This window comes from Pistacia vera, unplaced genomic scaffold (genome assembly GCF_008641045.1).
Source record: "Pistacia vera cultivar Batoury unplaced genomic scaffold, PisVer_v2 Contig270, whole genome shotgun sequence".
NCBI lineage: Eukaryota > Viridiplantae > Streptophyta > Magnoliopsida > Sapindales > Anacardiaceae > Pistacia > Pistacia vera.
Genome location: NW_022196080.1, coordinates 61,552 through 204,845, shown reverse-complemented (window position 1 = coordinate 204,845; position 143,294 = coordinate 61,552). Strand labels below are relative to the sequence as shown.

The 143,294-nt window shown below is 37.0% G+C and overlaps 13 protein-coding genes, 1 long non-coding RNA gene and 1 other non-coding gene across 16 annotated transcripts; 8 read left to right on the top strand and 7 right to left on the bottom strand.

The window, feature by feature from the left end:
* The first annotated feature begins 32,227 nt into the window (after window positions 1-32,227).
* Window positions 32,228-33,972, top strand: LOC116133556 (protein DETOXIFICATION 49-like). The gene has a single exon (XM_031419247.1). The coding sequence runs from the start codon at window positions 32,284-32,286 to the stop codon at window positions 33,829-33,831; it is 1,548 nt and encodes a 515-aa protein (XP_031275107.1). The 5' UTR covers window positions 32,228-32,283; the 3' UTR covers window positions 33,832-33,972.
* An 18,650-nt stretch (window positions 33,973-52,622) lies between these two features.
* On the bottom strand, window positions 52,623-54,071 carry LOC116133576 (BAG family molecular chaperone regulator 2-like). Its single transcript, XM_031419273.1, has 4 exons — window positions 53,700-54,071; window positions 53,357-53,613; window positions 53,124-53,258; window positions 52,623-52,942 (listed from the first exon to the last, which is right to left on the bottom strand). Exons 1-4 carry the CDS (start codon window positions 53,821-53,823, stop codon window positions 52,826-52,828), a joined length of 633 nt encoding a protein of 210 aa, XP_031275133.1. The 5' UTR covers window positions 53,824-54,071; the 3' UTR covers window positions 52,623-52,825.
* Window positions 54,072-54,695: 624 nt separating this feature from the next.
* LOC116133564 (lysophospholipid acyltransferase 1) lies at window positions 54,696-59,689 on the bottom strand. Its single transcript, XM_031419255.1, has 8 exons — window positions 59,264-59,689; window positions 58,211-58,266; window positions 57,475-57,695; window positions 56,979-57,375; window positions 56,228-56,313; window positions 55,374-55,437; window positions 55,169-55,287; window positions 54,696-55,088 (listed from the first exon to the last, which is right to left on the bottom strand). The coding sequence occupies exons 1-8, from the start codon at window positions 59,566-59,568 to the stop codon at window positions 54,948-54,950; spliced, it is 1,389 nt and encodes a 462-aa protein (XP_031275115.1). The 5' UTR covers window positions 59,569-59,689; the 3' UTR covers window positions 54,696-54,947.
* Window positions 59,690-59,749: 60 nt separating this feature from the next.
* On the top strand, window positions 59,750-64,476 carry LOC116133508 (ribosomal RNA processing protein 36 homolog). Its single transcript, XM_031419212.1, has 9 exons — window positions 59,750-59,875; window positions 60,641-60,764; window positions 60,856-60,926; window positions 61,624-61,676; window positions 63,029-63,083; window positions 63,177-63,251; window positions 63,406-63,523; window positions 64,226-64,272; window positions 64,369-64,476. Exons 1-9 carry the CDS (start codon window positions 59,750-59,752, stop codon window positions 64,474-64,476), a joined length of 777 nt encoding a protein of 258 aa, XP_031275072.1.
* Window positions 64,477-70,277: 5,801 nt separating this feature from the next.
* On the top strand, window positions 70,278-71,300 carry LOC116133507. Its single transcript, XM_031419211.1, has 2 exons — window positions 70,278-70,904; window positions 71,073-71,300. The coding sequence occupies exons 1-2, from the start codon at window positions 70,278-70,280 to the stop codon at window positions 71,298-71,300; spliced, it is 855 nt and encodes a 284-aa protein (XP_031275071.1).
* Window positions 71,301-71,630: 330 nt separating this feature from the next.
* Window positions 71,631-72,274, top strand: LOC116133495. The gene is made up of 3 exons (XR_004128555.1): window positions 71,631-71,838; window positions 71,923-71,991; window positions 72,178-72,274. It is a non-coding gene; the product is annotated as an uncharacterized LOC116133495 (long non-coding RNA).
* Window positions 72,275-72,639: 365 nt separating this feature from the next.
* On the top strand, window positions 72,640-74,265 carry LOC116133506 (probable transcriptional regulator SLK2). The gene is made up of 4 exons (XM_031419210.1): window positions 72,640-72,650; window positions 72,808-72,901; window positions 72,982-73,051; window positions 73,467-74,265. Exons 1-4 carry the CDS (start codon window positions 72,640-72,642, stop codon window positions 74,228-74,230), a joined length of 939 nt encoding a protein of 312 aa, XP_031275070.1. The 3' UTR covers window positions 74,231-74,265.
* A 452-nt stretch (window positions 74,266-74,717) lies between these two features.
* On the bottom strand, window positions 74,718-85,709 carry LOC116133500 (F-box protein PP2-A12-like). 2 transcript variants are annotated; one of them, XM_031419202.1, is made up of 4 exons: window positions 85,281-85,709; window positions 76,607-76,669; window positions 76,194-76,312; window positions 74,718-75,498 (listed from the first exon to the last, which is right to left on the bottom strand). In XM_031419202.1, the coding sequence occupies exons 1-4, from the start codon at window positions 85,539-85,541 to the stop codon at window positions 75,078-75,080; spliced, it is 864 nt and encodes a 287-aa protein (XP_031275062.1). In that variant the 5' UTR covers window positions 85,542-85,709; the 3' UTR covers window positions 74,718-75,077. The 2 variants fall into 2 exon arrangements, with proteins under 2 accessions (XP_031275062.1, XP_031275061.1); XM_031419201.1 differs by lacking the exons at window positions 74,718-75,498; window positions 76,194-76,312; window positions 76,607-76,669 and adding exons at window positions 83,334-84,109; window positions 84,805-84,923 and having other exon boundaries at window positions 85,218-85,706.
* LOC116133497 (probable transcriptional regulator SLK2) lies at window positions 78,889-82,871 on the top strand. Its single transcript, XM_031419197.1, is given in 9 exon segments — window positions 78,889-79,515; window positions 79,684-79,806; window positions 80,082-80,130; window positions 80,235-80,449; window positions 80,534-80,602; window positions 80,789-80,889; window positions 81,419-81,512; window positions 81,593-81,662; window positions 82,078-82,871. Coding segments are annotated over 9 exon segments (2,112 nt in total). The 3' UTR covers window positions 82,842-82,871.
* Window positions 85,710-107,791: 22,082 nt separating the features above from the next.
* On the top strand, window positions 107,792-109,467 carry LOC116133505 (probable (S)-N-methylcoclaurine 3'-hydroxylase isozyme 2). The gene is given in 3 exon segments (XM_031419209.1): window positions 107,792-108,691; window positions 108,854-109,426; window positions 109,429-109,467. Coding segments are annotated over 3 exon segments (1,506 nt in total). The 5' UTR covers window positions 107,792-107,797.
* A 473-nt stretch (window positions 109,468-109,940) lies between these two features.
* Window positions 109,941-112,390, bottom strand: LOC116133568 (scarecrow-like protein 28). The gene has a single exon (XM_031419264.1). The coding sequence runs from the start codon at window positions 112,283-112,285 to the stop codon at window positions 110,282-110,284; it is 2,004 nt and encodes a 667-aa protein (XP_031275124.1). The 5' UTR covers window positions 112,286-112,390; the 3' UTR covers window positions 109,941-110,281.
* Window positions 112,391-114,118: 1,728 nt separating this feature from the next.
* On the bottom strand, window positions 114,119-127,650 carry LOC116133569 (plant UBX domain-containing protein 8-like). Its single transcript, XM_031419265.1, has 12 exons — window positions 127,546-127,650; window positions 118,285-118,384; window positions 117,154-117,227; window positions 116,338-116,857; window positions 116,136-116,219; window positions 115,952-116,067; window positions 115,563-115,770; window positions 115,239-115,436; window positions 114,976-115,140; window positions 114,618-114,761; window positions 114,487-114,543; window positions 114,119-114,402 (listed from the first exon to the last, which is right to left on the bottom strand). The coding sequence occupies exons 2-12, from the start codon at window positions 118,366-118,368 to the stop codon at window positions 114,295-114,297; spliced, it is 1,758 nt and encodes a 585-aa protein (XP_031275125.1). The 5' UTR covers window positions 118,369-118,384; window positions 127,546-127,650; the 3' UTR covers window positions 114,119-114,294.
* Window positions 119,899-121,455, bottom strand: LOC116133504 (scarecrow-like protein 28). Its single transcript, XM_031419208.1, has 3 exons — window positions 120,412-121,455; window positions 120,116-120,321; window positions 119,899-119,992 (listed from the first exon to the last, which is right to left on the bottom strand). The coding sequence occupies exons 1-3, from the start codon at window positions 121,453-121,455 to the stop codon at window positions 119,899-119,901; spliced, it is 1,344 nt and encodes a 447-aa protein (XP_031275068.1).
* Window positions 123,286-127,637, bottom strand: LOC116133571 (plant UBX domain-containing protein 8-like). Its single transcript, XM_031419266.1, has 11 exons — window positions 127,449-127,637; window positions 126,321-126,394; window positions 125,505-126,024; window positions 125,303-125,386; window positions 125,119-125,234; window positions 124,730-124,937; window positions 124,406-124,603; window positions 124,143-124,307; window positions 123,785-123,928; window positions 123,654-123,710; window positions 123,286-123,569 (listed from the first exon to the last, which is right to left on the bottom strand). Exons 1-11 carry the CDS (start codon window positions 127,530-127,532, stop codon window positions 123,462-123,464), a joined length of 1,758 nt encoding a protein of 585 aa, XP_031275126.1. The 5' UTR covers window positions 127,533-127,637; the 3' UTR covers window positions 123,286-123,461.
* Window positions 127,651-142,033: 14,383 nt separating the features above from the next.
* On the top strand, window positions 142,034-142,140 carry LOC116133592. The gene has a single exon (XR_004128574.1). It is a non-coding gene; the product is annotated as a small nucleolar RNA R71 (small nucleolar RNA).
* Window positions 142,141-143,294: the final 1,154 nt, after the last annotated feature.

The following is a 143,294-nucleotide window of genomic DNA, read 5'->3' as shown; positions in this document are numbered from 1 at the left end:
ATTAGCTGAGATCGGAGTCAGGAGTCAGGAGGGTGTGTGTGTACTATTGTCATGAAACCAGTCATACAAAGCGCACGTGTAGAAAGTTGCAAAATAAGACCCAGAAACCTCAGTCAGCTCATGTTGCGCTATTGATATTTTGGAAGAAGGTTATGATTTCAGCTGATGAGGCAAGTTTTCTCAGTACAAGAATCATTGAAGTCCTCATCTACTTCCATGCGGCTTTCGCGAGTCAGGAAACCAAACACAGTCTTATTTACTCATCCTCCAATGGGTCATGATTCTAGTGCCATAGACATATGACAGGTAATCCTAGTCTCTTTCATCATATCAGTCACATAATTCCTCGTCTAATGTATTTAGAGATGGGTCAACTTCTTGTGTTCTTGGGTGGGTCTGTTACCCCTACTCCGTTAATTTCCCTATCTCTGTATTGAGTCTACCATAGTTCGCTTTTAATTTAATTTCTGTGAGTAAACTCAATGTGCTCTTAAATGTTGCATCTCATTTTTCCATGATTTGCCTGTTTTAGGATCTTACGACGAGGCAGATTATTGGTAAAGGACATGAATCTGGGGGCTTTACATCCTTGACACACAGGTGCCCAGAACCATTGCATGTTCAATATTTCAACCCTTTTGAGGAGCATTGTCGGGTGGACATCTTCTTTACATTGTTAAAGAAACTATGTCTCAGTTTAATAAATTATCTTCGTTAGATTGTGAGTCATGTCAATTTGCCAACACCACCGTCTTCCCAAGTCCAAGAGTCAATAAACGGGCTAGTGTCCCTTTTGAATTAGTTCATCGATGTTTAGGGTCTGTGTTCTAGTGTTCTAAACCTGGATTTAAATATTTTGTTACCTTTGTTGATGACAACTCTCGTGTAACTTGGCTTTATTTAATGAAATTGTTCTGAGTTGTTTTCTCATTTTTGTGCCTTTTGTGCGAAGTTAAAACTCAATTTAATACTTCTATCTAGACATTAAGAAGCAATAATGCCAAAGAGTATTTCTCGGTTCTTTTCAGTCTTAGATGCGCCAGCATGGCATTCTCATCAATCCTCTTGTGTTGACACACCCATCCCAAAATGGAGTACAAGAGGAAAATAGGCACCTTCTTGAAACCGCTCGAGCCCTATTATTTCAATGTAAGTTCCTAAATAGTTTGGGCCGATGCAGTTTCCACGGCCTGTTTTCTAATTAACCGCATGCCTTCCCTATTTTGAATGGTTCCACTCTTTATAGGTTCTCTTCTGTCTAAGTCTTTGTTTCCTATGCCCCAAAGATATTTGGTAGTAATTGTTTGTTTCGATGTTCGACCCAAGTAACCAAGTTAGATCCCAAATCTCTAATGTGTTTTTCTAGGTTACTCTCGTCTTCAGAAGGGATATCGATGTTATTGTCCGTCTTAATAGTATCTGGTGTCACCTGATGTTACTTTCTTAGAAAACACCCTTTTTTCCCACTTCGTACTTATACAACGTCAGGGGGAGGACGATGAACTTACTCATACTGTCACGTCCACACATGAGTCTTCCCACATAGTTCTCTCGGCACCACCATCGTTCGTGTCCACTACCTCCAATTTACATTGTCTATTCTCGTAGACAGGAACCTCCTGTACCAGTCCCTTCGTCATAGACCCAGTCCCGTGATCCGGATACCTGTGTTCCTCGTCAAGAAGACACTCAGACTTCATGTCCAAACTCTTAGTCGTTGGATCCAACCTTGAGTGATCTTGATCTTCCATTGCTCTCGGAAAGGTAAAGCCAGTGTACATCCTATATCTTATTGTTTCTTATGATCACCTATCATCTTCTTCTTGTTCTTTTGTGGCACACTAGACTCTGTCTCCCTTCTGCACATGTCCATGAAGCCTTATCTCATCCTGGTTGGCGTGATGCTTAGATAGAAGAGATGATTGCTTTAGATGTTATGGTACTTGGAACTTGGTTGACTTACCTACTAGAAAGAAGCTATGGATGCAAAGGGTGTTTGCTGTTAAAGTAAATCCTGATGGGTCAATGACTCGGCTTAAAGCTCGTCTTGGACTAAAGCTATGCTCAAACTTATGGAGTGGATTATTTTGAAACTTTTTTCCTTGTGGCTAAATGACTTCTGTTCGCTTATTTATCTATGGCGGCTACTTATTCTTGGCCATTACATCAGTTGGACATAAAAAATGCCTTTTACATGGGACCTTCAGGAAGAAGTCTATATGGAGCAACCACCTGGATTGTTGCTCAGGGGAGTATGGGAAAGTTTGTCATCTTCGCAAAGTTGTATGGTTTGAAACAGAGTCACGTGCTGGTTTGGAAGTTCAGTGAGCTAGTTGCAAAGTTCGGAATGACAGGCAAGTCTGATCACTCAGTCTTTACAAACAATCGGCGTTTGCATTATCTTGTTGTATATGTTGATGACATTATCATCATGGGAGTGACATACAGGGATTGCATTACTTAAGTCATTTCTTCACACTCAGTTTCATACAAAAGATTTAAGAGTGTTGAAGTATTTCTTAGGGGTTGAGGTAACAAGGAGCAAGAAAGGCATCTTCCTCTCTCAGAGGAATATGTACTTGACTTATAAAGAGACAGGAAAATTGAGGGCTAAGCCATGTTAGTCGCCAATGTTTCCTAATTGCAACTTACCAAAGATGGTGAACTATTTGAAGATCCTGAGAGGTATAGAAGACTCGTTGGAAAGTTGAACTATCTAACAGTCACTGGTCCTGATATTGCGTACTCTGTTAGTGTAGTAAGTCAATTGTCTTCTCCTACTGTTGATCATTGGGCGCATTAGAACATATTCTGGTTATCTGAAAGGAGCTCTAGGACGTGGTATTTTGTACGGAAATCATAGAAATAATAATATGAGTGTCTTCTGATGCAGATGGGCGGGGTTCCAAGATAGATAGGAGATCCACTACGGGCTACTGTGTTTTTATTGGTGGAATTTGGTCATGGAAAAGTAAGAAGCAAACGTTGTGTCCCGATCTAGTGCAGAATCGAAATATGGGCTATGGCCCAGTCTGTGTGTGAAGTAATATGGATATATCAGTTTTTGACTGAAGTTGGTCTTATGGCCTCTTTGCCAGCAAAATTGTTGTGTGATAACCAAGCCGCTGCATATTGCTCTAATCCGTATCATGAACGAACTAAGCACATTGAAATTGACTGTCATTCATTCGTGAGAAATCAGCAAGGTTTAATTTCTACAGGATATGTGAAGACTGGAGAGCAACTGGAGATGTTTTCACTAAAGCTTTGAATGGGGTTCGGATTGATATATTTGTAACAAGCTGGACATGATTAAATCTATGCTCATCTGAGAGGGAGTGTATAGTTGTGGAGAATCATGCAAAATCTTACAGATATTGCATGATTAAGTGAATAAATCTATAATAGGATATTAGGATTGTAATCAATACATAATAGGAACAAGTCTGTAAAATAAGAAGTTAGATTTTTTATTTCCTAGATTAGATTATTTATTTCCTAGATTAGTTCTTTATTTTCCTATATATTGATGTATAATTTGTCAATACAATACATAAGAAAATTACAATCAGTTCTCTGTTTGTAACAGCAGCCAACGGTTAAATTTTTTTTTTTTAATAAATTTTGTAAAATTTTATTTTAGTCTTTATAATTTATACTTATTTTAGGGGGTTTAAGTAATTTTACAAAGGACTAAAATGATAAAAGGTAAAAAAAATTTGGGCCCAGGCCAAGGCCTTGGAGGAGGGCCCAGTGGAGGGCCCGGGCCCTCGTCCTTAGGCCTGGTCCCAAAAGGACTGGGTTTTGGAGCTGGGCTTTTGGGTCCGGTCCCAAATGCCCAACTCTATGCTTGATCACCATTCAGTTAGAATTGTTATTCATAATGAGACTAAGAAGTGATTTTTTATGTTAACTTCTGATAATAAACACCATAGATTAAACGAAAATTAGAGATAAATAAATGCAATTTGTGTGACCTTGGATAGAATTCCATAGGGTTTAATGAACCTAGAACTATTAAACTTCAATAATTGGTTTAAAAGGTTAATAAGGAAAGGTGGGACAATATTACTTGAGAATGAGTATTGAACAAATTAGGGAATTCGGTCATCAATCAAGAAAATAGGGTTGGATTAGTAAGAATTCTAAGTTGTATTAGGATAACTAGGTGAAATCGGATGCTCTAGTGTTTCCTTTTGATTGAATCAGTTTGGAATTTTAGACTTTAGTTATAGTGATTGTATGTTCTTATTTTTCATAATTTCTTAATTTATAATTTTGTTAGTACTCAAACATTCACAATTTCGATTCTTCAATTAGTGTTAAGACTAGTAATTTCAGTAATTAATAAATAAATTTTCCTCATGGGATCAATACTTTACTCTTTCACTGTTTTACTTGAGCGATTTAGTGCACTTGCAAAGTTTTACGCATCAAATTCTGAAACATATTTGTTAGATTTAGATTAATGGGGTTCAAAAAAAGAAAGGTAAGTGAAAGGACACAATTAGGTTTTTATCTTGCATGCCCTAATCAGTATAACTTAAAACAGTTTTGTTAGTACATTTTGTTTACGTGAATGTAGTACGATACCTCTTGTATAACATGTAAAATGGTTATAAAATTCAGCGAAATGATATATGTGTGGGTACGTAACATTTTAGTTGTGTGATAAATATTCTTTACGGTTATGTGCAAGGGCATGTAAGGTGAATAACTTTTACTTATCCATTGTTGTGTGATTGTAAATCAAGAACAAAGCTCCTTTTGTTTCGTTTTTGAGGATACTATTATTAGTATTCCAAAAAAAGTTAAACAGTAAAATGTCAATATTCCCAAAATATTATTCTATATTTTTCAATTTCTTTTAAACCTCCTAAATTTGTTAATTTAACTAAACACCTGTAAATATCTTTTTTAGAAATTGCAAAAACACTATAGCCACCCTTCGACGGTGGTGGCCGGCTGTCCGTATTTAATGGGTGGGTTGAGGGTGTTTTTGTTAACTTTTAATATTTTATTATAGGGGTGTTTAGTAAATAAACAAACATAGGGGATATTTTATTAATTTCTAAATCCTACATCGTAATACCCGCTCAATTTAACTTTTTTCAAAAGATTATTCTAAAAACTATCAGAATAATGAATCAAACGAAGCCTTGGTATTTTTAATGGGGTTCTATTTACTACGTTCATAATTCTTATAAATACTGTGTAAGGACAATACCATATATTTATGACTCATGGTTGTCAAATCACATATCGTATCGTATATCAAAAATTTAATTTTTCAAATCGTGAATTGCGTATCATATCGTATCGCATGATACGCCTTTTTTCAAAAAATAATAATAAAATAATAAAAAATTTCTAAAAATTAATATCGTTCCCAAGATTAATTAACGAATTTAGTGATATTATAGAATTTAAATTATAGTACTACATAATCAAAATTAATCACAAAATTAAGAATCTATATATCATTTCTTCTCAATCGTTTATATCATTTCCAAGATCAATATGGATATGGGTTCCAACAAGATGATTTTTCATTCGTATTACACCACCCCAATATTGTATACCACAATAGTTGTAAAATGCAATCTATTTTCTTCATTCACTTTTTTACAATGCTCCCATGTAATATCATCTAATTTTCCCTTCTTATCTCTTATGATTAAAATCTCAGTCTTAATCTAATGGACTAAAAGAGGCTGCAAAAAACAAAATGAAGAAGCATAAATATGAGGAAAACAAATCAAAATTCATATACAAGAGGTCGGTAAATTTGTTATCTATAAAACAATGCAACTAATAATTACTTGGTATTCTAATATTATATTATTTAATTGCCTCCAATTGTATTCAACAAAGATGGTCTCATAATAAATTATTATTAAAAGATGGTCTCATCTAATTCTAAAGATTCAACATTCCAATGATATCATAGATTCATCCAAGTATACTGTAATCTAAAGTTTAAAAAGATTTGGGCAAAATTAATCTGACCTTAATGCAATTTGTTTAACAGCAAATACCCAAATGGTTAATTTAACTAAATATCAAAAGGTGAGAGGATTCCATGTAAAAAGGTTTAAATTTGTAACTAGACTCCATTATTCGATTAAAAGCAATAAAGCAATAGCATGTTAAATGCCATTCATGGAATGCATAAATAACGTAATTAACCCATGGAAAGTAAAATCACTTTTTGATTTATGATGAACAAAATGAAGGGTTTTGTAATATTATATTACTTGTAGGGCTCGTTTGGATGGGGATAATATTAGATAACTAGGATAATATTTTCTAAATTGAGCATATGACAATGTTTGGTTGATTTGTATAAAATTATTCCCAGAATTGTTTATGACAAATAGTGGCATTTGGGGTGTAAGTTGCCAGGAATATATTTTCTAGCCACTGTCGACCGCCACCGAAGGCTATCGAAAGCTGCCATAATGGCGTACAATCGGCCATATATGGTCGGTCGTACGCCGGTGAGGCCTTTTCCGGACATGGATCATAGATCCATGGTCATAGACTCTATGGCATTGCTACCGACCGCCAGTAGTGGTGGCTGGTTGCCAACAGTGGCTTGGGTTGGGTATGGGTGTTTTAATTAAGTTTAAAACGGTTTTGGTTGATAGGATGTTTTTGCTAAATCTGAAAAGTAGGGGGTTAAAACAAACTATTCAAAAAATATTAATAAAAAATACTATTATATTAATATTTACAAAGGAGGGCAATTTAGTAATCTATATAACATACCCACCCATTTATCATCCCAACCAAACATATTATTCACCAATTTATCTAACCAACCGAACATAGTTTCTAAACATTCCCATTGATCTTCAAAGTGATCTTTCTTTTTGTTAATCTAATATCTCCCTATAATAAAACTTTATAGGATCCAAACGTCCTCGTAAAGTCTTCAACAAAAAGTAGGGGATTAAATCTGTAATGAAAAGAGAAAAAGAGCAGCTTAATTTACCTGAATCAATTCATCCAGAACTCGGGTGATGTCCAACTTAATTGGTTTAATTGTTGAAGAGTGGGGACCAAGAGGTGCAGTTGCTCTTTCACCAGAATCTAGCTAGGGTAAAATTAGGGAAGAGTAAATTTGGGCAGGTTTCAGTGAACCAGGTTGAGTGCTCCGAATTTGATTCGATCCATTTCAACCCGACCTGAAAATTTTTCTGGGCCTTCGACCCAAATTAATAAAGTCGTATCGGTTTATATCGATATTTTTAAGGACATGAACTGATATGTATCGTATCTTAGAATACATATCAACGTATTGAAAGGTTTAGGATATACTCTCTAATGCGTATCGTTGGCGACCCATATCGAATCGTGTCATAGGATACTAATAACCATGGTATGACTTATGTATAAGTAATTTCTATAATGACATTGTTGGATATTTTGAACAATGAATACTGCATAACAATTCATCTAGGTACAATCCTTTCTCTTAGTGAGGTTGTAAGCATAGAAATTAACACGCACACACACACGCACACGCACACGCACACGCACATGCACACGCACACGCACGCACACACACACACACACACACACACATATGAAGCAAATAAGTGTTGTTTTAACGAGGCATTGTTCTAATACTAAAATAAGGTATCAAACGACACTCTTATTAGTGTCCTTCACAAGTAAGGCAATGACGGTTAGCTAGGATGATATCATATTGATGTTGTTTTAAACCTTAATCGCAACATGGCTTGCAAGGTCATATCCAATTACGACACGAAGGATGGTGTCGCTCATCCAGTTTCAATGGCAACCATATTTACAGAAGAACAATGTACATTATAGTATCATGCAAGACAGATAGCACACCAATTGAGTCGTAGGATTATTAAAATGACAACCTTAACATGTCAATAAATTGACTAGAGGACGATAAGGTAAAGGCGCCATCTAAGTAGAAACAACATACGGGGGACGTTGTTTTAACTAACAATAACACAACAAAGGAGTTGCATCGTTCTATAGAGCCAAGATACTTGTTGTCGTATGTTTGAGATCCATTGTTCCTGGGCACCAATAAAAAACGACAACATCTGTGTCATAAATTCTATTTAGAAAATGGCACGCTTAGACGACATCATTTTTCCAGTAAAACAACCAGCCTGTTGTGTGTGCTTTTTTCGCCAAGCTCGGGCCAACGTGAGGATATAACTCAGCCCAGAATGACCTCGGCAACTATGATTGATTGACCTAGCATAAGCTCGTCAAGCCATGGCTTGACCCAGCACAAGCTAGTCGCGGACAATCTCAGGAATTAATCAATCAATCCCCAGATTACTTCAGATCTCAGATATCACGGGAATGACCAGATCAAGAGTTATCGTTTCGTGATAATAGCACTCAATCGCAAGGATATCGGAATTGTGATTCAAATCATTTGTAATCCCCTTAATTTCACTCTTTCCTTTATGTAAATCTTGTATATAAACCCCCTAAAACGATGAGGAAGGGAATACAAATTCTGGATTACAACTACATTGTAAGCTCTCATAGCATATACACAAAACACAGTAGACGTAGGCAATTAACTTCGCCGAACCACTTTAAAAGTTCTCCTTATCATTTACTTTCTGGCATTATCATTCACTCATCGCTAATTACCCGTAATCACGCACGCATCAATTCCGATTTCGATAAGGTCGATTAGATCTCGCTGGTTGGTTTAGAGTTATGTATCAACATTTTGGTGCTAGAAGGAGGGCTCTCTGCCACTATTTCAAAGATCCCGGCAAATATTCACTGCGATTTACTTGTCCTAGGACTAAAATGGTGTTCACCAGATCAAGAACTACCACGAAAATCACAAGAACATGGAAACTGCCCATCAGGAGGTGCAACAGGAGAACATTGGACGCCGACCACTAGTGTCGTCGGCCCATCACGCCACAAACAATCAAGGGCAAAGACATCAAATCCCAAGAATGGCTAACTAACGGAGATGATCAGACCAATGGTTGTACAGGCGATGCAACAGAACGTGGCTGAGTTGAGGAACCAACAACCAGTCGTGCTTCACCAACATTATCCCAACAGGTATGAATTCTGCAGGTCAATAGTCTGTTTCATCACCGCCAACATCGTAGATAGCTCCTCATGCAAGAGTGAGAGTCTCGCGGGCAAACAAACCTTGGGAGTCTGCTGGGGAAACAACCGTTAAGGGAAAGTGAAGACGACAGGCACCACTGAGAAGCTTGACGGTATCCTCAGCGACAGCGTGCCGATTTCAACCCATGTCCAAGACAAGATCGATCTTCGCAGGCTTGCGAAGCGAGCCATGTGCATCAATCTGCCAATGACCAATGTTCCAGTTATGACCGATGTCGCGACACCGACAAGTATGATAGCACCAACCAGCCCAACCATAATGACTCGACCTTGCGTATCAACACGTGCATAGGAGGAGCTTCACATGCAATAGACTTGCGAACCCACTTGCTCGAGGTACAACTTAACAAAGCCAACCAGGGGAACCAAAATGAAGACTTGGATTGCATGCAAAGGATGCTCGACGATCTAAAAGCTCGCCAAAATAACCTGGCAAAAGAAATAGTAAGTTCCCCTTTTACGGAGGAAGTTTGCCAAGCCCTGCTTCCACAAGGATTCGGTGCACCAGAATGCAAGTTCAATGGGAGAGGGGACCCTAGAGATCACCTCGACAACTTTAATGACCTGAAGGAGCTACACCAGGTCAGTGACCTAGTGAAATGTCAGTGCTTCGCAGTCACATTAGTCAGAGATGCCAAAAGGTGGTACAAACGGCTCAAGGCGAACTCCATCAACTCCTAGCAATAATTCTCTATGCCATATCTATCACAATTTCAGACAAGGAGACAGTTCGCAATGCCGCTCAGCTACTTGAGCAACATTCGCCGAGAGCAAGATGAATCACTAACCTCGTATTTGACGAGGTTCCAGAATGAGTAGGCAAAGGTCGTTGATGCCCCCAAAGAATCCATTCGGACTCTCCTAATTGTAGGGATCAGACCTAACACGGAGTTGTGGAAAGAGCACTAGAGCGAAGACCATATGAGCCTGGCCAAATTCTACCAAATGGTCGCAAAATGCCAACAAGTAGAAAGCTTGTTAGTGACACTAGCCAGGAGCTCGACGTAGGGGGCCCTAGACAAGAGACAAGATCACCCCTCGGATAAGCGTAAGGGCTAAGACCGCTGCAACAGGGATCGCAACAGATTCCCAAAGAAATAAAGAGTATGACAGGCAACCTTTCCCATGATATGCAGAGTACACCCCCCTTTACTCAAGACATCACACACATCTATGAGGTATCCTGAGAGGCGAAGAGGCTGCTTACTCCAGAAAGAATGAGGGGGGCTCCAAGAAGAAGAGATTGGCAAAAAATATTGTCGATATCACATGGATGTCGAGCTCAATATGAATGACTGCCGAGCTCTAAAGGACGTCATTGAGGACCTGATAAGAAGAGGTCATTTGAAAGAATTTGTTAAGGCAGAACCAACTTGAGAGAATCCTGGCGAGCAAAGTAACTAGGTCCCAGGCCAAACACAAAGCCTGGCTCAACAGGTTCTGGCAAACCCCAACGAGGTCTTTGTGAATATAATCTATGAAGGACCAGATATAGCGGGAAGCTTGAGGCGAGCTCGTGAATAATACTCTTGGGATGCCAAAACGTACTTGGTCCCCTGAATAATGAGTTACAAATAGAAGCTACCCAAACGGCCTAAATAGAAAAGCGAGGTAGTGGGGTTTACAGTTGATGAGTACGAAACATCTCCTTGTCATAATTATGATGCGATTGTAATCGCAGCTAGGATTGGCAACGCAAGAGTATTAAAGGTTACGGTCGACAATGGGAGTGCGACAAACATTATTTTCTTGGGACCATTCCAAGGAATGAGATTCACAGAAAGGAATCTGCGAGTGTGCCCTTCACCACTCTAGTGGTTCACTAGGGACAGCCTGGTTACCAAAGGTACTATCGAGCTCCTCGTAACTCTAGGGGCCGAACCAAAGGTCAAAACTGTGATAGCCGAATTCCTTGTGGTGGACTGTCCGACCACGTATAACGTCATCCTTAGAAGGCCAATCCTGGATGATTTAAGTACGGTCACGTTGGTGCACTGCCAAGCAATGAGATTGTCGACTCTCGGGGGAGTCGCGACAATTAGGAGCTGCACCAAAGAATCACGAGAATGTTATACTTAGGCCATAAATGCCGTACAGAAATGGCTGCACCTAAAGACCATGATCATCGCAGAATTCAAGCCAAACCCCAGACCACTAGAAGACTCCATAGATCCTTGCAACTACAAAGAGGAGTCCGCTGCAGGAACAACCAAGGAGCTGATAAGAGAAAGTGTTAGCGAGAAGGATCCAACTCGCATACTGAAGATCGGCAGCAGCTTGAGCAGAGTGATGGCTGATAATTTGGTCGAGTTCTTGATATGGTCGGGATTAGCCCCGAAGTGATATGCCATAGGTTAAGCCTCGACCCATAAGACAAAAAAGAAGGGCCACGGATATAGAGCGTTCTCAAGCGCTCAAAGATGAAGTCGACAAGCACTTAGAAATCAACTTCATCAGAGAAGTCAGGTACCTGGACTGGCGTGCCAACCCGGTCCTAGTCAAGAAGTCGAATGGCAAGTGGAGGACTTGTGTCGACTTCACGGATCTAAACAAAGCTTGTCCAAAAGACAGCTTTCCGCTACCACAGATTGACCAGCTTATAGATACGATGACTAAAATGCACTACTTAGCTTTATGGATGCATACTCAGGATATAACCAAATCCTGATGTACCAGCCCGACGAAGAGCATACTTCTTTTATTACTGACCGTAGAATTTATTGTTATAGAGTTATGTCGTTTGGCCTCAAGAATGCTAGTGCGACCTATCAACGTTTGGTGAACAAGATGTTCGCCAATCGAATTGGCCATTCCATGAAAGTGTACATCGACGATATGCTTGTCAAATCAAAGGTCGTCGAAAGTCATATTGAGCACCTGGGGGAAATATTCAACATCCTCAAAAAGTATCAAATGAAGCTCAATTCATTGAAATGTGCTTTTCCTAGGCTTCCTCGTAAACCAACGGGGTATAAAAGTTAACCCGGAGAAGATTCAGGTTTTGCTCGACATGAAAAGCCCAACTAACATTAAACAGGTACAAAGTTTGATTAGACGTGTGGCCGCGCTCAGTAGGTTCGTTTCTTGAGCCATGGACAAGTGTTTACCATTTTTTGAGACCTTAAAGGGGAATAAATGTTTCAAGTGGACAGGGGAATGTGAAAGAGCCTTTCAGGAGCTGAAGAAACACCTCGGACAGCCCCCCTATTGTCAAAGCCCATCTAGGGTGAGCCGTTACTACTTTATTTTTCGGTATCTAAATTCGTTTTCAGCGCAGTGTTGGTATGCGAAGAGGGAGGAATACAATGACCCGTGCACTATGTGAGCAAGAGAATGCTCGACGTAGAGACAAGATACCCAGAGATGGAAAAGCTCGCCTACGCCCTCGTTGTTGCCACCAGGAAGTTGAGACCCTATTTCTAGGCACACTCTATCCATGTGCTGACGAACTTCCCTTTGAAGAAAATAATGCAGAAGCCCGAGGCATCGGGTTGACTGATCTAGTGGATAATGGAGATGAGCTAGCACGACATTAAATATATCCTGAGGACGTCGGTCAAAGCCCAAGCCATGGCAGATTTTATATCTGAGTTCTCTTATTAGCCAGATGTCGAGCCAAGCCCGCCAGAGATAGATACCTCGGAAGAGATCAAGCAACAAAAACCAAAGAGTGATGACTTATGGCTATGGACTCTGCATATAGATGGCTCCTCGAATGAGAAGAGAGCAAGAGCAGGCCTCTTGCTCAAAGTTTGGAGGGAGATCCAATCAGAGTCACGGTAAGGTTCGGGTTCAACGCCTCCAATAACAAAGTTAAATATGAGGCATTGCTCGCAAGTCTTTGTCTCGCCAGAGAAATGGGGGCAGAGTCCATCAAGATTTATAGTGACTCACAGCTCGTGGTCCATAAAGTTACCAGGGAGTACCAGCCAAAGGAAGACAGGATGACATCTTATCTCTAGCAAGTAGAGACTGAGCTCAGACAATTTAGATCATTTACCATCCACCAGATCCTAAGGGAGAGAAACTCATAGGCAGATGCACTAGCTCGTCTGTCTTTTGCAATGAAAAATAAGAAGGCCGATTCAATCCTGGTTAAATTCCTTCCTAAACAAAGCATCTCCGCTTCACAAGATCCGATGTTAGCCACAAGTCAAAGGTATAGCTAGATGGATGCAATCATCGCCTACTTGAAGGACGACACACTATTAGAGGACATAACCGAAGCTAGAACACTTCGCACAAAAACAGCTTGGTACACGCTCGTCAACGATAAATTGTACAAGCGAGGCTTTAATGTACCATTGATGCAGTGTATTGACCATGAAGATGCAAATGATGTTCTAAGAGAGATACATGAGGGCATTTGCGGAAATCACGTAGGGGGCAGATCTCTAGCTTACAAGGTGATCCGCTGGGGATACTATTGGCCAACGATTTATGATGATACGGTAGACTACGTCCGTAGATGTGACAGATGTCAGAGATTTTTAGATATTCTGTGAGCTCCCCCGCAAGAGTTGACTACTTTGACAAGCCTTTGGTCATTCGTAATCTAGGGCATCGACCTTATTGGCCCCTTGCCTCAGGGAAAAGGGAGCGTTAAGTTCGTGGTTGTTACCGTAGATTACTTTACCAAGTGGGCGGAAGCCGAGCCATTGGCAACGATAACGTCGAACAGGCTGAAAATTTTTGTCTATAAGAGCATCATTTGTCAATTTGGAATTCCCTACATAATAATAACCAACAATGGGAAGCAATTCAACAGTGAAGATATCAAGACCTTCTACGAGTGGCTCAGCATCAAAAATATTTTCACAGTTGTCTACCGACCTCAAGCCAATAGACAAGTAGAGGCTGTGAACAAAATAATCAAGCACACCATAAAGAAGAAGCTCGACGACCTCAAAGGGAGGTAGGCTGACGAGCTACCGGAAGCACTATGGTCTTATAGAACGACTACCAAGAGGTCGACGGGCGAGACCCCATTTTCTTTGTCTTATGGATGTGAAACAATGGTCCCAATCAAAATAGGAATTAGTTCATTCCGAAGAGAAATCTTTGAAGAGGAAGCCAACGAATACCTACTCTGCCTGAGGTTAGACCTGATCGAAGAACATCGGGCCAAATCTCAATTAAGGCTTGCCTCTTATCAACACCGGGCCAAACGGTATTTCAATACGAAAGTTAGAAACAGAGACTTTGAAGTGGGTGATCTGGTTCTCAGGAAGGTCGTCTAAGGTACCCAAGACCCAAACTTGGGGGCACTAGGACCTAGGTGGGAAGGTCCCTTCAAGATCTCTAAAAAGCTCGCATTAGGATCTTTCCACCTAGAACTCCTCAACAGTGAAGCAATAATGCGAGCTTGGAATGCCAAGCACTTGCGAAGGTATTACCAATAAGCAGCTTGGGTTATATTTATTTCTATGAACTGCATTTATTTTAAGGCTATTTACGGTTGAAACACTTGATCAATAAGAAAGGTATTATTTAGTACTTGGTTTGTTCATAAGTTACATTTTTTAGTTCATCATAATTAACTACCGATCAATAAATCGCGACCTAAGCAATGGAATTCCAAAAGAAAACTTGGAGTCAAAAGTCCAGGAAAGGTAGCTTACCTAAAAAAAGTCACGCCAAAATCTAACTATTTCAAGATAAAACATCCTAAATTGACGAAGTTAAGCTTGAGTTTTAAGATCAACGAAAAAACACGTCGAAGGAAATCAGCTCTAAGCCGGTGACCAAAGACCTCGAAAAGGACAGTAAAGTCCAAAATCAAAGTTTATCGTCGTATCAGATTTCCTCACATAAATCGGGATTGAAAATCCCAAGTCAACGAAGTTGAACTTGGAAAAATCCAAGAAAAAACACGTTAGAAAAAATTGGCCTTAAGCCGATGACGAAAGCCCGAAAAGGATGACGAGTTTGAAACTGATGCCAAATGTCACATAAAGATTTTTTCGCAAAAAATCCAAAAAACTCCTAAGAAAGTAAACTACGCATGATTTGGAGCAAAATTCGGGTCCCAAAGTCTGATTAGGATGAATTAAATGACTCTGCATAAATAAAACAATCATTGCTCGAAAGAGAAACGTTAAAAAATGTTCTTTCATTAACGAGAAGTTTAGTTACATTTAGGCAATAAAAAAAAAAAAAGACAAACAAAAACAAAAAGAAAAAGACTAAGATTCTTCAGGCTGAGGGGGAGCAGGATATTCGTTTTCAACCTCGTGTTTGGAAACCTCACTCGGGAGGACTGTGGTAAGAGGAACCAGGTTTTTGACCTCTAGCTTGGGCCTAGCCTCATCTCCTCTTTCTTTGACCTCTTCCTGGCCCTCATTGACATTCCCGAAGTCATCCGAGTACACATAGGTAATCCCTTGAGCCTCGACCTTCATCCTTTTGACCTCTTTCTTGTAGGCTTGCGGAAGGAAAGAAAGTCAATCGACGGATGAGCCTCCCATAATTTCTGCACAAGGAAGACCGACGTCTCCTAAGATCGAGTAGTGACGGCTTCGTTCAGCTCCTCAATCCTAAGCCTAAGTTGCTTAGCCTCAGCTTTGGCATTTTTCCAACCTACCATTTCTTGGGTAAGGTCGAGTGAAGCCTGCTTGAATTTGGGGTCCTAGCTCGCTGCTGTTTTTTGGGCCTCTGCTGCCTTAGCTACAGCCTTACTTCGAGTAGTCTCCCTTGCCTTGAGTTTGTCAAGGAACTCCCTTTCCTTGACCCTAAAGGCCGCAACTTCCTCTTTAAGGCGCTCAAGCTCAGCTTGTCTAGCCTCCTTCTCCTTCTCCATAACCTCGGTCCTGGCCAAGGTATCCTTCTTTATTGTCTCCGCCAGCATCCATCCCTTGTGAGTTCCCTCCAAGGTTTGGCCCCATTCTTCGTACAGGAGTCGGCTCATCATGACAACCTAAAAACGAAAAGGTGAGAAGCGAGCAAGAAACAAAAATAATATTCCAAAAAGGGAAGCGAGCTACCAGTACCTTAGCCGCGTAGCTACAAGTTAAGGTCAATATCTGGGAGAGAGTTGAGTCCATGACGATCGCGAATGTTCACGGGGTGATGCAATCCTTGGCGACCGCGACCCCAACCCCAATATGGTTGAGGAGTTGGTCGATCAGAGTATCGACTTCAACCTCCGTCGCTTCGCCCGTCTCCCCATCCTTTGGCTTGGGCCCCAACACCAGGGGTGGGCTTCTTCTTGGTCGCACTTTTGGCTATGCTTTTCTGGAGGCCGCCAACATGTATGGCGACCTCTTTGCCCGAGCCCCCATGAGGCTTAATCACCTTCTTCTTCTCAAGCCATTGTGTTGCTCGGGTGCTTTACCTTTTCCCAAACCTATAGTTGGTTCCGATGTCTTCTTTGTTGGCCTCTTAGGGAGCCCAATAGCGCTCTTCTCACCAATTGTCTTAGAGATGGTCGCAGATTTCTTTGTGCTTGGGCCTTCTGCAAGCTCGTCTCTGGCGCGCTTCATGCCGGCAGCATCTGCGAGCTGTTTTGTCACCAGGGCAACCGACGCCTTCTGGGCAACCACTGACGCCACCGTTTTCTTCTTAAGGCTTTTGGGTTTTTCAGCCCATATTTCTGCAAGGGAAAAGGGAAACGAGTTAATGATCAATTTGCGTGGGAAATCAAACGCGAGCAAGCAACAACTTACCTTTTTCCAAAAGTGCTAAGAATCTGGCCTTATTCCTACAAAAGTTGTACGCCTTTAGGTGAGGAAGCATAAGAAGCTCGTGGACGTTGCGTGAACTGTCAGGAAGATCGCTAAAACGCTACAACCTTTGCAAGCTCGCCGCTGGGAGATAGTTCTGCTCGACGTTAACTATAATAGAAAATAATTCGGTCAGATAATGAAGCAAAGCTCAAAACTTGTCCTCACGTAATCGAGCGACCAAAACCTTACTCACTCCAAAGCGAAGACATCGCGCGTCCTGGCTTCGTAGAAGAAGAATTGGAAATCATAGTGTGGGACCTTCTTTAGGACATCGATCAGCCCATTGAAACGTACTTTCCTCACCTTGGAAAGGTAGTACATCTGGCCTTGCCCTTTTTTGAGCTTGTACAAGTGTACAAACTCTTCAACGAACGGCTCACCTAGCTCAGCGATCATGTACGCGATGTATACCCTGGTAATGATCAAGTAAGAATTGGCCGTCAATTGGAGAAGAGAGATGTTGAATCCCCTCAACACTTTATCGATGAAAGGGTGCGGGGGAATGGATGCCCCGCACCTGAGGAGAGTTTTGGAAGTTGCCACCTATTCGGCTGGAGGGTTCTTCTGAGAGTGTTCTCACGGGGCCATCAGGTTAAGCTGCGGTTCATAGGTTGTCTTGATGTGTTCAAGATCCCCGAGGGTAATCGAGGATTGTGGCTCTTTTCGTAACCTGTGAGTTGGAGACGGCGGGGATTGAGCCAGTTGGATCGAAGCACAGTCTGACAAGCCCATAACATCGGGGTCTAAGTTTATGGCGACAAACTCTTTAGATGTCTCGGGGGACACATCCCCTAGTACTACTAAGCCAATTGGTGAATCGAACATTCGATCTATTGTGCGACAGCTAGATGAGGACATGTTTGTGACTCGACTTTGGGTACTTGAAAAAAGAAGCGACCATTCCACATTCACTTCCATCTTAGGCACCCAAAATAACTCGCGCAACACAACGAAGTCACGCGACCTATCTAGGACATCGGCAGCCACCGTGATCAAACCCTTTTAAAACCTTAGACGACAGGAAATGCACCCCAAAAACCCTACTAAAACCTTAAAACATCCAATGTGGCCACTATGGCAGCCACCATTTTGCACAAAAGTTAGAAAAATGAGCAAGGAAGAGAAAGAAGTCTTACCGAAATAAAGGAGAGCGCTGAGAACTCGTAAGAAAGACCACCACGACAACGTAAAAGCAACGACAAAGAAAAGGAAGAGGGTGGAAGAACTTTCAGAGTCGATGTTCTGAATATTCGCCACCTTTTATAATGTTTTTTGCATGGAAGATGAAAAGGCGATGTTCAATCTCGACCATCGTCTCACAACTGATCCTAGCCCTTCATTCGTTAAGTGATCTTAGCCTTTGGACGTGGCCACGTGTCGACCATCCACGAGGTGCAACAAACCGTTGAAAATGATACCCATCACCACACAACGCCTCGACTTTGTGCCTGAACAACTGTTATCGCCCACGCGCGATGAAACGTAACTGACAAAGGTTGTTGCATTTAATGCAACATGACCATGCGGAAACTACATTTATACCCTGACTTTTTGTATTATGAGTTTTGACAGGTGGCATAGGAAATAATGTCCAAGGGTTAAGAACATCGACCAGACATAAGGTCGGTCATGGAAGCTCGATCGAGCATGCACTCAGAGACTCACTATTAAAGCCGAGCTTGGCGTCAGATCGAGCAATAGTCTTCGAAGCCTGAAATGAGCATCGAACACTAGGGGGCAGATGTTGTGTGTGGTTTTTTCGTCAAGCTTGGGCCAACGCGAGGATATAGCTCGGCCTAGAATGACCTCGACAACTATGATTGATTGACCCAACATAAGCTCGTCGAGCCGTGGCTCTACCCAACACAAGCTAGTCGCGACAATCTCAGAAATTAATCAATCAATCCCCAGATTACTTTAGATCCCAGATATCGCGGAATGACCGGATCAACAGTTATCATTGTGCGATCATAGTGCTCAATCGCAAGGATATCAGAATTGTGATTCAAATCATTTGTAATCTCCTTAATTTTGCTCTTTCCTTTATGTAAATCTTGTATATAAACCCCCTAAAACGATGAGGAGGGGGATACAAATTCTGGATCACAACTACATTGTAAGCTCTCACAACATATACACAAAACACAGTGAATGTAGGCAGTTAACTTCGCCGAACCACTTTAAAAGTTCTCTTTGTCATTTACTTTCTGGCATTATCATTCACTCATATCTGATTGCCCATAATCACGCACACATCAGTTTCGATCTTGACAAGGTCGATGGATCTCGCTAGTTGGTGCAGAATTTTGTATCAACACAGCCTTAAGCAACATGTGGCCAACACTGTTTTTTGTATCATCGTTCCTTGAGATGACTGTAGAATTTATTTTTTTTTTGGAAATGATTAAGTTTTTTTTTGCCTAATTTTGGAATTTCTTTTAGTTTTTTTCTTAATTTTGGATTGATGGAGATTTCAATTAATATCAAGTTAAATTGGAATAAATTAGGGTAGAATAGGTATTTCAATAGTCAAAATCAGTCAAACTCCAATTTGGATGAACGGACACTAATGGATGGTGGAATTTTGATTGTTTTCGATTTAAGAGTATGGATGGGCACGAGCCGAGTCGGGGTCGAGGACCCCTATCTCTAGGCCCAGCCTCGAGGCCCAAAGGGATTCCTTGAACCCGCCTAATCCCCGAATGGGGATTTTGAGGAATCCACGAAATCCTCGCAGAGATGTGGGGAAATCCCTGGCACATCCTGACACACCCCGAATTGGGGGATTTTTTTAATATTAATATTAGTATTGTCTCTTATCAAATTAATATTAATATTGTTAAGAGATTTTATATGCAATTTTTTTGAAGTCTCTTATCAAATTATCAAAAAAATGTGAAATGATACGTTATGTTTATTTGATAAATGATGGATTATGTCTATTTAAGATATAATTTTTATTTTTTTTAAATCTGTTATCAAATTATTAAAGAGAATTTAAGATAAATTCTAAGTAAATAACTACCATAATATATATTAACATTTAGTCATTTACATATATATCAAGTAATTTATATATGCATATTTAGCTTATTATATTTAATATAGACTATTTCTCTATTATTATTTATTACCCATTTGTATATGTTTTTATTCAATGTTCTCACAATTATATTATTATAATCACATTTGAATTTGATCAATTAATAATGTGAAACGATTAATTATTAAAGTGATAATTTCTTGATAAATGTATTTTTCTTTTACATTAGTAAATTGCTAAATTGTGTCTTGTTATATGATACAATTTATTGTGTCTTTTTATGTTTATAATACAATATAGGAATTCTTTGAATATCACATAAAGTTTCTCTTTCTTCTTCTAGTTAATTGGTAAATTTAATTTACAATGATTTTAAATGTCTATTTAAGTAATTAATTTGTTCTTGTATAATTTATGGCTTCATTGTCATTGATTGATTTTCAACTATTCAAATTAATATAGGATTAAATGATTAAACTTGACTAAAATTATTAAGTAGTGCTATTATATTAAGCCTATTATAATTTATAAATTGTAATGACAATTAGATGCAATTAGATTCTTAATTAAAATGAGAATATATAAATTGCGTCAAAATAACATAATATCATGTCACTAAAAAAATTAAATATAACATCTTTTGTATCAAATTTTAACAATATTTAAAAGCATCCACAAAATTTTACATATATTTACTGAGTCAGAGCTGATTTGGGGTCGGGGATGAGGCTATCCCTGTCCCCAGCCTATCCCCAAATTCTAGGAATGTTTTTGGACCCGAGCCCGACTCAGTCCCCGATTGATTTGGGGAATCTCCACCTTGTTCGATCTGGGGCAGGGAACATGCCCATTAGGGCTACAAAGAAAAAAAAAACGAACCAAAAAACCGGTTTTCCATATTAATTGGTTCGGTTTATGAAAATGACTAAATCGTTTTTCCGGTTCGGCTAACAGTTTAGGTACAATGTCAAACCGGTTTTACCTAAAAGTTAAAAACCAAAAATCCCTAAACTATTACAATATTATGTTTGCTTCTCCTTAACTTTTTCTTTTTCTTTTTCGTATTCTTCTCCTTGCACTACTTTTCTCTTTCTTTTTCTTCTTCTCTTCCTGTCTTTCTCCACTTTTCTTTTTTGTCTTCTTCTTCTTTCACTTTTATCTTTCTTTTTTGTCTTATCCATTTCTTCTCCTTCACTACTTTTATCTTTCTTTTTCTTCTTCTCTTCGGTTTGGAGAGGAGATTTTGGGTTGGTGGAGGCAATAACCACAACAAACACCAAGGTGAAAGATAGGGGCACAAAAAGGGGAAAACACGACGATTTGCAATGGAAAAGGATCGCAAAGGGCAACTGTTGCATGGATATGAGAGTAAAATCATGGACGACAAACGACGAGTGGGGACAGTCGGTGGGGGGGTGGGTGGGATTTGTTGAGGAAAGTATGAATTGATTGTGAACTGGAAAATTTCTAGCAAATTGAAGGGGCTGGTTTACTTATTCGATAATTGGTTGTGTATTTTTGAATTAGAAGGGTGAGAAATTGTAGTATGTGAGAGGTAAATTGGATTATATTTAGAAATTAGAATTACATTATGATTTGTAACGACCCACTTGAGGTACGTAGTTAAGATTTGATGAATGACTTGAATGTTTGTTGATTTATCCTCATTTGAGTCTGTATGTTGTTAATATTACTTGGTTTATCCTTAGTTGAAAGGGTGTATTGGTTTGGTTGAGTGAATGCCCTGAAAATTTGTAAGACTTGGCGAAATCTGGATGTTACAGTCTTCGCCGGGGCGAAGAAGAAAGCTTCGCCGTGGCGAAGAAGAAAGCTTCGCCGTGGCGACGAAGTGCTACATCCCGTGTAGCTGCTGTGAGTTTTCCTCGGGGCGAAGACTCGGCTGAATTTTTCCTTGAGTTTTAGGGAATTCTTTCTTTTGGGACTCAATGACCATTCTACCCCTAATTAGCAGGAAAAGTGGGGAGTGAAATGCAAGAAAATTGCATGGAGAATAGGTTGAATGGGGTGTTTTTGCAAAGAATGAAAGGTCATAAGTGGAATTTCAAAGAAGGAGCAAGGGTATATTGGGAAAGAGTGGAGAAAATATGAGATATTAAGGTTTTAGCTTTAGAAACCCTTTCATTTGCTTCTTCACCACCGCCTATTTCATCCTTCCATTCTCTCAAATTTTCATTCAAGTTTCCAAGGATCTTTGAAGAGTTTTTTACTAGAAATTGTTACAAGTTGATCCTAAGCACTAAAAGGTGAGAATCCTTACTCTAGATGTAAGTTTTATTGTTTAAAGAGTAGGATCCTTATTGAGTTTGTATTGAAGGTTTAAGAGGAAGTATCAAGCCTTCAAGAGTAGAGAGCTTAAGTGGTTTCTCCTTGAGCTTAAGGTAAGTAAATTAACCTAAGTTATGATTTACTTGATTGAATGATGTGTAGAGATTCTATATATGTGCTTAATGCTTGAATTTCTATGTTTGAAATGAGTTGATGAATTCATGAATGAGTTCAATGTTGTTATATGAAAGAATTTCCACCATGAGAAGGGTGGATTGTGTTGTTAAAATTTGGTAGAAGTGTGGATAGAATTAGAAGAATTTGAGAGAAATATTTGAAGTGTGTTTTCCTTGCAGGATGTATGATGCTTTAAAGGAGTTGAACTCCTATTTTGGATGATTAAGAAAGAAATATCATTAACAAATAGAATAGAGTTTATGTATGCACACATATTGTTTGATGAAATGTCTAAAAGAAGCATGAGTAGAAGTAGAGAACCTTACTTTATGCAACATAGCATATTTGCATGTCATGAATGCATATAAGAAAGATTTTAGGCATGAGCCATCCATATGCATATGTTTAATTGAGTAATCACATGAGAAATAAATATGAGAAATGAGAAAGAAACACTCTATGAATAGAGATAAAGAAAAGAACTAATTCTCTTAGAATAAAGAGAAAGAAAGAACTAGCACTAGAGAATAAAATGATTATTAAGTGCTATAGAAAAGAAAAGAAAATAGGTTGTGCGATGGGGAACCCGTGAGTGTAGAGTTACCCGCATGTAAACCGCCATGAGAGAGAGAGCGGAATGAGAATGAGAAACAGAATTTGTATAGCCGTGAGAATATATGTGGTGAGGGCTATGCACCAGAGAGAGAGTACACTCACATGACCAAGGGTTCCAAATCCATGCATCGACCAAGACAGGCAAAGAATAAGAATAAGAAAAGAATAGAAAGAAAATGCATTGTTATACTTTAATATCTCATCCATGTATGGTTATGATATTCTCCATGGGCGATGAGAATAGAAAGAAAGAAAAGAATGGTAAGAGTTAGAAGTAGAGAAAGAACAATAGAGATTGAACTAGAGAGAGTAACAAGAGTACGAACAGATTTGTACGGAGATTATAGAGTAGAAGATTTACTTACTGAGCATCTTTGTGCTCACCACATTGTTTTCTCTGTTTTTCAGGACATAGGTGAGAACGTGTTCGGATGGACGTCGGCAAGCGGGGAGACTTGACTGCACTGTCTACTGTCTTTTTGAGAGTCTTTTGTACAAATGATGTTGTACTTTGTAAAGAATGTATTTATTAAGTAAAGAAATTTTTTGGACCCAACCTTTTTGATAAATATACTAGTCTTTTTATTGATATATTTTATGAATATGATAGTAGAAAGAAGTTGTTACATGATTTAGGACTAGATTTATAAAACCGGTTAACCAGTAACCAAATCGATAATTCGGTTTGGTTAATAACCAGTTCAAAGGATAATTCGGTCCTGTTTCGGTTTGATTATCCCTTATACCGAAAAACCGGTTCGGTTTGAGAAGTGGGCAATTTGGTTCAGTTAACTAGATTTCCACACCCTATTGCCCATCCCTATTCAAGACTCAAGAGGTACAAAAGTGTAGGTTTGTAAACCTTGGGTGGGAAAAAGAAGTTTAGCCTATTATTATGTCAACACCCTGGGCCCGAGCTGGGTTTGCCAGGGTTAGGCCCAGGGTTTAGCTATGTAGTGCATAGTTGGAATTTCAACAACTAGGAATTAGAATGGGCTTAGCCGAGCCAACCTAAACCCGGATCAAAAAGCTCTGGTGGAAAATTAATAAAATGTTTATGAAGAAAGCAATTTAAATTAAAGAAAATTTTTTTTTCTAAAAAAATAAAAGATTAAAGACAAAAAGGATTTTTTTTAATTTAAAATTTAAAAATTATATATATATATATATATTGAAAGTCCCTAACTCTGTAAATACTAAATATTGACAAGTAGCCATTAATCCCTATAAGTAGTTAAGTTCAAACTTCAAAGTCAATGAAGATTACGTCCAAATTCTTAAGGTTTGATTTTTATTTTTTTATTTTATTTTTTTTAAATTTGGTTTGATTGAGGTTTGTTTCGAGGATTATTTATTCTTGTGGGTCTAAGTTGATACTTGATAGTCGTTATTAGATTCAACATTCAAAATATTGTGCACATTGCCTAAAAAGACTTGATCATAACTAGTCTTTTTCACAGTTGATTTTTTGGATGCTTACATTCTACCGACACTTGTAATTTGAATCAGTCCAATGAAAATTGACCTTCACTTATTTATTAAAAAATTAAATAAATAAGTTAATATTAAATCTACTTTGATCATCAATAATATTGATGATTTTTGAAACGTTTTTCATGAAGTATTTGATGATTTACCATTTTCATAGTTTCCAATATCGATGAACTTGAAATCTTCTTCTTCTTTGTATAGTTGAAAAACCCCAAATCAACAACAATAAGCAGCTAGCTACCCCTTTTTTAACGTTAAGATGACTTCCACTGTCAAAGGAACCATTTTTCTTCAATTAGCGATTATTGCACAAGGAATTAATATACACAATGGTATTATGCATCAATACAAGTGATTGATGCTATTTAAAATGACATGGTAGACTTTTCTCTTAGTTTCTAGAATCATTTTTCATATTGATGATGTGAGATATTTAGAGAATGTGAATGCACGGGATTATTCATATTCCAAGATTTAGAGTCAATTAAAAAGGATTGTTATAAATTAAGTTTGTATGAAAGAATATTCTCCAGCTCTTGTCAAGCCATGATTGCCGCGTGTACACGTGTTTCCCTGACCCTGACTGAGTAAATGAAAGCGCTATTTTTGATTAGGTCATAAATAAGAAATACGCGAGTCAAATACTTAAACATGTCATTATGAATATTCATACATTATCGTTTTGTTTTTGGAAAGGATCAACCAATACTTTTTAAATACAAATAATAATTAAACTTATGAAATATAGTTTTTATAAAATAATCCTAAGTAGGGAAATACTTAACAATATTTTAATATACAATAACTCTGTTATACCTGGGAACTTAGGGCTGACGTGGCACCCTGGTAAATGCGCAAGGTTGGGCCTCGGGAAGAGTCTACTGCCATCCTGACGCAGCTGCTTCGTGTGATCACGGTGGCACTCACAGCTTCCTTCCGTCAGAGCAATGGGTGCACGTCAGGCCAGCAAAGAGATGTGGTGATCCCGCGTGTCCAACCCCTGCGGCAAATCACGTGAATTACGCTAAACAAAGGATTTGCACGGATCATTTCACCAACTTGCAGATTCAGTGATGATTGCCTCAAAACATCCCACTATAAAATGGGAGTTCCTCTCTCATTAAAGGGATTCGCACATTTTACTCTTGAAAAAAAACATCTCTCTCTAGAAAAGACAATCTTCGATACCTTGTATCATCCGTGTAAAGTCAGTCGTCTAAAGCGACCTGACCATCATCATAAATAAAAATATCAATGGACGTAGGATTTACTTCCTTAGCATCTGAACCACTTTAAAACTCTTTTCTCACTGCATTTACTTTCATTTTTCTAAAAACCTTTTATGTGTGTCTTTTGGGGCCAACTCAACGTTTCATGCGTGCTTTTAGTTGGTGTCAAAATCGTGCATCAACAGTTTGGCGCTAGAAGGAGGGCTAATTTAGTGTCCATCCTTCATCAGGAGAATCTCCAACCTATCAGTCCTACAGTAACAAATGGCCCGCCAACCAGAACTTGAGCAGACCAACCAGGGCGCTGAGGGGCTCCCCCAAGTTCAGGGGGACACCTCTTCCAGAAAACCTCCAGCCCCGCAAAATGCTGCAGGAGATATCCCATCAAGCTCACAGCTTGACCCTACTATTAGAAGCTACTTGGAAATGTTTGACAATACTCTCCAGATGGTCAACCGAAGGTTGGACCGTTTGGACCAAGGCGTGCCATCCACGTCAGCTATGGCGGTGCAACCGCTAAAAACTCCTGCAGGTCATGCGAAAGCGCTGCAAAGGGAAATAGCCCATGCCGCGAGCACTGCAGCGCGTAGACGAAAGGGAAAACAAGTGGCAAAAAGCAAGCCCACGGGCTCCAAAAGGCTAGCGAACTTTGACCGCGTCCCGAGCAGAATACCAGTCTCGCTGAGACTCAATGAAAGAACGCAGCCTGAGCTATCCCATGCCACATCGCAAGAGCACGCCCCTAAAAGTGCTGGTCGGGGCGATTCCTATCACCACCAGCAAAACGATCCTGATCATCACCGTGCGAGAGGGTCCCACACTTCGAGAGGCGGTTCTTACCATCGCGAAGGTCATGAAAATACCCCACACCCCTCATCACCATCACACGCCTCTAGCCGACGTGTGTTAAGAGTGGCCAGAACAGCTAGCCGAGGCAAAGAGGAACCCAACCTCCGGACATTCCTCAACCGTAATCGCTAGGGTCAAACTCGCATGGGTGAAAGCAATCCCCAAGGGACTCCATTGTCGCAAATTGAGGAGCTTCAGCAAGCTCTAGACAGACTGCGAGCTCAGCAAAATGAGCAGGGTCAGGTCGCATCTACGTCCCCCTTCTCTACTGAAGTGTTAGCAACTCCACTCCCACCAGGATTTAGGATGCTCGATATGCGGGCGTTTGATAGGAACTCCAACTCGCAGGATCATTTGTATGAATTTAACGAACTGATGGAGCTTCACTAGGTCTCAAATCTAGCCAAATGCCGTTGTTTGGCAGTGACCTTGACCTCCCATGCCAAATGGTGGTTCAGGTCGCTCCTAGCAGCGTCGATCAGTTCGTGGCCTCAGATGAGCGTGACGTTCCTAAGGCATTTTCAAGCAAATCGAAAGTTCTCGATGCCTTTGAGCTACCTTAGCAATATAAGGCAAGAAAGGGATGAATCCCTCCAGTCCTACATTGATCGTTTCCACAGAGAGCTCAATAAGGTGGCTCATACTCCTGAAGAGTTTGTTCGGACTCTCATCATAGCCGGAGTCCATCCATAGACCGACCTGTGGAAAGAATTGCAAGCTGAGGACGATGTCTCCCCCACCGGATTCTATAATCTTGCGGAGAAGTACCTTCGAATAGAAAATTCAATGGCGGCACTCCGCCGTCGCGACCACGGCACTTCGGGTAGTGCACCTGGTCGGTGAGATAATAGAAGAGCTAATTGCAAGGGGGACGTAGACGATCAGCGAAGAGGGAAGAAGCCTCGTTATGAGCCCAAAAAGTCCTACGCTCCCATCCCTCGTCGCGATCACGACAGAAACCAATATACTCCACTGAACACATCTGTATCGGCTATTCTCGATAAATCCGAGGAGGCCAGCCTGCTCAGAGAGCCCGAGCCCATGAAAACTCCAGCGACAGCCAGAAATAATAAAAAAATATTGTCGCTATCATCGGGACAATGGGCACCATACCGATGAATGCCAAGCTCTCAAGCAAGAGATTGAAAACCTAATCAAGCAGGGACATTTCAAGGAGTATATTGATGACTCTGCTCCCTCGCAAGAGAAGAATCAGAGGGAGTCAAGTAAGAAGCGCTGTGATCAGAAAGGTGTGTGCACACTCAATTTAATTTTCGGGGGACCGCATTTCGCGGGAAACTCGCGAGGTGCCCAAGAAAGGTACGTTCGCGAGGCATACCATGAGCCCATAAGAGCGATAAGCGTGGCGCAGCGACCACAGAAGGTTCGCCGGGAGGAGGAAATTTCCTTCTCTGAAAAAGATGCGGCCCAGCTGCATCATCCTTAAAAAGACGCCCTTGTGATAACGCCCCTCATAGGGTGTCATAATGTCTAGAGAATGTTAGTGGACAACGGGAGTGCTGTGAACATCCTGTTCGCTTCGACTTTTGAGAGAATGAATTTGGATGAGGCAGACCTGAAGCCTGCCTCGTTCCCCCTATATGGCTTCACAGGGGACCACTTGTTCCCCAAGGGCACGATCTCACTCCCGGTCACGTTGGGTGACTTCAACGAAGTGACCAGAGTAATCGAGTTCTTGGTAGTAGATTTCCCATCTGCCTTTAATGGAATTCTGGGGCGACCTCTGCTGAGACACTTTCATGACTGTCACTTCAGTATACCATTTGAAAATGAAGTTCCCCACCCTGACAGGGATCAGGGAAGTTAGCGGGTCTCAGCGCGCGGCCTGGGACTGCTGTATGAAAGCAGTTCAAATGGCGTGCAAAGGCAAAGGCACTTCGCGCGGCGATCAAAACCAGACAATGGCGATCAGCCGGATAGAGCCACAGTTTGGCCCAACCGAGGATAATATAAATCCTCGTATTCAGGACTGCCCTTCCAGTGGGCCAGTTGAGGACTTGGCTGAAGTACCGGTCGACCACATGGAACTGAGCAGGGTGCTAAGGATCGGTAAAAATCTCAATGCCCAGCTCGCTACCAAACTTACCAACTTCCTCAAGGAGAACATCGATGTGTTCGCATCGTCGCACGCAGACATGGTCGAGATCAGCCCGAATGTTATTTGCCATGCCTTAAACATCGACAGTGAAGCCAAGCCAGTTCGACAAAAGAGGAGAGTGATAGACCCGGAGCGATATGTTGCCTTAAAGCTTGAGATAGATAACCTCCTTCGAAATGGGTCCATCCGAGAAGCACTCTACCCGGCCTGGGTTACTAACCCAGTTCTAGTAAAGAAGCCCAACAGCAAATGATGGACCTGCGTCGACTTCACCGACCTCAACAAGGCATGTCCGAAGGACAGTTTCCCACTGCCAAGAATTGACCAGCTCGTGGACGCCACCTCGGGGCATGAGCTGCTCAGTTTTATGGATGCGTACTCGGGATACAATCAAATTTCGATGTATGGGCTAGACGAAGAGCATACATCATTTATTATAGATCGGGGACTATACTGCTACAAAGTTATGCCCTTCGGCCTCAAGAACGCTGGTGCAACTTACCAGTGACTGGTTAACCGGATGTTCTCCGAACAGATAGGCAGATCGATGGAGGTCTACGTAGACGACATGCTGGTAAAATCCCACGCCGCCTCAGATCATATAGCGCATCTTGCTGAGATGTTCGGCATCCTCCGGTAGTACCGAATGAAGTTGAACCCCCTCAAATGTTCATTCGGAGTATCCTCAGGAAAGTTCCTAGGGTACATGGTTAACCAGCGGGGTATTGAGATCAACCCCGAAAAAATCCAAGCTCTCCTCGATATGAAGAGCCCGACCAGCAAAAAACAGGTTATGAGCCTAAACGGGCATATAGCGGCGCTAAGTCGCTTCATATTAAGACTAACAGATCGCTGCTTGCCATTTTTCAATGTACTCAGGGCCAATAAGAAGTTCGAATGGACTCTTGAGTGCGAATAGGCCTTCCAGAGAATAAAGGAACACCTCGAGAAGCCACCACTCCTGTCCAAACCTCTCCTACAAGAGATCCTCCTTTTGTACCTGTTCATCTCGCAGTTCACAGTCAGTGCAGCTCTTGTTCAGGAAGAGAGCGGAACACAATGGCCAGTGTATTATACGAGCAAGCGTCTGTTGAATATCGAGATGCGGTATCCAGAAATGGAGCGATTAGCCTATGCCCTGCTGATCGCATCCCTAAAGCTGCGACCTTACTTCCATGCCCATACAGTCCATGTATTGACTAATTACCCACTCAGGCTGGTCCTCCAAAAACCGGAGGCATCGGGAAAATTGCTCAAATAGGCCATGGAACTCAGCCAGTTCGATCTCCATTACAAACCAAGAGCAGCTATTAAAGGGCAAGCTGTTGCCGACTTCATCTCAAAGTTCTCGCATCATCCTGCGAATGAGTCGGAACAGCCCAACGAAGTCATCCAGGAAACTGTTCAAAATCTCTCGACGTGGACCCTCTACATCTATAGATCATCGAACAGAAAGAAGGCTGGAGCAGGTTGGGGTTTCCAGAATTTTCGAAATTTCCAGAATCTCTGGGAATCATCCAATTGCGGCATGACTTGTAGTTTCCAAGGTTTGGTTCTCGAACCTTAAAAACTAGGGGACTTCTGTTATACCTAGGAACTTAGAGCTGACGTCGCCCTGGTAAGTACGCAAGGTCAGGCCTCGGGAAGAGCCTACTGCCATCCTGACGCAGCTGCTTCGTGTGATCACGGTGGCACCCACAGCTTCCTTCCGTCAGAGTAATGGGTGCACGTCAGGCCAGCAAAGAGATGTGGTGATCCCGCGTGTCCAACCCCTGCGGCAAATCACGTGAATTACTCTAAACAAAGGATTTGCACGGATCATCTCACCAACTTGCAGATTCAGTGATGATTGCCTCAAGACATTCCACTATAAAATGGGAGTTCCTCTCTCATTAAAGGGATTCGCACATTTTACTCTTGAAAAAAAAATCTCTCTCTAGAAAAGACAATCCTTGATACCTTGTATCATCAGTGTAAAGTCAGTCGTCTAAAGCGACCTGACCATCATTATAAATAAAAATATCAGTGGACGTAGGATTTACTTCCTTAGCATCCGAACCACTTTAAAACTCTTTTCTCACTGCATTTACTTTCATTTTTCTAAAAACCTTTTACGTATGTCTTTTGGGGCCAACTCAACATTTCACGAGTGCTTTTAGTTGGTGTCAAAATCGTGCTTCAACAAACTCTCACACCAAGGTGAAGTCATATTGGATTGTAATGTACAAATTTTCTAAATTTATAATTAAATATGGCAAACAAATTTTACTAAGAGAAAGAGGAAATATGAAAAGGAGAAGAATTAAGAAACAAATCTTTCGTATTTGTGCTGTGCACTTCAATTATATTAATTGGGGTTTGTTTAATCAATAGAAAAAAGGGCATGCAGATGAATGATTCCCAACAAAATTGACTTGACCAGTACCCACGCCCCCAGTTTAAACCAAAACTAAATACTACAAACAAAACAAATCCCTCTTTTACAAACCCCAATTTGGACATGATCCTTTAATTTTATATCTTGAAATCTTCACTTCCCTCTATCGCATACAACAAACTGCCTATATATAACTTCTACTTGGTGCGCATCTTGCCTCCTTTCTCTCACCACTCTTGAATTTTAGCTCAATACAGAAATAGAGTCGAAGGCCAAGACGAAGATACGGACAAAGAAGAGTCGTGCACGAAGGCTAGCTAGTTGCCGCAGCCACCGTCCAAGGCATGGACACATATGGGACCATCCTCTTTTCTTTCTTTCTTTTTTTAACTATTTATTCAAAGTCTTTCATGCTTCCACCATCATAGGGCCGACCTTGCACCAAGACAAATTTTTTTTAGGGGACCTTATCATACTTTTGTAGGTGTTATCCTGCCATGGGTTAAGCGTTTTATTAAAAATTTATTATATGGATTAATGTTATCGTTTACATGGGATATTTATATTGTGGATCATTATCTAAGAATATATACCTAAGTCAAGTCCTCGTATAACCGTCCTATATTAATTTGTCCTCCGTTGCAAACAGCCAAGTATTGTACTCAAACCTTTTTAAAAACATGCCATAATATATGAAATTCAATGTTAAAATCACCATAATAAATACCGTCTCCCAATAAATAAGGATGATACTTACGTTAATATACGTGTCTCTTAAGTCGTAATTACTCTATGCTGTTTTAGGTCCATTTTAAAGAGGAAAGAACGACCCCAGATTACTCACTTTCCTTATCTATACATCTCTATATCTTTCTCTGGTTTTTTCCTTGCAGGCACAACAGTGATACCCCATGGTCATAAAAGGCCGCTTGAAATATTGTCGCCTAGAGTTTTAGCTAGAAAAACTTTGAAGCTTAATTCTGTCAACCATATAATATTACAGTATATCTTTTTTTTTTTTTTTTTTTTTTTTTTTTTTTTTTTTTTTTTGTTTTTTTTTTTTTTTGGTTCTACTCTTCTCAACGCCGACCTCAGTCACAACAACTATTTAATAAAACCCCCCTCTTGTTAAAGTCTCACTCTGTATAAATCATATCACTCTTACAAGATACCATAATTCCTCTTTCTCTGTAAATAAGAAGTCCATAACTATGAGCCAGTGTCAGTTACTTTCCTCTCCTTTGATCCCGCAGAATCAAACATCTGATCAACAAAAGACCAAGTCGCATCTCGTTCTTGCAATCAAAGAAGCAAGATGCATAGCCAACATAGCTCTTCCCATGATGTTAACAGGTCTTTTACTTTATTCTCGCTCTATGATTTCCATGCTCTTCCTTGGCAGCCTCGGTGAGTTGGCGTTGGCCGGTGGCTCCCTCGCCATTGGATTTGCTAACATCACCGGGTATTCTATTCTTTCTGGTCTTGCCATGGGAATGGAACCCATTTGTGGCCAAGCTTTTGGTGCTAGAAGATACAAACTTCTTGGCCTCACCATGCAAAGAACTATTCTTTTACTTCTCTTGATTTCAATCCCAATTTCTTTTTTATGGTTCAACATGAAAAATACCCTTCTCTTTTGCGGTCAAGCTGAAGATATCGCCAATGAAGCTCAAATTTATATTCTTTTTTCTCTTCCTAATCTCATTGCACAATCCATTTTACACCCCTTGCGTATATATCTTAGGACTCAATCCATTACTTTGCCTCTAACATTTTGTGCAACTTTCGCCATTATTCTTCACATTCCAATCAACTATTTTCTAGTTTCTGTTCTCAATCTTGGAATCAAGGGCATTGCTTTAAGTGCTGTTTGGACAGACATCAATCTTGTGGTATCATTGATCGTCTACATTATGATTTCTGGTGTGTACAAGAAAACTTGGGGAGGAATTTCTTTGGAGTGCTTAAAAGGCTGGAAGTCTTTATTGAACTTAGCCATTCCAAGCTGCATTTCAGTCTGTTTAGAATGGTGGTGGTACGAGATCATGATTTTACTATGTGGGTTGTTACTAAATCCACGAGCAACGGTTGCTTCAATGGGTATTTTGATTCAAACAACATCTTTGATATACATTTTCCCTTCTTCTTTAAGCTTCGGTGTGTCAACAAGAGTTGGAAATGAGTTAGGTGCCAACTGTCCGAAGAAGGCGAAACTCGCCGCGGTAATCGGCCTCTCATCGAGCTTCATTACAGGCTTTTCAGCATTGCTTTTTGCTGTTATGGTGAGGAACATTTGGGCGAGCATGTTCACACAAGATAGTGAGATTATCGCTTTGACATCAATGGTTTTACCAATAATTGGACTGTGTGAACTTGGGAACTGTCCACAAACAACAGGATGTGGTGTTCTTAGAGGAACTGCTAGGCCTAAAATGGGTGCAAACATCAACTTGGGATGCTTCTACCTTGTGGGCATGCCGGTTGCTGTTTGGTTAAGTTTTTATTCCGAGTTTGATTTCAAGGGACTCTGGCTTGGTCTCTTGGCAGCACAGGGCTCATGTGTTGTGACCATGTTATTCATTGTGGCTCGAACCGATTGGGAACATGAGGCTCAGAGGGCAAAGGAGCTCACTGGATCAAATGCAGTTATTGATGATAATTATGGGATTGAAGAAGATGAAAAGACATTATTGAAGGATGGCAACAAGGATTCATTGGGTTTATCGGAGGAGCCAAGCAACCATAGTTCACCGGTTTAATTATTTGTGTTTTTAGATACAGATCAGAAGGCTCTAACCATTTTTAGATTATTTTTGTTTTGTTTTCACTAATGGTAAGTGTCAAGTAGAGCAGTGTTGTCATATTCCAACAATGATACATATAGATTTTGCTGGTTAAAATAGCCTGTTTTTATGTGTCTTTATGGGTAATAGAAAACCCAGTGTGACATTGACACATGTTGTAATGCTAGGTGCGAGTGGTATTCGCATTTTTTTATTAGACTTCGCCGTTGCAACGGCTAAAATGGAATTTCCTTCTTTCTAAAAATTGAATTCCCTATTTTAATTGAATGCTGCATATAAAAAACTTTATTATACATTTTTAATGCATTATATTTATAGATTGTTTAGAATCATTGAAGGTAATTTGGCTTAATCTGCAAGCCCAAATTAGTTGACTTTATCAAATAATAAATTATTCTTTATTTTCCTCAATAACAAAATTAAAAACTCTTATATTGTTTGACAATCTGCTTGTATTAGACATTAAATAAAATAAAAGTCTACGGTATATACATACAAGTATTTGGAAGTACACTAACTAACAAACTGATGAATCATTTGTCGTGTACAGTAGTAGCAGGTGTCATCACAAACTACCTGTTGCCTTCTATCTCAAACTCCTAACTGACCACTTTTCTCTCTATACATCATCACAACCATCTTCTTCTTAAGCTGCCAAGTGGAATTTCTTTATTAATACATAGCTATTTAAAGTTTCACGTAAAATTTTATTTTATTTCAGTTAAAGCTAACTGGCCCGTGGATTTCACACCAAATTTTGTACTATTATTTCTTGTCCAGTTTATTACAAAATTCTACTTCAAATTGGTTAGCCGGCGTCAATATATGTACTTGATAAAACGATTTTTTTTTTTTTTTTAGTATGACAATTAACAAGTGGAGATGGGTCAAATTTATTTTATAATGAATTTGGATATTAGTTAATTAACCTGACTTTATTTCTTCAGTTATCGATTTGTCAAAAGTAGCTGAGACATCTAGATTCAATTCATCGTAGAATCCACTGCCTGGTCAATTATTAAAACCGCCGGGCCAAAATTCTTAACATATATTATATATGTTTCAAACTTATTTAATTAATTACCGAATTATTATTTTCTTTTCTATACAAGAAAAAGGATATGCTTGTTTTGAACTTTTCCTTTTTCAATTTGTATGCAAGTAGTGTATACATACACAATGTAAAGTAAGCTTTTATATTATATATTCTTCTATTAATACACTTTTTTTTTCTTTTTATTCAAACTAAGGATAGATGCAAATATGCATGAAGTATTGCAATCTCTGACTAGATTAAAAAAAATGAATAAAATTGATTTTTGGGGATTTTTTTTTTTTTTTTTGGTATAACATGTTTTAAACTTTAAATGCAAAATTATATAAAAATTATGCCGCAACCCTACAACTGTCGACAGCGCGGCGGCTGCAGGCCATGGCAGCCACCTGAAACTAATAATTCAGCTATATATATTAATCTATGGGCATATACAAGACAGACAAGTGCACGTGGATCCCCCCTATCTTTCATTTTCTTTTGTATTACAATTCAACTAAAAATAAAGGCTTAAAATCTTCTTATAAAATAAAAGAGAGATTTATTAATTAATTAATTAGTATTGTTATGTCTTAAAAAAAATCAAGGCTGATGTAAGCTTACATCAGCAAGCATTAATCAGAGTTCAAGAAGGTTTTGCGTTATCCAAGAGCTACCACGTCATCCTAGTACAAAAAGAATATGATTGTCATAAACTTATCAGATTCAAGTTTTGTCTACGAGTGATTAAGGACCGCATACATGTCCAAGTCCCAGATAATTTGAGGATGTTTCCTAAGTTATTACTAGTTAGTAAATACGGGTACGGCAAAAAAAGAGTACGAGAATTTTACGGGAATGATACGGCAAACGGTGAAAAATATGTTTATAAAAATTCGGCCTTAAAATTTGGATATGGAAAAAATACAGTACGGGTATATATGGGTTTAATACGATATATTGTCAATAATACGTTTTGAAAAATACGGCAATATTAATCCTAATTTTAGTACTTTTTATGATCATTGAATTAATCATTCTCTATATTTTCTTATATGTGTATGATTTATATCTTTTTTAATTATAATATTTTAGTTTATAAAAAATTATATTATTTAATTCGTAATCAATTATTACAAATATTATAGAAATAGACCAATTATTAAATAAAACAAACAATTTTATTTGTTATTAAGTTGAAGAAGAAGAAGATAAGACGAAGAGTGGTGTTTGTTGAAGAGGCAGAGAGGTAGAGATGCCAAAAAAGAGAAGGAGAGAGGAAGAGGGCACAAAAAAAGAAATAAAGAAAGGAAGAGGGCGCCAAAAGAGACTGACCTGCTTTAGTAGAAAGGGATTACGCATAAAACGACGTCGTTTTGATCAAATTTCACCTAAAACGACGTCGTTTTTGCTCATAAGAAAACAAAATTTTATTTTCAAAAATACGGCCGAATTATAAGTGAATTATACACGAATTATATGGCTAGGGTATATAATTCGCGTATAATTCGGCTGTGCTTATAGAATACAGGAATTTGTATTTTATACGCGAATTATACACCTAGCCGTATAATTCGCGTATAACACGCGAATTTACTAACTAGGAGTTATTAGCTAATAGGAAGCAAGGAAAGACTTGTACGGCACCTACCCACTTGTAAATTTATAATCATTACCTTGAATTCATCTACCAAAAATAGATAACTCCCCCTCTCATTTTCGGGATTTTGATACTGAACCCCCATTTTGATGGTAATTTTTATTATCAAAGCAAAGATAACCCACGAGAAAGAGGCTGACTTGATATTATCTCTGAATACTCAGTTATTGTACATCTACTCGTTGTTCGTTATACGCGACCTCTTGTAATCTCTCATAAATAAAAGAAACACTGAACGTAGGATTCGTTTTAAATATCCAAACCACTTTAAAAATCACCTCTCTCATTTATTATTTAGTCTTTGTATTTAATTATATTGATTAATTCTCTAATAATCATTCACGTGTAATTTTTAATAACACCTTAACACTTTATATGTGCAAGTCAAGGAGAGATTTATTAATTAATTAGTATAAAAACGTGACTTGTGTGGGATGACTAGGAAATACGTTGGGATATACAGTACCACAAAACGGGCCGCCGGGGATTGAGTCATCAACCTTTTAGAAAACGAAAAAAATGGGACGGTTGCGATTATTGTGTTTAACTATAAATGCATGGTGGGTTAACTCACATTTTTGTCCCATTTCATTTTACATTATGAAACATAAAATAGCATTATCTAACATCTTCATTATTTTGAATGACGATAGGATAGTGTTTTTATTTATTTCTTTTAACATATTATTGTAGGGTATATATACTTTTTGGTTGCTCAAAATCCTTTCTTCTTTTAACATATTTTCTCTAAATATTATATAGCATTTATGATTTTTATGAATTATTGAATTTGAGTTCTCTTAGGCATTAATAATGGCAGTCATTGAGCATTTTATTCAGCTAATAATTCTAAGGTTCGAGAGATTAGTTAAGATACGTATAAATTGACTCAAAAATCCCTAATGATAAAAAAAAAAAAATTAATTTCAAAGTCACCAATGTATCCAAAGTTAATGTATAAGTATAAGAATGCCATTTGGAATTGGGTTGCATGCATGCATGTGTGAAGCCTTTCTTTTTTCAGATCCATACATACATACATAAGACATGATGCATTTCAAGCCGCCTTACATCATACAGGAGACAATTTTTTTTTAATAATAAGTTAATAATTATACATAAGATATGTGAATGTCTCATAAAGTCAATATTGCAACTCAAATTAATTATTTTGGAAAGATCTTTGTTTATTTTTGTTGCCACTAAGACTGGGTAGAGCGGCAGAGATGTATTCAGATTGGCATTTGACTTTGTAGTGATCTAGTTAATTAATATATAAATATATACTAGTTTTCGCGTTAGAAAATTTCATGCAACGTCCAAAATCTCTTATCAATACTTTGACATCATATATTCAAATTGAAAAATTTATAGTTTTATTTTTTGATATGGTATTTGTCTTTAATCATGCCTGTAATAATTATATTTTGTTCATTTTGTATTTACTGTATAAACTTTCTTATTAAAATGTGGGCTATGATTTTTTTCAACTTTTCTGTATTATGTCAAATGAGCCAATTATGAAAATTAGAAGCAGTAGCACGTGCTATATTATGTATAGCATCAACGAGGATGTTGGCATAGGCCGCCACAACTACAGCCTGATTTTATTGAGATTTTCTTAATGTATGTGACTTAAGGGAATACATCATCATGCCATTTATAAAATTTCGATAAAAATAAACTTGAGTATACTTTCAACAACTGGGCCAAGCTTTGGCCCAAAATGTTGTCAAAAATAAACGGGCTGTATGTGTTTAAAATTGGGCATACACTTTCAATGCTTCTCCTCCCTACCATATGATATGATTCTAATTTTTTAAATGTACTCTCAAATCTTAAAAATTCATAATTTTATTTTTTTCCCTATTATATTTTAGAAAAAAAATTAGCAAGGGGATTGGTCCATGAAAGAGCAAGATTTGATCTAATATCAGGATTTTTTTATTTTTTCATTAATTATATTCACCCATTATGGTTTCTCTGTCTTCAACTCACATTCCGTAATTCTATGGCTCTGAGGCTTAATTATCTCACTTTCATACTTACATACATGTGATAGAGCATAAGCCCACTACTCACTAAAGGAACCACATAAAGTTTGTGTTAGAAAAATGTAAAATGTATTCAATTTCTTTTCATTCAATTCACATTATCATGTTCTCTCACTAGTCTTCATGTTATCCCAATCAACCAACTATTGACCATCTTTTATTTTTGTCTTTCAGAAATTGTAGGTTGTTTTTCAGGTGGGAATATGCTTGCTTGCTGTCTTCAATGTTGTTCATCTAACCCCATTAACTTTTCTTTAACAATAATTTTGGGTTATAAGCACACTTATTGCTTTTGTTATAATCATTGCGGCATCGAATTTCGTTTCTGATATTATGTTTTTGGTGAAATAACTAACCAACTAGCCCATACTCACACTGCTTTACTTTCATTCTTTGATTATGCCCTTCTACCAACATCAATAAATTTATTGATTTTCCATATATTTTACACATTCGGCATTATCAAGAGATAATTGCGTTTACCTCCAGTGGTTTGGGGTCTAGTACTAGATACACCCTTGATTCTAATAGACGTTAACCCATGTAAGGGTAGAACGGAGAATACATTCATACACGAAGGGAAATGAGTAATTCACTCATTTTTGTGTAAAAAATGTTGTTTCATAGTTAAAATTTGATCAACAATTGTTATTTTGTATTGAGAATACAAGCTACACTCAAACAACAAATAAATGTGCTGGAGTCAAGATTGTTATTTTGGTTAGCTGAAGTTGTTGGTTTTCAGTTATGCTTCCCGCCCAAAATCAACTTGCACAAGTTGCTGAATAATTAGTTAAGCAAGTTGATCAAACTGCTGAACAAGTTGCTCTCATCTGTAACGCCCACACGGAGGTATGTAATTTAAATTATGTTTTATAGCCCTTAGTTAATTTTTGTTAGAATTATTTTAAGAGAAGAAATTGCCTTAAACTTGCATTAAGGGTAAAATAGTCTTTTTACTCAAAATTAGTTGAAATTGTGAGGAGTGAAAAGAGAGAGAATTTTATAGAGAATACAATAAAAATGAGGGCATTATGGTAATTGACTAAGGGACAAAGATGAAATTTTTGAGAAAGAGTAAGGGCAAAATGGGAAAATGTGGTTATAAAATAAAATGTTAAGGGTTTGAAACCCTTATTTCTCTCATTCCACCGCCACTCTCCTTCTCCATTTTCTCTCAATTTTTCACTCAATTCTCCAAGGATTTTGAGGGCTTTTGAGTGGATTTTAATAAGATTTTGATCCTAGGCAACAAGAGGTAAGAATTCTTGCTCTTTATCTATGATTTATTTGTGTAAAAGTTGAGTTCTTATGAAGTTTATGCTTAGGGTTAAGAGAAGGTTTGAATCCAACAAGAGTAGAGAGCTTAGTAGAGATTACTCAAGTATAAGGTAAGTAAATTCCACTCAAAATCCAACTTAAATTAAAGTTTAAGAAATCAAGTGAGTAGAAATTTCTTTTAAGCATGCATATGTTAAGATTATTGAGAAATTGAGATGAGATTGATGATTATTTATGCTTGTTGTTGGATATATTTGAGTATGAGAAGTGTATGTGATGGTATGATGATGGGTTGAAATTGGAAGAATTGGAGAAAACTTTTGGGAGTGTTTTTGCCATGTAGGTATGGTGATGATACAAGAGAGTTTTTCTCTCAATTTGGATGGCTTAAGAAACACATAGCATGATAATTAAATTAGGGTTTGTATATGTATATTTATTGTTTGATGAAATGCCTAAGAGAAGTATGAGCATGAGTAGAAACTTTAATTTGAAACAACATTGCATATTTGCATTTCATGAGTGCATTTAAGTAAGAATTTTAAGCATGAGCCATCCATATGCATATATTTGTATATGTGTAATAATTTAAGAAAGAATGAAGAATTTTTAGAATAAAATACTTTAAGAGTAAAGAGAAAGAAAGAATAAGAATAAGAAAAGAAAGAATAAGAATAAGAAAGAATGAGAAAGCTTGAACAAGCAAAGAAAAGAAAAAACAAGAAAGAAAAGAGAAGCTTGGGCAAGCAAGACAAGAAAGAAAGAAAAGAATAGAAAGAAAAGAAAATAGAAAAAAGAAATAGAAAGAAGAAAGAAAATGCATTTTTATGCATTATTGCATATGCATTTCATTCATGCATATTACCATGAATTTCATCATGGTTAGAAAGAATAGAAAGAAAGAAGAAGAGAATTAAGTAAGGAAACCAAAGAAGAAGAAGAGTTAAGGGATTTACTTACTGAGTATTTTTATGCTCACCCCGTTGTTTTTCCATGTTTTTGCAGGAAATAGGTGAGCAGCGGTCGAAAGGGAGTCGTCAAGCTGAGAGAATTGGCATTACTGTCCGCCGTTACTAAGTTTTTGTACTTGTTGTTTTAGTATATGTAAAGAATTATATTTTATAAGTAAAGAAAAATTTGGGCCCAACTATTTTCATATGTTAATTATGTATGTTTTCATTGTATATGTGATAAAGTATACTAGTAGAAAGAAGTCATTACACACTCCCTGCAAATCCAACAGCAGTCAACTTTACTCCGTTTTTCTGTGTTTCTTAATGGTTGAGATCATCTTTCATATTGTTCAACAGATTGTCATATAAAAAGATGTTTCCTGAACTTCAAAAATCAATATAGAAGCATTCTCTTTATATTTCTATCTTTCAATTTTTCAGTATTTCTCTGCAACTCTAGGTTACTAGATTTTTTGCACTCTAAACAGATTTTACATGGTATCAGAACTTTTTAAGACTAACGTCAGACATGGCAAGCTTGGATCAGTCAACTCCAGTCATCAAAAGCAACAATAACAATTAGTTCTTAAGCTCAACCTCTTCAGTCATGGCGTCACTTCCAACTGTTACTGTCAAATTGGGAGAAAACAACTATGTCTACTAGAAATCTCATGTTTTCCCTACCCTTTTAGCTTATCAACTGGATGGATTCATAACAGGTGAAAAATCTTGTCCTCAATTTTGTCCTTTAAAGAAATCAAATGAGCAAGATCGAGAAAGCAATCAAACCAACAATGAGTATAATATGTGGAAGAAACTAGATCAATTTTTGGTTGATTAACATCCTCAATTTCTAAAACAATGTTTAGACACATAGCACATTGCAGCACTGCATTTGATATTTGGCATACATTTGAAATGCACTTTGTTACTGATTCAAAGGCTAGGACTTTGCATTTGAGAAATATGCTTCAAACTACCAAAAAGGATCATTTGAGTATCAATGAATACATCATGAAAACGAAAGAATTTGCTAGAGCCTTAACTGCAAGTGAAGTACTGATTAGTGATGAAGAATTACTGCTTTATATCTTGGATGGTCTATGATGAGAATGCAAAATGTCATATTTACCCCCCTTAATGTCTAGTCTTTTATACCTATTTGCTGCCTAAAATGTACTGATTTTTATTCTATTTTGACTTAGGAAGCAAATGGGAGCGTTAATAGCAAAACGGAACTAATTAAGTGAATTCGGACAGTTTTGACATTGTTTCGTATTTTGGGCATAACTCTCTCATCTGAGCTCTGATTGAGATGATTCAAAATGTTGTAGAATGCTAAGAAATATATCTACAACTTTTATGTTTTGAGTTTGGAGAGATACTTGCTGCATCAAGGTTGTAATTGGGCTTGAAGTTGACGCATCTGCACTGCCGATGTTCTGGAACATTCTGCCTTGTAATGCAAGTCCAAGAGGCAGTTTATTATTGGAAGATTTGAAGACATGTGGCACACGAGTTACAGCTGGACACATCACTTTCCTGTTTTTATTTTTAAGACTTTATTGTATTTTCAATTAATTAGAATCAGATTAGGATAATTGATTTTAGGAGATTGAGTTGGATTCAAACACTTGAATTAGATTTTTGGGAGGGGAGATCAGATCAGTTTTTTTTGGGTGGACACACGCCTCTCTCTGGTTCTCTGAACTTTTCCTCTGTAATTCGGTGATGGCCATGAGAGGCTGATTTTGATAACTTGGTCGAAGTAAACGGAAGCCTCGGAATCGATAAACTGTGAGATCTAATATAATTTTCTTTGTGTTCAATTTTCGTGTTTGAGTATTGGATGTTTTTCTATGCCTAATTTTATGATTGTTTCATTTAATTACTAGGGAGGCCTACTAGTTTATTAATTGTCGCAATCTACTGCTAAGTTAGATATCAAATCCGTAATTGTTTGATCCCTCCAACTTGCGAAGCAATTAGGGTTAGTAATTTGCTGCGTCAGGAATTAATAACCTTACGAAGAACATTCAACTAAATTAAATACAACCGCTTGTGTTTGTGTTGTTTAGCTTCATCGATCTCTCTAATTCTTAAGGCTGCCACTAGATTAAATCTTGAGCGCTTGTCTAGGGTTGTTTAGGGGTAAGATTAATTAGGATCGCTTGTTTCCTGATTAATTACAATTAAGGAGAGATAGGAAATTAGTTCCAACGGTGAATATTCAATGTGTGAATTGATTATCTTCGCGTCAATGATCAGTTGTAAGATTCCGATGGTGGATGTTGACGGAGACCAAGTTTCGTTATATTAATTGATTTCGAATTAAATTGTTTTTGTTTTTGCTGAGATTGTTTTCTGTTTTACACAAAACCCCCCAGCTTTGTTCACATAACATCAAATTCGGCTAGACACTCTTCGTGGGATCGACCCTTGCTTACCCTATTTACAGTTCAGTAGTTAGGTTCGGAAGGTTTTAATTCTGGGTGCCTACGACAGCACGCCAGTCTAGGACCTGAATTTGATGCAGTTGTTGCAAACCTTACATCAAGAAGCAACAAAATCTTCCTTTAAGAAGCTCAGTTCTTGCTTCATAAACATGAAATGAGGCTAGAGAGACAACAATTTGCTTACATCGAATTTCATGAAGCATCAGCCTTTCTGTCCACTAAACACATGCCTGTAAATCAATGTTTATGAATCATTAACAGTCAACCAAACACTCACCAAATCTTTCAAAACTATATACCACAACAGCATAATGTGCATGTACCAAAATCATATAACCTTCAATCAAATAGAAACAATTAGAATCCAAATTTTAGAAACACGTTTGACCACAACTTTAATCCAAACTTTAGCAAGTATGTGGTAAATCTGGACATATAGTGTTAGGAACCCACATCGGGATCTCACACCTACCAAGTGTGGTACTTAAGCCTGGGGGCTCTCTATAATGACTCTCTTTCTAGCTAGTATACTCGTAAAACAACAGTAAAACTAACTAAATATATATAAGAAAATATATACATATAAACGAGTATAAAATTTTGGGCCCATATTTGATTTTTCTTTATAAATAAATCTTTACAAAACATAAGAAAGTCTCAAAATATTAAGTTGACAGCTTTGCCCAACCCTTCCGTTGCGTGATGTTCCAAGTGACCGCATCTCACCTGTTTCCTGCAAAAAACACTGAAAACAACGGGGTGAGCACTAATTACTCATAAGTAAACCCGCTATACTACCCTTCTCTCTCCGTTGCTTAAATTTTGAAATTTTTTTCCTTACTTCACACTTCCCCATTCTTCTTTATTGTTTCTCTACTCTTACTCTGTTTTTCTCTCTGTTCTTTCTCTATTCTTATTTCCCACTACTCAGATAATGGGCATGGTATTATGCATATATATATAGTGCAAATGCACAAATGTATAAAATATGCATTTTCTTTTCTATTTTTCTTATTCTGTTTTTCTTTCTTTGCTGTACTTCTTTCTTTCTCTTCTTTCTTATTCTTTTCTTTTCTTTCTTATTCTTTTGCCGAACCGGATTCGGTTGAGGCATGGATTTGGAACCTTGGCCGTGTGAGTGTATTCTTCTTTCTTGGGTACAGCCCTCATCCACATACACTCTTACGGACTGTACCAATTCTTCTTTCTTATTCTTAGGCCGCTCACTAAAGGTGGCGTGCATGTGGGGAAAATTCTTCTTGTCACTCACGGGTTCCCCATCGCTACAACCTTATCTTCTTTTTATCTTTTTACACTTCTTTAAATAAAATTCAGTTTTGAACTTCTTTAATATTCACATTTCTTTCTATTTACTCTTTAACATTCTTTGGTGCTTTTTCATGCTCTTATGAGTATGTATGCATGTAGATGATTTCATGCTTATAATTCTTTCTAAATTCACATGTTTAAATGCACTTATGCAATATGGAATGCAAACATTTCATTTATTTCATTCTCTCCATCTATGTCTCTTAGTCAATTACCATAATGCCCTCATTTTATTGCATTCTCCATGAAATTCTATCTCTTTTCACTCTCCACAATTTCAACTAATTTTGAGTGAAAATACCATTTTACCCCTAATGAAATTTTAAGGCATTTTCTTCACATTTTCTCAAAATAACTTTAATAAAAATCAACTAAGGGTATAAGGGTATAAGTTAAGTTACGTACCTCAATGTGGGCGTTCCACTATCCCACCTATCAGGCCGGTTTTTTGGGTTGAGCTCTCCTTTGGGCTTGAGTTCTAAAATTGGTGTTTCTCGTTGAGAGTTAGGTTGCGGAAAGGGCTACCTATAGGCTAGATTAAGGTGCAGTGTGCTTTCCTTGGGAGGGGGTGCTGCATCGAATAACTGATAGATGAGTGAAGCTGTCTAAAGGGGGAAAGGGCTACCGTCGGGTCAGTGTCAATAGAGTGAAAATTATCGTGGACGTCGGCTCTTGAAGGAGGGGTGCAATGTTAGGATCCCACATCGGGATCTCACACCCACTAAGTGTGGTACTTAAGCCTAGGGGCTCTCCCACCTATCAGGCTGGTCTTTTTGGTTGGGCTCTCATTTGGGCTTGAGTTCTAACATATAGCATTACAATGCTATCATAGATTCGATACATCATTTTAGGGAGGACAAAATCATGGAAAAAAGGAAGGGTCGCGGCTAGGTTTTCCAAATGAGAAAGAGAAGGGTAATGTTTTATACAGAGCAATGAATGGCCAAGATCATCTCCAGCAATCTGACGGCCCACAAGCAGTTAACCAAGTCAATGGAGTCAACAATCAACTCGGTCAAACTTTTGGAAATTCATCTAATGGCTCATATTTCATCAACTCTCAGAGTGGATCAATTGGTTCAAGATTATTCCGATCGAGTAGAAAAATGTATTATGACCTCTGCAAAAGGCGGAACCACAATCGGGACAGATGCTGGAAATTACATGGTTACCCTAAGAACAAAATTAGCAATCCGACCGCAAATAGTGTGACTATCACTACCACATCAGGATCTGAGGCCCAATCATCCTTTATCAAGCTTGAACAAATCACTTAACTCATCCAGATGCTGAATCAACTCCCAACAAACAATGCTTCCGCTAGTTATGTAGGTACATCTTTTTGTTTCAATAATTCAATTTCCAGTGATTTATGGATTATTGACTCAGGTGCTAGTGATCACATAATTTGTGACCCTACATATTTCCAATCACACACAAACACTATTGAACAATTATCCGTTCGAATGCTGAATGGCAATATTGCCAATGAAACCCACACAGGGGTAGTCAAAAGCATAACTCTTAGAAATGTCCTTTTTGTCCCCGCTTTCAATTTTAATCTCATATCTGTGTCCAAATTTTGCGCTGACAATGATTGCACATTGCAATTCCTTCTGGATGTGTGTACCTTTCAGGACCCTTTGATTGACAAACAGATGGGCTTGGGTAAGGCCCACCAAGGTCTCTACTACTGGGAGCCTTTTTCTTTTCCTAGAAATAAAAAAACTATTATTGTAATGCCAATTTTAATAATAAATCTCTGATTTTCCGTCAAAGAATGGGTCATAGTGCATCTATACCTCACTCTAATTGTCTAATTTTTCCCATTGCTAAACAACCAAGAACAAGTTTTCCCATTAGCACATCCTCCACTAACCACCCTTTTGCCATAATCCATCTTGATATCTGGGGCCCATACTCTGTTCCCAATCATGATGGATCCAGGTATTTCCTTACTGTCATGGATGATTTTTCATGCGGAACCTGAATATTCTTGATGCAATCCATTTTCTCATATCCTTAACTTTCTCTCCATGGTCCAAACACAATTCAAAACACGGGTTCAAAGGGTTAAGACTAACAATGCTTTAGAATTTTTTAACCAGCAATGTTCTTCCTTGTTCCTTTCCCATGGGATTCTCCACGAGAATTCCTATACTTATACTCCTCAACAAAATGGGATTGTTGAACGTAAACACTGTCACCTCTTAGAAGTAGCCCGAGCCCTCAAACACCAAGCCCATATCCCCACCACCTTTTCGGGTGAATGTGTGATTACTGCTACCTATCTCATTAATCGCATGCCTTCACGGGTTATTGGAGGTAAAACTCCTTTTGAATTACTGTTTGGAAAAATATCTGATAACACTCACTTACGAGTTTTTGGTTGTTTATGTTATTCCACCATAGTGGGTTCCCATGACAAGTTTGCTCATCGTGCTAGGAAATGTATTTTCATGGGCTATCCTATGCTTCAAAAAGGGTATCGCCTTTATGATCCTCAACTTAACAAATTCCTTGTTAGCAGAGATGTTGTCTTCCATGAGAGTTCTTTTCCTTACTCGGAAAGTGCCATTGCATCCTCTCCATCAGCTTCTGCCTTATTGGATTATCAACCAAATACTCCCATCACTGTGGTTCCCATTCCGCTTACTCAGCTAGAGTTTGATCATATTCTTGATTCGCATCCTGACTCCACAGTTTCTGATACACCTCCAGAATCTCCCCACACCACGGATCTTTCCTCTTCGGGTCCCGCTCAGGATACTTCCTCACCTATAAATATGGCTATTCCTACTCCTTCACCAGCTACGATTCCTTTACGCTGGTCTTCTAAAGCTACCCAGCCACCTGTCTGGACGACTGATTACATTTGTTCCACTGTGGAAGGTACTACTTATCCTATATCTAAATATGTTAGTTTTGACAGATTATCTCCTAGATACAAATTCTGTATGAGCAATATTTCCGTCAATCGGGAAACAGTCACCTTTTTTGATGTCGTTCGGCATGATTATTGGCGTTAGGCCATGGAGACAGAATTAAATGCTCTAGTCAGCAATCACACATGGGACCTCGTTTCCCAACCCTCATACAGGAAACCTATTGGTTGTAAGTGGATCTACAAAATAAAACACCGTGTTGATGGTTCCATCGAAAGGTATAAAGCTCGCCTTATTGTCAAAGGCTTCACTCAATGGGAAGGGTTTGACTATCAAGAAACCTTCTCCCCTGTACCCAAATATGTCAATGTCCGTACATTCCTTTCTATAACTTCTCACCATGATTGGCCACTTCATCAGATGGACGTCCATAATGTCTTTCTCCATTGGGATCTTGATGAGGAGATTTATATGGATATTCCTCCCAGTCTTCGCAATTAGGGGGAGAATCTTGTATGTCGATTACGAAAATCTTTATATGGGCTAAAGCAAGCATCACGATAGTGGAGTGCAAAGTTCACAGAAGCTCTCACAGCCATTGGATTCACTCAATCCAAGCATGATTATGCCCTATTCTCCAGACAAAAGGGAGACTCTTTCATCAGTCTCATAGTTTATGTTGATGACATTCTCATTACAGAAAAAAACGAGAAAGCAATCACATAATTTAAGGACTATCTTCACAGTACATTCCACATTAAAGAATTAGGGACACCAAAGTTTTTTCTGGGTATTGAGATTGCTCGTTCCTTAGAAGGAACATCCCTCAACCAACGGAAATATTGCTTGAACTCATTGTAGATTCAGGGCTAGCCGCATGCAAACCTAGCATCATTCCCATAGAGCAAAATGTTAAGCTTACCACACAAGAATATGATGAGAAAAGCCAAAATCCTAAGATTGATCCATTATTAGAAGATAGCTCCAACTATCAACGGCTTGTCGGAAGGCTCATTTATCTTACCATGACTCGACTAGATATTAGTTATGCAGTTCAAATCCTCAGCCAATTCATGCATGCCCCAAAGCAATCCCACATGGATGTAGCAGTGAAGGTACTAAAATATTTGAAGGGTTGTCCAGGGTTTGGACTTCTTTTACCAAGGAAAGGAGACCTCAACGTCACTGCGTACTATGACTCAAATTGGGGTTCATGTCTAATAACAAGAAGATCCCTCACTGGTTTCTGTGTTAAACTTGGAAAATCGCTTATCTCATGGAAAACAAAGAAGCAATCTATCGTAGCGCTCTCATCAACAGAGGCAGAATACAGAGCCATGGCCAAAACCATTTGTGAGGTCACATGGATTCTTGGATTATTACAGGATCTAAATCTATAAGTGGAAACACCAATTAAACTATATTGCGACAACAAAGCAACCAACGACATCTCAGCCAATCTAGTCTTCCTTGAAAGAACAAAGCATATAGAGATTGATTTTCACTTTGTCAGAGACAAGATACATGAAGGTATAATTAAAACAGAGCACATCCGAACCTCAGATCAGCCAGCCCACATATTCACAAAACCATTGTGTCAGAGGCAACATTCACATTTATTGGGCAAACTCGGAGTTCATGACATTTATAAACCACGAGCTTGAGGGGAAGTGTTGACATGTGAATGACTGTGCAAGCCATATTTGGAAGATTTGTAATATTGTCCAAGTATGGTAGAATTATATTATTGCCTTGTACGTATTGATTTACATTCATTTCTTTTATTTTATTTCCTTACATGTTACATTTGCAATTGTATAAATTGTAACTCTTGTACATGAAATATATATACAAAAATCATTCTTCTCTCTTTCTTCCCTGCTTATACTCTCTCGGCATACTCAGCAACTTTAGTTGCCTCTCTTCCTTTTGCACTCTTTGGTAACTCAGTTGCCTCTTCATGCTACTCCAATATTAGATTCTTATAGTTTTTCCCTCACTCCTGCAAACTCAACCTCATCCCATCAACCTGCTCCATTCACCTCTTCGACTATTCCACCATGTCTCACTAATACTCGAGATAATACACCAGCTTGCTCCTTTGCACCATCGGTATCTTTTACTCCAGCATCAGCAGTCTCTCCTGCAACTGCAATAACAAAATCTCAATAGTCTTCTGATCTTATTCAGTCACCTCAAACTGTTTCCTCTATCAAGTCCTATCCCAACATTCCCTTATATCTTGACGTACAAAATCCTACCAAAGCTATTGTGCCTTGAACTCAAAATCATCATCCTATGATTACTCGAGCTAAAGCAACCGCATTAACAGCTTTCTTCTTCGAAGCCTTTTTCCCTTAAACCTACATTAGTTTCTGCAACACTACAAGATCCTAACTGGCACCAAGCTATGGTTGAAGAATACAAAGCTCTACTGAACAACAATAGTTGGTCTCTAGTTTCATGCTCAGATGATATGAATATTGTTGAAAATAAGTGGGATTTTAGAGTGAAAATATAATGCTGATGGGACCCTACAAAGGTACAAAGCTAAACTTGTAGCTAAGGGGTTTCATCAAACACCAAGTTTGGACTATCTAGAGACTTTCTCTCCTATTATTAAAGCCTCAACCATTCGCATTATTCTTTCATTAGCAGTCACTCGTGGTTGGCAAGTCAAACAAATTGATGTAAATAACGCCTTTTTGAATGGAGACTTATCCAAGAATGTCTACATGGTTCAAAGATTCATTAGTTCAGAGTTTCCTCATCATGTTTATAAACTCAACAAGACACTTTATGGCCTGAAACAAGCTCCTATAGCCTAGTTTGACAAGATGAAATGAGCTCTTATAGCCTGGGGTTTCAAGAATTCGACTTTTGATACTAGCCTTTTCTATTATACTCATGGGACTAACACACTATATATGTTAGTTTATGTTGATGATATAGTCATCACTGGACCCAACAACCATTTGATTAGTCACATAGTCAATGATTTGAATAATAAATTTGCTTTAAAGGATCTTGGTGATTTGCACTATTTCTTAGGCATGGAGATTCTTCGTACAGACCATGGATTAAAACTCAGTCAATAGAAGTATGTACACGACTTATTGCTTAAGACACAAATGTTGAATTGTAATGCGTGTGTTACTCCTTCGGCTGTTGGCTCTAAACTCAGTATGGAAGATAACCCTCTGTTTGATCAATCCTCTATCTACCGAAGCACCATTGGTGCTCTTTAGTACCTTATCTTGACTAGACCTGATCTCTCTTTTGCCGTAAATAAACTCAGTTAGTTCTTAAGGCCCCTGCCTTTAGTCATTGGCAGGCATGTAAGCATATCCTTCGGTACATTAAGGGCACCTCTGACTATGGTTTAACTTTGCAATCTGGTGGTGATTTGAAACTTGAAGGTTATGTTGATGCTAATTGGGCAAGCAACCTCTCTAATTGTCGCTCCACCAGTGGCTATTGCATCTATCTTAGACCAAATCTAGTCTAATGGAGCTCCAAGAGGCAACATGTTGTTGCACTATCTTCCACAGAGGTAGAATACCGTGCTCTTGCTCAAGCCTCCACTGAAATGGCATGGATGCAGAACCTGTTCCAAGAATTGTGCATCCTTTTATCTCCTCCAGCAATTCTTTGGTGTGACAACACTAGTGCTATTGCTCTAGCTTCCAACCCTGTGTTTCATGCACGCACAAAGCACATCGAAATTGATATGCACTTTGTGCGCGAAATTGTCACCCCCAAAAGGCTGGTTGTTCAATGTGTCTCCTCTGAATTTCAAACTGTTGATATTCTCACCAAGCCATTTTCGGGTCCCAGGTTTCATATGCCACGTGCAAAACTAACTGTCTTGCCTATCCCCTCAGCTGCTCAATTCAAGTTTGTTTGAGGGATGATAATGATGGCCATCCAAAACTTGAATTGAAACAAAATTGATATCAGTAGTTATGATGTCTTGACTTTGAAACCAATTTGAGGATTAGCAGCAGCAACACAGTTCAGCTTCTTATTTATGATCTCGAAATTTTCATTAAGTTGGTTAAGGGACGATGTCCAATATATGTATGCTGGCTGCACTCAATCTAAAAGATGATGTTGAAGTCTAGTTTCTGAAGGAATTTTTGTTTGAGTTGGCTTGAGGGACGATATTGAGAATACAAGCTGCACTCAACAACAAATAAATGTACTGGAGTCAGGACTGTTCTTTTGGTTTGCTGAAGTTGTTGGTTTTCAGTTATGCTTCCCACCCAAAATCAACTTGCACTAGTTGCTGAATAAGTAGTTAAGCACGTTGATCAAATTGCTGAACAAGTTGCTCTCACTCCCTGCAAATCCAACGGCAGTCAAGTTTACTCTGTTTTTCTGTGTTTCTTAGTTGAGATAATCTTTCATATTGTTCAACAGATAGTAATATAAAAGGATGTTTCTTGAACTTGAAAAATCAATATAGAAGCATTATCATCATTTTTGTATCTTTCAATTTTTCAGTATTTCTCTGCAACTCTAGGTTACTAGATTTTCTGCACTCTAAACAGATTTTACAGTTTGAGGAAGATAATTTTCTAGTATTTGTAAGGTCCGGACCTTTATTATTACACCAAAACTCAGGGGGATTAAGTCTTTCTCTTAGCATTATGAATTACCCTTTTCTAGATTTTTTTTGGTGTACTCTTGAGGCAATGAAGAAGGACATTGTATATTTAATTATTTATCATTGAGTGCATAAAATTAACTATTCTACAGATTTTAAAAGGTTTTACTTGATTCTGTAATTTTTATAACATAATGGAAGTAATAATGATTCTAAATGATGAAGCCATATCAGATGCCACAGTTTTCGAATTATGGCCTCCAAAGTCAAAATGCCGGTACCTTAATATTTTGGTATGATTGGCTTATGTTATTATCCTCTCCAAATTCGCTTTCTCTTTCATGCAAAGATCTGCATTTTCATATGAATCATTAAAAGTTATGGTCCCAAGCCAGAAAGATCATTAATTGACTTTTTCATTGGTTACCGGTTGGCCTAATGGTCCTAACTGACAAACACACAAAGAAACCAAAAATTCTTCACATATACATTCCACCCTGTGTATACAATTTGCAAAGGACAAATTTCCCACCAGCAATGACAAATTTATAAGTTGCAAATCAGCATCTCAATTACTTGGTTAGTGTTGAACAAACAAATCTTTTAGATCCAATCACCAGTGCGTAAAGAAACTGAAGTATGAACAACAATGAGAATCGAATTCAAACTGTATTCTTTAACTCCATACTTCAATCAAAAGTTTCCCATTTTGTCGTGACCACGACAGATGGCGAATGTCCCGTTGGTTGTTGCTGCACTGGCCTTTGCTCTGTCAGATTCCTCTGCTTTGATTGCACCTGATGCTTCTGCAATGGTTTTGGTATTTTATCTTTTTTCTGAAGTGGGATTTTGCCTGCTTTACTGTTAAGCTTTAACATATCAAGAATTTCTATGCACTTTTGAACTCTTTTCCTTAAACAATAATAAGAATCAATAAACTTTCTGCTTTAGTATGTAACAATAAAGAAATAACAAATGCCAAATTACCTGCATTCTCTTTTGCAGCTTTAGATCTCCCTCAATTGCAATTTCATCCAATTTAACTAATTCTGTCATCAGCATTCCAATCAAATTATCTGTGATTCTCTCCCCTCTAGAAGCACTAGCTTCCAAAACTGTAACCTATCCAATTCAGCAAAAGGGAAACGTGTTCTTATCTAAATTTTGAAACTGATTTTCACCAAAAGACAATCTGATAAATGTATAATAACAAAACTTACCTGGTCCGCAAGTTTGTCGACTTGCAATCTGATTTGGGACAAAGATTTTGAAGCCTTTTCAATCTTAGCATTTTGGATCATCTCTAAGCACCGCCTTTCTCGGCTTGCAATGTCTTCAACCAACACCATTTTTGATCCGTTTTTCACTCCTGCAACATCTAAATACAGTTTGGAATCTCTCTCTTTCTTTTTGTATATCAGCTTCTGATCTTGGTGGTGTAATCCTGTATGTTCTGCTAGCATTTTCTTCAATTCACCTGCCGCATACAACACTTAAAACTCCTCCTTGATCTCTATTAAAACAAAGAAAAAGAGACTAAAAAGTTTAAGAACTTGTCATTACCAAAGCTTGCTATAGAATTGATACAAACTTCATGATATGTAGAGCCATATTTGACTCTAACTTTAATGGTGGGAACTTGAACAGATGTTTGATTAGACTCTGAATTCCTCCTTTGAACCAACATTCCTCAAGGCCTAATTTCCCATTCTTCAACATTCATGTCAACTCCATCAATATCACCAGAACTATTTTTTCTGGGGAATGAAAACATCTCTTTAGCCTTGGACTTCATGGGTTCCTTGTAAAAAATTGTCTTGATGAAATTATGGAAGATGGAAAGAATCAGAAAAAGATAAGAGGAATTTTACAAGTCACAGAGGAGTAAGAGGAAACAAGAACCTTCATGGTAATTAATAATGTAAAAAGCAATGATAAGAAGTGAGTATATTTATATGTAAATGTAATGAAATGAGAAAAGTTGAGAGAGAAGGAAAAGGAAAAGGAATGGACAGCAAAGAGAAGAATCTATGAAGGTATAAAGAAAGAAGAAAAATATCAGAATGGTTGTGTTTTTGCGAAGTAGTTACGTGATGAAGGAGACAAACATGGAAGCAAATAATAATATATGCTTTTACATTTCAATCTATTTTGCAGGCAAAATTATAAATTATTATTATTATTATTTATTTTTTTTTTTTAAAGACATGTCTCAAGGTTTCGTTTTTCAATTATAAAATCATCAAAAAATTGTTTGAAATTTCATAAAATTTGCGAAATAAGAAGCTGAACTTATGCCTTTGAACAAATTGAGATGGGAGTAATTTTTGTTTATCCTAATGTGGCATGAAAAAATAAAGCATAATTAAAGATAAATATAGAGACAAAATAGAAACAGAAGGAGAGGGAAACTGAAAATAAAACTGTAGCAACCTTTGTAAGCAAACAGGAAAGCAGCTGTTTTGAGGGGACCATCTTTTTCTTTTCCTAATTATAAGTATGATCATCTCGAAAATTAACCTTAATTGCAGCATCATATCCATCTATAGATGTTCCTCGTAACAACATTTTCAATTTTCAAGTTTCAACCTTTAATGACATTTTTTTTTACTACTTTCAGAGTAGCAAGTTTCATTCCTCTCTTGTATTGTGAAGTGGTTAACAAAGATTAAATTAAAACTTGACAAATTCAGAGATCAAACACGCGTTAAAGATCTCTTCCAGTAACAACAGAAAGCAGGCTCTGCTGCTCTTCGAATCTCATTACAAGCCTAAAAGGCAAGAAAATGTGGTTTCTTTCCAATCTTATTCTCACTGCTCTTTCCGAGCTTTCGATCTGGGTCGCCTCGCTGGTTTGATTATGGAACCCAGGAGGATCAACACTATGGGAATAATGGTTCCTATATAATACACGCTTCCATATGAGGCAAGTGTTTCCCGCATGCTTAATACCTGTGTGCGCCAAACAACACGAATTACAATCTCTTAAACTCAAACTTGTGAGTGTATGTGAGAGAGAAGGAAGAACTAACCATGAAACCAACACAGGAATAGTTCAGAATCAAAATTGTGTAAATAAAGTTGAGAAATGCCATTATCTGCTTAACAAGAGCCATTTTTGGAGGCAGTGCTTGTTGCCATCTGTAAATGACTGCTCAGGGAAAAACAAAATATGAGGAAATGAAGGGCTAATTATTTAACAAAACAAAGGTCAAAAAGGGTGGTCAGACCAAATACCTCTTGAGCCAGCAATCATCAATGCTGACTGAACAAAGAATACGATGTACCCAGGATACAGACCCTGAGATTCAACAAGACAAAATTGGAAAGATTAAGGTTACATTTATGGCAAAGTCTTAGTAAAGACATTAAAAACTTTCACAATCCTATAAAATAGAAATACATGAAGCTATAACTGGTTATTCTTCATCCAGACAAATATAAAAATATCACATCACATGCTTATATGTATATGTGAGACTAGAATAATGACAAGTACAGGAAATACGGAAAGCTATTGAACAAGAAACAAGCCATTCAGAAATTTTAGAGGAACACCAGACACTGATACTGGGAAAAGCACTGATGCAGAACTGATGAATATCATGCTCCTTACTAGAATTGATAATATGGCACTCTACTATGTAGTCATAAACCATCCAAAGGCTATTGACCAAAGAAATTACACAAGGTCACACATCAAGGACCATAAGTGATGACATGTTTAAAAATTGCTATTATGTATCATAATCCTCAAAAGATAGTCCTATCAAAGAGCAAAAAATAAATAAAAAGGGATAATTATTCCAATTAATATGTGATATGTTTTTCTTGAAAAGAGAAGAAGGTACATTGGCAGTAACGTTCATTAGGTAAAATTGCCAGAGTAGAGTTCAGGAAAGCCACAAATTGTCAAATGCGTTTGTAACTGGGACATGCCTACTGATTATTTATATGCACAAACATATCACAAAAGAAAACTCATAATAAAGGTTTCGTGCATTATTTTAACATGATGTTGGAGCAATCAATAGATAACCACATATAGAACAAGAGCACACTCAGAACATCACAAGGTAAAATATACTCACATGCCAAACAGCACTAACAGTTTGTGTAGCCAGCAACTGAAAAAACCCAGGTTTCTTCCCAATCTGAATAAGCCTCTCATAAACATCTACAGAAACACAAAATATCAGATATGCTATCTCCGTTGCTTCATGGCTGCCAAGCATAAATGTAGTCCACAAATTTTTAAGTCAATGTAGGTAAACTTGTCTTCGTCATTGAAGCACACCATACCATGACATAATCAAAGGCTAGAAGTTAAACCAGTGAACTTGTTTTGAAATAAATATTTTGATATAAACCGCTTTAATTTATTATCCAGGCATATAACTACTTTAGACAAGTATTGATATGGGTTACTGATGGACTGCACTATGAATTTAGTTAAACCTACGATCATCTTACAATTTCCATCCAAAGAAACAAACAAATCTTTATTTATATAAATCCAATTGAAAAAGTGCACTATGGTTTGATTAAACCTACTAACATCTTACAATTTCCATCCAAAGAAACAAACAAATCTTCAACTAAATAAATCCAATTGAAGAAATGCACAGAAGGGTTCAACATATTTTGTATCAGGTTTTACTTTTTTTCTTTCAGTTGGGGTAATTTTAGGTATATTGAGATCATTAACATACCTCCAATGTAACCCAGTTACAGCCTAACTTAAATTTTCTCATCGTGAATATGAAAGTGCAGCAATTTTAAGACTTAAGACTGGTAAGATCATATTCATGGATGAAATTCTAATAGAACAGAGATACTCACAATGACGAAGCCAGGTGCTGACTTGTATGTTCCACACAAGCGGCAACTCCACCGAACTCTTGGCAAGCTCAACACCTAAAATGTCAACATTTTTTGCACGATCCCATTTTGGCTTTGGTGGAGAAGATTCTGTCCAACCACTGAAGCCCAGGCCAGAAATAATCATTGCAGCCTCTGAAATTGACCAGATGAAATAATATTTCCAACGTGCTGTAAAGCCAGATGTGTACTGATAGCTCAGCCGTTTCCAGAACCCCCATTCCTGGTAGATGGGTTCTGTAAATCGGGACAAGGGATGGTAAGGTACCAGGTAAAGATACAAGGCCATGCAGAAAGCTGCTTGGACAAGAGCTCGAAGCGTTGCTCCGTAAGGTGATGGCCATGGTCCGCTCCATATCTTGAAAAGGAATCAATTAGTAGGAACCATGAAGTCTATAACCAACAAGATAAAACACAAAGCAGAAAAAAAATAAAAAATAAAAAAAAGGAAACCCACCCCTTTCCCTTCGGACCACTCAAGATAATCTTTCATTTCATAAACTGGGCCAGCAAAGTGACTACCACAGCAGAGGCAGTAACCAAAATACTCAATCAACGAGGGTAACTTAATCAACCGATTTTTCTTCTGAGCTTCACGTAAGTTCTCCTCTTTCAATAATCCATCATTGTAATTTATTGCACACGAAATGACTTTCAGCGTTAACACCATTAGGGCACCTAAATATTAAAAATACCAGTTCACAATCAATTGCTACGCGAAAAGATAAAGAAAATTTCTGACACAACAATCAATGTAATTGAAAAAAGTTGAAACTCATCAAATATGAAAATGTAATAAATCAATAGAAGTCCAAAAACTTTAATAGTATAACAAAAAGAACACTCAAGGTTATCAAAAGTTGAAACTCATCAAATATGAAAATGTAATAAATCAATAGAAGTCCAAAAACTTTAATAGTATAACAAAAAGAACACTCAAGGTTATCAACCACTAATCAAACAACTTTTGGTTTTCATTTAAAGCAGTCTCACTCATCAACAACCTAGCTAAGAACAGAACTAGTTACAACAAGTCTTTAAATGCCAAAATAAGTTCATATTCAACAAATTTATTAAATTGGGTTTTCTAGACATTAATCCAAATTCCTTCCCAAACAGAGAAACGATTATCACTGATTTGACCCTCAAAAGAATAAATAAAAAACATAGAAAACAGCTGCAATGATGCTTACCAGTGGCATCTATACCTCCTTCCTTCCATGCATCTCCACTCATATAATATACATGGCTACAAATTTAAGCAAATAGTCAACAATTCTGAAATAACAAAGCATATAAGCATACAAAATAGAACCTCACCATCTAATTGAAACAAATATCAATTACAACGTCAATAAAAGAACAAGGAGCAACTTACCACTTCAAACTCATGAGAGATACAATACAGTATAACAGCATAACAAGAACATATAATGCATAACTAGATGGCTTTTAGATAATTTCTCCACATTATGTAACAGCTCAATTGTTCCACATTGTAAACGAATTAAATGCACACCTGTTCTTTTGATATATGTTACAAAGAATATACAGAACTTTTCTAGAACGTAGCTGGTATTATTTACATTTTTTTTTTTTTTTTTTAAATGTAGAAACATCAATCTATCTCATGGGGATTAGATACAAACTTAACCAACTTTGACAAACAACCAGCCCATTAACTTCACCTTTTCCAAGCATTCAAATAACTAGAGTATGAGCGCATATTAAAATACCAGAGCAGCAGGCACCTGAAAGTCTCATAAACAACAACAGTTTTAAGTTTCCTTTGCACTTATTGCAAGACAAAATTTGGCAATACTGTAAAATTTCATTAATGATGAAGGATAAATAATGTCATCCAAATGAAAGAGCAGAACAAGTAGAGTAATGAATCAAAACAAAAAATATTTAAGCATAACCATACTCTCCTACTCAATATCAAGTCAATCTTTATCTTTTCAACCATTGCAGACTCACACTCACTCTTGAGCTGAAAATACAACAAATTCCTTTAACCACATAAATCATTAATCTTAAAATAGAATCTTTAACTAAAAAACAAAAGAAAAAAAGGAACACTGTTTCATTCACAAAATTAAATAAATCTAAATTTATAAATTAAACATAGCAAGAAACTTCTAATTCATGCAACAATCGAAATAAACCAAGAACCAATTTTTAGCAACTCCAAATCAATACAAATCAAAGAAGAATAAAAATCAATTAAAATAACAATAATGTACCAGCCAATGAGATAACCGAAGCCCAAGAAGAACGTAATGACTCCACATTTAGAACGAAAAAACACCATTGAAAGATAACCCAACAACATGGGCACCAAAAAGTGAAGATTTGAAGAGAAGCCGAATGCCAAATACGATAAAGTCAGGCCAGACGCAGCGGCGTACACGTGCTTCCCAAGTCGACCGGGGACGAGTCGCCATAGAAAACTGAAAGGAATAGTAGCCACGAAGCATAAAAGAAACCGGCACACGGGGACCGAGACCCCGATCAACGACGCTATTGAATCGATGTCGAGGTGCGTCATGATAAGAGTTTGGACGTTCACTCAGTGGGCTGGGGTTTGAAACTCAGTAACTCACTGAGTTGGTGGCAGTTTATCTATTTGAAGATTGTGTGGATTTTATTTGAGGGGGAAACTGAACGTCACTCGTGCGTCTGAAAATCAAAGTAGATGCTTTGCGTTGGTTTAGTTTGGTGGTTTGGGAATGAATTTACAGATTGTCCTTTATGATGTTGAAGCGAAAGTCGTAACGAATGATCTTTGTGAGGTTGGGAGCGAGAGAAACAAAGATTTCGTCAGGCGTCACGTCTGGGATTTAAACTGCGCGTTTGTTTGTTTGATCACGTGCCTTGAAGTTATCGGATTTCGTAAGTACACACAAAACCAAACTCATTTATTTATTAATGTATAATTAAAAGATTGATTTATGTTTTGTATGATATTTTATTTAGGTTTATGAAGAGGCTTAATGAAATTTAATGCAACTACTTTCGACTCTTATAGTCCACTAAATAATATCAATGTTAGAAAAGGAATACATATTAAAATAATAATTAATGTTTATGTGATATGTTGTGACATTATTTAATGAAATGTGGTTACACTTACATCAGGCGTATTAAATGCATTGTCCAATTATGTGGGGAAGCGGTGGCATTAATGCATGCCTAATCAAATTCAACTTTAATTAAATTATGCAACCGTTCCAAGTACCCATTATGTGATGACTATGAGATATCTGAACTGGGCCCCTTATTATTTTTTTCCAAATCTGGTGGTTTTAGCTCAAGTTTAACTCACCTTCCCTCTTCAACAACCCTCTCCAACGCCGTTGTCGGAGCCCCAACTCCTCCCCATTCCCCTAGCCACCACTTATCTATAATTCCGAATCCCAAGTGATTTCTTGCTTAATTACTCTTTATAAAGCTCAAATGAGGAACCCAGTAAAGCCATTGCGAGCTCAAGCAAAACTCATTTGGAAGAAACCATGGAAAGATTACGAAACCACTTCAGATATGTAGACGAAAGCTACAATTTTTATTATATTTTCAGTTAAAACAGTTTATCCTATTAAATATTTTTTCTTTGGTAACAGGAGGAGGAGATAGAGCGTGAACTGGCTGAAGTTACATTTGGGACCTGCAAAAGGCACGCTCGGATGGTTCGCATTTGGTTTACCGAAGCAAAGTCAAGAAAAGAAGTCGGGAGAGCAAACAAGACAGTTTTTATGAGTTTATTTATTAGAGCTTTTAATTTTTTTAATATTCATTTCATGTATGGGTGTTGATGGTGGTTGTGGTTTATATGTATGCAGGCCAATGGAGGTTAGTGCGAAAAAGCCCGTTAGTCGGTTTAGAGAGGTTGTTCAAGCTCCCAAAAAAGTATGTTATTCAATCGGTTTAGTTATGAAGGATTATTTCTATTTTGCATTTTGCATTTTTAATAATTCAATGCTAGATGGTTGAATTTGTTAATTTTATAGTTAGTTATGTACTTATCAAGGCCTGTTTGGTTGTGAATGGCGTTTGTATTGAATAAAATATGCCACAGTAGCCAATCGAATAACATTTTTTCTGTTTTTCCTTTCTCATTAATATCCTTGCAGATGCTTAACATTTTAGTTTGTTCATATTGTGAGGTTTTTTTTTTTTCTTTTTGCTTTTTTTTTTTTTTTTGGTGATAGAAGTTATGATGGCTCGAAGTTCTAAATGCTAATTGTTGTCAGTGAAGCATGGGAATTTGTCATATATTCCTTGAGTTCATATTATTTAGATGATTAGATGGACGGTTATTTATTTATTGCTTTCGGCATTTTTTTCAAATCTAGAACGTAAGGGACTTGAGCATTAGATTTCCAGTATGCTTCTGGTTATATCAATTTCATTAGTTACTTTTGGTCAAGAACCATCTTTCCTTCTTGCTATCATTTGAAATTTCATACTGGACAACATCACATCTAGGAAAATCGTAGTGCTCTTCTTTTCAAAAAGATACCAAATTACTAGCTAGCTCATGCTTATTTTATTGTAATTATTTCAATTGAAAAATAGATGGAATAAATTAATTGCTTTTATTCAGGTGGTACGTGACCCTCGTTTTGAATCGCTGTGTGGTAACCTCGATGTTGATGGGTAAGCCTTCCTCTCTCTTTGTTGTATCAGTTCTATACTTGGGTTGATTTGAGCTAGAAGAATGCAAATATAAATTCAAACTTGATAAAGAAAAATATATTCTCCATTATTGCTTTTGATATTTCATACTTGTCCCTAGAATAGTCTTGTATCCATTCTTTATTTCCTTGTGTGATTTTTTGTTTGAGGCTTGCACTAATTTAGCGATATGTGGGTTATCAGTTCCAAAGTTTGATCTTTTGGCTTCTTTAGTTCTTTTAGAGCATCACATTATTCAATGGGACACAAACTTACAATTCTGAGTCTGAATGTACCAATATTTGTCCATAAGCCATTTCAAAGTCGTCATTCTGGATTTATTCTAGACTCTTACTGTTTTTTTTTTTTTTTTTTTTTTTAAGTAAAGTGGTAGATATATATAATAGAAAATGATGGAGAGAAAAATAAAATTGGAGACAGCCTCCAGATTTTAAGAAGTGGGCCAATTGCTTTAAGTTTTGTGTTTTATGTTATCTTGGGCTAGTGTGACAATTGTTGACCTTGCAAGGTTTTTTCTTGAGGGTTTGCATTATGGCTTTGGAGAGCTGAGAATGGATGTTAGTGTACTCACTTTTATCCCCTGCAATCAGATAAACGCTGATCTTGGCAAGATGAATAAAATTTGATTTTTTGAGGGGCTCTCAAAAGGTATTTGAAATCTGGGATCATTTACTATAAATTTAGAGTACCGGGAGTCAAATGCTGATTTTAGATGTGCTTTTTGAGTCAGAATTCTATTTGTTGAAGATAAAAAAATAGTTGTGGATCTAATCTCCTACTTTTTATAATTGAAATCTGAAACAGACACCAACCAGAGTGTTTCCTTAGTTTCAAGGCTGCCGAACTTTCTTGGAATTTATTTATTTTTTTCCCCAAGTATTTATTATTGCTTTGATCTTCTTTGACCAGTTTGATTTTGGACTGTAAATAAGATTTACATTCGTTTTTGGGGATTGAAAACAACTAGAAGTTGGATAGTGATCCTATTCCAGTTAGCTTTATGAAATTTTAATTGAATCCATTAAGTTTTATTGACTTATGATTTCATTTTGGAGATGCTAAGTTCCTGCAATGGACCTCATCTGATATTCTCTAATATTTGGAAATGGCTTTCTGGCTTATATTGTTCAGAGCATTTCATAGTTGAGAAAGTTTGTAAATTTCATAATTAAGAGGGTTGTAATACTTTTACATTGTGTCTGTTGCAAAACTGGTACTTGTTTTATATCTTTTTGTCATGGTTTAGATGATTCCTTATCTGTCTATGATAGAATTTTTGTTATGTAAATGATACATGTGCTTGGATCTTGTAGGTTTAGGAAGAGATATGATTTCCTTTTTGAAAATAATCTTCCTGCTGAAAAAGAGGTAATCTTCTTAAATCATGACCATGGAGATTTTTTTTAATGTCATTTCCTCTTCTCTTTACATTCTCCACAACTTTTTTTCTGAGTATAATAGGAACTGAAGAAGCAATTGAAGAAAACAAATGACCCAGATTTTATTGAGGAATTGAAGAAGCACATATCCTGGATTGTAAGTCTTTTCTTTATTAGAAAGAAATTTTCATTTTGAACAGTGTCAATATATGATCATGTTAATATATTCTCTTAAACCTTAATGTACCACACCAGACATAGTGAGGCATCTTATGTATGAAGTTTCTTCTTCTTTTTCCACGTTTTATCAGGACAAACAATTAAAATTTGAAACAGCAAAGAGTACTGATGCTGCCGTACTGTCTGAGCACAAGAAGAAAGAGAGAGAAGCTGCAAAACATGGGAAACGACCCTTCTATCTTAAGAAATGTAATGTTGTCAACCTCTCCCACTTCCTCTTCCTCTTTCTACTTCTCATTTGATAGTATCTTTTGTGCTTCTGCCAAGTACTTAGCTGATGTCTTGAAATATAATTAGTGTGCTTCTTATAATTTCCATAACAATAATATTATACTTACAAAGATTTCCATACAAAGTGAGATGGCAAAAAATGAATAGAAGAGTGAAACAACAAGTCAAATTCATTATATTCACTCTTCCATTCATTTGTTGTCACATCACTTTGTATGGAGATTTTTGTAAAATTTCTTTATAAGTGTAGCATTATTCCATCCATAAGATGATATATTTGCATCGGGTCTCCTGGAATTGGAGTTGTGGACCTTTTTGGCAAGCCTTTACCATGATTGAGTTGATTTTAGAGCTGCTTCTTTAGCTATTCGTTGTGTCTGTGGTTCATAACTATTAAAAAGATTGTTGAGGTTTTGTGATTACTGTTACCTTAATAAGAGGATGTGTAAATTATAGTGGTCTGCACTAATCAGTATTATTATTATTATTATTATTTTCTCATTTTTACGTGATACTGTTGCGGTAAACTACACAAGTCATGCTTTAAAGTTCTGTATTTTTTGCGGCTGTGTTTATAGATTCTGTTCACATGGTTCCTAAACAAATAAACATGAACTTGACTAAAGTTATTTGAAAGCTTACCTTGTTTTCTCTTTTCAGCTGAAATCCGGAAGCAAAGACTTGTCGAGAAATATAACAAACTCAAGGTACACATTTGGCTTTTCTTATGATTTTCTCAGGTGTGGTAATTATTCCAGTGATAACTTGTTTTAGCTTAATAATAAATTATTTGATATGATCAGGCATCCGGCAAGCTTGAATCCTTCATTGAGAAGAAAAGAAGGAAAAATGCTTCCAAAGATCACAAATATATGCCATATCGTCGACCCAACACCAACACCGAGCAGTAGAAGTAATAATTTTATAAGTTTTTTGGTTGGTCAAGATTGTCTATACCTTAAATTCCATCCAATAAATGTCGGTATCATCTAGCTATCTTTGAAGGGTATGGGCAGCGTAAGGTAAAGAACAGGGTTCAACAGTTTTGTAATTGTAGTTTAGAATTGGGTAACACTTGTTTGAGTTCAAAGTTTTGTATTTATATGATATTAACTTGATTCATAATCATAGATGGATATCGTTGGTTCTAGACTTGGGCATTTGAGACTGGTCCCAAAAACCCGGCCCAAAGGACTAGTCCCAAAAACTCGGCCCAAAGGACTAGTCCTAGTCCTAGGAGGGTTTGGTCCCAAACCGGACCAAGCCTATGGGAGAAGGGATTGGTTCCTTGATTGGGCCCTCCTCTAAGGCTCGAGCCCAAACCCCTTTGCTTAATTTTAAAAAAGTCTTAAGTAAAATATTCAAAAACCCTTGAAAATTCTGAAATTGATAAAAATATTAAGGGTTAAATTGATATTTTACAAAAAAAATAATAATAATAATACAACACATGAACACTCCCCCGATCCTAAACTATAAATAGTTCCTCACACTTCCAATTTTTTTCACACCAACTCTGAATCTCTCATTCTTTCAGTCTCTCTACTTCAATTCAATTCTCATTCATATTTTCTTCAATTCAATTTATATTTATATTTATAATTTATTCATATAATTTATTTATATTTTTCAATTTTTCAATATCATCTCTTATTCATATCATTATTATTTTTTTTTTTATTTTAATTATTTATTATTTTATCATAAATTCGTAATGGAATGGTCAAATGAGTTCTACATTCTATCAATCGAAAAAATGGAAGGGTTTGATCCATTTTCACCCTTTCCAGAGATAACGGATGCAATTCAACGACAACAACCACATTTAGCCGAGACGGGATGTAACCAAACACAAGTAAGCTGCGACTCCATAGCCTAACCCTCCCGACCGTCAAAGGGGATTGTGTCCGATGTATGGTGACACTTCAAATCAAAACAAGCAAAGGGAAATGGGGAGGGGGAAGAATCGTATAGGGTATGTAATTTCTGTGGAACTGTTATCGACACTGAGAAGGGGACTTTGACGATGCAACGACATTTGGAGAAAAAGCACCTTCAAATAATGCAGTTGTCCGGTTCATCTTCAACCGGACCAAGTAGACAAATTCAAACTCAATTTAATTTTAATCTACAATCCTCAACTCTATCAACATAACAATACAATGTACTCCAAGCACGAGAGAAAATAGCAAAATACATAGTTGCTACAGACTTTCCCATTTCTTTATCTAAAAATCCTTTTTTTATTCACTTGATTAAAACTGCATTTTGCCTAATATATAACTTATTAGTAGAAGTATAGATAGAAGAGGCATACTAAAACTTTATAACCAAATAAATATTTAACTTAAAAATGAATTTTAAAATTTTAAAAATATACCTGTTGCACTTACTTCAAACATATGGGTTTATAGATCAAAACAGATTTTTTAACAATCACAATACATTTCTTAGATCATGGTTAGGGTTTACAACAAAAATTGATGGGTTTTAGACCATTATATACTGCACATAATGTTGACATTATTTATTTTACAATACTTTAAGTTTTGCAAGAATATGTATTAACTGATAGAGTTGTAGTGCTAACTAGATAATGCAGTTGCTAACACCGCGACTATCTCTTTATTTGAGAAGAGATTGGATCCGCGTGGTAAAGACATATTTTTTCACCAGAGATGTGCTTGCCACGTCATCAATTTGATTGTTAAAGCAGATTTAGAAGTTATAAATTTGAAGATTGAAAGGATGCGCGCGGCTATCAGATTCATCATTGGCGGTAACAACAAAAAATGGCAAGAGTACGTCAAATATTGTAAGTAAGAGGATCCACCGATTCGACCTTTGAAGTTATGTACATACATACCTATCCATTAGAACTCCACCTACTTGATGTTGGAAAAAGTTTTGCCAACCACAAGACAAATTACATATTTCGTCAACCGGAAGAATCCACAGGAAGTTGTCAGCTATGATGATTGAACGGTTTGCGAACTTTTTTATTCATTTCTTAAAGTTTTTTTTATGAATCCATTAATACATTAAGTGACATTTATTATTCTGCTACTAATTTAGCGTTAGATATTTTACTTCAAATTTCTAAAACTTTTGCTAAATATAGATATATTGACGTTTTAATGGAAATTGTTTCAAAGATGAAAAAAAATACGAGAAATATTGGTTAGATATTCCATTCTTATATGAATTATGTCTTGTTGTAGATCTTGGGTTTAAATTACACGTAGTTACTGAGATAGGCCAACATTTAGGATATGATTATACGTATTATTTGATTAACTTTAAGCAAAAATTGGAAAGTTTTTTTTCTTTATATCAGAGTAGGTACAATGGAACTGCAACGTCCAGCAAAGACGACCAAAAGGACCCTAATGAAGATAACTATCAAGAATCAAGCATGTGGACGTATATGGAACATGGCGACGGAAGTAGCAGCTCCAACACGTATCTACATTGACCAAATGAGCTGAATTACTACCTATAAATGGACATGTCCTACATGACGAAGAAGGAGAAACGTGAGATGGATGCGCTTTAATGGTGGAAACAACATCAAAGTCGATTCCCTATTGTAGCCCAAATGACACATGACATTTTATCTGTGCTGGTTTCTACAATTGCATCCGAGTTAACATTTTCAACGAGTGGTTGGATTGTTGAAGATAGAATATGCTCTTTAACCAATGAGATGATTGAAGTAATAACGTGTTTATGGGATTGGATTCATGCAGAGAGAAGACTTCAACAACACCTTGAAGATCCTGAACTACTCGAACTCTTCAGGAACACAAATTTGAACGATGTAAATATTGTTGACAATAAATAATTTAATAAAAACAAATTTATTTAATTGTTTATTTGTGAAGTGTGAATATTACATATATGTTAAAATTAATTAATTAAATTATCTCTCTAATGTTTAAATTTAAATTCTCATATTTATAAATAATTAATCATTTATTTATTTATTATTTTTAAAAATTAACTAATTTCTGGGGGTGAAATAAATTTTTCAGACCCCTAAAAATTACATAAACCTCTTTACATAATTTTTTTTGAGCCCAAATATAAAAAAAAAAATGGAATGATGAAAAATAATTTTTCAGGCTCATAGAACCGGTCCTATGGGCCCATGACCAATCTTAGGGACTGACCCAGATGCTAAAATTTCTCATGGACCTCCGTCCCAGCCCATGAGCAACCGCTCCCAAATGGGATCGGCTCTGAGCGGTCCCTTCAGCACCTTTGTCATGGTTTCTGTAGAATCTCTTCAATTATTGCTAAGAGACACCACAGCAGAGATCTTTAATGTTTTATGATACTGAAATTGACAACTCAAATCAAGGATCACTGAACAATAATATCATTCATTAAATAAAATATCATATTCTTCTTCTCCACTGGGGTGGGGTTTGTATATTCAAGTATTTATATTATTCATTATCTATAAATATGTGTTTATGAATTTTGAATTGTTCAAATGTCATTGACTTATGCGTGGGATAAGTTATATTTATGGCTCAAGGATAATATTTATTTAACTTTTTTTAATCATTCTTTTGTTGCATAGGAAATAAATAAAAGGGAGTTTATTATATGAAAAATGCTATCCTTACAAAGACTTATACAAAGAAGGCTATAAAGTGAAGAAAAAAACAAAGAAAAAACGAAAAAAGAGAAAGAGGGAAAGAAAAATCATGAAGATCAAGAGTAAATGTTATCTTTGTATGCTCCCTTTGTATTTGTCTTTGTAAAACTAACATTTCCCTTATTATATTTTCGTGTAATGTTAATGTATAAGGGACTTGTGCCCGGATAGTTAGAAAGACGCAAGGTTGAAATCATTCTTTCGGTTTTGAGCTCGAATTATCATATCTAAAAGCAGTTTAATTATATTTCTTATTGTTTAAACAAAATTTTGTAAAATCAGAAGACTAAACAATTGAAATGAGTGTACTTAAAATAATAGAGTGAAATCACAGAGGACAAAAAAAAAAAATTGTGTTGTGTGGATATTAGTATATATTATTACTAGGGTGTTCAAAAGAACCGGTTGGAATCAGAACCGACGGGTATCCTGGGTTTGGTTCCGATTTCTACCTAGAACCAATCGTCAATGGGTAGGTTCCGGTTCCAAATTTTTGGAACCGTTACTGTACGGTTCCGGTTCCGGTTCCTATAGTTAGGAACAGGAACCAGGAACCGAGACTAATATAAAATAAAATTAAAGATTAGCGGGGTTAATAAAAACTTTTATAGAAAAAGTAATGTGAATACATTTATATTTATATTTCATAACATTTAAAGTAAGTTAGTTTGACTTTGGAGAATCTACCTTTACAAAGTAATGAAGTTTGTAATTTTGAATTTATAATTTGTAATTTTATTTTTGTTAACAAGTGCTAGATGGAGGGATATTTATAAGCTTTTAAGGGTTTTTTTATTATTTTAAAAATTTTTGGAAGGTTATGTAATTTTATAGGGTATTCAGAATCAGAACCAAAACCGTTGTTACAAGTTTTGGTTTTGGGTACCTAGAAAATAGAATCAAAACCGTTAATTTTGATTCTAATTCTGATTCCTTAAAAAAGTACATGATACCCAGAACTTAACACCTATAATTATTACTCAGTGTAATAACAAAGAAATAATAATAAAATCTCTCCATGATTTTTGATTTAAGTAACAATTTCATTCCTGAGGTTTTGACTTTTGAATGATAATGAAAGGATCAAAACGATGATGGCAGAAGATCTGAAGAGGAGGCTGAGCAATCTGCACAATAACTACGAGTCATATCCTAGTCTGACACGTGCCACTATACTCACCGAACCATCCAGTTACATGGTCACATCAACCGGCATCAGGCGGACACCGCTCTGTTATTACGTGCTGACACACTCTGCCACTTCCCGCTCATTATAATTGCCTCCTCAACACTCAACACTCATCTCCATCTCAATATCTATTTTTTTCTTTAAAAAAATATTTATTTATTTTTGCAAAAACAAAAAGGATAGAAAGCTCTTCAAAATCGAGTCCTAGGTATGGTCTCATTTATCTTTTAGTTTCACTTTTTGGCTGTATATTTGACTATTTGTTCCTTTTTCTGACACTGACATTTTCTGGGTAGTGTGTTAAATGTGGCGGCTTGTAAGTAGATGACTGATCGGTGACAGGAAAATGTGGGAAAATAGAGTGGAAGGAAACAGTTCAAAGCTTTTTAATTGTGTTTTGGAACTTGAAATGACGCGTATGAGACTATTTACTTGAGGCTAATCTTTTCTTCTCTGTTTTTGAAGCAACAAGATTAAACATTTTCAAGGTTATATTTCTTATGATCCTTTGATTTGTCGTTTAGTTAACACTGCCTAATTAGTCTTTCTTAGATTTTACATATTTAGGTATAAGACTCTTTTTTGTTTGTTTCCAGGGGCAATCCTGCTATTTAATTATAGATTTTCCTCAAGCTGTAGAGCAAAAATAACTTTGGAAGTTTCCATCTAGGGAAAACATAGGACGCGAAGTGTTTGATATTTAAAGGGTTGAATTCTTGTTAACTGGATTATTTTTCATTGTCTTGAACGGTTGAGTTGAGTATGCTTTTTATCTTTCTGGGGTGCTTGTTAAATTTGGTTTTGTTTAAGAATTAATTAATTGTTCCTTCTCCTAACATAGGTTTGTAGGAGTGGGGATGGCTTTTGGGGCCTTATCCGATTCCAAATATCAATTGGCATTGTGCTTCAAGGCAATGACACAGCAGCAGTCCTCAAACTCTGAATCTGTTAACTCATTACAAAAAGATGGACACTACCAGGCTGTGGTAACTTCTCTCTTGAATGTATCTTCAGGAAATTTTCCAGCTTCTGTTGGTAAAGTTGCACACATGAATGAGTGTATGGTCTCTAAGAAAACAAATCCAACCCTTGTAAATGAAACAGCAAATTTCCAACCCAGTATGTTGAGTTCTTTTGTCCCTGAGGGTAGTTCAGCAGTTTCAACACATGCTAATTCTGATGTGTATTCTTACCTCAATATACCGCCATTGCCTTTGCCTATGTTACCCTCTTGTTTAAGCAGTTCAGGGACTTCAAATTTTGGCTTAGAAAACTCACAAACACACAAAAGGAGACGACATCGAGGAGGTGCAAAACTGGATCGTGCTACTACAACTGCGGTGCATAAGAAAGCCAGATTAGAGATGGAGCAAGAGGCCATCCAGCAGCACCAAAATGTTTTGCAGTATGATCCAAAGTTGGATGGTGGTGTATGTTCACGCCGCATAATGCAGTATATGTATCATCTGAGGCATCGCCCATCTGTGAGTTACTCCTCTAGTTGTATAACTAGGCAATATGTTGTTGGGTTTCCTGACAATGTGACACAATCTTTGTGTCTTTTAACTTTATGCATCCACATTTTCTTAAAGAGTAGTGATACAGTTCAAGGTGGTTGAACTTTTTTTTTTTTTTTTCAATTTTTTATTCAGGATAATGGTATTGCCTTCTGGAGGAAACTTGTGACAGAGTACTTTGCTCCTTGTGCCAAGAAAAGGTGGTGTTTGTCTTCCTATGATGATGTGGAACGCTATGCCCCTGGTGTTTTCCCACAAGTTTTCATGTTGAGTGATACATTAATCTTCTTTCATGGATATCTTGTCCATTCGTTCCAGTGCAGGCTTTCAATTATTTGTAGCTTATGGCTTAAGATAGTTTAATTAGTGCATGTGAATGCACTTTCTTTTCTGTATATCTTGCATGCCCTTTTATGGTTATGTATTCTATGCATCTACATGTCTTGAACATCTTTTCCCCCATAAGTATGTGTTAATATGGCTTAGCTTGCAAGTAAAATTTGTTTGTTGCTATTTTTTTTTTTTTTTTCCAGAATACTTGGCAGTGTGATGTATGCGGTTGTAAATCAGGGAGGGGGTTTGGTAAGCAAATTTAGTGGTACATTACTCTTGTTAAATCGTTTTTTCTCATAAGCTAAATGTGTTTGGTGATATATGACTTCTTTCTGTCCTTGTCCTAATGGCAGAGGCAAATTTGGAAGCACTTCCTAGGCTTAATAAAATAATGTTCGAGAGTGGTGTGATCGATGAACTCTTGTATCTTGATCTGCCATGTGAGCTTATACAATTTTCTGGATTAATGACTTTAGAATATGGCAAAGCAGTTCAAGAGAGTGTGTATGAACAATTCCGTGTTGTTCGTTAGGGTAAACTTTGCATAAGTTTCTCTTCTGATCTGAAGGTGAGACTTGAGAGCCCATTACAGATGAAATTGGTAGATTCGTTCATCATGTTGATCTCATTTTATATGTTCATTATTTTTCAGATACTGTCTTGGGAATTTTGTGCATGGCATCATGAAGAACTTTTGCCTCGAAATTTGGTCGCTCCTCAGGTATTAAATCATTGTACTTATCTGGTCTGTACATTCTTGACAGTCTCCATCTGTTCATATTTGTGGTCCGACTTTGAAGTAGCATATTGATTGTGTAATTGGTTTTATTTGACATTCAGTTTTATAGTCCCTTGTGGTGCGGCATCTTTTTACTAATATTATTCTTGAAATATGTCCTGTTTACAGATCAATAAGTTGGTCCATACTGTTCAAAGCTATCAAAGCTCTATTGACTGTGGTGGATGGGATGGGGTTTCACCCCATGACTTACAAGCAAATTGCAATGTGTAAGGTTTTAGTCTCCTTCCGGTGAATGAATCTTTGCAACTCCAAATGAAAGAGAAAATTTGTAGTTTGAGTCGGTGATATCAGCCTATTTTAATTGATTAATCTAATTGATCAAACATACAAACAAATATACGATTGACAAATGCAAATATGTAAATTCCAAACCGTGGCAAATAAATACCAGCACGCATAGTTTCTATGATTCTATCCCATTCTTTGGCCTTAGTTAAAGTCCTCTGTGGATTCTATTTCCTTCACGTTGATTGACAAGTTGATGAATTAAGAATCTGACTTTTAAAGCTTTGAAAGATTGAGCAGATACAATGCAATTTGTTGAAATGAGATTGTTTCTAGGTTAAAATGAGGATATTGTATATTTATTTGCTTGTATGAATCTAGAAAGTAGGAACTTTGATGCCATAAACTATTCATGAACAAAAAAATAAATAAACATATCTGTTCCTTTATGTATGGAGCTTTTATAATTTACAAATGTTATATGCTTATTAATAATTTCTCTTGCTATAGGTTTCTGGTGGGTGGGTGTCAGCTTGTTAGAAATTTGGAGTTACAGCCGGTTGATAACTTGGGGTTTTCCAAGAGATATGTCCGGTGCTTGCAGGTACATCCACATTATATGTTCTGTTTTAAATTGAGATTAATATAATAATTGTCTAGATTCAAATTGTTATTGTTTTACAGATATCTGAGATTATCAACAGTATGAAAGACTTGATCACTTTCAGCATGGACAAAAACATTGGACCTATTGGTGAGTAGTTTCTCATGTATGACTGTAGATGGTATGCAATATCTTATAGGTTTGGGCATTTTTCTGTATTCCATCTCCCAAGTGTCTTGTATTTCACAGTAACAGTAGGGTCAATTTCTTCTATTTTATCTTCACTTTACTTTCAATTTTTAGACTTTAGATTTAATGTTCATAATCTGCCTTTTTCATTTAATATCGAGGTTGTAACAATGCTCTAAGGTCAAATGCAAGATAGTTATGCTTGTTTTTCTTAAAACAACTTTGGGTCAAAATTCCTATCGATATTCACCTCAAGAATAGTTTTCTTTTTTTTGAGAAAAACAAACTTTCTTCCTAGGGAAGATTGATCTTTCATCATATGCTGCTACTTTGACCGAAGGTGTTGCTATTATCTGATACCAATGCTTTTGTTTAGAGAGCTTGAAATGTTATTCTCAAGAAAACCGCACAACCAAACCCCAGGAAGATGAACCACAAAGAAAGGAAAGTGATCATTACCCTTCAGTTGGCAGGAGAAAGTTAATGGCCACTTCTCTTTTTAACAATGATGGAAATGAAAAATCAGACATTCCTAGATGTGGGCCTATGACTGCCTCAGAAGAAGCATTGGTGTCTCCTGGTTATTATACACGATTGCTGGGGCGGAACTCATTTAACTCCGATATGAGCAAAGTGATGCCGGAGCATTCGTCATCATGCATCAGGACTAAACTGGGTGCATCTCCGATATCTCTTGGAGGTCTTAAAACCTTAAATACTGGAAATATTAAGGATTTATTAGTTGACGGCTTGTCAAGTTCCCATTCCTCCGGATGCAAGCAGAAAACGGAGAACAACCTTATTCAGAAATTGCTACAGGAAATGATCAATAACAGTAGAACAGCAAAGAGGGGAAGTGAGTTGGATAAAGTACACCATAAGCGTAGTAGCAGTACCGTGGCTGACTTGCCAGCCGCAATGGATGACTACAAGGTAGCTTTCAACGACAGTCAGGCTGCCTTGGGAAATGCAACAAATAATACTGTGGGGAAATTCAACTCCGTTACAGCTGCAGCTTCTGATGTGGACCATTATGGGATTTATGGTAATGGGAGTTTCTCTAGAAGAGAACATCATTTGCCAGAAGTTACCCACAGCATCGTTTCTGGGTTTAACTCAAAAACACAATTTCTGATGTAGTTGTGGTGACTGAGCTCATTGTGATATCTATCAAGTTAAGTGTCTCAACATAGAGCTTCACAGGAGCTCTTTTTTATTGTTACTGTCGATACTAAATCAGGGATTAACGTGTAATCTAGTTTCCTGACAATTAGGTGATATAAGCTTTTATTAGCACAAGTTTTTGAGATGCCTACCAGATTACTATCAATCTCCAAGCGAAACAATGAACAATGAAAGCCTGATGTTTAAATGGTGAAGCCAGGATACTACTGGTGTAAGTAAACGAGTTAAGCTATATTACAACTCGTTTTCCAAAATTGATGACTAAAAATAGATTCCATTACAATGAACAGCTGGATTGCGGAACAATCTCTGCAAATTATTGTCATCCAAACGTACAAATAATAATAGAGGCTTAATGATTCCGGTTTAGAGAGCATTTCCAAACAAACATATTTATGTGAAAAAGCGTAAAAAACAAATTTGAATAAAACAATTAAATGTTTCTTCTAAGAAGACTCAATAAAATCTTAAATAAACTCGCAATTGTAAAACTAGCGAGACCAGAATGTATCACAGCCATGAACAAGAGTTTCACAACCCTGAAGCTCCTACAGAGAAAGGGGGAAAAAAAACTGATATATTACATTGTGATTCAATTGTCAAGTAGGCATTCGTCTAGTACAAGAAGCCCTCCACAACAAAAAAGGATAATTACACACTAATAGACAATAACATACACAACGTCTGGCGTAAAAATGGTTCCAGACCTGAAAGAACTACCGGTATTTGTTTCCGCTCCCTCTTGAAGATGCTCTACCTCTACATTATATTGTACTTCCTACATGCAGTGGTTAAATGCTGCTCAAAAATGCTTTAACCTCCCTGTATATTTTCTAGGGTATATTTGTACAGAATCTAAACAGAGACCGCCTTTAGTATGTGTGCAATCAATTTGGGTCATAGAGAACTTAATCTTCGTTAATGCATTGGCATTCTCTACAACGAAATCCCCAATGTGGTATCGAATCCATCTTCCAGATTCATTCAAGATACATTGAGATGAAGCATGCTGACCATCTGAAGTCCAAAGCTGAAACTGAACAGGCTTTCTGTCCCAACCATGGACATGCTCAGTGTTGCAGATACGGCGACCAAACCTCTTGGCCGTCCGACCCAACTGCAGTCTGAAGAACACGCTATAGGTTCCCACTGGAAATGGAAACTCCATCTCACCATCAACTTCAAACCACCAGATTTGCTGAAGATATGCAACTGAAGCAAATCTACATACACAAAAATAAAATCAATTCCACCACTCCATTTTGCTATAAAACATCTAAAACCACTCATACAGCATCAGAAGAAACATATCCAACTCCTTGATTACTTTTGTAAAGCATGAAACATCAAAGCTATATATTTTTAATTCATATGACTAAGTCACAATCCACTATGATGCTATATTGAAAGAATCATCAGGGTGATAATAAGGAGGCCTAATTTTACTCCCAAAACATATGGGCAAAGACAAAAACAAAACCTACCTAAAAACTAGTAAGTAATACAAGAATTAATATTTAAAATTTCATTAAACATGCAATGAAGTAATCGTTCAAAAAGTTAACTATAATGATTTGCAGATCAAATACTTCTATGGCACGTTAATAGAACTAGTCATTCAAAAGGTCAAAAACAACACGCAGTCAAAATCTAGGAAGCACTTTTCCAGAGAAGGTTTCTAACATGACAAAATGTTTAATGAAGAAATACAATCTCAAGTTCCCCTGTAACATCACAACCTCATGCATTGAAACATCATAATACAATAAAGATAACAAAAGAACCTACTCTGAAGAAATTCAGCAAGAAATTGCTCCCAACACCGGCACTTTTATCAGCCAATCTAAAAAAATATACTAGATAATAAGAATCCAACAAGCTTTTCCATTCTCATTAAAACAGTTCCAATAAATCTCACCTAGATTCCTCAGTCGGAATATGATTCCAATATCTTCGATCATCAATACCCGTGATTGCTAAACCCTTTGCAGAAATTGATAAACACACACCACCACTACTCTTATCAAGCCATACTTTCTGTACATAAACCAAAATATACAAGCTCATCAACACCAAAACTAAAAACGCGTATCAAATTACAACACCAACGGTAAATCTCAAAAAAATAATTTGATTGTTTAATAGGTTCTCATCCTTTTGGTAAGTAACAACAACAATAATTACAATTACAACATAAAGAATCCAAAAAAAAAAAAAATCATCTTTTTTTCTTAAAAATACAAAGAGCTGAATGAAATTAAATACCCAAAATTTCTCTCTCATTATCTTATAACCTCAAACTTTCTCAGGGTCCAAACATGTAATAATTACCTTTGTGCCACCATCAAGGGTATTAGTACCACAAAGTCTGGCGTAAATCTCTCTTTTACCCATGTTTTCTTTATTTGTAGTTTGAGTCGGTGATATCAGCCTATTTTAATTGATTAATAAATTGATCAAACATACAAACAAATATACGATTGACAAATGCAAATAGTAAATTCCAAACCGTGGCAATAAATACCAGCAAGCATAGTTTCTATGATTCTATCCATTCTTTGGCCTTAGTTAAAGTCCTCTGTGGATTCTATTTCCTTCACGTTGATTGACAATGATGAATTAAGAATCTGACTTTTAAAGCTTTGAAAGATTGAGCAGATACAATGCAATTTGTTGAAATGAGATTGTTTCTAGGTTAAAATGAGGATATTGTATATATTTGCTTGTATGAATCAGAAAGTAGGAACTTTGATGCCATAACTATTCATGAACAAAAAAAAATAAAACATATCTGTTCCTTTATGTATGGAGCTTTTATAATTTACAAAGTGTATATGCTTATTAATAATTTCTCTTGCTATAGGTTTCTGGTGGCTGGATGTCAGCTTGTTAGAAATTTGGAGTTACAGCCGGTTGATAACTTGGGGTTTTCCAAGAGATATGTCCGGTGCTTGAGGTATATCCACATTAATGTTCTGTTTTAAATGAGATTAATATAATAATTGTATGATTCAAATTGTTATGTTTTACAGATACTGAGATTATCAACAGTATGAAAGACTTGATCACTTTCAGCATGGACAAAAACATTGGACCTATGGTGAGTAGTTTCTATGTATGACTGTAGATGGTATGCAATATCTTATAGGTTTGGGCATTTTTTCGTATTCCATTCCCAAGTGTCGTGATTTCACAGTAACAGTGGGTATCTCACTGACTTTCATTTTTAGACTTAGATTTAATGTTCTATATCTGCCTTTTATTTAATATCGAGGTTGTAACAATGCTCTAAGGTCAAATGCAAGATAGTTATGGTTTTCTTATAACAATTTTAGGTCAAAATTCCTATCGATATTCACCTCAAGAATAGTTTTCTTTTTTTGAGAAAAACAAACTTTCTTCCTAGGGAAGATGATCTTCATCATATGCTGCTACTTTGACCGAAGGTGTTGCTATATCTGATACCAATGCTTTTGTTTAGAGAGCTGAATGTTATTCTCAAGAAAACCGCACAACCAAACCAGGAAGATGAACCACAAAGAAAGGAAAGTGATCATTACCCTTCAGTTGGCAGGAGAAAGTTTATGGCCACTTCTCTTTTAACAATGATGGAAATGAAAAATCAGACATTACTAGATGTGGGCTATGACTGCTCAGAAGAGCATTGGTGTCTCCTGGTTATTATACACGATTGCTGGGACGGAACTCATTTAACTGCGATATGAGCAAGGTGATGCCGGAGCATTTGTCATCATCCATCAGGACTAAACTGGGTGCATCTCCGATTATCTTGGAGGTCTTAAAACTTAAATACTGGAAATATTAAGGTTATTAGTTGACGGCTTGTCAAGTTCCCATTCCTCCGAATGCAAGCAGAAAACAGAGAACAACCTTATTCAGAAAATGCTACTGGAAATGATCAATAACAGTAGAACAGCAAAGGGGAAGTGAGTTGGATAAAGTACACCATAAGGTAGTGCAGTACCGTGGCTGACTTGCCAGCCGCAATGGATGATACAAGTAGCTTTCAACGACAGTCAGGCGCCTTGGGAAATGCAACAAATAATACTGTGGGGAAATTCAACTCGTTACAGCTGCAGCTTTGATGTGGACCATTATGGGATTTATGGTAATGGGAGTTTCGTAGAGAGAACCATTTGCAGAAGTTACCCACAGCATAGTTTTTACTTGAGGCTAATCTTTTCTTCTCTGTTTTTGAAGCAACAAGATTAAAAATTTTCAAGGTTATATTTCTTATGATCCTTTGATTTGTCGTTTAGTTAACACTGCCTAATTAGTCTTTCTTAGATTTTACATATTTAGGTATAAGACTCTTTTTTGTTTGTTTCCAGGGGCAATCCTGCTATTTAATTATAGATTTTCCTCAAGCTGTAGAGCAAAAATAACTTTGGAAGTTTCCATCTAGGGAAAACATAGGACGCGAAGTGTTTGATATTTAAAGGGTTGAATTCTTGTTAACTGGATTATTTTTCATTGTCTTGAACGGTTGAGTTGAGTATGCTTTTTATCTTTCTGGGGTGCTTGTTAAATTTGGTTTTGTTTAAGAATTAATTAATTGTTCCTTCTCCTAACATAGGTTTGTAGGAGTGGGGATGGCTTTTGGGGCCTTATCCGATTCCAAATATCAATTGGCATTGTGCTTCAAGGCAATGACACAGCAGCAGTCCTCAAACTCTGAATCTGTTAACTCATTACAAAAAGATGGACACTACCAGGCTGTGGTAACTTCTCTCTTGAATGTATCTTCAGGAAATTTTCCAGCTTCTGTTGGTAAAGTTGCACACATGAATGAGTGTATGGTCTCTAAGAAAACAAATCCAACCCTTGTAAATGAAACAGCAAATTTCCAACCCAGTATGTTGAGTTCTTTTGTCCCTGAGGGTAGTTCAGCAGTTTCAACACATGCTAATTCTGATGTGTATTCTTACCTCAATATACCGCCATTGCCTTTGCCTATGTTACCCTCTTGTTTAAGCAGTTCAGGGACTTCAAATTTTGGCTTAGAAAACTCACAAACACACAAAAGGAGACGACATCGAGGAGGTGCAAAACTGGATCGTGCTACTACAACTGCGGTGCATAAGAAAGCCAGATTAGAGATGGAGCAAGAGGCCATCCAGCAGCACCAAAATGTTTTGCAGTATGATCCAAAGTTGGATGGTGGTGTATGTTCACGCCGCATAATGCAGTATATGTATCATCTGAGGCATCGCCCATCTGTGAGTTACTCCTCTAGTTGTATAACTAGGCAATATGTTGTTGGGTTTCCTGACAATGTGACACAATCTTTGTGTCTTTTAACTTTATGCATCCACATTTTCTTAAAGAGTAGTGATACAGTTCAAGGTGGTTGAACTTTTTTTTTTTTTTTTCAATTTTTTATTCAGGATAATGGTATTGCCTTCTGGAGGAAACTTGTGACAGAGTACTTTGCTCCTTGTGCCAAGAAAAGGTGGTGTTTGTCTTCCTATGATGATGTGGAACGCTATGCCCCTGGTGTTTTCCCACAAGTTTTCATGTTGAGTGATACATTAATCTTCTTTCATGGATATCTTGTCCATTCGTTCCAGTGCAGGCTTTCAATTATTTGTAGCTTATGGCTTAAGATAGTTTAATTAGTGCATGTGAATGCACTTTCTTTTCTGTATATCTTGCATGCCCTTTTATGGTTATGTATTCTATGCATCTACATGTCTTGAACATCTTTTCCCCCATAAGTATGTGTTAATATGGCTTAGCTTGCAAGTAAAATTTGTTTGTTGCTATTTTTTTTTTTTTTTTCCAGAATACTTGGCAGTGTGATGTATGCGGTTGTAAATCAGGGAGGGGGTTTGGTAAGCAAATTTAGTGGTACATTACTCTTGTTAAATCGTTTTTTCTCATAAGCTAAATGTGTTTGGTGATATATGACTTCTTTCTGTCCTTGTCCTAATGGCAGAGGCAAATTTGGAAGCACTTCCTAGGCTTAATAAAATAATGTTCGAGAGTGGTGTGATCGATGAACTCTTGTATCTTGATCTGCCATGTGAGCTTATACAATTTTCTGGATTAATGACTTTAGAATATGGCAAAGCAGTTCAAGAGAGTGTGTATGAACAATTCCGTGTTGTTCGTTAGGGTAAACTTTGCATAAGTTTCTCTTCTGATCTGAAGGTGAGACTTGAGAGCCCATTACAGATGAAATTGGTAGATTCGTTCATCATGTTGATCTCATTTTATATGTTCATTATTTTTCAGATACTGTCTTGGGAATTTTGTGCATGGCATCATGAAGAACTTTTGCCTCGAAATTTGGTCGCTCCTCAGGTATTAAATCATTGTACTTATCTGGTCTGTACATTCTTGACAGTCTCCATCTGTTCATATTTGTGGTCCGACTTTGAAGTAGCATATTGATTGTGTAATTGGTTTTATTTGACATTCAGTTTTATAGTCCCTTGTGGTGCGGCATCTTTTTACTAATATTATTCTTGAAATATGTCCTGTTTACAGATCAATAAGTTGGTCCATACTGTTCAAAGCTATCAAAGCTCTATTGACTGTGGTGGATGGGATGGGGTTTCACCCCATGACTTACAAGCAAATTGCAATGTGTAAGGTTTTAGTCTCCTTCCGGTGAATGAATCTTTGCAACTCCAAATGAAAGAGAAAATTTGTAGTTTGAGTCGGTGATATCAGCCTATTTTAATTGATTAATCTAATTGATCAAACATACAAACAAATATACGATTGACAAATGCAAATATGTAAATTCCAAACCGTGGCAAATAAATACCAGCACGCATAGTTTCTATGATTCTATCCCATTCTTTGGCCTTAGTTAAAGTCCTCTGTGGATTCTATTTCCTTCACGTTGATTGACAAGTTGATGAATTAAGAATCTGACTTTTAAAGCTTTGAAAGATTGAGCAGATACAATGCAATTTGTTGAAATGAGATTGTTTCTAGGTTAAAATGAGGATATTGTATATTTATTTGCTTGTATGAATCTAGAAAGTAGGAACTTTGATGCCATAAACTATTCATGAACAAAAAAATAAATAAACATATCTGTTCCTTTATGTATGGAGCTTTTATAATTTACAAATGTTATATGCTTATTAATAATTTCTCTTGCTATAGGTTTCTGGTGGGTGGGTGTCAGCTTGTTAGAAATTTGGAGTTACAGCCGGTTGATAACTTGGGGTTTTCCAAGAGATATGTCCGGTGCTTGCAGGTACATCCACATTATATGTTCTGTTTTAAATTGAGATTAATATAATAATTGTCTAGATTCAAATTGTTATTGTTTTACAGATATCTGAGATTATCAACAGTATGAAAGACTTGATCACTTTCAGCATGGACAAAAACATTGGACCTATTGGTGAGTAGTTTCTCATGTATGACTGTAGATGGTATGCAATATCTTATAGGTTTGGGCATTTTTCTGTATTCCATCTCCCAAGTGTCTTGTATTTCACAGTAACAGTAGGGTCAATTTCTTCTATTTTATCTTCACTTTACTTTCAATTTTTAGACTTTAGATTTAATGTTCATAATCTGCCTTTTTCATTTAATATCGAGGTTGTAACAATGCTCTAAGGTCAAATGCAAGATAGTTATGCTTGTTTTTCTTAAAACAACTTTGGGTCAAAATTCCTATCGATATTCACCTCAAGAATAGTTTTCTTTTTTTTGAGAAAAACAAACTTTCTTCCTAGGGAAGATTGATCTTTCATCATATGCTGCTACTTTGACCGAAGGTGTTGCTATTATCTGATACCAATGCTTTTGTTTAGAGAGCTTGAAATGTTATTCTCAAGAAAACCGCACAACCAAACCCCAGGAAGATGAACCACAAAGAAAGGAAAGTGATCATTACCCTTCAGTTGGCAGGAGAAAGTTAATGGCCACTTCTCTTTTTAACAATGATGGAAATGAAAAATCAGACATTCCTAGATGTGGGCCTATGACTGCCTCAGAAGAAGCATTGGTGTCTCCTGGTTATTATACACGATTGCTGGGGCGGAACTCATTTAACTCCGATATGAGCAAAGTGATGCCGGAGCATTCGTCATCATGCATCAGGACTAAACTGGGTGCATCTCCGATATCTCTTGGAGGTCTTAAAACCTTAAATACTGGAAATATTAAGGATTTATTAGTTGACGGCTTGTCAAGTTCCCATTCCTCCGGATGCAAGCAGAAAACGGAGAACAACCTTATTCAGAAATTGCTACAGGAAATGATCAATAACAGTAGAACAGCAAAGAGGGGAAGTGAGTTGGATAAAGTACACCATAAGCGTAGTAGCAGTACCGTGGCTGACTTGCCAGCCGCAATGGATGACTACAAGGTAGCTTTCAACGACAGTCAGGCTGCCTTGGGAAATGCAACAAATAATACTGTGGGGAAATTCAACTCCGTTACAGCTGCAGCTTCTGATGTGGACCATTATGGGATTTATGGTAATGGGAGTTTCTCTAGAAGAGAACATCATTTGCCAGAAGTTACCCACAGCATCGTTTCTGGGTTTAACTCAAAAACACAATTTCTGATGTAGTTGTGGTGACTGAGCTCATTGTGATTTCTATCAAGTTAAGTGTCTCAACATAGAGCTTCACAGGAGCTCTTTTTTATTGTTACTGTCGATACTAAATCAGGGATTAACGTGTAATCTAGTTTCCTGACAATTAGGTGATATAAGCTTTTATTAGCACAAGTTTTTGAGATGCCTACCAGATTACTATCAATCTCCAAGCGAAACAATGAACAATGAAAGCCTGATGTTTAAATGGTGAAGCCAGGATACTACTGGTGTAAGTAAACGAGTTAAGCTATATTACAACTCGTTTTCCAAAATTGATGACTAAAAATAGATTCCATTACAATGAACAGCTGGATTGCGGAACAATCTCTGCAAATTATTGTCATCCAAACGTACAAATAATAATAGAGGCTTAATGATTCCGGTTTAGAGAGCATTTCCAAACAAACATATTTATGTGAAAAAGCGTAAAAAACAAATTTGAATAAAACAATTAAATGTTTCTTCTAAGAAGACTCAATAAAATCTTAAATAAACTCGCAATTGTAAAACTAGCGAGACCAGAATGTATCACAGCCATGAACAAGAGTTTCACAACCCTGAAGCTCCTACAGAGAAAGGGGGAAAAAAAACTGATATATTACATTGTGATTCAATTGTCAAGTAGGCATTCGTCTAGTACAAGAAGCCCTCCACAACAAAAAAGGATAATTACACACTAATAGACAATAACATACACAACGTCTGGCGTAAAAATGGTTCCAGACCTGAAAGAACTACCGGTATTTGTTTCCGCTCCCTCTTGAAGATGCTCTACCTCTACATTATATTGTACTTCCTACATGCAGTGGTTAAATGCTGCTCAAAAATGCTTTAACCTCCCTGTATATTTTCTAGGGTATATTTGTACAGAATCTAAACAGAGACCGCCTTTAGTATGTGTGCAATCAATTTGGGTCATAGAGAACTTAATCTTCGTTAATGCATTGGCATTCTCTACAACGAAATCCCCAATGTGGTATCGAATCCATCTTCCAGATTCATTCAAGATACATTGAGATGAAGCATGCTGACCATCTGAAGTCCAAAGCTGAAACTGAACAGGCTTTCTGTCCCAACCATGGACATGCTCAGTGTTGCAGATACGGCGACCAAACCTCTTGGCCGTCCGACCCAACTGCAGTCTGAAGAACACGCTATAGGTTCCCACTGGAAATGGAAACTCCATCTCACCATCAACTTCAAACCACCAGATTTGCTGAAGATATGCAACTGAAGCAAATCTACATACACAAAAATAAAATCAATTCCACCACTCCATTTTGCTATAAAACATCTAAAACCACTCATACAGCATCAGAAGAAACATATCCAACTCCTTGATTACTTTTGTAAAGCATGAAACATCAAAGCTATATATTTTTAATTCATATGACTAAGTCACAATCCACTATGATGCTATATTGAAAGAATCATCAGGGTGATAATAAGGAGGCCTAATTTTACTCCCAAAACATATGGGCAAAGACAAAAACAAAACCTACCTAAAAACTAGTAAGTAATACAAGAATTAATATTTAAAATTTCATTAAACATGCAATGAAGTAATCGTTCAAAAAGTTAACTATAATGATTTGCAGATCAAATACTTCTATGGCACGTTAATAGAACTAGTCATTCAAAAGGTCAAAAACAACACGCAGTCAAAATCTAGGAAGCACTTTTCCAGAGAAGGTTTCTAACATGACAAAATGTTTAATGAAGAAATACAATCTCAAGTTCCCCTGTAACATCACAACCTCATGCATTGAAACATCATAATACAATAAAGATAACAAAAGAACCTACTCTGAAGAAATTCAGCAAGAAATTGCTCCCAACACCGGCACTTTTATCAGCCAATCTAAAAAAATATACTAGATAATAAGAATCCAACAAGCTTTTCCATTCTCATTAAAACAGTTCCAATAAATCTCACCTAGATTCCTCAGTCGGAATATGATTCCAATATCTTCGATCATCAATACCCGTGATTGCTAAACCCTTTGCAGAAATTGATAAACACACACCACCACTACTCTTATCAAGCCATACTTTCTGTACATAAACCAAAATATACAAGCTCATCAACACCAAAACTAAAAACGCGTATCAAATTACAACACCAACGGTAAATCTCAAAAAAATAATTTGATTGTTTAATAGGTTCTCATCCTTTTGGTAAGTAACAACAACAATAATTACAATTACAACATAAAGAATCCAAAAAAAAAAAAAATCATCTTTTTTTCTTAAAAATACAAAGAGCTGAATGAAATTAAATACCCAAAATTTCTCTCTCATTATCTTATAACCTCAAACTTTCTCAGGGTCCAAACATGTAATAATTACCTTTGTGCCACCATCAAGGGTATTAGTACCACAAAGTCTGGCGTAAATCTCTCTTTTACCCATGTTTTCTTTGAGATCACCGAGTACTTTCTCAATCAAAGTTTGATAGTTTGAAGGCAATTTCGATTCCCAAACAAAATCAGCCAAAGACGCACCGCGAAAAGCCCTGTTAAGCTTCGCCAATTTACAAATCTCCGGCGGATCCAAATACGCAATAATTGACGCCACACAACTCTCCGGCAAATCACCAAGACCCGGCTTCGCTTGAACCGAAACAGAAGACCAGTTTGGGTCAAAAAATAAAGCAGAGAAACTCGCACCCATCAAGAAAAAAAAAAAACCCAAAACAGAGCACGACAGAGAGGACTAGAAAGTTCGATAAATCAAAGCGAGAAGGAGAGAGGGAAGGAATAAGAAAAGGGGTTAAAACGGTACTTGTAGTTATTGATGGTGAGAACGGACGCGTACAGATTTCTTAGGTTAAAGGTGTTTGTTTTGAATGGCTTTTGTCCTGTTTGTTTCGAGGGTAAAATGTAAAAACATAGATAAAATAAAGGGGAGTGACACAGAATTTGTGGAGGTAAAATCTATGCATTAGAAATAATAATAATATATATACTTTAATTTATTTTTAGAAATAATACATATTATCTGTGGAGTTTATCTCTATAAATAAATTAGTTTTTAATATTTTCGTTTAATGATCTTGCTATAATAAGTAAATAATTTCCGTTTAAAGTCGATGATTTGAGTGTCTACAATACAATACAATACAATACAATGTGTTAGTTCCAACTGTTTTATTATATTTATTAAAAAGGAGTAATGTTATATTTACAAGGAAATCTTACAAAAGTCTTCATAGAAAATGATATGATAAAAAGTGAATATAATGAGTTTGACTTTTTGTTTCACTTTTCCATTCATTTTTTGTCACCTTACTTTGTATAGAAATATTTGTAATTGTAGTATTATTTATTAAAAAAAAGTTATTTCTATTTGTCGAAATTGGAAAAAGAATATTATAATAAAATTATCATTATAAATGTTAGAAAACATAAAAAAAAAAAAAGGTTATTTACCAAATTACATCCATTAAATATATGTTAGGCCCAAATTGGGTAAATGAGATATGGTAAATTAAATAATTTAAAGAGCCATAAAAGTAAATGTCACTAAAATTATGAAAATCCCTTGCAATCATATCATATGTTTATTATAATTATGGTATTTATAATGATTTGGAAATGAATTGATGTATTTGAATTTGAATTACACCATTCATATTTCATATCTTTATTCACCACTTTCTCTATAATAAAAGATATTTATAATTTAAAATAATTATACATTTGTCTTATATTGATAAAATCATCCTAAATATCGCACAATTGTTGGTCCAGACTCCGGAGAAGCCCACGTTTCATAGACAAAATAAAAATATTAATAAGCATGGTCCTACTTCATTGACGTATAAGTATGTGAAGAATATTGGGTACGTTTGGTGTAGTATTTTAGATAGGATTTTGAGGATAGTATTGGATTGTTGGATAGGGGAGTATTACGAGGTAAATTTAAAAAATTTATGAAAAAGCCCTTAGGTTTACTAATTTAATTAAAGACCCTACTATATAAAAGGACAAAAACACCCCTACCACCTGCAGTGTCAGATTCCGGCCGCCACCGTCAGAATCTGGCCGGAAAATTTCGTTACGGCACAGACCGATCGGATCTATGCCGTAACGCATCATTATGGCCTTTTCTGGCCAGATCCACCATGGATCTGGCCGGAAAAGGCCAGATCTACGGCCTGTTATGGCTGTCGACGGCTGGAAAGGCCAAAACGACGGCCAAAGATGTGGCCGTCGTTTTCGGTCAACGACGGCAATTTCTTTGGCCGTTGCTGACGGCCAGATCTAGCCTTTTCCGGCCAGATCGGTGTAATTCCGGCCATTTATGGTCGGAATTTAGGCCGTTGTACAGATTTCGGCTATCACCGGCGGTGGTTGCCGGAATTTGAAAAGTTGGGTTGATGGGGGGGTTTTTGTTAATTTAAAAAAAAAAAAATTCAGGGGGCATTTAGTGAAATTAATAACCTTATGGGGTCTAAAAGTAATTAAAAAATAGGGTAATATTTCTGGAATAGTGTGCCAAACATTATTTGGAGAATAAGATTGAGAATATGAATAAAAATAGGGAGTCAAACGCACCCATTAATATTTATGATGTAAAAACTACGTCGTAAATTCTCATTGTTTTTTTCTTGGCTTTCTTTTTATAGCAATTTTGAGATTATTATTTTATTTAAAAAAAAAAAAAATTTATTGGACGGGAATGTTTAAAAATTCTGTAATGGAAATAGAAGATTAGACTAATGTTGAAAAATTGTGGACCAATAAAAGCACGTACAGTCAGCAAAAAGTATGTCCAAGTGGCCGTGTTTCCGAGTCAGCATGGACCTCTCAGACACCAAATGTAGATAAGAGCTGATGTGGAGATTCATTTTTATAATTAATTTCAGAATATATATTACCAAGCCTAAGATTACTCATTAAGGAAACATATATTTCAAAGTCTAAAACAACCGAAAGCCTTTTGAATCTGTTAAAGGAAATTATACCTTGGCAGGGAATGAGGCTAACATTATTCAAAAATATCAAAAACAAAGAGATGGAAGTTGACTATTAGGTGGCGATGATGAAGAACAAGAAGACAAGGAACAATTATAATGTTAAATAATTGAGTAAGTTGTCCTTTGTATTTAAGCCAAACCAATTACAAGAATGGCTACTACACCTTGTCACTATCTTCCATTCTTGATTGATTTCCTCTTCTACAATAACAACTGATGGAGACTCTGTTTCTCCTTTTTAACTTCATTCAGTTTAACACTCTTAATGAGTATAATTCGTTTCGACCTTTAGATTTTGGCAAAAAACCTCTTCTATTTTGGTGTTGGCATTTGATTTGTCTCCCATCCTCTCACTCCATCGACACACTAACACAAATAGCTCTAGATTGATGTATAATGTTGTTGAATTGAGATCAAGATAGAGAAAGAAGACTGATCTATAGCTAGGGATGTAAAAAAACCCGACTCGGCTTTGGCTTGGTCTGGGCATAAATTAAACTTGGACATACACTAGGTTTGAGTATATTATTTGACGATATGTAAAATTATCAAAGGCCCTACATAAAATTTCAAATACCCCCCTAAAAAGTAAAAACTCACAAAATCCCCCTAAAAAGTATCCAACTACCTTTCATCATGTAAACTTACAAATAACCCCTACTCAATTATATACAACCCCATCAATTAATTAAAATCTCATTATATAACCACGCTTAATCACCATGAGATTCATGTCACTGGATTGATATAATATTTTACAACATAGATCAAATAATATATATGCATGATCCTAACAAATTAATATCAGGACGGCTTGGTTAATGGATTATTCTCTCTCTCTCACTCTCTCTCTCTTATATATATATATATATATATTCTTGAGTCCTTATGTGTTTTGATGTGCCAAAACTAACCAAAGAGTTAATTGATTCTTTAACAAACATGCTAAGGTATGACAAGAAGTCATAATAAAAAACAAAATGCACTTTTCCGAGTTGGTATGACCATGCATGACAAAGGAATGATCGTTCCTTGTATCACAAAGTTGCCCAGATGCACGTTCCTCTCAGCACGACAATGTTCCAAATAATTGTTAGGTTCTAATCGAATTATACATAGCGTGAAATTAAAATTTTTTGATTGAAACCCTGAATGCCCGTTAATCCTTATACTGACTTGCGTTATTTACATGTTAAATTCCATAAAATAAATTCAGATATTGTTTTATACCTATGTTGATGGCTTCTTCTCTTTATGAAACTCGAATCACTATCACTCCAAGGTTAGGAATGCACAAACGGTGATCCACACGAAGACAAGAGGAAGTCCAATTGATTTATCTGCTAAAATAATACCAATTGTTTCAAGAACAAAAATTCCATAATTTTTCAACAAAAAAATCTTTTCAATCTGTGTTGAACACGTTTGGGTGAGAGAGAGTGGGTGGCTAGGGTTTATTTTCTTGTTATTGTTCTATTATGTTTTTAGTTTAAAGTTATACTTATATAGTGCAACAAATGAAAACCCTATTCCTAATTGGAATAGCATTAACCCTTTTCCTTTATTGGAATATCATATTCCTAATTGGAATAGCATTAACCCTTTTTTCGTTATTTGAATATACAAATTCCAATATCCACTCATTACTTATTTGATATTTTATTTTAATTAATTATTATTTTCATAAATATTAATATATAAAAAATACATTAATATTTCATAATAATAATAATAATAATAATACATTTAAATATATATAAATATATAAATATGTATTCTCACTTATTTTAATTCCAATATAAAATTAAATATAGGCAACAATCTCAATAGATTTAATAGCATTGTAAGATTACCAAAATACATTTTCATCCTAAAAGACGAAATTACCCCTTTCACTTAAATTCTTAAACTGTCTCCTAAGTGTGTAACCCGTAGGTTCCTTATCATATTGATAGTGGGTAATATCAGGATTAACATCCCATTAATTGTCTTACTATACACAGACTAAGATTGGCCTCTAACAAGGTATTATAGCCACTCGATAGATTTAGATTCAACGACATAACTTCCTATCAATGGTATGATTACCGTGCAATTCAATATTTTCATCATTTATTATCTCATCAAAGTTTGAAGCATAGAAATAGTGTCAGCTTCAAGTATGAATAACCATGATATATTCGTATTCAGTTATCAGACTAACAACCAAACAAGCAATAACTCGATTCCATTATGGTCACAGATTTAAGGTCGTTGCCTTTTACCAAATATCTCACCAAGATAATTTCTCTTGTTCCTAAGAGTGATGAATCCTTTGTTGACCCACCATAGTCATAGTATACTTCTCGATGTAGCCAATCACTACTATACTGATAACCCTAAATAGGATTACATTTGGCTAGCATAAAACTACACCAATATTTACACATAGTGCTTTGATAATCTCAAGTCTAAGGATCACATGCATCACCATCCATTAGAGGATGTATTCCATAGACACTAGGGTTTCATTCTATATAAAATCCTCTACATAGGTCGGTCTAGTGAACTCATGAATAATAAGCACCCATGCGTTGCACCAAGTTGTCACTAAGCAATTTTGACATGTGAGATCTGTCACTATCTTTCGATATGATCATTCAACGCTATGATAGTCTTATTGTATTATCTGTGCCCTTGGTCAGAATAATACTCGGGCTATGGACGTTTCTAGAATGGTTACCATATGTGCTCATAGAGATCTCACAATCAAGACTTATAACTGTTTGATTACCTCATCACAGTTTCACCACTCTAAGGACATATATTACTACATACCTTATAAATGAAGCCTTTTATTAATAGAATAACACAATACATAGAGTCAATTTACAATATTTGACTGTCTTTAAGGTACCTATTCTAACAATCTCTCACTTGCATTATAGCCAATCATTCATGTATCTTACACCACATGAAGATAGGTGCTTATCATGCTTCGGCTACAACAGAGCTTTCGTAAGTGGATCTGCTCTATTGTCATTAGTAGGTACTCTGTTTATTTGCATATCTCCTCTCTAAACGATTTCTCTTATCAGGTGGAATTGTCTGAGTATGCGTTTGGATATTTGATATTGCTGTGGTTCTTTAGCCTAAGTAATGGCCCTATTGTTGTCACAAAATAATTCTATTGGTTCAACCATGTTGGGAACCACACCAAGTTCAGTAATTAACTTTTTTGATCCAAACCGCCTCCTTGGTTGCATCTGATAATGCAATGTACTTAGCCTCTGTTGTAGAATCAGCTACAATATTCTACTTAGAGCTATTCCAGCCCACTACAGCTCCATTGAGACAAAAGACAAAACTTGATTGCAATCGACAATCATCCTTGTCAGTTTGAAAAGTGGCATCATTGTATCCTTTTACAGTGAGTTCATCTTCTCCTCCACAAACCAAGAACATATCCTAAATCATTTTCAGGTCCTTAAGAATGTTCTTAACTATTATCTAGTGACGCTCACCTGGATTCGATTGATATCTACTACAAATGCTTAATGCATAAGAGAGTACATAACATGACATACATTATGGATCCAATAGCGAATGCATATGAGATCCTATTCATCTTATCTCTCTCTTCAGGTGTTTTAGGACACATGTTCTTCAAGAGATAAACACCGTCTGACATAGGGAGAATCATTTCTTGGATTCTTCCATACTGAATCTTTTTAGTACCTTGCTAATGTATATACTTTGACTTAGGCCAAATAACCTACGTGATCTATCTCAATAGATCTTGATACCAAGGATGTATGCTGCTTCCCCTAAGTCCTTCGTGGAGAAGCACTTGGATAACCAAGTATTTACCATCTGTAAGTTTGGTATATCATTCCCAATTAGTAGTATGTCGTCAACATACAATACTAGGAATTCCACTACGCTCCCACTAAACTTCTTATAAACACAAGGCTCATCTTTGTTTTTGATGAAACCGAATTTATTAACAACTTCGTCAAAACGAATGTTTCAGCTCCTTGAAGTTTCTTTAAGTTCATATATAAACCTTTTCAACTTTGATAAGAGCTTGAAAATACATATTTTGTTAGTGAATCAATTGGATTATTTGTGGAAAAATGTGTTTAATTTGTTAAATTTGAGTTAATTACTTCATAAATACCTTTTATGGGATCACGAGGTGTATTTTGAGTATTTTCTAGTTAAAAATGATATTTGAATGAAGAAGAATGATGTCAATGGATATTGTGACGAGTAGGAACGAATGGTGCAAGAATCGGAAATGAAATGAGGAAGTTATGACGCGTTGAAGATGAAACGTAAAACCTGGAAATTTGTTAAGATGAGCATGCTTCGATGTTTTGACCATAACTTGAGCTGTAGAAATCAGAATTTTATGATTCTTGTGGAGTTGGAAAGATTATTCAGAGATCTACAAAGTTTGTGTTGATGACTTTTCCAGATTCTAAATATTACAGACTCATGGGATAGAAAGAACGATTGCTACAGTGACCGTTTCTATCACCACAAAGATGGATCACGGGCCTGTTTGGGTTATTGTATTTCCCTAGTCCAAATCTGAATGGTTTAAGGCATTTAATTATCTCCTAATTAACCTCCAAACCCTAGCACTGTAAATAAGGGTCTTTAATTAGTTTTGAGAGGGGTTAGAGAAGGAGAAAGAGCGGCTACTATTTTGGAGATCAGAATTCTTGCAGTTTTTGTTCACCAATTAGAGAAGTTTTTCTATTTTCTTTCTTGAACTCATGTTTGTTAATACAGTGGTTGTTTTTATTACTGCAATTATGAACTAAATTACTTTTCTAGGGCTAAATATGTGGCCCAATTTATGAATATGTGTTGACTTTATTGTTGTTAATTTTAATTGAGCATTAATTCTAAGTTTTATTATTGTGTGTAATGTTTTCAATTCTTAGGGGCCCAAGAGTTGAATGATTTTATGGGTTGGTTTGAGATCGAGAAATAAAACCTGATTAGTCTAAGGTAATAAAACCATAGATTGAGTGAACGCTAGAGATAGGTTACCGCGATCTGTGAGGCTCTGGTAAATTCCATAGAACTTAATGATCTCTTAGTTTCTAAATCCACTTTAGAGATATTTTGGGTTGTTGCTTAAGGGTTAATTCACTAATTGTTAGAGAGAAAATTAGTAAAATATTAGGGAGTTTGACTTTTAGAATAAGCTTAATTATGTTAGCAATTGTCAATGCATAAGATTAAATTGGTGTGAAATCTGTGTCTTAGGTTTAGTCTTATTGATCATTTTACTAAAGTATTAATACAATTATGCTTTTGTTTACTTTTTAGTTTGTTTTATTTTTCATTAATTCATTCTTAAAATTCTGTTTCATCAAATAGAAATAAAATAGACTAGTTTGGTACTTGGCAGATAGTTCTCTTGGGATTCGATATTCGTTTATTCGAGCTTTACTATTTGTGCGATTTCGTACACTTGTGAATAGCCTATCAAATTTACATACATTTTCTACTTGTCCTTCAAAGACGAAACCATCGGGTCGTGTCATATAGACATCCTCTACAAGGTTTCCATTCAGGAAAGCAGTTTTGACATCCATCCATTGCAAGCATCCATTTGCCAAATATTCATTCCAATATTGACTATAAAATATAAGATTTTTTCTTTTATTAAACCATCTAGAAAAAAAAATTATCAACGTTATTTTTAATCAAAACGTTTTTTTTTTTTTTTTTCTAAGTATCTTTTCTATGTTCTTTTAATTGTGTAATACTATGTTTCAAACAATGATATACATATCAAAGACAGAGTAGAAAAAAATCTTGGAAGTGTTAGAAGTGTAGTACCTTCCCCTTTATTTTAAAGAAGCAAAACCATCGAGGTTGACTATTAGGTGGTGATGATGAAGAAGAAGAAGACAAGGATCAATTATAATGTTAAATAATTTAGGTAGCAAATTGACTGGTAGATAATACAAATGAGGCAAGTTGTCCTTTGTATTTTAACCAAACTAATTACCAACCGTTGTGTGCAGTCCAGTTGGATAATGGCTACTACACCTTGTCACTATCTTCCATTCCCGATTGATTTCTGCTTCTGCAATAACAACTGATAGAGACTCTGTTTCTCTTTTTGAACCTCTTTCAGTTTAACACTCTTAATGAGTATGATTCGTTTCGACCTTTAGATTTTAGCAAAGAACACTTTAGACCATAAACTCTAAAAGTTTACCATTCTATCCAAACATTTCCAAATTGTGACACTTCCATTCAAAACGTTGACAAATGTTAACGCAAAGTGATAAGGAGATTCTAAATGCTCTTATTGTTTTTCAGAAGTATATACAAACCCCTAATATTAACTTGACGTTAAAACGACGCTACGTGAGTCAACAAATGTTAAGTAAGGTGAGGATAATTACTTGATCACAAGATTAAAGTCAATTTTTATTATATTAATATTTTTTTCTCTTTCTTTTCCTTCTCTTTAGTAAACCATATATCAACAACCCTTGGTTTCTTTGTTTTTCTTCCTCATGACTATTCTATTTTTGTGTTGGCATTGGAGTTATCTCCCATCCTCTCACTCTATCAACACACTAACAAAAATAGCTTTAGATTGTTATAAAATGATGTTGAATCAAGATCAAGATAGAGAAAGAGGATTGATCTATAGCTAGGGATGTAAAAAAACCCGGCCTAGGTTTGGCTTGGTCCGGGCATAAATTAAACTTGGACACACACTAGGTTTGAGTATATTATTTAAGGATATGTAAAATTATCAAAGCCCCTACATAAAATTTCTAAAACCCCCCTAAAAACTAATCCAACTATCTTTCATCATGTAAAATTACAAAGAACCCCTACTAAATTATACAAGCCTATCGATTAAGTAAAATTTATTAATTCTCTCATTATATAGCCACGCTTAATCACCACAAGATTCATGTCATCGGACTGATATGAAATTTTACAACCTAGATAAAATAATATGTATACATGATCCTAACAAATTAATATCATGACGTCTTGGTTAGCGAATTATTCTCTCTCTCTCTCTCTCTCTCTCTCTCTCTCCCTCTCCCTCTCTCTCCCTCTATATATATATATATATATATGTGTGTGTGTGTGTGTGTGTGTGTGTGTGTATTGAGCCCTCATGTGTTTGGATGTGTCAAAGCTAACCAAAGAGTTGATTGATTCTCTAACAAACATGCTAAGGTATGATAAGAAGTCATAACCAAAAACAATATAATGAGATTGACTTAAGGCAAAAGCCCTAGTATGTTGTTTCACTTTAATACCTAAGATGGTATCAACTTGTCCAAGATCTTTCATCTTGAAAGTAGAGGACAAAAACCTCTTCGTTTCTATTACACCTTTTATATCATCATTCAAAATCAATATATCATCAACATAAAGACAAACAATAGTGGTAGTCATCACAAACTTTAGAACATAAACATTTATCAACATTGTTATGTCTAAAACCATTAGATAGAATAGCAGAGTCAAACTTTTCATGCCATTGTTTATGAGCTTGCTTCAAACCATACAAATATTTAACAAGTTTACAAACTTTATATTAATTCCCAGGTTGAACAAAATCCTCAGGTTGTTCCATGTAGACCTCCTCATTTATACCACCATTTAAGAATGCAGTTTTAACATCCATTTGATGAATATAAAAGATTATGGGTTAAAACTAAAGCAAACAAAAGTCTAATAGAATTTATTCTTGCTACATGTGCATATGTATCAAATTAATCAATTCCTTCCTTTTGTCTAAATTCCTTGGCTACTAATCCAGCCTTAAAAGTTTGAAGAGTACCATTAATATGATATTTCCTTCTAAACACTCATTTGCAGCTAATTAGTTTAGAACATGTAATATACTCTCTAGCTAGTAATTCTTTAAGAAATATATGATAAAATCCATTAAATAACTTTGTAAACATATATATACATAGAGGTATATAATGTAAAATCCAAAAATTTTAATTTTAATTCACATAAACATATACACAAAATAACTGATAGTACAAGGTAGTCTTGGACAGTGCCGCCAAACTCCTCCGCTTCTTGACGTCCCACCCGATCGTAAATCAACAAGTACCTGCAAAACAGTAGAATAACAGAGTGAGCACTAATTGCTCAGTAAGTAAACCAAACTGCACAACTGTTTTTCCTCCATTACTCATGTTCTGATTTTCCTTTTCTCACTTTAATCTTTGATAATATTCTTCATTCTTTTCTGATACTCTGATTTGCTATTTATCAACGTGCAAAGACAATGAATAAAACTCTACATTTTCGAGCACATAAGAAATACTGAATCATGTAAGTAGCATAATACTCTGATTTGCTACTTATCAACGTGCAAAGACAATAATAAAATTGTACATCGTTGAGCACATAAGAAATACTGAATCATGTAAGTAGCATAATACATATGCAGAATAATAAACTTTCTTGAGAAAAGAACTTTCTTTTCTTTTCTGTTATCTGTCTCTTATGCCGTATCTCTTTCTTTTCTTATGCTGTATCTCTTTCTTTTCTTTCTTCTATTCTGGTTTGCCAATCGGACTAGGTTGATGCATGGATTTGGAACCTTGGCCATGTGAGTGTATACTGGGTATAGTTCTCATCTACATGCACTATTGACGGACCGTACCAATGCTGTATCTCTCTGCTGAGGCTGCTCACTGATGGCGGCGTGCATGTAGGTATGCTTTGCTTGGTACAGTCCTCATCCATATACACTACTGGTGGACTATACAAATAATGTATCTTTCTGCTGATGCTGCTCACTGATGGCGATGTGCATGTGGGCATCTCTGACACTCACGGGTTCCTCATCGCAACAACCTTAAACATAACATGTTGTAGAAAGAGATACTATGCACATATCAACATGAATTTCCAAGCTATGGAAATTCTACACTTGCATTCTTTAGTAAATGAGAAAATATACATACTTGCATGTTAGCTTAAAAGAAAACTACAAGTCATTTTCTTTTCTTTCTTTCTCGTTCTTTGCTAACATATTCTTTTATATTCTCATTTACCAAATCAAGGCTATATATAAATCATATGCACAATATATGCATGATCAAGCCCATTCTTTGATGTTCTTTCCAAGTTCACATACACAAACTTGAAAATTCATTATGGCATAATGGTACGTCATGACATATTCTATCATTCTCTACTATCACAATTGCCATATCAAAGTAACACTATAACTTGCAATTCTTCTCTAACACTTCCATGTGCATTTAAAGAAGTAGTAAAGGTTCAAGTAACTAGAACCAAGCACTAAGGGCCATTACTCTCATGAAACTAACATGACCAAGTGATATATTAAATTTTGGCATAACAATATGCATTCTTGAATACTAACATTTACACTTGGTTAAGCCCAACCATAATCTTCCTACTTCAATTCTTGCATTTCTCTAACCCTTTCTTCATTTGGGTTTAGCCAACTCATGCATGCATTTTCTCTTTGGATTTTCATCAAACAATTCATATGCACATACAACTACTAAGTTGGCTACACTTCCACATCTCTCTAAATCCACCAAAATTTGAGCAAAAACTCACTTATTATAACATCAAACCTGGCCATTTTCAACAATTTTCAACACTTCAAAAATTTCAACACTAATACTTCCATAACTTCATCAAATCATCACATAACCATACACTACTTCTCATGGCTGAAAATTACACATCATTCAACATAAAAAACAGCCAACAATTCTCACATACAATCACATAAAAACATGCAAAAATCATACTACACAAGTCTTGCTCAAATCAAGACTAAAATTAGGTTTACTTACCTTGAATGTGTGATATCACCTCCTTTTGCTAAAAGTCTTTTCCTCTTGGACCCAGATCATATAAAAACCATAAGAATTTAAAACTTGAAAGTTTAATCACACTCATTTTGCTAGAATCTTACCTTTGGATGCTTTAGGATTGAAAATCTATGAAAATCCAAGCCAAATCCTATGATTTTCCTTTGAAATTTAGTGAAGAAAATTGAGAGAAAATGGGGGTGAAGGGTGGCGTGAATAAGGGTTAGAATGGCTAGGGTTTAGGTTATTGCAACCTTAGAATGGCTAGGGTTTAGGTTATTGCAACCTTATAACTAAATATATATATATATATATATATATATATATTCCCATTTTGCCCTTGTACTTTCTATGAAATTTCATCTATATCCTTTAGTCAATTACCAAAATACCCTCATTTTTATTATCTTCTTCACATTATTTTGCTTCCTTTCACTTCCCACTTTTTCAACTAATTATGAGTGAAGAGACCATTTCACCCCTAATGAAGTTTTAAGGAATTTTCTTCACATATATCTAAGGTAACTTCAAGGAAATCTAACTAAGGGTATTAGGGCATAAATAAAATTACGTACCTTGATGTGGGTGTTACAGAACTAAACAGTAAATCAACAATTTCCCAAGTATTGTTAGACATAATTGAATCCATTTCATCATTGATTGCCTCTTTCCAAAAAGCAAAATCTCTAGAAGACATTGTTTCTTTATAAGTCTTAGGATCATCTTCAATTTGGAGAATTATAGGAATTTTCCTAATCACATTTTCTTTATTTCCTTCTACTAAACAAAAGGAAATTATTTGAGAATCAATTTCATCAGATCCCAATTATTTTTGTTTTCTAACTCTTTGACTTTTACGAGGTTCACTAGGTTGCTCAACAACCTTTAGAGGTATCTCTTCTTGAGATTTTCCAATTTTAGAAATAGTTTGAGATTTATCATCACAAGACAATAAATTCTCCAAGAACTCTACTTCTTTAGATTCAATTATAACATTAGTCTCCAAGTCTAATAATCTATAAGTCTTTCTATTTGTTGCATATCCAACAAAAGCACACTTAATAGCTCTCGGACCTAATTTAGTCCTTTAGGATCCATACTCTTGCAATAAGCAAGGCACCCCCACACTTTAAAATATCCATTGTTGGGGTTTTTACCTTTCCATAACTTATATGAAGAAATTTTATTCTTTTCCAAATAAATTCTATTGAGAATATGACATGTAGTAAGAATAGCTTCACCCCACAAACTAAAAGATCATTTAACATTTAACAACATAACATTAATCATCTCAAGAAAAGTCCTATTTTTCCTTTCAACAAAACCATTTTGTTGTGGTGTGTAAATGGGGCAGAGCATTGATGAATAATTCATTTTTCTTAAAAAAAAAAAAAAAAAAAAACAGAAAATTCATTTGAGAAATATTCTCCCCTTCTATCACTTCTAAGAACTTTAATTTTCTTATCTAATTGATTTTTAACTTTTGCTTTATAACATTTAAATGCACTAAGGGCCTCATCCTTATGTTTTAATAAATAAATGTAAGTATATCTAGAACAATCATCAATAAAAGTTATAAAATATCGTTTACCACCTCTTGTTAAAATATCATTTAATTCACATAGATCACTATGCATTAAATCTAATAATTAAGAAGATCTTTCAACAACACAATGAAAAGGCTTCTTAACCATTTTTTTATTTAATGCATATTTCACACTTTTCAAATCCACTAGTATCACAAGAAAGTAAACCACATTTTATAGTTCTTTTAATTGTACTAATGCCTATATGTGCAAGTCTACTATGTCATAAAGTAATAGAATTTGAATCAATCATATAAGCAGAACCATAAGCACTTTTATTTAATTATGTGAAACCCTAAATATGCTAATATTCCTACAGGGGGTGAATAGGAATTAATAAAAATTATGGCGAAATAAAAGCTATCACCACAAGCAATGAGTTTAAAAAAAACAATGTTCAATAAATAAACTCAACAACCTAATAGTGACAATATTAATGAGCAATAAAGAAACCCAATAGAGAACAATAAATGAAGTCAAGTTATGAAGATAAACAAGTAATAAATGTGAGCAATGAATGTTTGTGCAAGAGTGATAAATAAGTTTAGAGAGAGATAGAGAAATGCTCAATGATTTATAATGGTTTAGAGCTATATCCACAAGCCTCCTACATCCACTTTTTCAAGACAACCTCCTTGAAGTTCTACTAGAATCGGATTGAGCCAATGCAATAGATTTAGAGGATTTCGCCAATACACACTAGATTTACAGGATTGCACCTAGTTGTATAGGATTTTGCCAACAAGGTTTTAATCAAAGTGTTTTGTGAATGATTGCCTCTTCTCTTTAGGCTTATACACACAATAAGAACAAAGACACTCTCAAAGGTTTACAATATGAGTGCAAGTGAGAGTATTTGATTTAGATTTTTAGCTCTACAGATTATATGAGAATTTTCTCTAATTTTGATATGACTCTTCTCTAGTTTTTGTATAAAGAAGTTGAGTTTTTATATCCCTTCAAATTTGAGTCATTGCTTCATTTAATGCAACTCTGAAAAAGTCTACAGAACCCAGACGAATGATTGTTCCATAATCGCAAACGAACATTCCTGACACAACAGATACTTTTTTCTTAGATCTAGAGTTCTTGGAATGATCATTCCACCATGCCACATGATCGTGTAAGGAATGATCGTTCCACCACGCAGAATGGTCTGATAAATACTCTTCAAAATCCATTAAGTTTCCAAAGGCATGCACGACTTCTTGAATGACATTGTGCAATTTAGACAATACTCTACAGATAAGAATGGTCGTTCCACCACGGAGAACAATAGTTCAAAAGCGCAAAGGATTCTGAATTTGAAATATTTTGACTTTTGTCTTGAGAGGAACGGTCATGTAAGATGGTCGTGCATAAGTGAGTGATGTCACACATTATGGTAAAATGTTGCACGACTACATGGAACGATGTAGTGCGAGATGGTACGTTCATTGGGGCAGTTTATTTGATACTGAATGGTCATGCCTTAATCGCATACGGTCGTACCACTTGAAAAATTTGCTTACGCACGTTCATTCCACCCGACAAGTCTGTTTTGGATTGGTTATTACTTGTGTCATACCTTAGCATGTTTTGGTTAGTGATCAATCAACTTTTTGGTTAGTTTTGGCATATCAAAACACATGAGAGGCCAACAAATTCATTGTCAATAGTACATAATTTTACCATTCCATCGCACAAATATGTCTTTCCCACAAAAGCAATAGACCTAGATAAAATCAGTTTTCCAGATTCATAAATAGTCTTAATTCCAAGTTTTCCTAGAAGAGCACCACTAACTAGGTTTTGATTCATATTAGGAACATACAAAACATTAATCAGAGTAATCTTTATTCGAGAAGTGAAAAAGAGACCAATGCTTCCTTTGCCAAGAACCTTGGAATGATTTTCGTTTCCCATTTGAATCTCTTGTGCACTTCCCAATTCATCAAAAGTCTTGAAGAGAGAATTGTAATAAAAAACATGGACTGTGGCAAAAGTATCGTACCATAGCCTTGTATCTTTCCTTGAACAACATTAACCTCACTCATAGTAGCGATGATATCCTCTTCTATGGCATTGGTTTTCACCTTTTCATTTTGTTTCTTCCTAAACTTGCAATCTTTAGCAAAATGCCCAGGTTCATCACAAACAAAATAGCCCCTTTTTTTGTTATTGTTGAATTTTCCTTGATCCTTTTTGGGACCAAGAAAATTCCCTTTCTGATAGTTGCCTCTTTTCTGGTTATTGCTTTTGAAATGGTTGAATTGTTCACAACATTGACCCTTGCCTTAGAAAGACCAAAATTTGTTTCCTTAGACTTGTGTCTTGTACGCAATTCTTCCTTAATAAGAAGATTTTTCTTAATCTCTTCCAAAGAGTAATCTTTGCTTTTGTTCATAACCCTTTTCCTATAACTTTTTCCAAGTTGTTGGCAATTTTGCAATTATAGCACCAACTTGAAATGGTTCAGGAAGTATGTCAAATTCACTTAGCTCGACCGTCCATTAAGTGAGTCATCTCGAAAGCTTAGGCTTATGTAGAGTCTTCTTGAATGGATATGTGGTGACTATAATTATGGAATGACACTGAAAATAGGGCCGAAGCTTTCTGGAGGCGTGAATGAATGCAAGGGCCAACTTCTCTCATTGACCGTACCGGGTCTTGGCATCAAGGAGTGACTTGCTTACATAATAGACCAGTAGTTGCTTCCCATTGTCTTTTCTAATTAGGATGGCTGAAATCGCTAACTCGAATATTGCCAAATATGTATACAATTTTTCTCCAGTTAGTAGTTTAGAAGGTAAAGGTGGAGAAGTCAAGTACCTTCTGAGTTGCTACAAAGCTTCTTCGCAGGTCGAGGTCCATTCAAACTGCTTTGACTTTCAAAAGACTACGAAGAAAGGGTGACACTTATCTGTCGATCGAGAGATGAATCTACTTAGTGTAGCCACTCTTCTAGAGAGACACTGAACATCTTTGATACATGTTAGTGAGGGATGTTCAGAACATCTCAAATCTAATCAGGGTTAGCCTTTATCCCGCACTAAGTCACCATATACCCAAGGAACTTGCCAAAAGAGACCCTAAATGAGCATGTGGCTAGATTGAGCTTCATGTTGTACTTCCTCAGAACTGCAAAGGCCTGACTGAGATGGTCCAAGTACTGCTCAGCTATTAGTGACTCAACAAGCATGTCGTCGATATATACTTCCATGGTAGTCCCTAGGTATTCTATGAACAGATATCGACGAGTCGTTGATAGGTAGCCTTAACATTCTTGAGTCCAAACAACATCACTTTGTAACAGTAAGTGTCCCTCTTTATGATGAATGGAGCTTTCTCTTGGTCATCTGAATGCATGAGTATCTGATTATACCCTGAGAAGGCATCCATGAAGTTAAGCAACTCGTGACCGGTTGTAGCGTCAACCAATATGTCAATATGTGGCAGGGGGAAAGAGTCCTTGGGGTACACTATGTTTAGGTCTGTAAAATCTATGTAGACTCGCCACTTCTCATTCTTCTTTTGGATGACCACCACGTTAGCTAGCTAGTCAGGGTAGTGGACCTCCCGAATGAGTCCATTAGTTAGGAGTTTTTCTACTTCTTCGTTGATCACTTGGTTTCACTCCAGGGCAAACTTTCCCCTTTTTTGCCTTATCAGGTGACAATTGGGGTTGACTTGGAGATGATGCATGATTGCGTCAAGACTAATCCTTATCATATCTGCATAGGACCAAACGAAACAGTCTCGATTCTACTGCAGGAAATTGATCAGTCGCTTTTTTATTTCGAAACTCAATCTCGATCCAATCTGGGTCTTTTGATCGGGGTCAATTTGTAATTCATCTGGTTCTTCCATTGAAGGTTGATCCAACTCAGCTGGGCGAGTCGGACTTGTCTATAGTTGCTATAAGGTATTGGGCTTGCCTTTGAAGACATTTTTGTAACACTCCTTAGAGGATTTTGAGTCGCCTTTGATCTCTCTTACTCCCTATTTGGTAGGGAATTTGATTGTCTAATGGAAGGTTGAAGGGACAACTCTCATGTCATTAATCCAAGGTCTGCCTAGGATGACGTTGTAAGGTGAGGGGCAATCTATCATAAGGAAGATGGTCTGTCGGTTTACTCCAATCGTGTAGATAGGTAGGGTTATCTCTCCAATTGTATATTTTTGCTCAAAGTTGAATTCGACTAGGATGGTGGGATGCCTATTGATATCTGATTCTTCTAGGCCCATTGTCTTGACCGCCTCTAAGAAAAAAATGTTGGCAGAAGATCCTACATCTACAAACACTCTCTATACCAGAATATTTTCTATTTCCAGTGAGATAACCAAGGCATCATGGTGTGGGGTTGTTAGGGTGGCTGGCTCATCGTTTTCGAACTAGATTACTTGCTGAGTAGGCGACTGGGTGGATGGATGGGTAGAACAAGCTTCAAGATGATAGCTTGCTTGGGAATGCCTTTTTGATGAGGAATAGTTGACTCCGCTAACCTCTAGACCGCCTGATATCATGTTGTAGAATTCTTCCAGCTTTGGGTTAGATGGAGGGGAGGACTAGTTTATCTCATCCTTGTTTTTCATTGTGCTTTTACCTTTGTTGGTCAGTAAGTCAAGAAGATGTCTCCTCTTAAGCAAGGCCGCGACTTTCAATCTCAGAGCTATGCTATTGGCAGTATTATGTCCATAGTCATGCTGGAACTTGCACCATTTGGTTGTGTCTCTTTTGGCATCCGATCTCAGCTTAGGTGGCCACTTAACTATCGAACCCATCCCCTTTATTATGGAAACCATTTGGGCTACCTTGACATTGAGGTTGTACTTAGGGACTATGAACGAAGAAGAGCCGGAAGGTCAATATGTAAGGTAGGCTTGTGGGCGGTCGTATGGTTTCTTATTGTTTCTGTTGGAATTGCGTGCTGGAGCTGAGTTATTTGCTTCATATTGTCGTGCTTTTGGGCGCATCTCGTTGCAAATCTATTAGCGTTTATAGTAAAATGTATGCCTCTTACTTTTTACCTAATCTTTTTCTCACCTTATCTGAATGATTGCTCGGGCCATGGCGTCCTCCATAGAATTGCAGCCCAGTTTAGTGAGGTCTTTGTAGAGTTCCCCATCGGGAAGTAGTCCCTTTCTGAAAGCATCCACCGCAGTCTTAAGATGGAAGGATGGGATTGATATCTTTTCTTTATTAAACCGACTAACGTACTCATGCAGCGGCTCTCCCATTTTTTGATAGATCTTGTATAAGTCGGACGACAACTTCTCTAGCTTCTTGCTACTTGCAAACTGCTCAACGAATACGTCGATGAGTTAGACGAATGAGCCTAAGAAGTTGTTGGGGAGGTTTGTGTACCACTGAAGGGCTAGCCCTGATAAGCTTAAACCGAAGCTCTTGCACATGCATGCTTTCCTAAGGTCCCGAGGTATAGGGATAACAAACATCCTCTATTTGTACGAAGCTATATGATCGTCTAGGTCAGTTGTTCCATCATATGGTTTCATATTTGGGATGGTAAATTTTTGGGGCATCTCAGCTAGGGCTATGGAGTAAATAAAGGGTGAATCGGCATAGCTATGGGGAAGGCTCTTCTTGGCGGGGGTAGGTACTCTAAGTATATGTCTCATCATAGCTTCCATGTTAGCCAACCTTTTCGCTAATATCTGTTCAAGAGGGGAGGCGATAGACAAGGGGTTTGGGTTCATGGTTTGGGGATGTGTGTTTCTTTCACTCAGTCTAATACGGTGAGCTGAGTTGTTGTGATAGGTTTGGTGGGTGTCTTGTGTATTTTGGATTCCATTCATCCTTTCAAGGTGAGTCATCCCAAGTGTAACTGTTCGGGTATTTCTGTCGGCATGGATGGTTAAAGGTGTGGCTTGGGGGTCGTTTGACCCGTTAGGATGAGTCAAGCCTAATGGTGTTTGGATTGATTGGTCGGTCGACCTATGAGGGTGAGCCGAGCTGGAGGGGTCTTGGATGTAGTGTGAGTTACTCAAGCTAAGGGGTTGGTCAACATTGGTGATGTTTTGTTGCTGGTGGCTTGGGATGTTTGGAGTGAGCTGGTCACGGGTAATTGAGGGATCGGTTGATAATGATCGTGTTTGCATGGCTAGGTTTGTTACATCTGTAGTGGTGGGTGTTAGTCCATCCGTCATGGATGATTGGAGTTGGGAGGATTGTGGGTTGGAAACTGAGGTTCTAGGGTTTGGGGTCGTTAGTGGTTGCATGGGGTTTATTGAGACGCAGAGGCGATTCTCTGGTATCTGATTGAATGGGAAGTCAAGAGAATAGAATTGATTTACCTTTTCTCATAGGCCTTGATTCTTGGCCCAAATGTTGTTGTTCTCGGCTTCTAGTGCTGTGACTTTGTCTGCTTGTTGTTGCATGAGTGCTGAGAGAGCCTCGACCTTAGCTGCGAGGTCAGTCGAGGTAGTATCCATGTTTTTAGTCATAGCGTGATTTTTTGCAAGGCAGGAATTTGAATGGAGGTCGATTGCTAGAGGTCCCACGGTGGGCGCAAACTGTAGATGCTAAAATCTATGGTTGCAGAAGTAGGGTCTGATCTCGTGGGGTTGAGGCCACTGGCAATCTGTTGTACCTGTTACTTGGACACCGGTGTAGTGTTTGCTGTAAGTACTCCGATGCTCAAGTCAATAAGGTTGAATGAGGCAGTTTAGTGAGAGTAAGGGAATGAAGGGTTACCAGAGGTTAAGTCAGAGACTAGAACCACGGCATAGTAGGATAGTTCTTAGGAGTAAGAGCTTGGGTGTTGGTAGGAGATATTTAGGTTGAATGCCTAAATAGAGGAGTGACTCTTGTTTATATAGTAGTTGTATGATCTTTGTATCCTAATAGGACTCTGAATTCTTAAGGGAAGTGGTCTCGTGAATAGGAAAGATCATGATTCATCTGACTTAATAGTAACAGGAGTCTTAATTTGTCTAAGATACAGAATCTTGGGCGAATTAGGATAGAACAATACAGGAAGAATGCTACTTACCTTGGTTTGGAAGGCGTGGCCTTAGGTGGGCCGCTATTGTGGCCTATTCTGGAGAAAAGTTGGACCTGGGGTGAGTGTTTCAGCCCATGTCGTGGGTTTTGATGCTAACCCACCAGAGATTGGAGCTTTAGCTTGGGCCGATGTAGTGGAACATGCTTGTTCAAGACTGATAAGGCCCTGGGTGATTTTGACCCCCACACCCGTTTTGCCACCCCTAACCCTAGTAAATAACGGGAACATAACATAATATTTTAAATCCAAAAGAAATAACATAATAATAATAATAATAATAATAATAATAATAATAATAATAATAGTAATATAACATAAAATTAATAAAGTAGACAAATCTGATTAATGCAAAAATTAGGGCGTTACATGCATTTTCATTTAATAGCCACTTGTGTCTTGTCTTGGCAATGAGTTATTGATTTTTGATTGTATGGGGCAGCAAAGAGCATTATATAAAGCCCACAAATTTCATCTGATCAGGGTACAAAGCATTTGATAGACCGAGTTAATAAAAAAAGTTGTCTCATTGGAGTCCTCTTTAATTTGCTCATATTTGTAGTCCCTCTTAGTTTAAATATCCACAACTACAACACTATTATTTTAACATATATAAGCATTATTGAATTATTAAAATAAAAGTTTTGTTGTCCACCCCAAATCTTATCTGTTATTTCTTTGTCTTAAAATTAATTAAAAAAAAAAGGTTCAATCCTACTCAGAGAATCTTGTCATATTTACACTAGATTTTGTATTGATACTTCGCTTCAATCAGGCAAAGCACCATATAGTGATAAAGAGAAAAAGACCATGGTTTCAGGATTTGTTGTTAAAGGGTTAGGAATGGAGTAGCACATTATATCACCATATCATTATTGGTAGCCTCATGGTAAAAAAGACTCCAGTGAAATAACAGTTTAAAGAGCAGGATTTTAGGTTTAGCTCTTCCTAGTCTCTTTATCTTACAGGTTTATGAAATTTTATATTTGTCAGCAGGAGATATCATGAAGATTACTTCTATAAAAGGTCTTAAAGAGAGGATTGGATCTGATCTTTAGATTGAAGGGGTGACTAAGAAAATGTTATATTTGAGATACAAACATCAACAATGTCCTTCTGACGAAAGAGTTGCTTTGAGTTTATTAGATTTCTTGCAATGGAATTAAAGGTTTAAGGATGAAAGGTCCCATTCTCAAGCTTCAGCTTGCTTTGAGTTTACTTCTTGTACATCGATTTCCTGCCAATATATCTTCTTATATCATTGTAGTTCATATCGTTTTTCACGTTGAAACTAAATGATTTGATCGTACGTATAAAAAAATGTAAGAGATAACCATGTCGCAACCAACAAATAAATTTTGATATTCCCAGTTGCGTATGATTCTGAATCGAATGAGAATGATTCCAAAATTCCTGATGACAAGCCATTCCTGCATCAGCCTATATATATGATCATTCATTCCCAGACCACTGTCTCCTTCAATGCATACTCCGATTAGTCATGGATCAAATTGTTGTCAAAACTGATCTTTTCTATCCCATTCTCCTTCTAATTCTTCTTTACTTGTTCATTCTGAAGTTTTTCAAAACTCGGTCACAGGCTAAACAACCACCACTTCCACCAGGACCATATTCATGGCCAATATTAGGCAACATTCTCCACGTGGGAGATAAGCCTCATATCACACTAACTAAACTATCACAAACCTACGGGCCACTCATCTCAATAAGACTTGGAAACCAACCTCTGGTAGTAGGATCATCACCAGAGGCTGCTACTGAAATCCTGAAAACCCATGACCGAATTTTATCAGGTAGATTTGTTCCCCATGTGGCAGTAGCCAAGAGTTTGGAACATAACAATTTATCTCTTGGATGGGTTTTTGAGTGCAACAATAGCTCGAAGCTTTTGCTTACTCTTTGTCGAACCGAGCTCTTCTCAGGTAGAGCAATAGAGTCTCAAGCTTCTTTAAGAGAGAAAAAGGTGGTTGAAATGGTAGAATTTATCCGGAAAATGCAAGGAAATGTGGTGAATATAAGACAGGTAGCATTAGCTACTGTGTTTAACATGATAAGTAACATATTGGTGTCAAGGGATCTTATAAGCTTGGAGGATGATAGTTTGAAAGAAGCAATAAGTGGACTAATGAGGAATATCACTGATGTAGTTGCTGCACCAAATATTTCTGATTTTTATCCAATTCTTGCTGGATTAGATCTCCAAAGATTACGAAAGAAGTCTACGGATTTGTTTAATAAGGCTAGTGAAATTTGGGAGCCTATCATAAAAGAAAGGAGAGAGGTTATGTCAGGTGATGCTTCGAGCCAACAAGATTTTCTTGACGCTCTCATCAAAAACGGTTCTTCAGATCTTCAAATCAATATGTTGCTTCTGGTTTGATCTCTCTTTTTTTTTTTTTATACACATATGTTATACATGAATATGGACTAAGAAAGATTTATTTTTTCATTTCTGAAAGAGTCCAAGTCGCATTGCTCTTAAAATTGTTGAGGCTATTAGCTTGAGCTACAAATTTTATGAAAAAATGTTTTGCAGGAGCTGTTATCTGCTGGCACAGATACTAGTAGTTCAACAGTAGAGTGGACTTTGGCAGAACTTCTAAAGCATCCAGAATGCATCAAGAAAGTTGAGGAAGAACTGAAGAAAGAAATTGACCAAGACGTAATAAAAGAATCACATGTACCAAAGCTAACATTCCTTCAAGCCTGTGTCAAAGAAACTCTAAGGTTGCACCCACCTGGACCATTTCTCCTTCCTCAACGCGCTGTGGAGTCATGTGAAGTGATGACATATACCATACCAAAGAACTGTCAAGTGTTGATAAATTTTTGGGCGATCGGACGAGACCCTAAAATTTGGGAAGATCCATTGGTCTATAAACCAGAGAGATTCCTGGACTCAAATTTGGATTTCAAAGGAAATGATTTTGAATTAATACCTTTTGGTGCTGGAAGGAGAATCTGCCCTGGCGTGCCCATGGCTACAAAGCATGTTCCATTGATTCTTGCTTCCCTGATCCATTTCTTTGATTGGTCTCTTCTTTATGGAAGGGATCCAGAGGACCTGGACATGACCGAGAAGCTTGCTCAGACTTTATGCATTTATGCAAGGAGCAACCTCTACTTCTCATTCCTAAAGCTAAAATATAAGCTTGAAGTTTGCTAGTGTGATCGAGAAGGTTCTCTTTCTTTTATTTTCTTTGCCATTTTGTAATATAATAATCATTCGCTGGGCTGGTTATATAGCAAAATCTGTGCCACTGCTGTTGTGGATTGTAATTGTGCTTACTCCCTGCTTGCTTTATTTTATCATACTGCAGAATAGATTATTGCTCTCAATCTCGTTATAATTGTGAAATAGATTATTGTTCACTTATCTTGTTTTGTCACTCTATTCTTTAAAATCTGGCTAACTCGCTACTATTAGGACACAGTTATGGACTAGACCCTCATTTCTATGGAGCTTTGTTTCCTCTCAGTATTAGATCTGAGCCATGTTTTAAGTATAAAAGAGAAAACAATTAACTCCACACATTCCGGACAATCAGATCCAATGCCTGGCTTAAATAATAGAATTAACATAAATAATATCATATCATTTATAAAAATCAAATTTCCAACTACATTGTTCATATTTCTAATAACCTTGAATGAAAAAATGACAACTGAACTGACAACACTAAAAAGAATATCATCTTACATAAAGAATTAAAGAATAAACATAAATTGACACGGAATACTACAGACTGAAATCTAGAAATCTGGTCTGCAAAGATCTGAAATCGGTCTGAAGCTACAGTATTCATACAAATGATTTTGGCACTATCCGAGTTGAAAAATCTTATCTGCAACGAAAGAATGAAAGAATGATTATGATGACAGAATTCTCTACCTACAAAGAATTTTGTGTCCCTTTCTCTGTATGCAACTGATGTATTTATGAAGAAAAAGAAATCAGTAGCAATCAACTTGGCTGAGAAAAAGAGGATGAACTGCCAGCAACATCAACAGGCGCCCAGGCTGAGACTGTGTAAAGAGGCTGATCCATCCAGCTTAGAGTAAGTGCCGCTCCATCCTGCCCTTGATTCTTAACACCATAATGCTCAGAAGAGTACATCTTCAACAGCATTTGACTCTGAAGCATTTCCCTCTGGCTAATCCCCATGCATCGAAACCCTCCTTGCTCCATCATCCTCCTCCAGTTATCAAAACACTCGTGTCTTTCATATCGGTCACTTCCTTCACAAGCAACAATATTTCTAATTTCCCTTGCAAACATTTCCTCTATCTTGATCCTAACTGGGCTGTCTAATGGGAGGGAAGAATCAATCAGATCAAATATGGCAGAGTAGTACTTCAATGAATTGGAAACTCTTATCTCCAAAATGGGGGAGTTGTTCTGGGCTTCTTGCTCTGCCATAATGACTATTGTAGGATTAGTACTCCGAATAAGTCCCAAAAAATCCCTGAGTGCTCCTCCATTCCCACTATACAGTGTCTTGTGCAACTGAAAGACACAATTGACTGCCACAGTTTCCTTCTCCTTCACATGCAGCATCCACAGCCTCACATCTTCTAGCCTGTCTACAACTGGATGAAACTCGAAAGGCAAATTCAGTGCCTCGGCAAATCCAGAAAGCCTATCTCCTGTTTCATTTAGCTCTTGCTTCGACTCGCCTATACCGGTGATTCTCACGTGGCTTGGAGGATTAGTCCTGGAGGCTAAACTCTGAAACAAACTAGGCCACTGGAGTCCTTGCTTGATGTCAAAATCAATAATGTGAACCCTGTCTTTCCCTTCAAAAGCTCTCAACAATATCTCATTTGATGTGAAATGAATGAACTTTGGAACTGGAGTCACCTGGTTCAAAAGCCTCAATGCTGTACCCGAATCATCTTCCAGCCGATCAAGATCTCGAGGAGGAGTAATATGAAAAGTATGAGGCCAAAGCCTGGCAACCCGAAGAGCCAAAGCTTCAGTGTAGTAAGTAGATAGGCGACTTATAGAGCTCCCTCTTGGAGAAGCTAGATCCCCCAACTTAGCAATATAATGATTGATGGCAGGGATATTCCTTGTCCCAATTGCTTCAACACAAGCAGTAAGTAAGCTGACAAGCTCGAAACCTTGATTCCCCCCTGGATTCTTATCCTCCTCACTAGCCTCCACACCCCCTTGATGTGGATAAGGATTCTTAGACCCATTACCCATATCATGCTCCCCAGGATTCTCATGCAGCCTAAGAGCCAAGTTATGACTCTCTGATGAGATACTTGAAGCTGAAACCTCTTTTGCCAGCCTATGGCTGGTCTCATCACCATCTTTTTCACCAAAATCAGTGATCTCAGTGATAATTGATTCCACCCAAGGAATGTTTGACAATGGCAGGGGTGGTGAGATCAAATCACTAGGCACAAAACAGACCCTGTCATCCTCCCCTGAACAAGTCAAAGTAAAAGGAACTTGAGGGACATTTTGGCCAGTGTAACTTTGCTGAAACCAAAAGTTCCCACTACTCAATTGGCCTAAACTCAAACTATCTCCACTTCCATGAATATCATCACTCTTCCCATCATTATCACTGCTACCCTTTTTCCTCTTAGCCCTATTAATGCAAGACTCATCAACCAACCCTCCTTCTGCAAACCTCTTCAGACTCTTACCCTTCTCCCAAAACTCATCTTTGATCTCTCTCTGGTTGTTGCTGGTAGCCAAAGGCGGTAGACGGATGTTTTGCTTCAGAGAACAACTGCTAGTCTTGGACTCAATTGGCTTATCAACTGAGAGGCCAACAGGCCTAATGGGCTGTGACCTTGAAGTGTCTTTTCGTGAGAAGCTACAGGGCAAGTCCAGTCTCTGTGTGTTCATTGAAGGCAGCTGGAAATGGCAAGCTTGAAATTGTGCAGATGCTTCACTCCTCAATCTATGCCTTGGTGACACCAATGTAGAACTAGAACACCCAGCCAACATTCTCTATAACCTTCCTATTTTCTTTCTTTTTTTGTTTTTTTAATGTTTTCAACTTCAATTCACCCACCCAACCTATTTTTTTCTTATCTTTAAAACTTCCTATCTCTCTTTGGTGGTTCTATAATTTTATACTGCTATGCAATGTATGAGTTTTCCTGTGCAAATTCTTCTATGTGTTCATATATAGCCTAGTAAGTATATTTAACAAGGTAAATCTAGAGAGATAGACTAAGTGAGTGTGTGAACTTTCAAGAAATCAAAATACAATAAAAACAATAGGAATCCGATGAGTAACAAAGTGAAGAAAATCAACAAAAGGTTTTGTAACAAATTTCCAGTGTTCCTATATGAACAATATGAGTGTGCAATGAATTAAAGAACAAGAATATGCAAAAGAATAAAAAATCCAAATTAAATAAACCCCACCCCAAAAGAATCAAAGAATTGAAGACTAATCAAACCCCTATAACAAAACAATCATCGGATTCCAAAACATTCACTGAAAGCTCATTGTTTCTTCACAATAGAATTCACATCATGAAAGAAAGTATAGTGAACACATACTTGATCAATTTGGTAGCTGAAACTCATAGAAACCTTGTGACTCAGAGCAGCGTTTGCAGCCAAGAACAAGTCCATGATAGCTTAAAATCAGAAGCAAAAGAAAGAAACCCCAGCTGTATAAACTTGTCAAAAACTCATCTCCAAACTCACTCACTTCCCAAAAGAACCATAAACCGTAAAACACTTGTGTTTTTATATACTAACTTAACTAACCCCTTTTGTTTTTCTCCTTCTTTTTTTCTTCTTCTACTACTGAATACTATACTATACTATAACTCTATAACTACCACTTTCATGGCTAAGTGTCTTGATCATTGCTCTTTTGAGGTCTTGTCTGTTGAGAAAATGATGGCACAAGGAGTGAAAAGGATGTTGAAGAAGAGTTAAGGAAGGTAGTGGCGGAGACGTTGGATTATGATCTGAGGGTGGAGATGATAAGTCTAAGTGACCGTTGGAAGGTGTCGGTGAAATATGACCGTTGGAGGGAGGGAGTTGGTGTACGGACATGGATTTTACCCTGCTTTAAATATTCTGGGAGTGCACGTGCCTGTCTCCTGATACCCGTTCACTTGACCGTTGGATTATTTATATTTATCAATTTTCTTTTATACTTTTGTTTGGGTTTTTTGTTTTTTCTGTGTGACTTCCTAAGTGTTGCCACTTTAAGAAACCCACGTACGTACGTGGCGCACAAAAAGCCGCCATTTGGAGAGGTGGTTGGTCAAGTGACATTTTTTTGTCTACGTAATCACAGGTGTTCTTTCTTTAATATATAAAGTACTAATGTTAGGGCCATTTGGTCATTAACGATGCTTTTGTTTTGTTTGGATGTATCTAGATCCATTCCTTCATACAAACTAATAAAAAACCAAAATAACAAAAAAGAGTAAAGGTGAAACCATGATTACCTGCCCTTTCAACGGTTAAAATGGCTTGTCCTCTTGGTAAATTTTTGATCTATAAGGTATCCAAACAAAATCTCAAGCTGTCAAGCATACGCGCACATATCATATTACCAACAAAACTTAAAGAGATTTGGTAAAATATTTCACAGAGTAAGAATCCTAGATATCCATCCTATATAATGCTTCTTGGCATTATATCGTATATGATATGTTTCTTAGACAACTATCACGTCCACATATTTTCAGAAACTTCTGGAAGCATAACTACACTTAGATTCTGAGATCCCATAATAGCTCATAATCTAATGCGACTGAGGGGCCAAATTGTGAAGATAAACACATACAAAGGCCAAAACAAAAAAACTGAAACATAATGGGCCACATCTTAATTTATCAAATTCTTTTTTGTGGATTCATGGCTCACAGTCAAGCCACCCTGGTGTATAGTAATAGTTACAACACCATAAAATACCTTACAATCGAAATTCCTGTTGAAATATAGCTAATTTCTTAATACAATGAAAACGGACAGCAACATAACTAGATTAACTCCAGAAACAAAGCTTCCTGTCTGCTCGTCAGACCTAGTTCATTCAGAGTTAAACCACTCTCCCCATCGCTGAAAGCACGCCTTGGGTATGGCCTCACCTGTTCAAGTGGTAACATTAATGAACTATCAACAAGTAATTTTACAGAGTCGATTTTTATTATTATGCATAAGGGGAGAATTACCAGTCTGTATGTGCCAGCCTTGACCCCTCTGCCAACATCTATGAAGTCAAAAAGGGACTGCAAAGCAATCGAATTTGCCAATTAAAGATTTAACTGATGCAAAGCAAAGTGTTCTCCTGAAGAAAACTTACCTGTAGCTTGTTGGATTTGAGAAATCGACGTCCACGACGACTACCATCTGGCATCTTCACCAGAAGGGTTACAGCGTTTTCATCATCTGCTGATGGCTCCTGAGGCAGAGAAGCTTCTTTGGCTGCTAATTGTCTTTCATATTCCTACCAGTAAAAAATTCCATATAAACATGTAATGTAAAAAATATTCCTTTCTAAATTGGGTTCAATTATGCATCTACGTCTTTGACATAACAATAACAATAATAATAATAATAATAATTATTATTATTATTATACAAGCTGATAATAATGATGCAGGAAATGAATAAGGAAAAATCTCCAATAATGAGAAAAATATATATTTTATACAAAATACCTGCTTCTCCTCCATTTTCCTACGTGTTTCTTCCTCTTTCTGTTTTTCTTCTTCAAGAGCAGCTTTTCTTGCTTCTTCCTCCTCTAAACGACGAGCTTCAGCTTCCTCTCTAGCCTTCAACTCTTTCTCTCTGTCAGCTTGCAACGATGCAAGATATTCATCATCCTGAATGTATATCAAATAAGTGGGTAGAAGTTTAGTCACACCATAAAAAATGGCCAGAACTTTCAACTATTATTTTGGATCAGAGTCCAAAACTAAACCTGCTGTTCCCGAATCAAACGTTGAGCTTCTAAAGATGGTGAAGGAGGACGTGGTGTCTGACGTGTAAAAGATCCATCAGGTCGCATAAACTGATGAGGTGCATATGGATAATTATATCCACTTTCAGGAATCCCACCAAACATAGCAGCCTCAAGCATAACCGCTTCATCATGCTCCTCAGAAGAAATGCCACCCCACTATATTTTAATGAAAATGAATAGGCCAAATAGATTAATAAGCATATAATATTTGATTAACCATTTCATTATCTGAGTTAAAGTTCTTGTTGACTTCCTTAATAAGATAATATGCAAGCACGATACCTCATCTGGGAATGCATTTCCATTGTGCTGTGGAAGATCACTGATATCATGTTGTCCAGGACTTGAAGGCGAGCTAGCCTCAATAACCCCAGCTTCTTTGGGCAATTCCACAGAGCCAGAAGACATGTGTCTAGACCTGTGCCTAACTAGAGGCTGCTCCTCCAGATCTTCAGCTTCATCTTGGATGGATGAGCTTCCTGCTTCTAACCTAGATCGAAATAAAGCATCCTCGTTAAGTTACTGACTCAACAGTAGACAATACATTAGGAAAACAGGTAGATTGTCCTTAGTGTGGCCGGTACAACATAGAAATTTAACACAAATATGCAGGGGCACTATCAAGAAACTTGCAACATGTATAACTCTTAAGAAGCAAAAACAAAATATACCTTCCATTTGATGTTGGTGCTTTCCCCAGCTCCAGCTCAGCTGGCCCAGAAGATCCTACTTTTGATGCTTCAACATTTTCCCCTATCTGACGTAGAGCTTTCTCTTGCTCTGCTGTCTGAATTCAATTAATGTTAGTAAGACAGATAGGTGCCGTTATGGGAATAATGTAAGGGAAAAACATACCTTCAATGACAATGAAACTGCATGTGCCAGATCGGCATCTTCCACAGGTGTTCGCCTATGCTCAGTCCTGGAATCACTTAAGTCCTGCATCAAAATATAAATTTATCAATGTCTAGAGGTACAAAATCTGACAAAATCAATCCAAATGGTAATGGTACAGTCAAGTTCATTCTGCACTGAATAGTTGTCTCTAAAAGTTTACCTCAACCTCTCTTTTTGAAGCCTCAATGGCAGCTCGAACCATTTCTTCTTCTATGTCATTGCTATAGTCTGGCAAATTCTCAAAAGCAGGAGCAGTGGGGCTGCTATGTCTTTCATGAGAACCATCATTCCGCACTGTGGCTGGTGCAGTCATGGCAACCTGAGCATCCTCATCAACTTCATCAACTATGACTGTCCCATGGCTTTCAGAGCCATAAGCATGTGTAGATTCAGTGACGTCCTCGATGGTAGGAGCCTGACCAGATTGATCACTGCGATCCTTAACCTCAATGGGGATCTCTCTAACCTCTCTTGGTTGCGTAACAAATGGTTCACGGTTCATAAAGTCAGAACCACCCTCCAAGAAAGTTCTACGAATGTTTGGATCAAGCAGTGAGAATGGATTCAAAGTTCTTGCTGCAGATAGGAGTGGAAGAGGAGGTGCTCGAGATCCAGGTTCAATTGGATCATCTATTTCCATGAAATCATCTTGAGGAGTAGGAATAGATGTTTGATTAACACTGAACATGAACAAACGAATTACTACATCAAAAACAGGTTAAGCAAGAAGCACAAATTGTGACCAAATCAAGAAATAATCATTGGTGAATCAAAATAAATAAAAGAAAACAAAGGACTATAATAAATGGCAGGTAAAATCAATTATTTAATAACTAAAGCAGTTTATTTAAGGGTAAAACCCAAGGGGCAATGACACATGAACATTAGATATATACAAGTATTCTACAAGTTTAAATACTTGGTTTAAAATTATATCAGGAAAAAGAATTAAGCTTGTTCAAGAGAAAGGACAGACATGTTCATAGATGTGTTTCTGTCTCCTTCACTGAAAAATGCATTCACAGCTGCATTGAGATCACCACCATGCTCCTGACAGCAAGGAAGAATATAGGATGAATTAGCAATAAACACAAGTAAATTTCATCAATCAGCTGCAAGAAGACTATCAAGGGCTCAAGTGTGCATCCTCAGATCAAGAACAAATACAATAAAAAAACTAATTGTTTCATAAGTAATGAGTGATCAGATATCAGCATCCACGAACATGCAGCATCCTTGGTATTTAGACACAAATTTTCCAGCCACAAAAAAGTATTAACACATATCCAACTCAAGGTTCACAAATAATAAAAGAGACTAGACCAACCTACATCACAGAAATACAAACTTACCCAGCTAAGTCAAACTCTCGATGGATCTTCACCCTAGCTCTACAATGTATCAGCCTAGTCATGCTTATCAACTTTCATACGGCATGAATTTGGAATATTAATTACCTAAATCATTATTGTTTCTAATGATTCAACAATTAAGTACTTGAAAATATAGAACATAAATTCTTAGTGAATGCAAATAAAAACTTAAATTGGAGATACACCTATCCAAAGAAGCATGGCTAGCAAAAATGGATAGGCATCCTAAGATACACATACATTGCTGCAATGCCATATTTCAACACTGCCAAAAAAACTTAAATAAAAATCAGTTTTTAAAAAACAAAAGTGGTAAAAAGAATTAAAAGAAAAAAGAAATTAATCTGTAATTCTGTTTGGAACAGATTTGGCTCTCTCTTATTTATTTATTCAAATTCAACTACAAACAAAAAGTCCCCTATCTAGAAACCCTCAATTATTAAATTTTTTTTGTTTTAAAAAAAGCGACCACAAGCTGCAGATTAAGTTTAAAAAAAAAACCTAAAATGAAATGATTGATTGATAATCTATAGATAAAAAAAAACCAAACTAACATTCAAATTTTATGCAATATAAACAGAAACCCTAATTTGGAGCCAATTACATCATCAATTAACTTAAAGACTTATCATTGCAAATTGATTACGCAATTACAAACAAAAAAATAAAAATAAATAATAATCAAATTCAATTAAGAGTCGATGAAACCAAAAAAAAAAACAAAAAAATTATACCTCTAGCTTTTGCAGCGCGACCGATTCAGTGACGCCCGTGATGCTAATGAAGGTGTCGATTGCTTCTTGATTGGGCCTCACCATTTTTTCCGATAATTTTTTTTTTTTTCTTTTTTGAAGTTTAGGTTTTCAGTTTTATCACGGTCAAATTTTTGATCTATAAGGTATCCAAACAAATCTAAAGCTGTCGAAGCATACGCGCACATATCATATTTAACAAAACTTAAAGAGATTTGGTAAAATATTTCACAGAGTAAGAATCCTGATATCCATCCTATAATGCTTCTTGGCATATATCGTATATGATATGTTCTTAGACAACTATCACGTCCACATATTTTCAGAAACTTCTGGAAGCATAACTACACTTAGATTCTGAGATCCCATAAGGGGCCAAATTGTGAAGATAAACACATCAAAGGCCAAAACAAAAAACTGAAACATAATGGGCCACATTAATTTATCAAATTCTTTGTGGATTCATGGCTCACAGTCAAGCCACCCTGGTGTATGTAATAGTACAACACCATAAAATACCTTACAATCGAAATTCCTGTTGAAATATAGCTAATTTCTTAATACAATGAAAACGGACAGCAACATAACTAGATTAACTCCAGAAACAAAGCTCCTGTCTGCTCGTCAGACCTAGTTCATTCAGAGTTAAACCACTCTCCCCATCGCTGAAAGCACGCCTTGGTATGGCCTCACCTGTTCAAGTGGTAACATTAATGAAATATCACAAGTAATTTTACGAGTCGATTTTATTATTAGCATAAGGGGAGAATTACCAGTCTGTATGTGCCAGCCTTGACCCCTCTGCCAACATCTATGAAGTCAAAAAGGGACTGCAAAGCAATCGAATTTGCCAATTAAAGATTTAACTGATGCAAAGCAAAGTGTTCTCCTGAAGAAAACTTACCTGTAGCTGTTGGATTTTAGAAATCGAACGTCCACGACGACTACCATCTGGCATCTTCACCAGAAGGGTTACAGCGTTTTCATCATCTGCTGATGGCTCCTGAGGCAGAGAAGCTCTTTGGGTGCTAATTGTCTTTCATATTCCTACCAGTAAAAAATTCCATATAAACATGTAATGTAAAAAATATCCTTTCTAAATTGGGTTCAATTATGACTACGTCTTTGACATAACAAAAATAATAATAATTAATTATTATTATTATTATACAAAGGATAATAATGATGCAGGAAATGAATAAGGAAAAATCTCCAATAATGAGAAAAAATATTATTTATACAAAATACCTGCTTCTCCTCCATTTTCCTACGTGTTTCTTCCTTTCTGTTTTTCTTCTTCAAGAGCAGCTTTTCTTGCCTCTCCTCCTCTAAACGAGAGCTTCAGCTTCCTCTCTAGCCTTAACTCTTCTCTCTATCAGCTTGCAATGATGCAAGATTCTCATCCTGAATGTATATCAAATAAGTGGGTAGAAGTTTAGTCACACCATAAACAATGGCCAGAACTTTCAACATTATTTGGATCAGAGTCCAAAACTACCGCTGTTCCGAATCAAACGTTGAGCTTCTAAAGATGGTGAAGGAGGACGTGGTGTCTGACGTGAAAAGATCCATCAGGTCGCATAAACTGATGAGGTGCTATGGATAATTATATCCACTTTCAGGAATCCCACCAAACATAGCAGCCTCAAGCATAACCGCTATCATGCTCCTCAGAAGAAATGCCACCCCACTATATTTTAATGAAAATGAATAGGCCAATAGATTAATAAGCTATAATATTGATTAACCATTTCATTATCTGAGTTAAAGTTCTTGTTGACTTCCTTAATAAGATAATATGCAAGCACGATACCTCATCTGGGAATGCATTCCATTGTGCGTGGGAAGATCACTGATATCATGTTGTCCAGGACTTGAAGGCGAGCTAGCCTCAATAACCCCAGCTTCTTTGGGCAATTCCACAGAGCCAGAAGACATGTGTCTAGACCTGTGCCTAACTAGAGGCTGCTCCTCCAGATCTTCAGCTTCATCTTGATGGATGAGCTTCCTGCTTCTAACCTAGATGAAATAAAGCATCCTCGTTAAGTTACTGACTCAACAGTAGACATACATTAGGAAAACAGGTAGTTGTCTTAGTGTGGCCGGTACAACATAGAAATTAACACAAATATGAGGGGCACTATCAAGAAACTTGCAACATGTATAACTTCTCAGAAGAAGGCGACTTATAGAGCTCCCTCTTGGAGAAGCTAGATCCCCCAACTTAGCAATATAATGATTGATGGCAGGGATATTCCTTGTCCCAATTGCTTCAACACAAGCAGTAAGTAAGCTGACAAGCTCGAAACCTTGATTCCCCCCTGGATTCTTATCCTCCTCACTAGCCTCCACACCCCCTTGATGTGGATAAGGATTCTTAGACCCATTACCCACATCATGCTCCCCAGGATTCTCATGCAGCCTAAGAGCCAAATTATGACTCTCTGATGAGATACTTGAAGCTGAAACCTCTTTTGCCAGCCTATGGCTGGTCTCATCACCATCTTTTTCACCCAAATCAGTGATCTCAGTGATAATTGATTCCACCCAAGGAATGTTTGACAATGGCAGGGGTGGTGAGATCAAATCACTAGGCACGAAACAGACCCTGTCATCCTCCCCTGAACAAGTCAAAGTAAAAGGAACTTGGGGGACATTTTGGCCAGTGAAACTTTGCTGAAACCAAAAGTTCCCACTACTCAATTGGCCTAAACTCAAACTATCTCCACTTCCATGAATATCATCACTCTTCCCATCATTATCACTGCTACCCTTTTTCCTCTTAGCCCTATTAATGCAAGACTCATCAACCAACCCTCCTTCTGCAAACCTCTTCAGACTCTTACCCTTCTCCCAAAACTCATCTTTGATCTCTCTCTGGTTGTTGCTGGTAGCCAAAGGCGGCAGACGGATGTTTTGCTTCAGAGAACAACTGCTAGTCTTGGACTCAATTGGCTTATCAACTGAGAGGCCAACAGGCCTAATGGGCTGTGACCTTGAAGTGTCTTTTCGTGAGAAGCTACAGGGCAAGTCCAGTCTCTGTGTGTTCATTGAAGGCAGCTGGAAATGGCAAGCTTGAAATTGTGCAGATGCTTCACTCCTCAATCTATGCCTTGGTGACACCAATGTAGAACTAGAACACCCAGCCAACATTCTCTATAACCTTCCTATTTTCTTTCTTTTTTTGTTTTTTTAATGTTTTCAACTTCAATTCACCCACCCAACCTATTTTTTTCTTATCTTTAAAACTTCCTATCTCTCTTTGGTTCTATAATTTTATACTGCTATGCAATGTATGAGTTTTCCTGTGCAAATTCTTCTATGTGTTCATAAATAGCCTAGTAAGTATATTTAACGAGGTAAATCTAGAGAGATAGACTAAGTGAGTGTGTGAACTTTCAAGAAATCAAAATACAATAAAAACAATAGGAATCCGATGAGTAACAAAGTGAAGAAAATCAACAAAAGGTTTTGTAACAAATTTCCAGTGTTCCTATATGAACAATATGAGTGTGCAATGAATTAAAGAACAAGAATATGCAAAAGAATAAAAAATCCAAATTAAATAAACCCCACCCCAAAAGAATCAAAGAATTGAAGACTAATCAAACCCCTATAACAAAACAATCATCGGATTCCAAAACATTCACTGAAAGCTCATTGTTTCTTCACAATAGAATTCACATCATGAAAGAAAGTATAGTGAACACATACTTGATCAATTTGGTAGCTGAAACTCATAGAAACCTTGTGACTCAGAGCAGCGTTTGCAGCCAAGAACAAGTCCATGATAGCATAAAATCAGAAGCAAAAGAAAGAAACCCCAGCTGTATAAACTTGTCAAAAACTCATCTCCAAACTCACTCACTTCCCAAAAGAACCATAAACCGTAAAACACTTGTGTTTTTATATACTAACTTAACTAACCCCTTTTGTTTTTCTCCTTCTTTTTTTCTTCTTCTACTACTGAATACTATACTATACTATAACTCTATAACTACCACTTTCATGGCTAAGTGTCTTGATCATTGCTCTTTTGAGGTCTTGTCTGTTGAGAAAATGATGGCACAAGGAGTGAAAAGGATGTTGAAGAAGAGTTAAGGAAGGTAGTGGCGGAGACGTTGGATTATGATCTGAGGGTGGAGATGATAAGTCTAAGTGACCGTTGGAAGGTGTCGGTGAAATATGACCGTTGGAGGGAGGGAGTTGGTGTACGGACATGGATTTTACCCTGCTTTAAATATTCTGGGAGTGCACGTGCCTGTCTCCTGATACCCGTTCACTTGACCGTTGGATTATTTATATTTATCAATTTTCTTTTATACTTTTGTTTGGGTTTTTTGTTTTTTCTGTGTGACTTCCTAAGTGTTGCCACTTTAAGAAACCCACGTACGTACGTGGCGCACAAAAAGCCGCCATTTGGAGAGGTGGTTGGTCAAGTGACATTTTTTTGTCTACGTAATCACAGGTGTTCTTTCTTTAATATATAAAGTACTAATGTTAGGGCCATTTGGTCATTAACGATGCTTTTGTTTTGTTTGGATGTATCTAGATCCATTCCTTCATACAAACTAATAAAAAACCAAAATAACAAAAAAGAGTAAAGGTGAAACCATGATTACCTGCCCTTTCAACGGTTAAAATGGCTTGTCCTCTTGGTAAATTTTTGATCTATAAGGTATCCAAACAAAATCTCAAGCTGTCAAGCATACGCGCACATATCATATTACCAACAAAACTTAAAGAGATTTGGTAAAATATTTCACAGAGTAAGAATCCTAGATATCCATCCTATATAATGCTTCTTGGCATTATATCGTATATGATATGTTTCTTAGACAACTATCACGTCCACATATTTTCAGAAACTTCTGGAAGCATAACTACACTTAGATTCTGAGATCCCATAATAGCTCATAATCTAATGCGACTGAGGGGCCAAATTGTGAAGATAAACACATACAAAGGCCAAAACAAAAAAACTGAAACATAATGGGCCACATCTTAATTTATCAAATTCTTTTTTGTGGATTCATGGCTCACAGTCAAGCCACCCTGGTGTATAGTAATAGTTACAACACCATAAAATACCTTACAATCGAAATTCCTGTTGAAATATAGCTAATTTCTTAATACAATGAAAACGGACAGCAACATAACTAGATTAACTCCAGAAACAAAGCTTCCTGTCTGCTCGTCAGACCTAGTTCATTCAGAGTTAAACCACTCTCCCCATCGCTGAAAGCACGCCTTGGGTATGGCCTCACCTGTTCAAGTGGTAACATTAATGAACTATCAACAAGTAATTTTACAGAGTCGATTTTTATTATTATGCATAAGGGGAGAATTACCAGTCTGTATGTGCCAGCCTTGACCCCTCTGCCAACATCTATGAAGTCAAAAAGGGACTGCAAAGCAATCGAATTTGCCAATTAAAGATTTAACTGATGCAAAGCAAAGTGTTCTCCTGAAGAAAACTTACCTGTAGCTTGTTGGATTTGAGAAATCGACGTCCACGACGACTACCATCTGGCATCTTCACCAGAAGGGTTACAGCGTTTTCATCATCTGCTGATGGCTCCTGAGGCAGAGAAGCTTCTTTGGCTGCTAATTGTCTTTCATATTCCTACCAGTAAAAAATTCCATATAAACATGTAATGTAAAAAATATTCCTTTCTAAATTGGGTTCAATTATGCATCTACGTCTTTGACATAACAATAACAATAATAATAATAATAATAATTATTATTATTATTATACAAGCTGATAATAATGATGCAGGAAATGAATAAGGAAAAATCTCCAATAATGAGAAAAATATATATTTTATACAAAATACCTGCTTCTCCTCCATTTTCCTACGTGTTTCTTCCTCTTTCTGTTTTTCTTCTTCAAGAGCAGCTTTTCTTGCTTCTTCCTCCTCTAAACGACGAGCTTCAGCTTCCTCTCTAGCCTTCAACTCTTTCTCTCTGTCAGCTTGCAACGATGCAAGATATTCATCATCCTGAATGTATATCAAATAAGTGGGTAGAAGTTTAGTCACACCATAAAAAATGGCCAGAACTTTCAACTATTATTTTGGATCAGAGTCCAAAACTAAACCTGCTGTTCCCGAATCAAACGTTGAGCTTCTAAAGATGGTGAAGGAGGACGTGGTGTCTGACGTGTAAAAGATCCATCAGGTCGCATAAACTGATGAGGTGCATATGGATAATTATATCCACTTTCAGGAATCCCACCAAACATAGCAGCCTCAAGCATAACCGCTTCATCATGCTCCTCAGAAGAAATGCCACCCCACTATATTTTAATGAAAATGAATAGGCCAAATAGATTAATAAGCATATAATATTTGATTAACCATTTCATTATCTGAGTTAAAGTTCTTGTTGACTTCCTTAATAAGATAATATGCAAGCACGATACCTCATCTGGGAATGCATTTCCATTGTGCTGTGGAAGATCACTGATATCATGTTGTCCAGGACTTGAAGGTGAGCTAGCCTCAATAACCCCAGCTTCTTTGGGCAATTCCACAGAGCCAGAAGACATGTGTCTAGACCTGTGCCTAACTAGGGGCTGCTCCTCCAGATCTTCAGCTTCATCTTGGATGGATGAGCTTCCTGCTTCTAACCTAGATTGAAATAAAGCATCCTCGTTAAGTTACTGACTCAACAGTAGACAATACATTAGGAAAACAGGTAGTTGTCCTTTAGTGTGGCCGGTACAACATAGAAATTTAACACAAACATGCAGGGGCACTATCAAGAAACTTCCAACATGTACAACTCTTAAGAAGCAAAAACAAAATATACCTTCCATTTGATGTTGGTGCTTTCCCCAGCTCCAGCTCAGCTGGCCCAGAAGATCCTACTTTTGATGCTTCAACATTTTCCCCTATCTGACGTAGAGCTTTCTCTTGCTCTGCTGTCTGAATTCAATTAATGTTAGTAAGACAGATAGGTGCCGTTATGGGAATAATGTAAGGGAAAAACATACCTTCAATGACAATGAAACTGCATGTGCCAGATCTGCATCTTCCACAGGTGTTCGCCTATGCTCAGTCCTGGAATCACTTAAGTCCTGCATCAAAATATAAATTTATCAATGTCTAGAGGTACAAAATCTGACAAAATCAATCCAAATGGTAATGGTACAGTCAAGTTCATTCTGCACTGAATAGTTGTCTCTAAAAGTTTACCTCAACCTCTCTTTTTGAAGCCTCAATGGCAGCTCGAACCATTTCTTCTTCTATGTCATTGCTATAGTCTGGCAAATTCTCAAAAGCAGGAGCAGTGGGGCTGCTATGTCTTTCATGAGAACCATCATTCCGCACTGTGGCTGGTGCAGTCATGGCAACCTGAGCATCCTCATCAACTTCATCAACTATGACTGTCCCATGGCTTTCAGAGCCATGAGCATGTGTAGATTCAGTGACGTCCTCGATGGTAGGAGCCTGACCCGATTGATCACTGCCATCCTTAACCTCAATGGGAATCTCTCTAACCTCTCTTGGTTGCGTAACAAATGGTTCACGTTTCATAAAGTCAGAACCACCCTCCAAGAAAGTTCTACGAATGTTTGGATCAAGCAGTGAGAATGGATTCAAAGTTCTTGCTGCAGATAGGAGTGGAAGAGGAGGTGCTCGAGATCCAGGTTCAATTGGATCATCTATTTCCATGAAATCATCTTGAGGAGTAGGAATAGATGTTTGATTAACACTGAACATGAACAAACGAATTACTACATCAAAAACAGGTTAAGCAAGAAGCACAAATTGTGACCAAATCAAGAAATAATCATTGGTGAATCAAAATAAATAAAAGAAAACAAAGGACTATAATAAATGGCAGGTAAAATCAATTATTTAATAACTAAAGCAGTTTATTTAAGGGTAAAACCCAAGGGGCAATGACACATGAACATTAGATATATACAAGTATTCTACAAGTTTAAATACTTGGTTTAAAATTATATCAGGAAAAAGAATTAAGCTTGTTCAAGAGAAAGGACAGACATGTTCATAGATGTGTTTCTGTCTCCTTCACTGAAAAATGCATTCACAGCTGCATTGAGATCACCACCATGCTCCTGACAGCAAGGAAGAATATAGGATGAATTAGCAATAAACACAAGTAAATTTCATCAATCAGCTGCAAGAAGACTATCAAGGGCTCAAGTGTGCATCCTCAGATCAAGAACAAATACAATAAAAAAACTAATTGTTTCATAAGTAATGAGTGATCAGATATCAGCATCCACGAACATGCAGCATCCTTGGTATTTAGACACAAATTTTCCAGCCACAAAAAAGTATTAACACATATCCAACTCAAGGTTCACAAATAATAAAAGAGACTAGACCAACCTACATCACAGAAATACAAACTTACCCAGCTAAGTCAAACTCTCGATGGATCTTCACCCTAGCTCTACAATGTATCAGCCTAGTCATGCTTATCAACTTTCATACGGCATGAATTTGGAATATTAATTACCTAAATCATTATTGTTTCTAATGATTCAACAATTAAGTACTTGAAAATATAGAACATAAATTCTTAGTGAATGCAAATAAAAACTTAAATTGGAGATACACCTATCCAAAGAAGCATGGCTAGCAAAAATGGATAGGCATCCTAAGATACACATACATTGCTGCAATGCCATATTTCAACACTGCCAAAAAAACTTAAATAAAAATCAGTTTTTAAAAAACAAAAGTGGTAAAAAGAATTAAAAGAAAAAAGAAATTAATCTGTAATTCTGTTTGGAACAGATTTGGCTCTCTCTTATTTATTTATTCAAATTCAACTACAAACAAAAAGTCCCCTATCTAGAAACCCTCAATTATTAAATTTTTTTTGTTTTAAAAAAAGCGACCACAAGCTGCAGATTAAGTTTAAAAAAAAAACCTAAAATGAAATGATTGATTGATAATCTATAGATAAAAAAAAACCAAACTAACATTCAAATTTTATGCAATATAAACAGAAACCCTAATTTGGAGCCAATTACATCATCAATTAACTTGAAGACTTATCATTGCAAATTGATTACGCAATTACAAACAAAAAAATAAAAATAAATAATAATCAAATTCAATTAACAGTCGATGAAACCAAAAAAAACAAAAAAATTATACCTCTAGCTTTTGCAGCGCGACCGATTCAGTGACGCCCGTGATGCTAATGAAGGTGTCGATTGCTTCTTGATTGGGCCTCACCATTTTTTCCGATAATTTTTTTTTTTTCTTTTTTGAAGTTTAGGTTTTCAGTTTTATCACTGTTGTGTGTTGTTTCTTTTTTGGAAAGAAAAGAAAGAAGTGAAAAAGAGATATTAAACTGTAAAGAAATTTAACAAGTTTATAAGGGCACTGTTTGGCGAGTTTTTGTACCTTCTCCAATATTCTACGTTTCCTGTTTCTTAGCGAAGGAAACGTATCGTTTTAGACAATCACTTCCGCAAACTTACTTCAGTTAAACGGTTAAATTTAAATAAAAATTTTTTAAAATATAATTATTGGTGTTATTATAATCACCCACCTGAACTTTTGAAACTTTTCTTTGGGTTTTTAACTCATAAACTAAAATATAGTTTGTTTAAGTTTCCTTCCCTCTCCAATTTATATTGCGTTCGACAAAGTAATTAAGAGTATGTGTTGTTACAAAATCTCATAACAATCAGAGTTATCCGATTGACCTCGACAGAATCAGATAGGATGAGTGCGTGATTACAAATAATCAATAAGAGAAAGAAAAATTGATGAAAATAATAGCACAAGAACTTTTTAAAGTGGTTCGGCAAGCTAAACTCTTAAGTTTAGGTCCAATGTTATCTTATTGTTGTGTTTGTGATTACAAGAATAAGCTCACTCTAAAGTTGTTAACTTCAAAGTTTCTAACCCCTTTACAATGATTTTGAGGGGGTTTATATACGACTAAATTGGCAGTTAGTAGTGATTACAAAAGTGATTTTGGGGATTATGACTTGATTTGTGAAGTCAATCCCATGATTTTCGATGTAACCATCATGCCAAGATTGATTGACATCAATCCCGTGATTTTCTCTCTAATTTTAGGAGATAAAGCTTGATTTTTAGGGGATAATGTATGTCTAAGGATATTAGACTTATCCATGGTTTGGAAGATAATTGTCGTGTGGTTCGCCTTTATTTCTGATCGCAGCTCGCTTGCATATGGTCGTCATCTCACAAGTTACTCCAAGCTACAACTCGCTCCAAGCTATCCGCACATTCTCGCACAACATTTGCCCCGCAATTTTTAGAGGTCATGTTGAGCTTCAAAAACTATAAGCTTTTTCAAACATATTGTCGATGTGTGAGTTACTACTGGATTAAACTGACTTGTGAATTTGACCTAATTAATGATACTCGAGCTATAATCGCGAGCTTGTACCTAGCATGTTGTTGATAACAAACTAAGGTGCTAGGACAAGCTTCCTGCATGCATCGAGCATACTACACCCAATCGAGGTACTAGAAACTTGGAGAAGTTTGGCGTTGCTAGCTTTTCAGTTGAAAAATGTTTCTAGGGGTAATAGTGTAATTTTAGCTAAGTCACATCCATGCATTTAATGCAACGTCAGGTGAACAAGCATGCCGGCTGCGCATTTAATGGCTGCAGGTGAAAGGACACGTTGATAGAAACAATTGGTTGAGACGTTTCATTTTGCAAAACGATAGTTACACTGCTTAGCTTGATCAACGCCACGTGGCCTAAATAAGTGGCCAATATCGTTGACAAGAATGGACAACCTAGATTTCTTGCAAAAATGGACAATCAAGATTGAATCCCGCCCGGAGTTACTTGCTATAAAAGGAAGTTAAACCCTAGTTAAAGCTTTTTATGAAATCTTTGCAATTCATAATTCCTTGCTCTTAAAAACCCATAAACTTCGTACTGCAAAACCATGATTTCACAACAACTTTCTGTTGATTCTCTTTTATGCTCTTCACATTCTCTGTAAGCTTTTGCTTTGTTTGCTTTTGACTTTGTAAAACCCTATACGACAAATATTCCTAGAGGGGGGTGAATAGGAATCAATGAAAATAAATGCGAAATAAAAACTTTCAACAACACTAATGAATAACAATGAGTTTAACTAATCAATGTGCAATAAATAAACTCAACAAGCAATGAATGGGAATGATAATGATCAACAAAGATAAACAATGGTGAGCAATAAATATGAACAAGTGATAATGATTTTCAAGTAAATATGCAAGGAATAATCAATGAGTTGAGAGAGAAGAAGTGGTTCGGAGTTATATCCACAAGCCTCCTACATCCAATTCTTCAAGGCAACCTCTTTGAAATTCCACTAGAATCGGATTTCGCCCTTTACACTAGTTTGATAGGATTTCGCCTCTTACAATAGTTTGATAGAAATAGCCTCTAGATGTACAGGATTTCACCCACAAGATGTTTGAATAAAAGCTTATGAATGATTGCCTCTTAAACTAGACTTAAACACACAATAAGAATAATACTCTCAAAGGTTTTCAATATGAGTACAAGAAAGTGATAATGTTTTATAAGACTTTTGTTTCTCTAATATTCTCTCTATCTTTCTTTGTAATAAAACGCTCTATTTATTGCTTGTCTCTTCCCTTTGAAGTCAAAAGTCGTTGCTACATTTAATGCAACTCTGAAAAGCTGCAGTACCTAGAGGAACGGGTGTTCCACCATCATGAGCGGTCGTTCCTGACATAACAGATACTTTTGCTTAGCTCTAGGGTTTATGGAATGATCGTTCTATCATCACGAATGTTCATTCCATCATCACAAATAGCATTCCACCATGAGGAACGGTCAGTCCATTGGCTCCTTAAAAATCCATAAATTTCCAAAAGCATGCACAATTTCCTAGAACGATGATGTTCTGCCAAGAACAATGTTTGAATGGGAACGGTCGTGCGACATGCTCGTTCCGCTTGAAATACTTGAACTTTAACTTGATCTTCTCATTCTATCTCATTTCTTGTCGGGTTCATCTTGTTTCATCTCATTTTGCCTGTTTCATCTTGGAGGATGATAATCTTATGGATTTGAAGGCAAATCCTCCTCAACTCGAGGAGAATGATGTGGATTCAACTCCAAACCAACCCATCAATCTTTATTTGGACCAAGACAAATCCATAAAGAAAAGCCCAAATACTTTAACTGGTTTTAATGTACTTGCATGGAGGGAATACAATTCAAATGGAGTCAATTGGGAGCTTAGGCAGCTTAAGTCAATGAGGAGACAAAAGCTATGACAAGTATGATATTTGTGTGGCTCAAGACATTCCATTTCGAGCAAAGACAAGGTTGATTTTCTTGAGCGGCTCATTGTCTCTTTCCCTTTATAGTAATATCTTATGAGTGTTGTCATATGTTATCTTTTCATTGTAATTGGAATTTGACTTTGTATTTCTCTCTCTTATATGGCATCCAATGTAACCCTATATAAAGGGGTTTCTCCTTTATTGTAATACAAGTTGAGATTGAATTTTTGGAAGAAAAAAAAAAATGTGAGAGCTCTTGTGAGACTTGCTCACCCTTTATCCTTTATCTAAATTCCAAGCAAGATTTGGTGGTGGTTCTTCCTTGATTGGTGGCTTTGCCTTTACATCTTGGAGATATTGGCTTGTTAGTGATATTTATAGCTAGTAGCTTAGCTTTTACTTTGTGGAGATCATTGGTGTCTATCTTTACTTTTATTGTTGTTATCTTGGTTGTTTCTAAGTTTTAATTTGTTGTGTTATCTTGTGTTGTGCTTAGGGATGATAGCCGAGCCGAGCCACTCGCAAGTGACTCGGGCTCAGCTTGAGAAAAGCTTGAGTTTGGCTCAACATTTGTCGAGCCGAACTTGAGCTCGAGTGGCTCGACTTAGCCGGCGAGCCGAGTATGAACACCCAGATACTCGATTCGCCAAGCTCGACATATTATAATATATATAATATTATATAATAGATAAATACATATGATAATAAATATATATAGTATTATATAATATCTCCCTTTATCTCTTCTCTCTCTTTTCCCTTCTCTTCTTCATCCTGTCTCTTCTTCTTCTTCCTTTTTTTTTCTTTTTCCTTTTTCTCCAGTTTTCTTTCTTTCTTTGTTTTTCTTTTTTCTTCTCTTCTTTACTTTCTTTTCTATTTTCCCTCCCCTCATTCTTTCTTCTCTCATTTTTCTCTCTTTCATTTTTTTTTCTTTTTACCATGGCTGTCATGTCTGACTAAGGCCATAAGGAAGCCAAATACGGATGGCCATGTGGGCCACAATGCCGGCCAGATCTGGTCGACTATGTAGCCCGTGTGGTTGGCTAGATCTAGCTGCCCACATAGGCCATGTCGGCGGCCAAATCTAGGTGAGTTTTGAGTGGATTTTACAGTGGGTTTTATGGTGGTTTTTGTGTGAGTTATGCTAGATTTTAAGGTGGTGGGAGATGTTTGATGGTGGCTGGGAGATGGTTGGCCTTTGTTGTTGTGTTGTTGTTGTTTTGTATTATGTTTATTGTTGTTTTGGAGAGATTCTTGGCTATGTTTTAAGTGAATTCTTGGCTATGACATGCAAGATTGCATTGAATCAGAAGTCGGTCAGAGCTTCAGAATTGTAATTTTCATCAAATGCACAAGCAGGTCACGAGTTCTAGCCAACTCAAGCTCGATTAAATGAGCTCAAACTCGAGCTCAAGCATCTTTTCTGGCTGGCGAGCTCGAGCTCGAGCACAAGTATCCAAGTTCAAACGAGCTCAGCTCGAACTCGAGCTCACCACTGTTCTTCACGAGTCGATCTCGAGCCATGAGATACTTGGCTCGGCTCGGCTCGTATACAACCCTAGACTTATGCTTGCGTTTGTGCTTGTGCTTGTGCTTGTTAGGTGTTGTAGTGATCTTCCATAGCTGGTGGCGTAGGCTTTACGTTTGGAGGTCATTAATATCCACCTTAATTTATCTTGTGTTGTTGATGTGGAGTTGTTTGTAATCATTGTGAGTTGTTGTTGTTACCGATTTAGCCCATTTAAAGAGTAGTTGTTGCCAATTTGAGTAGTGTAATTGTTTGAAGTTATTTGACAATGTATTAACTCACTCTAAGCTTTTACGAACGCATCAGGTAGCCAATCTATGTGCTCCACTGATACCCACATTAGTATGTGTGATTTCCGTTACTTACAATTGATTTATTTCATTCACATTATTCTTGGTGAATGTCAAGTAAGTGCAACATCTTTATCATCTTCAATGTTTACATACATATTGTTTAGTGCATATTTCGATTTCATAGCAAGTTTAATGCAAGACCTTGACCAATCTATATGTAGATGCTTGCACAACATATCTGTTATGCTTAAAAAATCAGGGCTTACGTAGGCTCATGTCAGCGAGGACCATTCAGAATTCAGGAAGGCATTGTGCCGCTCAGGTGTTGCCACGTTGTCTAAGGACAGAAGGAGTAAGGCTGTCATCAACTTTGAAGGTAAAAGTCTGGCTAGTGAGTGCTGGGAGTCACTCACCTGCCCAAGCCCTGTGCGATTTAAAGATATCTTCCGTGCAACTAGCCAATGGGAAGTAGGATAGGAATTGTACGCCACTTGCCTGCTGGCAGACTCGTAATCATTACCCAGAAACCTCTTGCTATAAATAGAGAGCTCCCCCTTTTTTTTTTTTTTTTGAGATTCTGATTCTAATAACATAAACACTCACTTCCCCTCTCTATATTTCTATTTCTTTGATCACTACTTGTGACTTGATTGTAATCTTTCATTTATAAAAAAGACAGTGGACGTAGGATTCGCTTTGAGCATCCGAACCACTTTAAAAATAGTCTCCCTTTTATTCATTTCTTTTTCAATTCACATGTAATTTCTAAGTCCGCTTAGCACCTTGCACGTGCGAATAAATGGTGTCAAAATCCAGTATCAATAGTTTGGCGCTAGAAGGAGGGCCTGATTTAGTATCCGCTTTTCATCAAGAATCTCTGATCAATCGATTTTGTTCGCTAGCAAATGGCCTGTGGTTTCGAAATCGAGCAAGCTAGCCCCAACAACGAGGAGGTGCTTCAGGTATAACACTTCTCTCGAAGTGCCCCTGATTCAGCATAGTACCGCGGTAGACATTCCTTCGAGCTCACAGCTCGACTCAGTTGTGATGGATTACTTGAAGAGATTCAACAATACACTCCAAATGGTTAACTGAAGGTTAGATCGTTTGGATCAAGTCGTACCATCCGAGTCGGACAAGGCAGTGCCATCGCCAAAAATGCCTGTAGGTCACACTAAAGTGCGGAAACGAGCGAAGGCCCATGCCTTGCGCACTACAACGCGTAAAGGCAAAGGAAAGCAGGTGGTAGATAATGGGTTGAAGAGCTCCAAGAGACCAGCAAATACCGATCGTGAAGCAGGTAGAATACTTGTGGCTTTGCGACATGGCAATATGTCGCATCATGAATCGTCCCACGCCACATCGCATGGGCACCCCTACAAGAGTGCAAGGCAAGGAAACCCCCAGCAACTGCAGGTCGGTTCTGACCACCGCAGAGGGCGGAATAACTCCCAAAACCATTTATTGCTTCACACGGCTCCAGTCAACGTGTGTCAAGATATGCCGGAGCTTCAGGCCGAGGTAAGGAAGAGTCTGATCTGCGATTTTTCTTCAACCATAATCGTGAAGGTCGAACCCACGTTGTGGAAAGTGATCCTTTGGTAGCTCTGCTACCTCAAATTGAGGAGTTACAACGAGTTTTGAATCAGCTTAGAGCTCAGCAAAATGAGTGTGGGCAGGTCACTGAGGCGTCTCCCTTTTCTCTAGCAGTGTTAGTTGCTCCTCTTCCGTCAAGGTTTAGAATGCCCGATATGCGAGCATTCGATGGGAATTCTGATTCGCAGGATCACCTTTATGAGTTTAACTACCTCATGAAGCTTCACCAAGTTTCCAACTTGGCCAAATGCCGCTGTTTGGCAGTGAGCCTGACTGCCCATGCTAAGCGCCAGTTTAGATCACTTCCACCAGGATCTATTAACTTGTGGTAGCAGATGAACTCGTTATTCTTGAGACACTTCCAGGCGAATAGGAAGTTCTTAATGCCGTTGAGCTATCTGAACAACATACGGCAGGAGAAGAATGAATCCTTCCAGTCTTATATTGACAGGTTCCACAATGACCTGCACAAGATGGCTAACACACCTGAAGAACCTGTTCAGACTCTCATTATTACGGGAGCTCACCCGTTGACCGATCTGTGGAAAAAACAGCAATTCGAGGACGATATTTCCTTTACCTACTTCTACGAATGATGCGTGTTTCCTATAACATGCAAAAATAGCAAGTATACTAATCGCACCAGTAATATAATGATGAGTAGAGATCGTTCCCACGAGGATTGTTAGCTAACCACTAAGTATTCTACTGTTCTCAAGTTGGAGCGATCGAAATCTCTGGATTGATGGGAGCTAATTATAACTAATCTGAACAATAACTATTAAACTAAAATTTGACTTCATTTGGATTTTATGGGTTAAACCTAAAAATTACACTACATTCACATTCATATGCATTGATTGTAAACCGAACTCACTAAGGTGTTAAACATACCTTCTCAGGCTATGTTTTCCTATTCTTCCTTTTTAACCTTCCGCACCCAACAATTTGAAGGTTAACAATTCCAAACTCATTAAGCATAAGAATCCTATAATGATTTCATTAATTCTTGAATCTATCTCTAGCATCCCATACTATAATGGTGATTACCTAAGAAGCCTAACATGATTTATTTCTCAATCTCATCATGTTCATCACATAAAGCATTAAAAATCAGAGTAAACACACAATCAAAACATAGTCATATGAATATAACGTGATCAATAATTAACCCATTAGAAATCCAAATTACAATCAAAACCTTAACCCAAAATGAGTTAGTTCATAGCTAAATTAACACTACAATTAAGAAAAACAAAAATAATCAAGTTCAACATAATGAAAAGTAAGAGAGAGGATAAGAAATCTCCCCAATTGATGAATCCTTTGGTTCAAAATCAGATCTTCACCCTTTCAATTGCTAAAAATCTCTAAGCTTAATCCAAAAATAATGTAAAAGTTGCTGACCCTAATTCCTGCACGACCCCTGGGCAAAAAGGTTAAGTTTTTCTTTTATACCTCGCCCTAAATTTCTAAGAAAAACACGCACAATGTAAAACTGTGCGTTTTACAAAACTGAAAATTACGACTGTCGCCGCGGCGAAGAAGAAACGTCGCCACGACGAAGAAAGCCTCGGACTTGTTCGTGTCTGCCGTACTTCGCCGCAGCGAAGGACAATTCTTCGCCGAGGCGAAGCTACTTGAAAGGTTCTGAATTTACAGAACTGCCACTCTGCTTGCTTCTTTCGCTTTCTTCTTTGATTCTTGGTGCTCTTCCTTTGGAACAAGCCTCATCGTGCTTTGTCCTACTTCAAAACTCTTCTAACTTCTGAGATCCGCTAACTTCTGAGTCAAAACTTCCAATTTTGTCCTTATTTGCTCAAAAAGTCCATTTTAACCTGAAACACAAAATGTAAAGAATTAAACAACAATTCAAGTCAAAATGCAACAAAAAGTACCTTAAATCCGACTAAAAAGACGAATGAAAATTGTATAATCCACGGATTATCAAATACCCCCAAACTAAAGATATGCTCGTCCCCGAGCATACGGTACAAAACCAACGAAAACAAAAACATAGACAATGACGAAAACACAAACACACACAACAAAACTGGAAAATGAACAAAACTAACAAGACTCAAGACTCAAATTCAACACACAAATCGCCTAGAAATTGCACAAGTCTCAAAAGTTGTTGAAAAATTATTATAAGGAAATATTCAACACTCCAAGAAGTTATAAGCATTATCGACTGTCTTCCTCAATCGGTCCACCAAGTAGGTGATCCCCACTTCAATCCACATCCCAACTTCTCGGATTATTTTATGCAAAAATGTAAAGTTCATCAAATGGTGGCAGACTCCATAAGCCTAAATATCGAACTACTATCCACTAATGAGGACTAAACACAGATGAGAATCAAAAGGTCTTTAAAAGCTTGTAACGTTAGGCTCAGGTAGTAGGTTCCAAATAAAGGATAGGAAAAACAAAGTAGGAGAACTCGGTTTTTCTCATGCAAACACTTAAGTCAAATCGAACTCTACTTCTTTTCAACCAACAATCAATGTGTCCACTATTTACCACCCTCAAACTCGTATCCTTCTTATTTTTGATACCACAAATGCACAGGTTTAAGGTGTAAGTGGCGTTGTTAAACTTGAGGTCGCCAAGTACTGCTATATAGTTTTTAAGGCGATTACTGGTTTCCAGCCGATATACCCTTAAACCCAGCTAAAAACAATTTTTTTTTTTTTTTGAATATAATCTGAATTGAGGTGAACTACCTCTTTTTATTTTTATTGCCCTTCTCACAACCCCTAAACTATTCGTTTGGCTTATTCGTACAACTCTTATTCCATTCTTTGTGTTTGCACTACGGCCGAATTCTCCTAAGGATACGATAAAGTGTTTAGGGTAACAGGATCGAACAATTTTCGGTTTGCAAAAAGAAATAAAACAATACTGATTCATACGGCTCAAACGGGTGACTAGGGACAATTTCATTCTGGGTCGGCTAGAAAGGCTCAAACGTTCCAAAAAGAATGCCTAAATCATCTCCTCAACCATGTCTAACCCTAGAATTTCGCCTCAAGCACTTCTCTACTAGGTTCTAGAGTCCACCAACATTATCAAACTTCGCCTAATCACAAAAAATGAATCTAAACATGACGAAATAAATGAAAGTTATGGCTGAACCACTCAACAGACCTCAATCAAAATCCAGTCAATACGATAAACTTGAAGCAATGCTTAACATTTCTTAACAATAAAATTGCAACAACCCTATTCTTATCATTGAATTATACACTTCATCATTGGCAAAAACAAACAAACTAAAGAAAAATAACTACAAAAAATTGTTTTTTTTTTTTTTTCCAGTTTAAGGTGTACGTGGCATTGTTATACCGGAAGTCGCCAAGTACCGTTAGGCAGTTTTTAAGGCAGTTACGGGTTTCCAGCCAATATACTCTTAAACTAGTTTTTAATTCTATTTCCTACCCCCAAACTAAACATGACATTGTCCCCAATGTTCCATTATGCAAAAATCAAGAATAGAGAATAATAAAAACAATAAAGGTACGAGAATGCTCCCTGGTTAATCCGTGAATGTCGCTCCACAATGAACACCCGGTCTCGGACTTTTCATCACCCAAAATCTGTCAAAACAATTGAAACTGTGGTGTCCTTTATATTAGCACAAATTCACAATTAACTTGAAAATATTACAACCTAATCCTGTCCTTTCACAAACTACAAATTAAAAATAACAACTAAACAAAATCCAAAACCAAAACCAAAACCAAAATAAAATGAGTTTAATGTTTAAAATGAACAACAAAACCAAATAAAAACAAATAAACCAAACAAAACAAATAAAAACAGGTTCTCCGGCTCAGTCTTCTTCTTCCTCATCTCCCTCATCTTCCTCTTCTTCCTCGGAGTCCATGTACTCATCTGAGTTCCAATCGGCCCATTGGTATGCTGAAGTGTCAACGTTGAGCTCCTTAAAGCTATTCTGCAGCAGCTTATGCATCATCTGAGTCTGCTCCACCACCCAATCCTGACGTCTTTTCATATATTTCATTAAACCCATCATCTGCTGCATCATTTCTCTCTGTGTAGCTGTGGAGCTGACTGATGTGGTAGGGCCTGTTCTCTGCCTTTTTGCTCCTGCTCTTGGTTGCGTAGCTTCCTGACGGTCAAAGTGCTTCCTGTAATACTCTGAATCTAGAATTGGGGCAGCATGAATTCAGCGCTCATCATCCTGAACCTTGACTCCAGCTCTAAGGCACAAAGCTATGATTAGATGTGGGAAACAGTAACTAGTTCGCCCCGGTTTGGATGCTAGCTTCATGCTGTTGAAAATTATGTCTCCCACATCCATACTCTTCCCTGTGGCAATAGAGTAGAGCAAAACTGCCTTCTTGTGAGTCACGGTGCTGTAGTGCGATTTTGGCATTAGTTTCGCACAGACAAAATATTGCCACAACCGAGCCATCGGTGTCAACTGCATTCCCTTGAGTGTCTTTTTCTGTTTCTTTGACACTTCCCACTCTGCCCCTGGTTTTGCAATGACCGGAAGGATTAAATTGTCATCAATGTGTGATCTCTTGAACTGCACATACTGATCAATGAGCATTTCAGGCAAGTGATAGAAATCACTGATCTCCTTTGCCGTAAATGGCACGTCCTCCCCTCTTACAAACACAGTCTCTTCCTTACACTCTGGGAGATTGGCATAGAACTCCCTTACTAGCGGCTCAACTGCCGCTTGCTCAGGAGTTCTCATAAACATGTCCCAACGTCTCCCTCTACTCCAGTTAAAGGCCTGAGTAGCGGTTAAACCGCGCTCTAGGATAATACCTCATACCTTTTTCGGGCTTCATCATTAACAAACCGGTTGTCAATATTCTTACCCTTACTCTTACCCTTGCCCGCGTATGGCTGTTTAACTCTCGGAGCCATTTTCACAATTTAGCTTCAATCCAAAATTATAACCTAAAAATTTAGACCTAGTTATTCTACTCAGCGACTTCAATCCTGCACAAACAACCAACACTTCCAAAAATTCGCAATTCACCCCCCAAACTTCAAATTTTCAATTCAACACAAACACTCCAAAAATTCAAAACCCACACTCCTAACAATCAGTTAATGCACAAACTACTCTTCTTCAATCAAAATCACAACACAAAATCAACCAAATATTCACAAGTCAATCGCAATAAAATTCTCAGATCTACAAACTAACACTTGAAATTTTGCAATAAAAAGCTTTGGGTATTCGAGATCTTACCAATATGAAGGAGCATTCGTTATCAATTGAACCGGAAATAGCCCAGATCGAAAAACCCCAAATTTTTGGATCTAAAAATTTTTGTGAAATTTTCGCGAAAATTGTTGTTGAAATGGGTTGTTTTGGTGTTTAGGAATGTTATGGAGTAAGAAAATTGGTTGGAATAACACTAGGGAAGCAAAAGATGGAAGTTTGAAAAATTCTCTCTCAAATGAAAATGCAAGGCGGCGTGAAGAATGAAAAAGAAAAAGTGAGTATTTATAGAAAAGCGTCATCGCCGCGGCGATGTTCATCGTTGATGAACCCTAAAAATTTCCCAGGTTTCGCCGCGGCGAAGAAATTTTCTTCGCCGGGGCGAAAAATTCCCGAGAGCACAAGTCTTCCTTCGCCTCGGAGAAGAAAAATCTTGGCCGCGGCGAAATGCCTTAGGAAAATTTTTACGAAAATTTTTTTCTTTCTTCGCCGGGGCGAAATCCTACAAAGGTAATTCTTGTTTTTTTTTTCCTCAGCTTTCTTCGCCTCGGCGAAGCCTGGAGCATTTGGATTCCCTTCTTTTGCTGAAAACGTCACCTGAAACACCCAAAAGCAAATACATAAAAATTCATAAAAACTCATAATGAAATTAAGCAAAATCAAACAACCTAAATGAAAAACAAACAATTAAAAACACTTGGGTTGCCTCCCAAGAAGCGCTTGTTTATAGTCGAAAGCTCGACTCTCTCAATCCTTCGCATCAGCCCGGACTATCCAAGTACATCACCTCCCGGAAATTTCCCTTGTACTGGAGCTTTTTTTGCCGATGATCTTCTTCACACAGTGGCCTTGTTGAGAGTTTCACCACCCATTTCCATCCCTTGGTCATAACTTTGGTAGCTCGACTCTTCTCACCTACCGCCTTCCGTTTTCTTGGCTTTACTTCACCCTTTTTGATCTCAGAGATCTGTTCCTTGTGCGAACTCAAACTCAACTGCGACTCGTCTCAGAATTTTGTGCAACCCCTTCGTTCTGATCCTCAATCTCGAACTGATTTGGTTTGATAATGCAGCTTTGAATTTCCACCTTAGTATTATTCTGTTGGACGGGCTCAATTCTTGACTGATCCACCACATCGATTTTTAAGCACGACTCTTGTTTAGGTGGAGCTTTCATTGATTCAAGGACACTGAATGTTATTTCTTCATCTTGCATCCTCATGATCAACTTTCCTTCTTGAACGTCGATTAACGCTCTTCCGGTGGCTAGGAATGGTCATCCCAGGATAAGAGGAATTTCTTTGTCTTCTTCCATGTCCAACACAAAGAAATCTGCAGGAAAAATAAACTTGTCCACCTTAATCAACACATCTTCCACAATGCCCCTCGGATGCTTTATTGATCGATCTGTAAGTTGCAAACATATGGTTGTCGGCTTAACTTCACCAATTCCTAGTTTCCTGAAAACGGAAAAAGGCATAAGGTTAATGCTAGCACCTAGGTCACATAAAACTCGATCAAAGGTTATATCTCCTATAGTGCAAGGGATGGTAAAACTCCCTGGATCTTTGAGTTTCGGGGGCAGCTTCTTCTGGAGAATGGCGCTGCACTCCTCCGTAAGCATCACCGTTTCCTCATCTTCAAGCTTCCTCTTGTTCAATAAAATTTCTCTAAGAAATTTCGCGCAGCTCGACATCTGTTGCAATGCATCTGCAAAAGGAATGTTAATATGCCCTTTTTTAAAAACATCAAGAAATTTAACAAACTGCTTATCCTGATTCTCTTTTCTGAGTCTTTGAGGAAATGGTACGGGTGGTGTGTGATGCGCCAACTCTGGTGGTATCTCGGGGAATGGCAATCTCTCTTTCCTTTTCTTTTTCCCCTCTTCCTGCTTCTGTTCATCTTTCCTTGGGCTGGGTGGTTTCTCTTCAGCTTCAATTTCTTCATCAACTTCCTTATCAGACTCTTCATTTTGCTTTGATGAGGTTTCCTCTTTCCTTGGATTTCTCACCTCTTCTAAAGCTCTCCCACTCCTCAACGAAATTGCATTTACTTGCTCACGTGGGTTAGTCATTATGTTGCTTGGTAAGGAACCCTGCGGTCTCTCATTCAATTTCTCGGCCAATTGGCCCACCTGTACCTCAAGACTCCGAATGGATGCCCCTTGATTTCTAAAATTTGTCCTCGTCTCACTCATAAATCTCGTGGTCTCCTGCATGAATTTCCCAAACATATCTTCCAACTTTGTCACTTTTGGATCTCCCAGTTGGTTATTCACCCTTGGTTGGTTATTTGGAATGGTCCTCTAGTTCCATTGGTTATTTTGCTGGTTCTGATTTCCCCAAGCCAGATACAAATGATTTCTCCACCCCGAGTTGTATGTGTTGGAGTATGGGTTGTTTGGTTGTCTCTGATTACCTGCCAAGTAGTTCACTTGCTCCGTTGATAAAGATGACGAAGCAAATGTGTTCCCAACTTGACACTCGCTGCTCACATGGTTCCCTGTACAAAAATCACACGTTAGTTGAGGTGCTTGAATAGAGTTTACCTGCATAGTTCCCAACTGTTTCTGAAGTGCCGTGAGTTGGGCTGAGATGGCTGTGAATGCATCAACTTCATGAAGACCCGAAGATTTCATTGGTGTGGCTCTCTCATTTGGTCTTTGATAGTTGTTGCTTGCCAGAACCTCAAGCAACTCATAGGCCTCTTCTGGTGTCTTATTCTGCAAGGCCCCTCCTGAAGCTGCATCCACCATGGTTTGTACATTACTCATCAATCCATTGTAGAACGTTTGGACTTGAAGCCAAACTGGTAAACCATGGTGTGGGCATTTCCTCATTAACTCTTTGTATCTCTCCCAAGCCTCATACAATGACTCGGAATCATCTTGGAGAAATGATGTGATATCCTTCCTCAATTTTGCTGATTTAGCTGGAGGAAAGAACTTGGTAAGGAATTTATGTGCTAGATCATTCCAAGTTGTTATAGTTCCCGGTGGTAATACCATTAACCACCCCTTGGCTTTATCTCCCAATGAGAATGGGAATAATCGCAGCCTAATAGCGTCATCCAACACTCTATTTGACTTGAAGGCGTCACAAATTTCCAAGAAATTTGCAATGTGCTGATTCGGATCTTCCTTCAAGTCACCATTGAATCTGACCGACTGCTGGATCATCTGGATGATAGCCGACTTGATCTCAAAGTTGTTTGCTTACACCGTAGGTCTAGTAATGCTCGACCCACTACCATTCACTGTGGGAACTGAAAATTCCCTCAGTGTCCTGTTTTCTGGTTCAGCCATTTCACCAACTATTTCTTCTGCTTCTACAAACTAAATCCTCTCTTTCTCTTCTCTCTCTGTTATGTCTTCTAATGGTCCTTTCAAGCTCAAGGTCAATAGGGATCACTAGTTGACGTCTCGTTCTTCGCATAAACTGCAAAAGTAGAAATGAAGGAAAGTGAGATCACAAATCAACTGAAAATTAAAAACAAAAATAAAAACTCCAATCTAGCTAACTATAGAAAGACTCAACGTTAACTTAAAACTCTCTCCGGCAACGACGCCAAAAACTTGATGCGTGTTTCCTATAACATGCAAAAATAGCAAGTATACTAATCGCACCAGTAATATAATGATGATAGAGATCGTTCCCACGAGGATTGTTAGCTAACCACTAAGTATTCTACTGTTCTCAAGTTGGAGCAATCGAAATCTTTGGATTGATGGGAGCTAATTATAACTAATCTGAACAATAACTATTAAACTAAAATTTAACTAAAGATTGCAAGATAAAATTGCAGAAAATCAATTCAAGTAAAACGGGTAGGGTTTTGACTTCATTCGGATTTTATGGGTTAAACCTAAAAATTATACTACATTCACATTCATATGCATTGATTGTAAACCGAACTCACTAAGGTGTTAAACATACCTTCTCAGGCTATGTTTTCCTATTCTTCCTTTTTAACCTTCCGCACCCAACAATTTGAAGGTTAACAATTCCAAACTCATTAAGCATAAGAATCCTATAATGATTTCATTAATTCTTGAATCTATCTCTAGCATCCAAT

Coding starts and splice junctions, on each gene's coding strand:
- LOC116133556 (XM_031419247.1), top strand. CDS start 32,284: ATGAGCCAGTGTCAGTTACTTTCCTCTCCTTTGATCCCGCAGAATCAA.
- LOC116133508 (XM_031419212.1), top strand. CDS start 59,750: ATGAATTTACAGATTGTCCTTTATGATGTTGAAGCGAAAGTCGTAACG. Junction 59,876..60,640: donor GGGATTTAAACTGCGCGTTT/GTTTGTTTGATC, acceptor CTTTGGTAACAG/GAGGAGGAGATAGAGCGTGA. Junction 60,927..61,623: donor TTGTTCAAGCTCCCAAAAAA/GTATGTTATTCA, acceptor GCTTTTATTCAG/GTGGTACGTGACCCTCGTTT.
- LOC116133564 (XM_031419255.1), bottom strand. CDS start 59,568: ATGACGCACCTCGACATCGATTCAATAGCGTCGTTGATCGGGGTCTCG. Junction 57,696..58,210: donor AGGAGGTATAGATGCCACTG/GTAAGCATCATT, acceptor TTTAATATTTAG/GTGCCCTAATGGTGTTAACG. Junction 55,288..55,373: donor GATGATTGCTGGCTCAAGAG/GTATTTGGTCTG, acceptor TTCCCTGAGCAG/TCATTTACAGATGGCAACAA.
- LOC116133506 (XM_031419210.1), top strand. Junction 72,902..72,981: donor GATATGTCCGGTGCTTGCAG/GTACATCCACAT, acceptor ATTGTTTTACAG/ATATCTGAGATTATCAACAG. Junction 73,052..73,466: donor CAAAAACATTGGACCTATTG/GTGAGTAGTTTC, acceptor GCTTTTGTTTAG/AGAGCTTGAAATGTTATTCT.
- LOC116133507 (XM_031419211.1), top strand. CDS start 70,278: ATGGCTTTTGGGGCCTTATCCGATTCCAAATATCAATTGGCATTGTGC. Junction 70,905..71,072: donor ATCTGAGGCATCGCCCATCT/GTGAGTTACTCC, acceptor TTTTTTATTCAG/GATAATGGTATTGCCTTCTG.
- LOC116133569 (XM_031419265.1), bottom strand. CDS start 118,368: ATGGTGAGGCCCAATCAAGAAGCAATCGACACCTTCATTAGCATCACG. Junction 117,228..118,284: donor TCGCGCTGCAAAAGCTAGAG/GTATAATTTTTT, acceptor CCTTGCTGTCAG/GAGCATGGTGGTGATCTCAA. Junction 114,544..114,617: donor TCAAATCCAACAAGCTACAG/GTAAGTTTTCTT, acceptor ATTGCTTTGCAG/TCCCTTTTTGACTTCATAGA.
- LOC116133571 (XM_031419266.1), bottom strand. CDS start 127,532: ATGGTGAGGCCCAATCAAGAAGCAATCGACACCTTCATTAGCATCACG. Junction 125,387..125,504: donor CTTCAAAAAGAGAGGTTGAG/GTAAACTTTTAG, acceptor ATTTTGATGCAG/GACTTAAGTGATTCCAGGAC. Junction 124,604..124,729: donor GAAATGCATTCCCAGATGAG/GTATCGTGCTTG, acceptor ATTAAAATATAG/TGGGGTGGCATTTCTTCTGA.
- LOC116133568 (XM_031419264.1), bottom strand. CDS start 112,285: ATGTTGGCTGGGTGTTCTAGTTCTACATTGGTGTCACCAAGGCATAGA.
- LOC116133504 (XM_031419208.1), bottom strand. CDS start 121,455: ATGTTGGCTGGGTGTTCTAGTTCTACATTGGTGTCACCAAGGCATAGA. Junction 120,322..120,411: donor TTTGTGTTAATTTCTATGTT/GTACCGGCCACA, acceptor TATTTCATCTAG/GTTAGAAGCAGGAAGCTCAT. Junction 119,993..120,115: donor GGAATGCATTCCCAGATGAG/GTATCGTGCTTG, acceptor ATTAAAATATAG/TGGGGTGGCATTTCTTCTGA.
- LOC116133576 (XM_031419273.1), bottom strand. CDS start 53,823: ATGTTGGTTCAAAGGAGGAATTCAGAGTCTAATCAAACATCTGTTCAA. Junction 53,259..53,356: donor TCGACAAACTTGCGGACCAG/GTAAGTTTTGTT, acceptor TGAATTGGATAG/GTTACAGTTTTGGAAGCTAG. Junction 52,943..53,123: donor AGCTGCAAAAGAGAATGCAG/GTAATTTGGCAT, acceptor AAACCATTGCAG/AAGCATCAGGTGCAATCAAA.
- LOC116133500 (XM_031419202.1), bottom strand. CDS start 85,541: ATGGGTGCGAGTTTCTCTGCTTTATTTTTTGACCCAAACTGGTCTTCT. Junction 76,313..76,606: donor CCCTTGATGGTGGCACAAAG/GTAATTATTACA, acceptor GTTTATGTACAG/AAAGTATGGCTTGATAAGAG. Junction 75,499..76,193: donor ATTCCGACTGAGGAATCTAG/GTGAGATTTATT, acceptor TTGTGTATGTAG/ATTTGCTTCAGTTGCATATC.